The 142281-nt window shown below is 46.2% G+C and overlaps 2 protein-coding genes across 3 annotated transcripts; both read left to right on the top strand.

Moving 5' to 3' along the window:
- The first annotated feature begins 6366 nt into the window (after positions 1 to 6366).
- On the top strand, positions 6367 to 8920 carry FOXL2 (forkhead box L2). Its single transcript, XM_071437155.1, has one exon. It carries the CDS (start codon positions 6701 to 6703, stop codon positions 7622 to 7624), a length of 924 nt encoding a protein of 307 aa, XP_071293256.1. The 5' UTR covers positions 6367 to 6700; the 3' UTR covers positions 7625 to 8920.
- A 29827-nt stretch (positions 8921 to 38747) lies between these two features.
- On the top strand, positions 38748 to 130957 carry PIK3CB (phosphatidylinositol-4,5-bisphosphate 3-kinase catalytic subunit beta). 2 transcript variants are annotated; one of them, XM_071437153.1, is made up of 26 exons: positions 38748 to 38817; positions 41666 to 41750; positions 58505 to 58671; positions 78782 to 78897; positions 93163 to 93348; positions 94383 to 94608; positions 97223 to 97446; positions 100172 to 100354; positions 100607 to 100774; positions 101235 to 101312; positions 103883 to 104134; positions 104450 to 104546; positions 105282 to 105412; positions 108356 to 108409; positions 109113 to 109301; positions 113909 to 114030; positions 114900 to 115043; positions 116349 to 116448; positions 118673 to 118851; positions 119496 to 119605; positions 119893 to 119971; positions 125410 to 125577; positions 126006 to 126129; positions 127190 to 127335; positions 128739 to 128871; positions 129336 to 130957. In XM_071437153.1, exons 5-26 carry the CDS (start codon positions 93196 to 93198, stop codon positions 129471 to 129473), a joined length of 3198 nt encoding a protein of 1065 aa, XP_071293254.1. In that variant the 5' UTR covers positions 38748 to 38817; positions 41666 to 41750; positions 58505 to 58671; positions 78782 to 78897; positions 93163 to 93195; the 3' UTR covers positions 129474 to 130957. The 2 variants fall into 2 exon arrangements, with proteins under 2 accessions (XP_071293254.1, XP_071293255.1); XM_071437154.1 differs by lacking the exons at positions 38748 to 38817; positions 41666 to 41750; positions 58505 to 58671 and adding an exon at positions 59744 to 59888.
- Positions 130958 to 142281: the final 11324 nt, after the last annotated feature.

Here is a 142281-nt window from a genome sequence, read left to right as displayed (position 1 = left end):
CCCAGCCTGTCCCCAGCCTGTCCCCAGCCTGTCCCCAGCCCCCTGCTCTGCCCTGGGACTGGGACTGAGCAGCAGCATCCCCAAAGCTGCACAGCAAAGGGCTCCCAGCAGTGAGGCAGCGCTGCCCCAGTGCCAGAGCTGCCTCCAGCCCCGAGGCTGAGGTGCAGCTCCAGGCTGGAGCAGCTCTGCCAGCACCAGCCTGTGAAAGGCCCTTGGCTGTGGCAGGGGAGGCATTGCCCTTCTCCCATCACTAACAATGCAGTTCCATTGCCACACCGTGCCCCTGCATCTCTGGCTCCTCAATTTAGGCATTTCAGCTTCCACCCTGGATGAGCTTTTCAAACATCGTTGCTTCAATGTAGTAACAGACCCTTTATGAAAATAGACTTGGGTGATTATATAAATTCAGAGATTATAGAAATTCATCATGGCTATGGTTTGGGACCCACATTCTGAAAAAAGTAATAGAAAACAAATTTTCATTGATGTCTGTACATTAGTTGGAAGAACTTTTCTTGAATTATCTTTTTTTCAAAAAATCTGAATTTTATATAATTTTCCTTGCTTCAATATTTAACAAAGCAATTTTCAAATGTTCTAGACAAGCACCCACAATTTTTTCTTACCTAAAAATGATCTGTTAAGCCATGTATCTCGGCAGCAACAACGGGAGACGCCTGCTTTGGCTCTCATTTTGTTTTACAATGCTATTAATTTACAACTTCGGGGTGATCTGGACATGAGTGGACTTGTATGGTTTGGTTTTTTTTATCCCTCTTTTTATTTCCCCCTTCCCATGCTTTGTAGAAAAAATAAGCATCAATTTTGAAGTGCTAGAAAGAGCAGCTTGCTTTTGAGGCTGTCAGAGTGAAACAAACGATCTTTGCTTCGAGCTTCCTAAAAAGACATAATTTCTACTCTGTCTAAAAAGCAGAGGCTGCTTTGTTTGTTTTTATTTGCAGCATTCGGCAGCGTTGCTGTAGGCCACGAACTGCAGGATGGCAGCAACACAGGATTATCCTGCAGAGCCCTGCCTGGTGAATCCGTAAGAGCCAACCTGAACTCTGCTGCGGGCTGCCATTTAATACCGCAAGAAACTGTTTGCATTTCATCGTGTAACCGGTTGTGTGAATTCAAGAACCTTCCCTGGATCGGGCTCTGTTTTCAGATGAAAGAAAGGAACTACCAAATGCTGGGGTGAAATACAGAGTTTGTTTTCCTCTTGGTCTGTTCTCTGAGCATAAACAAATATACTGTAGTGAGGACTCGGGCTCAGGCTACAGAAGAAGAGCTGAGGAGAGATGGGAAGCAGGAATAGAGAAGGGGAAAGGGCTGGGGCTGGTCTTTTCTTGTGAGATAGATTTCTTTGATATCGAGGCAACAGGAATAGGCTCAAAACTAAACGGGATCATGAAAATATCTTTAGAGTATCAGCTGAACGGGGAAATCTACTCTCCAGATCCTAAAACCTTTCACTGCCATTGGATTCGGTAGGGAATTGAGCCCGTTTGTGACTCTTCCCCTCGGGCTCTGTTAGATGGACTTTTATTCAATGTGATTTCAGTCCAGATCATAATAAAGTTGCTCTGTTCCTCATGAAGCTCACATTTTGGATGTACAGCCATCATGGTCTACGGATTGCTTAGTTTTTCCTGTAAAAACAGAAATCTTTGTACAGCTGGGAGCTTGTAAAAACAAGCCTGAAGCTACCAAAGTTTTTAGCTGTACAGTATAAATGAGAAACTAAATTCTCCACTGCAAAACATATAGGCTCAAGGTTTTGACAATGAGACTCGTTCATGCAGAAGAAGACACTTTCCAGGTGAATATTTCCTTCTTCTGGCGTCACACTCTGAGTAATGTAATTAAAGAGCATTTATGAAATGTTCGGGACTGTGCTGCCGGGAATCCTGAACAGAGGGGAAAGTGGGATTGTGTGTTTGTGGTGTCCCTGCATGAGCGAGGTGATTTGCAGGCCAAGTGAGAGATGTAATTTTGATAATGCAAGCTTTTCCACGGCAGCGTTTAGGGTCTAAAGGCACGCACGCAGTCTCGTCTCGCACAATGGTTACGCTGAGGTTAGAAATGTTTTATTCCTGCTGGTCGGTGCTGCGCCGACAAAAGCACCTCCAGGTTCGAGCCCTGCCTCTAGGTGTCATTTAGAAAGGGAGCGAACGGGTTTGGAAGGGAAGCGGGGCCCGAGCAGCTGCGGGCACCGGAGCAGCCGCGTCCTGGGCGCCTCCGCTGCCTCCGCCCGAGGGACCCGGGGCTCCGCGCGTCGGTACCGCGGGAAAACGCCCCCGTCCCAGCCTTTTAACACAGTAGATCGGCTGAATTTCCATTGAGGCCAGAATATTTTATTTCCCGCAGTACATTTCGTTAACTGTCATCAGCGCCGCGGTGCGAGACAGACCCGCGCACGCCGCGTTTAACACCGACCCTACTTTTTCTGAGTTTGTTATGTGGAAAAATACTCCGCGATCTTAAAAACCAGTAGTACCTGGGAAAACAATATTTTAAAAAAAATTTTAAAAAGAAAAGAAAAAGAAAAAGAAAAAGAAAGGAATAAACTAGGAATACATGAAACGGCAGCATGGTGACTTTGCGGGGTGTGCCGAGGGAAGGAGAAATGCTGGGGGGACGGAGCGGGGACCGAGAGCGCCCGGCCCTGCCCGGCCCCCGGAGCCCCGCGCCGGATCCGTTCCTCGGGGGAACGGGACTCGGAACGGGAGCGCCTGGGGCCGCATTTACATCCGTGTCCGTGCGGCTGCTACGTGAGCCCAATGAGTGCGGACAATGTCGGGACGGCCCCAGAGCGCTGCGGGCACCCCGAAGGGGCTGAGGAGGCACCGGCCGCGTGTCCGTCCCCGGGAGCCGGGGCGCGGCGGGGCAGCGGAACGGAGCGAGAGCCGCGGGGCTGCCACCGGGGCTGTGTCGCCTGTCCCCGTGCGGGTCTCGGTGCGGGAGGCGAGAGCCCTGCCCCGGTGCCTGCAGGGGCTGCGCTGGACGAACGGGAGCGGGGCTCTCCGAGCCAGGGGCGGACCGGCTCTCCGTTTTCTCGCCAAGAGAAAAGTTAAAAAAAAAAACAAACAACTTAGGGAGAGGAAGGCTGCCGCATTTTCTAACAAACCGACCCCAGACCTTCCAGGTTCTGCTGCTTGCAGAGGGTGAGTATAAAAGAAAACCCAAACCACTCGTGCTACTCGAATCTTATCAGCGCTTCAGCTGAAGGTACGGCTTTCGTGGGAATGCTCGTCCGGGCTGCCGGGGCCAGAAGTGGGGGTGGCACCGTGTCCTGTGTCCCGTGTCCCCGCGGCAGATCCCCCTCTCGCCGTGCCCCGCTCCGCTCGGCGCTCCCACCGCGAACGGGCTCAGCGCTGCGCAGCGGGGAAACCGCACCGGGGCCGCGGCGGGGCTCCCGTGCTCTGTTCGGGAAGGGGAACCCGCTCCGGCTCGGTAGCGGCGAAGCCCCGGTTTGCAGCATCTCTCGGGTCTGCCCGCCTCCCTCCCGGCTTCCCTGCACCGGGGCCGGGCAGTGTCCGGGGCTGTTCTGCCCCCGTGTGCAGAAAGCGAGAGCCCCTTCCCCGCCGCAGCAGGCCGGGGCAGAGACACGGCACCGTGAGCCCCCTCCGCTGCTAATTCCCCTCCAGTATCCCCTACCCCGGCGAGCGGCTGCGGGACCGGCCCGGGAGCGGCTCCGCCGGCTCCTTCTGTCCCGCCTTGTCCGGGTTTGTCCGTCCGCTGCCCGGCCCCGGGAGCGGCTCCGCCGGCTCCTTCTGTCCCGCCTTGTCCGGGTTTGTCCGTCCGCTGCCCGGCCCGGGAGCGGCTCCGCCGGCTCCTTCTGTCCCGCCTTGTCCGGCTTTGTCCGTCCGCTGCCCGGCCCCGGGAGCGGCGGCGGGCGGGGCGCGGCCTCTCCCGGGGGCACCGGCGGACCGGGCCGCTCCCCGGGGCCGTGCCGGGCTTCCCGCTCCTTCTCCCGAAAGGGCTCTCGGCGCTCCTCTGCTCTCTGCCCGTCCCCGTTATTGCATCGCCCTCGCTGCGGTTTTTCTGTGGGTGCCGATAAGCCCTCGGCTCTACGCTTAACCGCAGCTACAGCGTTCAGCTGTCAGGGGCGTGTTCCTGCGTTTTCAGGTAGTTGTTTCATGTCCCAAAAAGGGCTTAATTAAGAGAGGGGAGAGGGGAGAGCCCGACAGCCCCTGCCTGCCCTTGTGTCAAGCGTTCAAGTAGCCGCACACGGGGCTGCGCGCTCACCTTTGCTGCTCGGCCCGACCGCCGCTCCCAGCGCTGGGCTGAGCTTCTGCCCTGGTGTTCATCCGAAATCCCCCTTGATGGAGCTGTCAAAAAAAAAAAACCCAAACAAGACCCTCGGATGTCAAATGTCCTTTGCGAGCGAGCGAGCGAGCCCTGCCAAGGAGCTGCGCGCCCGGCTCAGGAGCGAGAAGGGAGGAATGTGCCATTTGGCGGAGGTGATGACACACGCGGCCGTGCTGCTACACCTGCACCGGCCCTGGCCGCGGAAATGCCTGCGAGGGGGAGCGCCGGGAGCAGCCTGGGTGGGCGGCAGAGAGGAGCTGCCCCGGCCCTGGGGAGCCCGGCAGCCCCGGCCCCGACGGCGGGCACAGCTGGCTCCGGCTGCTGCGTCGCCCTGAGCGGAGCGAGCCGCCGGGAGCTGCCCGGCGAGGGGAACCCTGGAGAGGGTCTCTCCTGCGGGCCTCATCCCTTCGCCGGTTCGTTTGTGGGAGTTAGGAGAGAACACGGGGCCGGCGTGAGCTGCTCCGCGCCTGGGTGCGGAAATGGACGGGCCTCCATTCTGGGACCGAAATCACACAGCCCGGCTTTTGGGCCATACGTTCTCCCGCCGACGGGAGATAAAGAATTGGTTATATGGCTCTAGGCGAAGATGCAGAAACGTGTTCTAATTGAGACATATAGAAATACGTAATTATATATATATACATACATATATATGCATGTATATAAATCTAATAGTTCTTCGAAGAGCTAATTTATATCTCGATTAAAATACGTTTCTACATCTTCGACTGCCTTTACCCGCGATTAGTCTGTCCCGGGTAGGGGAGAAGGGACCCGTGGCCGGGCAGAGGAACAAGAAATCCGCTCATGGGCCACCGAAGCCCTGGGCGCCCCGACGGGAGAGGCCGGTTGTCCCGGGCACGGACGTTCGGGAGCTGCCACCCCCCCCGCCCCGGGCTCACGTTTGGTTACGAAAATTGATGTCGCACTTAAAATCATCGGGACGGGGCACATCGTGAGAGGCGGTTCGCGTGCAGGGAAGGCAGGAGCGAGTCTGAGGGCCGTGAGCTGCCTGCGGGCAGAGCTGCGGGCTCCGAGCTGAGCGTGCAGCTGCTGCCAGGGCCGCTTTGGGCAGCGCGAGTTGTGTTTGAGCACGGGCGGAGAGGCCGGGTCCGGCGGAGCCGCGCCGGCAGCGCCGCGGGGCCGAGCGAGGCCGCGGCCGGCGAGCGCCGGTGGTGCCGGCCCCGCGGAGCCCGGCCCGGCTCTTGCGGCTGCCGGCGGTGCCTTGTGTGCTGGAAAGGCTCGGGAACCGAACGGGGTCCGCCCCGCTCCCGGGACAGGACTGCAGAGCCCGCTAGGAACCAGTGTGAAATGCCCGCTGCTGTGCCCCGGGGCGCTGGTTTGTCACAGCGCGACATCTCTTGTGCTCGGGCCAGCTGACTCTGCCTGTCTGCTGCTCGGGGAGGCTCTGCCTGAAGGCAGGAAAGGGGAAGGAGAGGGGAATGTGGGTGCTACATACGCTACTTCAGGAACCGTGTGAAATAAGCCGAAGCCCTCCAGGGGAAGGAGCAGGAAAGCTGCCCAGTGTGTCATCCCCCGTCTCGCCACCCTGCCCCGGCCCTCGAGGCGCCTGTCAGCCCCGCAGCCGCGCTGGGGCTCTGCGTGTACTCTGCGGGGAGGGAGAAGGGGCGACCCGACACCTTTTGCTTTCTGCCTCCTGCAAATAAGAGCTGCAAGAATCGACTTGCAGGGAGCGGCAACAGCCTCCTTGCGCTCCCCGGGCGCGATCGGTTGGCGGGGCCCGCGGCCAAGACATATAAACGCGACCGCGTGTGCGGCTGGAAGTGTGACAAGCCGCCGTGGCAGGGCGAGCGCCGCGGGCACACCCCCTCGCACCCACCGCCTCCAGCGCGACCCCGCGGCGGGCGGGAGGGGAACGCAGCGCCGCGGGCCCCGGCGGGCTCCGGGGTGGGCGGCGGAGGCTCCCCCAGCGCCCCCCGGACGCCGCCCCCCGCCTCCCCCCGCCCCCGGCGGCTCCGCGCCGCTCCGCGGGGCCACGTCGGGCCGCGTGTGCGCGGGGCTGAGCGCGGCGCCGTGACTGCGGGGTGAACTCGGCCGTGCCCAGCGGCTCGGCGGCGATAGGGGAGCGGGCTCCTGACGAAAGCGGAACTCGGCCGGGCCCATACAAATCAGAAAAGAGCCCGGCCGCCGCGGCAGAGGGGAGCGGAGCCCGCGGGGGCAGGGACGCCGCCGCCGCCGCCGCCGCGCTGCACGGACCAGCGGCGCCGCGAGAGGCGCCTCCCGATCTCCGGCCGGGTCCCGGCTTCGACTTCGGCTTCGGCCCCGTCGCGGCGAGCGCGGAGCGGGACGGCCGCCGGCAGCGGGCTCCGTGCAGCGGGCAGCGCTCCGCACCGCTGGGCGCCCCGGGCGGCGGGCGCGGGGCACCATGATGAGCAACTACCCGGACGGCGAGGAGGACACGGTGGCGCTGCTGGCTCATGACACCGGCGGCAGCAAGGAGCCGGATCGGGGCAAGGAGGAGCTGAGCGCGGACAAGGGCCCCGAGAAGCCGGACCCCTCGCAGAAGCCCCCCTATTCCTACGTGGCCCTGATCGCCATGGCCATTCGGGAGAGCGCGGAGAAGAGGCTTACGCTGTCTGGGATCTACCAGTACATCATCAGCAAGTTCCCTTTCTACGAGAAGAACAAGAAAGGCTGGCAGAACAGCATCCGCCACAACCTCAGCCTCAACGAGTGCTTCATCAAGGTGCCCCGGGAGGGCGGCGGCGAGCGCAAGGGCAACTACTGGACCCTGGACCCCGCCTGCGAGGACATGTTCGAGAAGGGCAACTACCGCAGAAGACGAAGGATGAAACGGCCTTTCCGGCCGCCTCCGACCCACTTCCAGCCGGGCAAGACCCTCTTCAGCCCCGACAGCTACGGCTACCTGTCCCCGCCCAAGTACTTGCAGTCCACCTTCATGAACAACTCGTGGCCGCTGGCGCAGCCCCCCGCGCCCATGCCCTACACGTCCTGCCAGATGTCTGGTGGGAACGTCAGCCCCGTCAATGTGAAAGGACTCTCGGGCCCGGCGTCCTACAGCCCCTACTCGCGGGTGCAGAGCATGGCGCTGCCCAGCATGGTGAACTCCTACAACGGCGTGGGCCACCACCACCACCACCACCCGCACGCCCACCACCCCCAGCAGCTCAGCCCGGCCAGCCCCGCGCCGCCCTCGGCCCCGGCGGCAAACGGAGCCGGCCTCCAGTTTGCCTGCGCCCGCCAGCCCGCCGAGCTGTCCATGATGCACTGTTCTTACTGGGAGCACGACAGCAAACACAGCGCCCTGCACTCCCGCATAGACATCTAGGGAGGCTCCGGCCAGCGCCGTCCCAGCAATGCACCGGCCCCGCTGCCCCTCTGCTACCCCGCCGCGTTCCCCCGCGCTCCGCGTCTCTCCTCCTGGTCTCTAGTCACGGACTTCCCTCTCTCTGTGCCCAAACTCTCGCGGTGGGGAAATAGCGGCTTTGCCCCGCGCGTAGTGTCAGTGTAGGAGCGTCCCTCCATGCGAAGAAAGCCGTGTAAGTGTGGGGGTTCCCCGCGGGGCTGCGCCGGGCAGCGGCGGCCGCGCCGCCTCTCCGGGCGAGCGGGGATTCACCGGGAGTTTCTCTGCTCCGTGTTGTGTTTGTGAGTTGTTGGGTTCGGTGGTTTTTTTTTTTTCTTTTGATTTGGGTTTGTTTGCTTTGGTTTTGTTTTGTTTTGTTTTGTCGGGGTTTGTTGTTTTTTGGGGTTTTTTTTGGGAGGTGGGGGGAACGGGGGGAGCATCTAATTAAAAATTGGTTGTTCAGCCCTCAAAATTATGCTCCTTTGTAATTCGGCCGTAAATCTTTTCGGGCTCAGCCACGGGGAGAGTAGAACGGAGTTTGTAAATAGCGGAGGCATTTTCACGCGTGCGGTGCGGGGCTGGCGGGGCCTAGACACTATGGTGTGCCCGCGGTGCTCGTCCTCTTCTTCATCCCCTCTGTCTTCTTCCTCGCTCTGCAAAGCACTGCGCTTCTTCCGAGCTGTGGCTTTTCGTTAAAATAGTACTTAACGTGGGGACTGCTGTGACAGCAGATGTGCGATATTGCTGGTGAATAGAAACCAACAAACAAAACGCGCCAGGGTCACTCGTGAAACGTTTCGGCAGCGGCAAATATATTTTTTAAAGGAGACAATGTCCTCTGAGGTCTTAAAAGTAATTTTATACAGGTCTAAAAAAATATTTTGATGTTATTAAAAAAAAAAAAAAGAGAGACGCTTTCCTGTAAATTGGGATATTTTTTCCGTGTGCCTATTATTATTAATAATGAAAGTTTAAACTGTCTTCAGTTTTTTTGCCCCCAAACCTGGCCCAAAATGGATTTCCCGGTAGGTTCTGCTTTTGAATGCTTACTGTTTTTCTTAAAAGGTTTTGATCCTTCAATTTTACATAGATTAATGTGGACAAAAAATAGCGATTTTAAAGCAGGGGCCAGTTCATAGCGATTTTGTAAATGTTTGTGTAAACCGATAGATGCTGTGGCATAGTACCATTTTGGGACCAACTTTTCTAGAATGAACTAGCACTTTCATTGTACTTTCTAGCATTGTAAAGTCTCCAATAAAATGCCTTTCCTTCTTTCCATATCGTTTTATTTCACTCGCTCCTCCGCGCTCGGGATCGGGAAGCGGCAGCGGGGAGCGGGGCGGGCGCTGTGTGCCGGGGCCGCTCCGGGCGGCGGGCACCGCTCGGCGCACGGGGCTCGGCTGCGGGACCCGTGCTGGGCGCTCCATCATCTCCGCCAGTCCCCGGGGCTGTCTCGGCGGCGGCCGACAAGGTGCGGGCAGCGTTGCGTTGGTTCCGCGGCGTGCGGCGCCTCCGCTCCGGGCCGCGGGCAGCCGCCGGCACCTCGCCCGTGTGCCCGGCCCGGGGCGGCGGAGGCCTCGGGCTTGTGCCCGGGGCTGTGCCGGACCCTGCTTCGCTTTCATTTCTTCCTCGCGTGCTCGGGGCCGTGGTCCTGGAAGGAAAAGAACGGTCCCGTGCCGCCCCGAGCCCGGCCCGGCCGCGCTGCGACGGGGCCCGAGCCCCATGCGGCAGCCGCAGGCGGGTCCCCCTTTTCTCGCCGGGCCCGTGGCTGTGGCGGCGGCCTGGGCCTCGCTTCTAACCCTGCCCGTCCCCGCAGGCAGGGCCCTTGCCGGGCCCGGGGCTCAGCACAGGACGGGGCCGGCGGGGAGGCCCCGCTCGGTGCGGGCCCGGCTGGCAGCGGGTCCCGCTCGGCCCCCGGCCTGGCCAGGCCCGCGGTGCCGCGGCAGCAGCGGGGCTGCGCTGTTCGCCTCACGGGCCGCGCTGTTCGCCTCACGGCCCGCGCGGGCAGCTCGCTGCCCCGGCCAGCGCTGCCGGGGTGAACCCGGTAACGGGGCCGAGCGCTCCGCTCCGCAGCCAGGGGCCTGGCACTCGCCCTTGCCCGGCTGCCCGACGCTTTCCCTTGCTGCAGGGCCTGCAGCCCGCTCGCAGAAGGCAGTGCGAGACGCGGGGACTGGCGGCTTCTCTGCCGCTCGGCGGGCACGGCCAGGGCAGAGGGGCTCTGAGGCACCCGCCCGGCCATCCCGGAGCCCTGCGGTGCCCCCTGGCCCCGCTCCCCAGGCGGGGAGGTCGCTGCGAGCGTTGATGCGGTCCGAGGGGCTCCGCTCCGGGCGGACAGAGAGGCACAAGGGCTGCGGAAAGCGGGGTCACGGCGAGAGGGCCGTGTGGTACCGGGCGGCAGGGACAGAGCCCGGCCTCCGCACGAACACCGCTGGAACGCGAGGCCCAAGGCCGAAGCGGGGATGCCGGCGCACACAGGACGCGGCCGGGACTCACGCCTTTGCCAGCGCACCGGGGATCGCGGCTTTGCCCCGGAGGGCTCAGGGCCTTGCCTGCTTGTTCCTTTCTAGATAGATACTCCCAATACCGCTACTTTCCTCAGGGGTATGTTGAGGCCAAAAGGGAAACCCTCGCCACCGGAGGTGGGCACGGGGCGAAGGGAGGGTGGGAGCGCCTCCCCGGACCTCCGCACAGGCCCACCGGCGCTCCCTGGGCTCCGTCCTGGGCTGTGCCGTCGTTCGGCCTGAGGCAAAGTATGAAGCACCGCTTGCACACCCCCGGGAACGGCTGGGGCTCGCCAGCTTTGAGTGAAGCGACACCTGACCGTGCCAGGTGCAGGGAGAGGAAGCGGCAGGCCGGGACCGAGCAGGGACGTGCGGCCCCGGGGGCTATTCCAGTTCCTGGAATAGGTGGTGTCCACCCAGGTCGTGCTGGGCTTGACCAGCGGCCGATTGAGCCCATAGAGAGAGGCAGGGAGCCGCGCGTTTGGGAGAGAAGCGGCCTGGCAGGGCCGTGCGGCCGCTCTCTTGCCAGGCCATGGGCTTGTCCGTCTGCCGGGCTCCTATGTCCGGCCGGGGCTCGGTTCTCCTTCGGCCCGGGCTCCCTGTGCCCGGCCGGGGCTCTGCTCTCGTTCTCCCCGAGCCGCTCCCGGGCGGCAGTGGCCGTCGCGCCTGTAGGATGTTTTTACGATGGTTTTCTGTATTTTACAGGGACTGCACTGAATGTAAACTCGCAGGGAAACCGCGGGGAGAGCCCGGCCGCCGTGGCTGGCTGCGCTCGCCGGGCGCTGTCGGGCGGCGTCCCGAGGCAGGGCTGGTCCTGCCGGCAGCAGCCCGGCCTCTGCCGCTGCCGGGGACTGCCGGGCCTCCCGTGCGGTGCCGCCGGGCTGGGGAGGGGGTGCCCATCATCTCCCCGCGTGCTGGTGCTTGCCTCGGCAGCGGGCACGGCCCCTGGGGAGCCGCCGCGCTACCGAGCAGCCAGGCACGCAGGGACCGAGTGTCCCGGAGGAGCTGTGCCTCCCCGCGGGCCCGCTGCGCAACCCGGGTGATGTGCAGGGACCGAGTGTCCCGGAGGAGCTGTGCCTCGCCGCGGGCCCGCTCCGCAGCCCGGGTGATGTGCAGGGACCGAGTGTCCCGGGGGAGCTGTGCCTCGCCGCGGGCCCGCTCCGCAGCCCGGGTGATGTGCAGGACCGGGCCGCGCCCCGGACAGCGGCGCTTGGGACGGCAGGGGCTGAGCGGGAGCAGGAGCGGTGCAGGCCCCTCCGCAGCCAGCTCCGTGGGCACCAACACCGGCACAGGACCGAGGGGTGCCCGCGGTGGCTCAGCGCTCCCTCGCCCCGGGCCGTCACCTCCTCCCGCAGCTCCCACCTGCCCCAGCCCCGCGGGTCCCTCACAAAATCGAGCGGCCGAGCGCCGCACTCTTGGCCAGCGCGGTCTTTGCGCGTTGTGTAAGGTCTTTCCCCGTTATATAAATGATGGCAGGAGGAATGCGCACGGAGCGGGACGCGCTCCCCGGGACAGCACCTTGGCTCGGAGCCTCCTCCGGGCCCGGGGCTGCTGCGGGGGCCAGAGCCAGGGAAGGGGGGCTCAGGGCTGCTGAGCCGCCGCTGCCCTTTCGGAGCGGCCCCGGCTTTATGCAACGCTGGCGAGAGATGAAAGCAGAAGAGCGAGGGGTGTTTTCTCCCTGCCCGGAGCGGACGTGGAAGCAGCCTGCCTCTGTCGGGGAAGGACAGAGTTTGATCCCCGAGGCTGAGCGGACACCCAGCGCCCTTCTGCTGCTGCAGCCCCCGGGGCAGTGCCAGCGCCGGGGGATATTTTGCCACCGCAGCTTTCTCGTCCTCTCCGGTCCTTTGCGCAGGCCGCAAAGGTCCTTTTGAAGCCCTGGCCGGGCTCGGAGGGTGGCAGAGCTCTGGGAGCCGGGAGCGCTCCCCGGCGGCACGGCACGGCACGGCACGGCACGGCACGGCACGGCACGGCACGGCACGGCACGGCACGGCACGGCTGCCCTCTGCCTGCGGGCCGGAGGGAGAGCGGGGACAGCGGCCCGGCAGAGGGATGCTGAACGAGGGACCCGTGGGCTCTGTCCCGGCTCCTCCTGTCGTACCGGACCGCGACCGAGCAGGGGGCGGTGGCTGCGGGCAGGGCAGAGCAGGCTCCGTGAGGAGACACACACACAGCTCTTACCTTGCGCCCTCCCTCCCGCCCCGGCCGGAGCGGCTGTTTAGTACCGCCTGATTCCTGGTATTCTTGTCAGTGTTTTAAGTGGTGAAAAAGTCATTTCCAGTCCCATGGTCTGCGTTTCACCCTGAACTCATTGAAAAGAGAGTGCGGGGTCAGGACTGTTTATTATACAACCAATTAAAACAGGAAAATATGCACAGGCTTCATTCAGCGAGATCCGGCTATTGTTAAGCCGAAAACGATATTTTTGCTTCAAAAATAAAAAAGTACATTTGTTACTTAAAAAATCTCCGCTCTGCGTGTGTGACGGTCGGGAGCGCGGTGAGGTCCGGCGGCCCCGGCCCGGCCCGTGCGGCCGGAGGGCGGCTCGAAGGGGCGGGCGGGCACCGGGAACCCCCGCTCCCCGCCCGGCGGGGTTCGCTCCTTCCCGCTCACAGGAGGGGCCGGCCAGCCTCAAACACGGGGAATCAGCTCCGTGCAGGCGGGCACGGGCAGCCGGCGCGGTGCTTTGGTCAGCCCCAGACGGCGAAAAAATTATTACGAGGGCTAAAAAGCTCTCATAGACGCTGTAGCGGGCTCGGGGAAGGCCGGCATAGCCAGGCTGCAGAGCCCAGTGTTGAGCCCCGGAGCGGTGCCCGCAGCCCTGGGCACACCGCGGCCGCAGGGACGGGCGCAGGGAGAAGGGGCTCAGACGGAGCTCCCGGCTCTGCTGTTCCCCTGAGGCTTCTCCATCCACCAGAAGCCCATGCCTGGGTCTGCGGAGCATCTCCGCCCTGGCAGGCTCTGCTCTGGGGCACTGTAACATCTGCCCCGCAGCTCAGGGCAGGGCGAGGGTGGGCAGGGGGCTCCTCCCGGCCCCGCTCCTCCGGCCGGGGCCGCCGCGGCACCGCCGCCCGCCCCAGGTAGCCCCGGGGGATGTGCTCAGCAGCGGGCCTGGGAAGCGTTCACCAAAACAATCGCTCGGGCTGGCCTAATCCGATGAGTTTATTTTGGTCCTCGAGCTGTATTGAAAACATTCGCTCTGCTTCTTGTGGTTGTTTACAGTATGTCGGTCTCAACATCACAGCCGCCCTTCTGGAAAAGTCTTACAGGATTCAGGCAGAGGGAAACCAACACAGAAGTGACTCGGAAAGCATGATGGCAAATGATTAATCAAATCAGAGACAGGAAGGCGGAGGTAATCAATGAGTTTTTACTTAGAGTTTACTTGGATTAACATCTTTTTCCTTCTTCTTTCCGTGAGTTTAGAAACCACACGGGGTTTTATTGCCCAAACAAGCAGCTGCAGGATTTGGTGGGCTGGTGGGAATTCGTTCAGAATCAGCTGCATGTTTCCTGAAGAAGAGTTCGGCTTTCGACAAAGACTCGTGCTTGTTCCCGCCCCAGGCACAGGGCACCAGGCAGGGCTGCGCCCCGCGGGACCTGTCCCGGAGAGAGGCGGGCGAGCACCGCAGATCAGCAGCGCATGGGCCGGGACGGGGAGCCCTGCTCTCCCTCAAGTCGCACAGTGAGCAAAAAGCCTGAGAAATCTCATCAGGTGCGATTTGAAAGTGAAACACCGGCTGTCCCTGCTCTGCCTTTGAGACAGGGTTTGCGAGCTGTGTAAGATCTTTTCCCGTTATAAAATGACGGCAGGAGGAGCGGCACCCTGCCCTGCCCTGCCCTGCCCTGCCCTGCCCTGCCCTGACGGAGGTGCCAAACTCGGTTTTCCCTGAGGGCACATGCGGGTGCGGGCACACGGGTGGCTCCTCACACCGGCGAAAGCTCCTGTCTTCCCAGCTGGTCCCTGCAAACCCGACGGTTTTGCTGGCAGATAAATTGTTCGCCTATTTTCGTTTAATTTCTTTCTCTTTCCAAAAGTAACTTCTCTCCCCCCCCCCACCCTACATGGATAACAAATTGGGAGCGATCACGAAATAACGGGACGGAATTTCACTTTTGTCGTTCACAGTGACCATTTTCGATGACGTGAGGCAGCACGGGGTGAATGCGGGCACGGAGCGGCCCTCGAGGGACAGGTCACTGACAACTGATGGGCATCGGGCGTTTGCCTGGGGCAGGGGAAGGAAAACCGCCGGGCTTCAATAAATGGGGCTGGGAGAGGAGAAAGTTCGTGGTTTGTGGGATGTCGGGGTAGCCTCCACTTCTTCGAGCAAGAAGTGCTGGCCAAGGTGCGGGTTTGGAGGCACGCTGCCCACCCCGCGGCACACAGGAGTTACTGACCCGTTGTTTAAGATATGTCGCCCGTTTCCCCGTTTTCTGCCCAGCGATAACTGATTCTTTTCGTTACTATCGTTGTGTTCCTCGAAAACCCAAACAATCAATAAAGTACAGGGCGAAGCTGGGCACAACACGAGGCGTAATGTTCTCCGTTATCAAAACGGGGAGGAAACAAAAAAGAGTCACAAAAAAGAGTCACTCGCTACTCTGATATCTCTGATATCTTTTTTTTTTTTTTTTTCCAGGTGTGGCTTTTAACAAGATGTTCAGAGAAAAATTATATCAGGCACATGTTGACCTGCGCTTCCTCTGCTCCTGACTTTGGAGGCGATATCGCTTGGTGCTTATCAGCCACAACGTCTGAGGCATCTGGTACGTGGCTCCTGACTGCTCCCCGCGCTGGGGTACGAGTGGTTCTTGCGGCACGAAGGTTGCCCCCTGTAGAGTCCCGCATCCAACCCCGCATCCAGCCCCGCATCCAACCTCTCATCCAACCCTGCATCCAGCCCCGCATCCTGCCCTGCATTCAGCCCCGCATCCAGCCCCGCATCCAGCCCCCATCCAGCCCCGCATCCAACCTCTCATCCAGCCCCGCATCCAGGCCTGCATCCATCCCCGCATCCAGCCCCCATCCAGCCCCCATCCAGCCCCCATCCATCTCCGCATCCAACCCCGCATCCAACCCCGCATCCAACCCCTCATCCAGCCTCCATCCTGCCCTGCATCCATCTCCGCATCCAACCCCGCATCCAACCCTGCATCCAGCCCCGCATCCAACCCTGCATCCATCCCCGCATCCAGCCCCGCATCCAGCCCCTATCCAGCCCCCATCCGGCCCCCATCCAGCCCCGCCGAGGAGCTGCTGGCAGCCGCAGCAGAGTCAGAAGCGGCCCCGGTAACGGCTCACAGAGCCCAAACAACGAAATGCCGAGAAATGTTCGCCGCCGCTGGCTGCCGGGCTACTAAAACTCCCCCTCAGGCCGGGAGGGTTTTGGGGGATGCAGGTTGCAGGAGCCCGAGGTTTGGGCAGCCGCAGTTCTGCCTTATGCGCTCTCCCCGAGGTTTTGGGGCCGTGCCCGCCGGCAGCGCGGAGCTGCTGCCAGCCCCTCCTGCCTTCAGAGCAGCCCCAGAGGGCAGCAGGGACCGGAACGGCCCCGGCATCCCCGCTCCTACCAGCGGGACAGGGACTCCCGAGGCGCTTCAGTCCATGTCCCCGTGAGATCCTGCCATGGATCTGATGTTCCCTGCCGGGCAGCCAGGGCAGAGGCAAGGGCAGGGGCAGGGACATGGGAAGGGGCGGCCTCTCTGTCCCCAGCCTTACAAATCGCTTTTCTGCTTCCTATGAAGCCTCCGAGATACAGGGACGTTTTCAGAAAAAAAAAAAAAAAAAAAGAAAGAAAAAAAAAAAACAAAACAAAATCAAAAATCCCCCACAAACAAAAAGAAAAACAAACAAACAAACAAAACAAAAAACCAACGAGGAGATGTTAAAAGTTAGCTGTATGGCTTTTTAAAATACCCATCAATGATGATATCTCCTGTAAGGCAGCCTCCTGCCCGGCCTGTTGTAGTTCCAGTCTCAGGGAACAGTCCTCTCAACCTAGTCTTTTCCCCAAATCAACGAGTTTGCTTTGGAAGTCTCTTGGCTCGCCTTGTCTGATAAACCACAGTTCAGTTCAGCTCGGAGCAGCCAGTGGTGTCTGGGAGAGTCACCAGTTGCCTTGGAACAGAAATGGGAACCACTTGTTTAAACATCTTAATGTCCTAAAATCTCTAAGAGCCATCACAGAAGGGTTTGGGTTTGTTGTTCCCTTCCCGAAGCGAGAAGGGAGCGAGGGGATTACAGGGAAGAATGTCTGCTCCGGCTGCTGCAAGCACCAGAAGATTTTGGTTTGCCTTTCCCCCCCTCCTCCCCATCAGTTTTTCCATTCCTTGAGGAAAATTTTTCAGTATCTGAATCAAAGCGCATGATTCCAACTTTTTTTTTTTTCCTGTTGTTTTGTTTTATCTCGGCCCTTTTTCATGTTTTCATTTAAAAAGTGACAGATTTGGTAGAACTCTCAAGTGTTTCCCATTAGACGCGGGGAGTTCACCAGTGCGCCTTTCTGATGTTGCACATGACACGTTTGGGGCTTTGAGGCAGGAGCACGCCCTGAGCACTGCGGCTGGTGCGGGGCAGGGCCGAGCCCGGCCCGGAGCTGTGGCTGTGACCGAGCCCGGTCCAGAGCTGTGGTTGTGACCGAGCCCCGGTCCGGAGCTGTGACCGAGGCCGGTCTGGAGCTGTGGCTGTGACCGAGCCCGGTCCGGAGCTGTGGCTGTGACCGAGCCCGGTCCAGAGCTGAGGTTGTGACCGAGCACTGCCCGGCTCTGTGGCAGAGGCCGAGCCCGGTCCCGGCGCTGTGGCTGTGACCGAGCCCAGTCCGGATCTGTGACCGAGCCCAGTCCGGAGCTGTGGCTGTGACCGAGCCCGGTCCAGAGCTGTGACCGAGGCCGGTCTGGAGCTGTGGCTGTGACCGAGGCCGGTCTGGAGCTGTGGCTGTGACCGAGCCCCGGTCCGGAGCTGTGGCTGTGACCGAGCCCGTCCCGGCGCTGTGGCTGTGACCGAGCCCTGCCCGGAGCTGTGACCGAGCCCCGTCCCGGAGCTGTGGCTGTGACCGAGCCCTGCCCGGAGCTGTGGCTGTGGCCGAGCCCCGTCCCGGCGCTGTGGCTGTGACCGAGCCCTGCCCGGAGCTGTGACCGAGCCCGTCCCGGCGCTGTGGCTGTGACCGAGCCCGTCCCGGTGCTGTGACCGAGCCCTGCCCGGAGCTGTGGCTGTGACCGAGCCCTGCCCGGAGCTGTGGCTGTGGCCGAGTCCGTCCCGTCGCTGTGGCTGTGGCCGAGCCCTGCCCGGAGCTGTGACCGAGCCCGTCCCGGCGCTGTGGCTGTGACCGAGCCCTGCCCGGCGCTGTGACCGAGCCCGGTCCGGAGCTGTGACCGAGCCCTGCCCGGCGCTGTGGCTGTGACCGAGCCCGTCCCGGAGCTGTGTCTGTGACCGATCCCTGCCCGGAGCTGTGACCGAGCCCTGCCCGGCGCTGTGACCGAGCTCTGCCCGGCGCTGCCCTCTGCCGGCCCCGCTCCGCCGGGAGCCGCTCCGTGTCCCCGTCCCGGGGCTCCGCGCGTCCCAGGCCGCGGCCGAGCACGCCCAGCCCAGCCCAGCCGGGGCCGGGAGGTGTTTCCCGGCCGGCGGGGCGTTCGTTCTCCGTGCGGTCTCGCAGCGCGGGGAATTCCTGCTCTAGAAACTCGCGGTTGCACATTTCTGCTTTCGCAGGCTCCTTTCCCCTCGCGGATTCTCCTTGGCTGCTGCTCGCCCTCTCTCGCTGTTCCCTCTCTCGCCCTCGTTCCTGACAGCAGGCTTTTACCATTGCTCTGGTGTTCCATGTTTTTAACCACCGATCTCTCCTTGAAGGAAAATTTCCTTCATGTAACAAATCGTTCTGAGTTCTTGTGTTTTGGAGCGTGGCCCCGTACAAATTTTAATAAAGCGTTGTGGAAAGCAGCACTTGGTTAGCAGAACTAGAAGGTGTCAAGTGATCTTCATAGCCAAATTTTCCTGTAAATACATGCAGGATACAATTCTTTTTTGGCAACTGAGACTTTGCAAATACAGAAAATGTGTGTGTACACACTTACTGACGTTTTTGGTAGTAAACCTTCATTTTATATTACTGAGATCCAAAAAAGTCACTGTGTAGTCCATTGATCTTGAGCAAAGGGACATTTGTAATTGCAAAATGTGAAGTGAGAAAAAAAAGAACAGGGTATGGGCTAAGGAAATATCCCTTTCCATACATTACTCACATCTGTTAATGCACGGACACAGGATTGTTGCTAGCTTATAGCAGTGGTTTGTAAATCATGCAACAAAACCACCAAGTTCTGTAGTTCCCAGCATCACGAGTTTAAGGTGTTCACAATTTATCAGATCCTACATCAATTCTAAAATTCTTTATACGATCAGCTATTGCCCTTCATTTGAAAATGAACTATTTATAAAGTATTAAGAGAAGCAGGGTTTGCTGCAGGAGCTCAAGCATGGTGGATGCTGGAGGATGTAAGGAGCAGTGAGCTGATGCTGCAGTTGGAAGGAAGCCCTGGATTCCCCCTGCTGCTGTGAGCTCCCCGGCTGGAGCTGGCAGCGGCCCTGCCCTGTTTCAGTTCTGCACGGGGCTGGGCAGGGATTGTGCGGGACTGCCAGGGGCTCCCCACGGCCCCGGGGCTGAGATGAACACTCCTGTCCTTGTGTCTCAGCAGCCAGGCACGGGAGGATGAGCTGTGACATCCCCTGCCAGCACAGAGACACGGTCTGCAAATGAATCCCCCTCTGGATTCATCAATCTCTGCCCAGCCTGGCCGTGGTGGAGCCACAGCCCCGCTCAGTGCTGCAGGGGCAATGTGCCAGCTCTGATGGTGGCAGGATGAGAGTTTGAGTGGTAAGGACTGAGCTGGGGCAGCTCTCTCAGTGAGCAAACCTATCTGCCTTGATTTCCAGGGGTGTTTTTCTCAAATCTTTTCATTTCTGAGCTGACAAAGATTGAATTTTGGACTCACTGTGCACTCATAGCTTGAGCCAGTGCAGTGGGAAGATGAGGAGCTGGCTATTTCTGGGAGGAAGGTGCTCACCTTGCGTTGGGAATTCCAGGAGTGGGAAATTTTTTTTGTGGTTTATCTTTGCAGCTATGGTTATATTTGTTTACTGTTCAAGCAAGACTGAGGTGTTTCTGCAATACCACAGCACACGGAGCAGCCCCAGCTCCTGAGAGCCCCCAGACAAAATACTCCTGTGATGTTTGCAGACTGTTGCCATCCAGACTGAAGGGCGCCCTGCTCCCAGGAACTTGCCAGGGCTGATGCTGCCCCAGTGCAAACCAGCAGAGCAGAAATGAACCCAGTGCACCCTCATGGTGCTAGGATGGATTTCTATTGACATGGGCAGTTTACAGCACTTTTCCCTTTGTCCTGTGCCTCACATCACTGTAGCACAGAACACCTGTCATGATTTAACTTTTGTGCATTTTTCAGAGAACTGACTGAGATGGTCTGGTCGTCACTCAGTATTTTCTGGCTGGCAGTCAGAGACAAAACTCATGCACATAAAGAGCCCAGGTGCTGCAGGAGCAGGGTGGAAAAGGCAAACCCCTGAGCATGGCTGTGCTCTCAGGCTCCTTGAGGGAGGGTGCCTGTGGATCTGGCACCAGTGGATTTGACACAGTGTGAGAACTGTTTTCCTGTATCACTCACATTATAGCTGAAATGTGAAATGAGCTCCATGTGGCAGCAGCCAAAGGAAAGAAAAAGGGAAAAAAAAAAAAAAAAAAAAAAGGAAGCACTCTCCAAAAGTTTCAGTTATCCCTTGAAGCTATATTACAACATCTACTGCTCTAATTGAATCAGTGTGAGAACTTTTCCCCTCCATTTAGATCATTCCTAGTCTCTGTCCACTCTTCCCTGGAGATGCACACATTTGATACAAAGATGTACCAGGGACACTACACCTAGGGTAGGATTTAATGTACAGTTTACTGAGTTAGATGCTGAGAAGGAAATGTCAATTCTCACATGCCTTTGCCAGAATCCATTATGATGTTCTCCCTCTTCTCTGCCCTTCTTTATAGACTCAGCACTCAGCAGGTGGGGCACAGGAGTTTTGGGTGAGTAAAGGCCACTGGGTGTGCTCTGAGGATGCAATAGGTGAATTGTTGGGATGAATCAGAAAAGCCTCAAAGCAGTGGTGGCAACTGTGACAGTGTTAGCGAGGCTGATGGTGATGAAGAGGCACCGTGGTCTCAAAGCCTCTCACCCTGCTAGCCCTGAGCAGGAGCTGCATGGGAGGGCTCCTTTTTCACCCCTGAAAGCACAGCCCAGTCACCACTGGGAGCTCTCATTTGTTACATTTAAAGAGCATTTTTAGCAGCGTGGAGAAAATCTCTGCATGTTTCAAAGTATCAATGCTGTTACATAACCCAAAATGACTTGACAGCTGAGAAAGCAAAAGCCCTGGGTACCCAAATCCAGGTCTGCTCCCTAAGTGTTCACATGTGCCAATCAATAGGTGAGCCACAGAAACATATGGCTCTTGTATCAAATACATGGAATCAACTTGAATTATGAAGACTTTGAAAAGGTCCTCAGTTTAAATGTACACGGCTCTCTGAAATGTCCAGCTAGGTTTAATGCAACAATTAAAACCAGATAGATTGTCAGGATTCATAGAGCAGGGGTAGAATTAATTCAGTATGAAAGAAATGAATGACTGGGAAGAAGACAGAAGAGCAGAAGCAGCAGGAAAAGAACAAGAATGAGTGCAGGGATGAAATGCTAATATGGGGGGAGTAGGGAGAGTGAGGAATGGAAGGGGGGAAGAAAGAAGAGGAATTAAAGATAAAGAAACAAAAATGAAGAGGGATATGAGATAGAAAAGAGAAGGAGAGCATCAAGAAAAAGAATGACACTTTATTGTGTAATCTGTCAGCTTTGACTTTAGAAAAACTAAGCCTGCAGCATAAAGGTTGCTACTTAGATACTGAAAGTGTGTGGGAGGGGTTTGGGATTTTTTTATGGTGTTATATATATGTATTTATATATATATGTGTGTGTGTCCATGTAATTATATACATAAAATGACACAGAAATCTCAGTCTTCCTGGGGATCCCCCACTCTTCCCCACACTATCAGTTTTCCCACCCTGCCACATGTCCAGCAGCAGTAATGCCCTTTTCCATGCCATGCTGTGAGCCAGGGCTTTCTGTTTCAGTTTGCTGTTTGTTTCTGTGCTGCCCTCCAAGAGCTGGAAATGGGGGTTCTGGCAGCACCTAACTTCAGGGCTGTCCCCTGGGTTGGTTGCAATTGCTGTTTCCCCCTGTTGATATTGTCATTTTGCATTGACTGATCTGAAATATATAAAATGTTTCATTGCTGAATTGGCTATTAATTGAATTAGTGATTGGTTTTGCCTTGTCTGTTCCTGTGCATTCAAGCTGCTGGTAAAATAGCACAGCTTTTCATGGTTTTTAGGGTTAAAAGAGTCATTGAGTGATATTTAAACTATTTGATGTTCTCCCCAAGGTATGAGGAAGGTCAGACTCCTTTAGCTTTCTTCCACACTCTGGAGAGTTTCCTCTTCTCCACAAGTCCTCCCATGAGTGTTTTTACCCCTCATCCCTCCAGGGCTCCCCTTTTTGAGGAGTCCAAGGATTTTGTAGTTCAGTGATGGATACTTTATTTGCTGGTGCTGTTGGAAGTGGCATTTCAGCACTTTGTCAGTGACCTGTGTGCTTCATTCCCGTGCCCTGTCACAGCTGGCACTGTTCACCTTTTCCAGGGTACAAGGTGTTCTAGCTCAGGCATGGATCACAGGTTCATTAACAGCACATGGTTAATCTGTAATTTTTCTAAAACCAAAAAGGCCTCTGGCCAATGCTGGACCAATTCTGGATGTGTTTTCTTCTGTTTTGTATAAAAAATCTGAGCTAAATGTTGCTATTCTCCCTTATCATTCCCCTGTTTCATTTCTCGTAATTCTAATAATCCTGTTCTGAAGACAAGAAACAGAAACATGGATGTTTAACACTTAACAATGTCTTATTGTCTTACTGCTTTTGGAAAAGGGAATGGAAGAGGAAAAACCTCACATAGGGCTATAAACAAAACAGAAGGAAGTGAGTTCACTGTCCATGGGAAAGCACAGCTCTCCTGTGAAGGAGATTTTTGTTTCAGTCCAGGGGAAATGCACCACTGCTCTGGTACTGAGCAGTTCTTTTCAGCAATGCTGAAAAGAACTTGTCAGGAAACCCCACAAATGTGGACCTTGGGAGTGTTTCTGGAGAACATAAGGACTCAGGAGTATGAGGCAGAATCAGAGCTGCATTGGAGAACTGGGGATGAAATAGTTAAAAGCTCCTTAAAAATTCCGCAAATTTAGTGACCTTTGTAAGAACAGCAAAACTCCAGATTACTGAACGTCTGAAGTTTGAAAAAGCACAGATATAACTGAGCACCCTCCTTTTATTCCCTCCCTCCAGAAGATGGCAAAAGTTAGCTGGGCTTAACACAGGCAGAGGGAGGGAAATGTTGCAGGGCTGTGTGCCCCAGCTCCAGCTCAGCAGTGACATCTCCATGGAGATCACAGCCAGAAATGCAGCTGTGAGGAGGTTAAATTTTACACACCAAGTGTGGAGACACAAATTGCAGTGTTTGTTAGTGCCCATGGTATGACAGAGCTTCTGCTGAAGAAAAATCCCTTGAGATTCACTCCTTAAGCACCAAAGGGATTAGTTCCCACTAATACAGCAGATATTTTGGCTAGGACACTGTGGAGAATTTGCATTTACATAGGAACAGTGACTGCAAAAAAAGGAAAGAATATATAACAAGTGTTTTGAAAGAAACATCAGATTAAATACAGATTTGGCAATTAGGTAACACAATTTGGCCACTAGGATTTGTTTCTTTCCATCTCAGCAAGATACTCTAGAAAAAGGAAAGAAATATTACTAACAAAATCAAAAGAGGCACAAAATAAGCTTTTCTTTCTCCTGCAGTTAGTTTTGTTCCTATATTTATAATTTATAATTTCAATATTAGGAAAATATGAGTGTATTTGGGTAAAGTAATACACTGAAGTCAGGAGGCTTCCTGCCAGCAGAAAAGGAGAACTGGGCACTGCTTGTTTAAAGGATGCTCCTGAGGTGGCTCAGTTTAACCTGATGCTTCTCCCTTAGTGAAGTTCTAATTTGATTCCAAGCAAATTTGTCCTCCCAACTCTTTGGCCTCAGGGTTTGACAGCTGCTGTAGCTGCTGGGTCGATGCTCAGAGAGGATTTGTGCCCATGGCCTCGGGAGGGAAGGGAGCAATGGCCAGTTTGGAGGATGTTTGACAGAAGGCAGCACACCAGCCAGCTGTGCTAACAATTCCTCTGCTAAATTCTCCCTGAGAGGAGGCAGGCTGTGTCCCCAACTCACAGAAAGCTCCAACTCTCTTCTTGGAAGGACCAGAGGTGGGGAAGGACATGGAGCTCTCACCTGTGCTTCCTTCACAGGGAGCTTTGGGTGTGGACAAGATGCTCCCATTTGAATACACATTTTCTCCTTTGGACAGTGTTCAACAGCCCAGCTTGATCCACAGGAAAGTAGTGGTTGTGTCTTCTGTTAAGGGAAAATGTTCATGTCACAGTTCACTTCTACAAGGTCATATCCTTATTCTTCAATCTGACTGGGAAATTTAAATGAAGTGATTCCCTGGCCCTCTGCTCCCTGTGAAAATGCAAATATATCAGAACAAAACCTTGATTTTTATTTATTTTTTTCAGTTTGAAGTCTCTTAATATGTCAAAATATTCAGTTTCCTATCCAGAAGCAGGGTAAAATCATGTTATCTCAACATTTTTGGCTGAGCTGAGTTTTCTGGGTAAATTCAAATGTGCAGAAGGAATATTGCCAACTGTCTGTTTTTAGCAGCATGAGAAACAATACCAACCACGGAGAAGAGACTGTGTCCCTCCCAATGGAATGACTCAGCGATGCTCCTGTCAGGAGCCGGCTCTGATGGGGCAGGAGAGCCCTGCAGTGTTGGGCTGTGAGCTCCATCCCCGGACTGTGAGCTCCATCCCTGGGCTGTGAGCTCCATCCCCGGACTGTGAGCTCCATCCCTGGGCTGTGAGCTCCATCCCCGGGGTGGCTGTGAGCTCCATCCCCGGGCTGTGTGTGAGCTCCATCCCCGGGGTTGGTGTGAGCTCCATCCCCGGGCTGTGAGCTCCATTCCCGGGCTGTGTGTGAGCTCCATCCCCGGGCTGTGAGCTCCATCCCCAGGGTGTGAGCCCCATCCCCAGGATGTGAGCTCTGTCCCCGGCCTGTGAGCTCCATCCCCGGGCTGTGAGCTCCATCCCCGGGGTTGGTGTGAGCCCCATCCCTGGGCTGTGAGCTTCATCTCCGGGCTGTGAGCCCCATCCCCGGGCTGTGTGTGAGCTCCATCCCCGGGTATGAGCTCCACCCCTGGGGGGTGAGCTCCATCTCTGGGCTGTGAGCTCCATCCCCGGGCTGTGAGCTCCATCTCCGGGCTGTGAGCTCCATCCCTGGGCTGTGTGTGAGGTCCATCCCCGGGCTGTGTGTGAGCTCCATCCCCGGGCTGGATGTGAGCTCCATCCCTGGGCTGTGAGCTCCATCCCCGGGCTGTGAGCTCCATCCCCGGGGTGGCCGTGAGCTCCATCCCGGCTGCGTCAGCGCTGCTGGCCCTGCCTGTGCAGCAGAGGAAGCAGGCACACAATAGCTACAGCGGTGGGAAGCTTTCCAGCCTCCCCCCGGCTTCCTCCCCCAGCAGGGGCATTACCTGCCTGCCCACCCCTCTCTGCTGGGGTCACCTTCCTGTCATCCCCCCGCTCCCGCAGCTCCCCCTGGGACAGAGCGAGCCCTGCTCCAAGCCCCGCAGCAGCGGGGCCGTTCCCTTGAGCTCTGCTGCAAGCTCTGAAGGAGCTGCTGCAGCGCTAATGGCTCTGCTGCTGCCAGATGAAAGGAGGGCAGTACTCAGATCTAATAAATCAACAGATGTTAAAGCGATTTCTGCCTTCTCTCTTACAGTGCACATCAACAGGAACGTGCTAAAGTGCTTTTTTGTACCGTTTAGCATCTGACATTTCAGCACATCTTGTGAGTGTGCATTAGGAGAATGGAATGTTACTATATTTGTACTTGCAGATTTGGAATGAGAAGAAAATCTGGAGAGATGCAATGTGCACATGGGATGTTTTCCAGAGGGGTTGAGGCTGAGAAAACCCAGCACAGTGAAGCTTGAGCTGTCTTGAGACTTCAGGCTGCAAATGCACAGAGTGAGAGTTTTGAAATGGAACTGAAAACAGGAGAAACTTGTAGCTGCTTCTCCAAACCCTGCTTGATTGTGGGATCCCAGATGCCATTGTAAAGTACTGAAACAGCATGTTTGATCTTTGCAGTTACTCTGAAATATCTTGTTCCTTCCTTGCCTCCTCAGCTGTGGGTGATGTCCCTCTGGCTGGTGCCTTCAGAAGGGCTATTTTTAGGAAAACCAGGAGGCTTTTACTGCTGACACCTGGCAGGGCTCTGAGACAGCCACTGCACATCAGCACAATCTCTCCCCATGCTGTTTCAGCAGTTTGCTCTTGGATCCCTCCTTGCCCATGCAGTGAGGTCCCTGGAGCCCCTCAAGCCTTCAGGCAGTGCAGGTGTGTGTCTGTGTGTCAGGGCCTGAGGGCACCAAGAGGCTCCAACCAGCCCAAACAGCCTCCCCTGGGTCCTCCAGCCACTTCTGTCCATGGCCCAGGAGCCTCTTTCTGCTCACTGGAGCCCTCAGTGCTGACCTGAGCTCCAGGACAGCTCCAGCCATGCTCAAGCTGTGCCCCAGACTGACACTGGGGCTGCCCTGTCACTGTGGGTCTGCCTGGGACACCTGGAGGGCACTGGCTGGAGCAGCCTCAACTGCATTTTGACATGGAAGGTGGGTCCTGGGAGATGGGCCCAATGATTAACTCACCCCAAGAGAAATTGAGCTCTGTCCAGAGGTGGAGACACCTCTACAAAAGGTGTAGAAGTGCCTTCCTTGTAGATTTGTGCCCTAAAAAGCAGAGACAAAATTGCAGAGGCAAAACTGGTGAAATCCTTCTTTCCCTTCTCTCCTGTATTTCTCCTCAATTGACTTGTTTGGATGCTACCTTTCCTTTCTAGGTTCATTTCTCTTCTCCTGCCCAGGCTCTGCTTTGTCTTTTTTAAGCTAACATCAGTGTTCAGGTGTCCTTTGCCTGCTCAGCCCCTGTGCTGTGCTGGCAGGGCTGTTTCCAGCCTTTGCAGTTAGCAGGGTTCCGAGGCTGAACTGCTTTTCTCCTTCCACAGGGCCCTTCCACTTTTGAATCGGTGAAGCTAAAACGAGCACCTTAAATAAGCCCACAGCTTCCAGGGGTTTTCCACTGCAATTCAGCCACTTCTCAGGCCAAGGTACAGGAGGATGTGTCCCCTCCTGAGGTCCAGTCCCATCCCAAGGCCCCTGTCCCTGAGACGCAAACTGGGACAATGCTGCCCAGGGCTGTAGCCAGTCCGGTCTCCCCAGGTGAGCGTTGGCTTTAAGGCAGCGGGAAGAACGGAGCCCCGCGTCCCCAGCGCGGTGTGACCGAGCCCGGCGCACTGTGTCCGAGCTGTCCTCGGCCCGGTGTGAGTGAACTGTCCCCGTACCGGTGTGTCCGAGCTGTCCCCACCGGTGTGACTGAACTGTCCCCACCCCGGTGTGTCCGAGCTGTCCCATCCTGGTGTGACTGAGCTGTCCCCATCCCGGTGTGCCCGAGCCCATCCCGATGTGTCCGAGCTGTCCCATCCCGGTGTGACTGAACTGTCCCATCCCGTGTGCCCGAGCCGGCAGTCCCGGCCGCCGCCGCCAGGTGTCGCCGCGGGGCAGGAGGGGGGTCCCTGCAGGCGGTGCCGGCGCTGGGCCGGGGCCGGGGCCGGGGCCGGGGCCGGGGCCGGGGCCGGGGCCGGGGCCGGGGCCGGGGCCGGGGCCGGGGCCGGAGAGGCCCGGGGGAGCCCCGAGGGGCCCGGGGGAGCCCCGAGGAGCTCGGAGATGCTCCGAGGAGCCCGGTCCAAGCGCACGGGCTGCACCGTGTGCCGGCCCGATGCCTCCGTGGCCGTCCCTCCCCGCCGCAGCCGGTGGAGCGGTGGCTTTGGCGGCACGGAAATCACAAACGGCGTGGTCGGGATTTGGGTCCCAGCAGATCTGCGTTTGTCAAGTGTCGGCTCTGCAGGGGCCCCGACTCTGCTGGAGCGGCTGAGTGACAAAAACACCGCGAATCCGAACACTCGGTGAGCTCGGCAAGGTGGGAGGAAACCTCAGCAATAATGTACAGGGGTGCGGTCAGTGGGCTCTGCAGGTGCGCGGTCACTGGGCATTGCCTGTGCACGCCCACTGTCACTGTCACCTGTGCACACCAACAGTCACCTGTGCACGCCCACTGTCACTGTCACTGTCACCTGTGCACGCCCACTGTCACTGTCACCTGTGCACACCCACTGTCACTGTCACCTGTGCACACCCACTGCAGGTGTGTGGTCACTGTGTTATTTATTACCTATGCACTCCCACTGTCACTGTGCACACCCACTGTCACTGTCACCTGTGCATGGCCACTGTCACCTGCGCACACCCACTGTCACTGTCACCTGTGCACGCCCACTGTCACTGTCACCTGTGCATGGCCACTGTTACCTGTGCACACCCAGTGTCACCTGTGCACTCCCACTGTCACCTGTGCACACCCACTGTCACTGTCACCATTACCTGTGCACACTCACTGCGGGTGTATGGTCACTGTGTTATTTATTACCTGTGCACACCCACTGTCACTGTCACCATTACCTGTGCACACCCACTGCAGGTGTGTGGTCACTGTGTTATTTATTACCTGTGCACTCCCACTGTCACCTGTGCACGCCCACTGTCACCTGTGCACACTCACTGTCACTGTTACCATTACCTGTGCACACTCACTGCAGGTGTGTGGTCACTGTGTCACCTGTGCACACTCACTGTGGGTGTATGGTCACTGTGTTATTTATTACCTGTGCACACCCACTGTCACTGTCACCATTACCTGTGCACACCCACTGCAGGTGTGTGGTCACTGTGTTATTTATTACCTGTGCACACCCACTGTCACTGTCACCATTACCTGTGCACACTCACTGCAGGTGTGTGGTCACTGTGTTATTTATTACCTGTGCACTCCCACTGCCAAGGCTGCAGGTCAAGTCCCGAGGGTGCTGTTGCCAGCTGCAGTGGAGCTGAACTTTCAGCTCCATCTCTTGTTGAGGAGAAATCAAGTGTTAGAGGGCAGCCCTGGAGAATTGCTGCCCCTGAGTGTATCATTCCCACGCTGACGTCCTTAGGGTTGCTGGCACATTCTCCACGGGGACTTAAAAAGGATCACTTACAAATACCCAATTGAATGTTCACTGCCCTTGCCCTGGGTGGAATCGGGCCAGCTAATAAATACATGTACAATCCTTTTTGGAGGAGTCTCAGCTCAACTGAAATCTTGTGGGAATGAGTTCCATAGGTTAATTATGTGCTGTGTAGAAAAGAATTTTATAATTTAGAATCTTGCCTTTCAAATTGCATTGAAGTCATGTTGTTCTTGTGTTTTTAAAAGAGGGTAACCAGTCAGCCCAGAGCTGCCAGCAGGACTTATACAATAGCTGTTAGTGCCCAAACGTGTGAAGCGCAAACAGGACTTGGGTTACTGCCTACTCTTGTTAATGTCCAGAAATTCTCTGGACTCACTTTAAATTTTGCTGTGAAAAGGTATTACTTTTCTTCAGATTTGTGTTTTCTACCCTTTCCATTTCCTTCTATAGCCCTGTGTTCAAACATCAGGACAGGAAAGAGCCAAGCTGCTATCTCCTGTATTGAATGCTTCTACCAAGTCTTCTTTGACTCACTAGTTCTTCTTCTGGGAAACCCCAGGTCTTTCAGCCATCATCTGAAATTCCCCAGGCCCTGTGTCATCAGGATGTTGAGAAGGTGAAGAAGGTGGCAGCTTCAGGGCTGGTGTTTCACTCTGAAGCAGGCAGGGCTGTAATCTCCCTCTCTTAGCACTGCTCACGATATTTTTCCACAAGCTAAGGAGTAGCTGTTATAATAACAACATAATTACAGCTGTACAGTGCTCACATACCTGAGGTTCCTACAAAGATTTTTTTGTTTCTCTCTCCTGTACCTCAAGCATCCAGGCTCCCTGCTGCCTTCATTGGCCACACTCATTCCCATGACAGCTCTCCAAAGCTGTTTGCAGTCATACCCAGGTAGACTTTGTACCAGCACCATTAGCTGTGAGCAGCAGTGTCTGACAACAGCAGTGCCTTAGTGCTTTACCGAAGTACAATTATCTCTTAAAATGCCCAGACTGGGCTGGCCTTTATTTTATCCCTGTAATTGAAATTTGGCTTCAAGTGTTTCTAACTACAGCCAGTAAATAGAGGCAAACCCCAATCCCTCAGCAGTACTTCATTCACCCATTGTCCAGCAATGTCTCCAGTGATTTATTTGATGAGTGTTGCTTGGCTGTGGAGGAGATGGAGTGAGCAGTGGGGTGACAGGAGCACTGATGAAAGGGCAGGTTCAACTAGGAAGCAGCTAAAAAATTTGCAGAGTGCATGGGAGAGGAGTGTGTGTTGGAGATTGGAACATACATTTCTCAAAGGACTAGAAGGGGATGGCAAAACATGTATTTTTAAATAAGCTAGCATCCAGATTTTGTTACCCTTATTTAGGGTTATCCCAACAGGCCAACTCTCAGATTTTATTGAAGTTTGCCCTTGTATTGCCTAGATTTTCTTCCTCTTTGGATTTTGTCCAGGCAAAGTAGGGAGCAGCTATCAGTGAGTTTCCAGTAGTGCTCTGAGTAGAGGGAATGGCCAGGACATATAAAAATAAGATAGCATTACTCATTTTAAGAAGTGGCAAAATCTGGCCTGTAGATATCACTGCTATTTTCCCACTTATCCAGAGTATTGGTCATGTGCCAGCAGAAAAAGCTGCCAACTAAAACGCTTTAAGAAAGGAAACACTGTTGGAAGCCTGGCAGTAAATGTTTTCCTTCCCCTGAAATATGTGCTGAACATATATAAAGAAGGAAGAATCAGGGGTGTCTAGTGAGGTTTAACATTCTGTAATCATATGGATGTATTTGTTAACATTTTCACACTTTCTTCTTTAATAGATGAATATTGTAACCAATGGGTTTAGTTAGAAACAGTACTTAAACACTGAAAATGAGAGTCAGTGCAATGCAGCTGGGTAAATCCATTAAAAAGGCAGTAATATAGAATTAAAATGCCAACACCATGAATTCTTTGTCGGTTTAAAATTCCTTTGCTGTTCTGCCACTTCCTTTGTTCCTCTACGCTGCTGTTTTTCCTTGTAGCTGAAAACATCAGATGACCACGAGGGCTGACTGTGCAGCGGTGCTGCCTCCCAGGACGTGTGGCTGCAGCCTCTAAGCCCAGTGTTCCAGCAGCCAGGATCCACGTGGCTGATTGTTTTGCAGACACAGTGGTGGCGTATTTCTGCATTTCTGAACTTGTTTTTCAGGCTCGGTGGCCGCCCAGCACCGTGGAGCTCAGTGCTGCTGAACGACAGAAATGAAGCATTTGTCAGGCAGCAGCAGTGCGTCAGGGCAACATGGAACTCGCAAGACTAAAGTTTACACGAGGCAACAACAAAATCTACTGTGCCATTCTGTGAGGCAACAAAGGTAATTTGTTATGCAACATAATGAGGACTTGTGTGTGATAGGCAGCAGTGGCTCTTGGTTACAGGGCACTGACATCAACAAGCACATGCAGAGCTCACATATAGGAGAATTGCTGTACATAGCACAGAATTCACAGGCTTGGTTGTTATTACAGGGGGGGTTTTCATCTTAAAATTTGCAGAATAAACAAACACGTTGAGACTGGTCCTGCAGTCTTTATGTTATGGGTAGGACCTTCCTCATTTCCTTTTGGGTTGGTCTGTGTCTCAGACTTGACCGTCAGCCTGGGGGCCACGAGGGCAGGGTCACAAGTGTCACCCATTTCATGTGGCTGTGACACATTTGGCAAGCCTGCCAGCCCACACAATGACAGGGGAAGGGCGAGGGCAGCGGAAGAAGTTAGACATGGTCACAATGCTGCTTGCTGCTGCCCAGAAGTCTGTGATGTGTGATCCCACATGCCCCAGCGCTGCTGTCCCCACATGCACTCCAGAAGGCAGTCATCCCTCCTGGTGGGAGCAGGGGTCCTGCACCTGCTCTGCACACTAACTGCAGTGTGCAGTCTGTGCACAGAGCTGGGAATGGAGCCCTGGCCTGGAGAGCAGCAGGGCTCATCTGCTTTGCCATGTCACCTCTCAAAGCAAATCTACCTGCTGCTGTGATGGGGCCTCTTGCTCATGATGACTTAGGCTGCTCTCTGCCTCCAGAGCTGCAGCTAGACCCAAAGATCCTGTTTGCTGACATTCCAGTACTGTCTCACAACTGCTTGTGTAACTCACTGTTGGGAATGTGTTCTCCTGGCCCACGCTGAATGTTTCCCTTGTCATCCAGCTGAGAGAGTCTGCAAGCAATCTCTTCCTGAGAGCTGCAAGGGAGAGAGTGGGCTCGAGCTTCACTGATGAATTAATGCAGGAGAAATAAGGAATCAAGACTGTGCCATATGGCCTGCAGAGCTGAAATTGTGTTGGTAACCTTTGTCCTGGAAGTCTGGGGCTGGTTCTGTTTCTTCACTGTACCTGTAACTGTACCTTGCTCATGACACTTTGCAATAGTCATAGTTAAACAAACAGTGTAGTTCCACATGTGCTGTGTTAATCTGGAGTAAATGCTTGCTTTTTACCTCAAAACCTGGTTGGCCAGACCACATCAGGGGAAGCTGCTCCTGCAGGAAAGTCAAAGACCCCCATTGCCTGGCATGCTGTGCCTGAAGCATCATTGCCAGTGGCAGGATGTTGTAGTTCTTCACTCCTGTGCCAGTGACTCAACAAGGGCCTGATGTTTGTTTAGTCCTGCTCAAACAGGAGCCCAGCTTCCTAGCACAGTTACAGCAGCAGTACAAATAAGGGTAAGCCACTGAATTAACACTACCTTGGTCAAGTTACTTCACCTCTCAGTGGCTTGGGGTGTACAGGATGATCAGCACTGTGAACTTGCTCTCTGGTGCTCCTGGGTTTAACCAAACACACTGAAACAGCTGAAGAAAAGCAGTGAAACAAGCACTGCTCTAGTGCTTTATGGTGTAATATTGGACATGACACTCAGGTCAAGGTATTCAAAGTAGGATGAGACTGAGAAAAATGTTGCTTTTGTTGCTGGAGAGGGACCTGTAGTGTGCTCGGTGCCTGCCATTCAGCAGTGGCCTCCTCACATTAAGAGGCAAATGGGTTTGTCTGGCCCTGTTCTCTAATGCCTTTTTTTTCACAGCCTCTTGAACAATAGGGATCTAGTCCTGACTGAAATATTTTAGAAGCCACTGTGACAGAAATACTTCATGATGATACTGGTTATTTTAATTTAAGACATGCTGATTTAATTACCAACCAAAGTAATTAAATTAAGTCTAACCAAATTAATATTGCATCATAAGAAGCACTAAGATTCCATACTGTGAGGATAAGAAGCAAACCAACCAACCCTTTCATGCAGAAGATGCTATCTGGCATTTGCATAGATATTGTGTATGTAATTAAAGCCATCCTTAACGTGTAATGCTCTTATTGCAGCCCTTGCTATTTTGTAGCAGTTGGTAGATCTTATAATGAACGAGTATAAAAATATCCCAGGGACTCTAGAAAGCATTGCAGTGACTTTGCAGACAACGATGCTCTTAAAGTAAACTCCACAAGCATCCTTGCTTTTTCCCAGGGAAACACCTTTTTAGCATCCACCAGGATGAATGCCATGGTGCCTCAAGGAAGCGCTGACCCGGCAGAGCGAGGGCCCGCAGGTGAGCCCCGGCTGGCGCTGTGTGCAGCCAGGGCAGAGAGTGCAGAGAGTGCAGAGAGCGCTCCGCAGAACCGCGGCTGGGCCGCGGGCCCCGGGCAGGGGAGCGGCAGCTCCGGACAGCCCCGGTGCGGGCCGTGAGGATGGGAGCCGGCCCCGGTGCCGGCAGTGAGGAGGGGATCCAGCCCCGGTGCCGGCCGAGGGGAGGGGAGCCAGCCCCGGTGCGGGCCGTGAGGATGGGAGCCGGCCCCGGTGCCGGCAGTGAGGAGGGGATCCAGCCCCGGTGCCGGCCGAGGGGAGGGGAGCCAGCCCCGGTGCGGGCCGTGAGGAGGGGAGCCAGCCCCGGTGCGGGCCGTGAGGATGGGAGCCGGCCCCGGTGCGAGCAGTGAGGAGGGGAGCCAGCCCCGATGCGGGCCGTGGGGAGGGGAGCCGGCCCCGGTGCGGGCCGAGGGGAGAGGAGCCGGCCCCGGTGCGGGCCGAGGGGAGAGGAGCCGGCCCCGGTGCGGGCCGTGAGGATGGGAGCCGGCCCCGGTGCGGGCAGTGAGGAGGGGAGCCAGCCCAGGTGCGCGGCCCCCGGCTGAGGGGAGAGGAGCCAGCCCCGGTGCGCGGCTCCTGTGGGGTTCGCGCTCGGCTGCACGGCGGAATTGTGCAGCGGCAGCGATCCCGTGGCAGACGTGCCCCGGGCTTGTCTTTCCGCCCGAGTGCACTATTTGCAAATGTCCTCTGCTCCCTCCTCTGCAGCGCTGCTTTCGGGAGCGTTCCAAGGTCAAGGCTGCTGGCAGCGAGCGCTGTGAGCGCGGTGGTGCCGCTCAGGGCCGAGCCCGTGGTATGGTACAGGGTGGTTAATTCCGTACACCTGTGCAGTACCGGGTACACGGCAATGTTCTCCCCACATTGCTGCTCCTGCCTAGCAGCAGCACGGTTCATGTGACTTTGGCTGAGCCCTGCTGCCTCTCCCCCAGCATCAGGCACAGCAAGGTGAGGAACAGCTCAGTAACGTTCAGCTGAATGAAGGATCACACATGGACTTGTGCTGTTGCATCAGCAGATTGCCAAAATGAGAATGAGTGCAACTATTCAAAAACAGAGTTAAGAGGGATTCTCACCTGTAAGCATTTGGACTGAGAACTGGTATGGTAGCAAATGGATGTGTGCAGTTGTGTGTTTTAGGCCTGTACTTGTGTTTTCAAGGTGCTGTGTAAGGGTCAAGTTCATCTGGGTTGGGATGGTGGAATTTGCCCTTTGGAACAAAGCCTGCTGCCTCATTTCTCCCTGTGTGGATGGGGTTATATTGCAAATGGTGTGTCTGTATTGCTTCAAAAGTCAGTGTTGTGCCAAACTGCACCTATAGAAAAGCCTTTTCAAAAGTCAGGAATTTTGACCATCACAGGATTAAGAGAAGCGAAAATTAATAGATATTCCTTTATCCTGCTTGCAGCAGATGCTGCAACAGGTGACTGTCAGAAACAGCATGGGTGTGGCTGTCAGGGACTGACAGGTGACCAAACAACTGTTGTTGACAAAATGGGTAGTTTTTATATTGCAATCTAAAGCCAGGTTCACAGTGGGTGTGTTTGAGGTATTTGTCAAGTGTTAGGGCTTGATAACTGCTGTGAGTAAGATGAAACTTTGATTAACCACTTGGAAAGTCATAACAGGTCGAGTATCTAATGAAAAATGAAAGAATGAAATTAGTGGGAACAGGAGAGTTCCCAGCAGGGCAAGGAGAGGCTCCCTGAGAGCAGGGGCAGCTCATGTGCTCTCTTCTCACAGCTGCTCGTGTCTTCTTCTCTCCTCCGAGACTGCGGCTTGGCTTTGCTTTCACTCTGTTTGTTGTCGGTACAGGCTGATTTGAATATTCCGAGTGAAAACAGTTACAGTCTCAGGATCTGCCCCCAGGAGAGTTTCAGCTGTGTTTTCAGAAGTGGTCATGCAAGCAGCTCTCTCCTGGTAGTTAGTTACCTCCTAGCCCAGCCTTTCTTATTTCTGAGCTACAGAGCACGAAATACTCAGAAATCTGCTGCATTCACACCACGCAGAGCTCACTCACTGGAAGAGAGCTTTCTTGTGAGGCTCTAGATCTTTAAAGTTATGTTAAGAAAAGAAAATGTCAACTGTAAAATACTCAATACACCCCTGGTTTTGGTCCATACAAAAAAAGTAAAGATTTTAAATTAATAATATATAATTAAATATAATTTTTGCCCTGATGGTTGCACAAAAATTTAGAAATTAGATTCAGCTGTAATGTAATAGTGTAGGCAGAAATTAACTGATAATTAATAAGGAAAAAATCATGCTTTAAAAGTTATTTTCATTATTTAAATGCTAAGTGTTGCCAATATGACTTTAATGACTAAATTCAAGATGGTGATACTGTTTTCTCCTCCAAATAATGTTATAGCAATATGTGAAATATCTTTAATACTGTTAGTTCATTAGAATTGGGCAAGCATAGACAAGCAGAAAATGCAGAACAGCATGAAACCAATTCCTTGTGGACTTCACAGGACCATCAGGACATTCTCACTGCTTATCAGAAAATATGTAAATAGCTCCTGGCTCCCTTGCTTGCTCAGATAGGGAGGCAAGATCTTTTCCATAAGCCTTCTTCCAGGAAACTCACCCTTCTCAAGGTGTGTGGTGAGAAATGATAGTAAAAAGAAAAAGCAAGAAGGATAAAAGGCAACACTAGATAAGGACAAGAATACAAAGGGATCCTGGGAAGCAGAGAGGGAGGGGCTGGGTAGTCAGGATCTGAAGAATGCTGAATACACTGATAAGGTGAGATGAAACCTTGGCCAGGAGTCTGTAAGTTAGGCTGGGCAGACAAGCTGTCTGCAGGCTGAAAAATCCAGCTATGCCAGTGGACATACCAACAGGATTCCTTCATGGCAAGGGCAAGAAAGTGAGCAAGTGGGATTTGGCTCTGCAGTAGCTTGGTACCTATTTGTACCCTTTCAGGTGATGCTGAGGTGCCACAGCTGCGTTCAGTGCATAGGGAACAGCCTTACTTGGACAGCATCATCTGTACAGGGGTGGCTGGAGGAGGGTGGAAAAACGAAAGTGTTGGCCATGCTCTGTGGGAGGAAATTGGAAATTTGGATTAAGGAACTATCTCAGGAACACTCAGTGAAGAATTAGAGCCAGCAGTGCCTTGCTGCTCGTTGTTCTCTGAAATTTGACACATGGGCTCCCTTGACATAGATGGTCATACCAGAATGTCCAAAGGAAGCAGAGTCCTTTCAAAGCAGGGTTTGACCTACACATGCCATAAAAGCTACTGATAAAGTGCTGGCAAAAGTCAGTCATGGAGAACTGTGCCTCCAAAGCTGTAAATTCTGATGCAGATATAAACTCAAAAGCACCCACAGCCACTGAGAATTACTGGTGCAAAACACTTCCCAAGGTCCTGACTGTTTTTCCTAGTTGTTCCTTCTCAGTGCTTGGGTTTTCATCACATCTGCCATTGATCCATACGGGTGTTAGGAGAGGTGCCTGGAGGATGCCTCAATTCAGATTATTGAACCACTACTTCTAGATACAGAACTACATACTGTACCTTCTGTGTTGAAAAAAAAAAACAGCTGAACATATCCCTTCTCCTTGAGGAAGCAGTTGTTAAGAAGTCACAAGTACATTGGGAAAAGAAGCCAACACTGTGTTTTGGCATGGGTAAGTTCACTCATCCCACATGTGCAGTGGGAAAGGAGCTGGCAGTGGTGGGAGGGCAGGGGCCATGCAGAGAGCACCACAAGTGGGCAAAGGAAGGGGGTGTCTTCGTGTGGTGTGGGTTTGTGCCAGGTAAAATTGGGGCTGAACTTTGACTTCCCAGTTCCTGTGACTCCAGATGGAAGCTGTGTGCACAGAGTGCCCCAAGCTCTCCTCCACAGGTGAGGGTGAGGTTGCAACATGCAACATGATGTAACTGGTGGGCACAGATGCTTGCCCAAGGGGAGGGAACCAGCACCCTGCAAGAAATGAAAAGGAACTGCTGCAACCTGGGCTTTGTTCTGTGTCACTGGGAGGGACAGCTCTACTCCTTCCACAGGACAGGGGCAGGGAAGAGATCTGGCACTGAGGATCCCCAAAGCACATTCATGTGCAAAGAGAGGAGCCTAGAAAAGGGAATTCCAGGGGGAGGGCACTTCAGGTTCCTTTGTTCTGTGACATTGGTTTTTCTGCCCTGCTCAGAACCTTATTTGTGGCTAGCACAGCTGTAGGAGAGGGTCTGGAGTTGCTACTGTTCATTGCAAGTTATTGCCCATACCATGCATTAAAAGAATGTCAGGCTTCAAATGTGTAATGTTGCCATGCTTTTAGCATATATTCCAACTTTGCAGGTTTGAAAATTCTTGTTAAACCTTTCTTGCAAGTACTAAAATTTACAAAAGATCATTAACTCAAGTTTCTTTGCTGCTGAACACTTGCTTGCTGCTTATGGCAGACAATAAAACAGGAATGCAATCAGCTTGCCCTGTAGGATGTTCCAGGTCTCCTACTAGGGCATTTTTTGGATTCAGGCTTTTCTTAGAGACCGCGCTTGCCTTTGGTTCAGCAGTGGAAGCCACTCCTCCTGTAGGGTCTGCTTGCTGTCCTCCTTTTAGCTTTTATATGCCCCATGTGTGCTGGCAGATGCCCTGGCTCTCCCCCCGGGTCCGAGCTGCAGAGCTCTGTGCTTCACCCCCTGACACATGGCCAGGTGTGATGACTGGGTTTGCACATCTGTCACCTCTGCACCTGAATTTACAGGTTTTGATTTGTCAGAATGTCATCTTCCAAGCAGTGGCCTGAACCTGGGGAAGGCTGGCACAAGGTGCTGCTGAAGTGAGGAGTAGAGTGAAGGCCTTTTTCAGCTGGAGGTCAGCCAGACATCTGTGTGGGCAGCTGGTTTCTGCTGTGGACTGGAGCTGGGCTGGGCAGGGCAGAGCATCCCCGGTGACGCAGGGTGTGCCTGTGGGATGCCCGTGTCAGCCTGCAGGGCTCCCACAGCAGTTTCTGTGGCAGGTGTGGTGTTTGTGAGGAAGGCAGGCCCCGTGGGTGGCTGGCTGGCTGGCTGCAGGCCATGCTGGGAGCTGCCTGAGGAGGAGGAGGAGGAGAAGGGTGGAAGGAAGCAGTGGCCTCGGCTGGCAGTGGCAGAGCCGGGCCCTGCATCCCCCACATCCCCCACGTTACCTGCTGCTTTCCCTCCGAGAAAACCGAGGCTGGCGTGAAAGAAACCAGCGGATTTACTGCAGTAATCACCTTTCCCCAGAGAAGGAGATAAAGGAACAGCTGGGTAACATTTGGCATGACTCAGTATTTCACTACCAAGTGCAAAGTCATGGCTGAAAAGATTATGCTTGTGAACTGAGGGGGCTGCCTGCTCCTCTGCCCGGGCCAAAAGCACAGCGTGGCTCCGGGGCACTGCCAGGCTGTGTGTGGCGGTGCCAGTGGTGGTGGCAGTGGCCGGTGGACAGCGGTGCCCCGGGAAATGCCCGTGCCCGGGGTGAGGAGGAGCTGTGCGGGCGGCAGCGGCAGAGGAGCGGGCCGTGCGAGCCGCCCTGCCCCGGGCCGGCCATGCCGAGCCCCGCGGGGTGGCTGAGGGCGGCTCGGGGCCGGGCCGGGCCGTGCCGAGCCCCGCGGGGTGGCTGAGGGCGGCTCGGGGCCGGGCCGCGGCACGGCGGGAGGAAGAGGCGGCGGCCCTGGGGCGGGGCGGGCCGTGCCGGCGGTGCCGGGGACACGCTGTCGGTGCGAGGCTGCGGGAGGCACGGCCCCGGTAGGAGCGCGGCTCGCGTTGTTGCTTTGCTGCTTTTGTGACCTCCCCCGACCCCTGGCCAGGAGCGGGAGCCACGGCAGAGCGCTCCCGGCCCTGCCCCGGGCCCGGCACCGCCCGCAGCCCCCGGCGCTCCTGCCCGCTGCCCGCTGCCGGGGCCGGACTCGGGCGCGTCCCCTCGCTGTCGCTGCTGGTGCTTCCCGTGCTGTGACAATCACCCCAGTCCCAGGTGAATCCCCACTCCCTAGGGTGCTTCTGGGGTCTCTTTTCGGGGTGAGGAGATGAGAAGAGGGGTTAGGATTGAGTGAGATCAGATGTTAGTGCATCAAAAAGAAACCAGGAAAAAAAAATAATTAAAAAAAAAAGCAGAAGAAAGAAGAAAAAACGAAATCAAACCCAGCAAGGAGATGTAACTACAGTGGCTAATTTACCAGAAAGCAAAGGGAACAGGGCCTCCCGCTGGGAAACTTTCAAACCTCAGCGAGGTCTGGCAGCTGCAGGGAGCGGGGAAGTGTGGCTGGCAGCGTGTCTGAGGCTCACACCTCCTGCCGCCAGCATGTGTCAGACCTGTTAAAGGCAAGAATTCACCAATTAAACAACATTTCATCTTTTGTCCTGAAATGTTTTCCATGTGTGCTGTCCTAAAGAGTAACCTCAAATTTTTTTAATGATGTAAAGCGTCGATGTTGTCTGTCTTCCTCAGCAAGGTGCTTTCCTTAGCTGTGATTCATCACCCTGTTTTTCTGTTCCAATTAAGCTGCTCACTTAGAGCACTGAGACAATCAGCGTCTCATCCTGTGAGCTGGGCTCAGCATTATCAGTGACTTTGTCCTTCGGGGTGGGTTCTTGGTAGACCGGAGGTGTTTTCAGTTTCAGGCTTTTGTATTTTACTGGCAATTGTGACACGAGGGAGGTCAGTGATCTGGTAAAGCTCGAGCAGACCGGGAGGGGTCTGATAAGAGTGGAGCCTTGATTGCAATGGCTTGTGTGCTCTTGGGTTGCTTCTCGGAGCCCTCACATCCCCTCAGAGAGCTCAGGCAGCTGCCGAGGCACCAGGATTTGCTCTTAGGGCTGTCCATTGCCCTCGGATCAGAGTCTATGTTAAAGGCTTACATGCAGAGTTCCTGTAAGAGTTTTTGTACATTAAACATGAGGGTCAGTGAGTTAATCTTTGACGTTGTCAGAGCATTCCCTGGGAGCCCAGTCCCTCTGGGCAATGAGTGTCCAGATACTGGAGCTGAGATGCTTGAGGAGGGGAAGAATCCCCTTGCCATCCCCAGGCATGGAAGGAGTCTGGCTGGCAGTGATGGGTATGGCTGCTGTTGCTGGAGCCCCCAGTGTCCTGCTCACTCCACTTTTATGAGTGGCACTTCAGGAGTGCCCAGAAATGGTGAGGAACAGACATGATCACCAAATACATTATTTTGCAGAAGAATTTAAAGCGAAACACATTGCTTTTGTCAAAGTTTGCAATAAACTTTCTAAAATTGTGAATACTTTTTGATTGACAGCTTTGACTCAGCTGCAGCCTGGCTTCCCTGGCCAGGCTGCATCTCCTCAGTGGTGTCATCACCTCCTCTCTGAATGATCTCACACCTTGTGGGAGGTGTGCTCTGGCAACTGAACCACAGCTCCGGTGAGGCACCACTTCAAAAACAAAGTTTTGTTGAAAACAAAAACATAGTAGGTCTTGGTGTTTTTAGAAATTAAATACTACACAGAGTGAGGGCCTTTAATGGGAAGGCCCTTTCCCCCCCCCCCAAGGACAAACACACAATTTTCAATAGAAAAACATCATGAAGAGAGTTTTTTGACTAGCCCTGAGCAGCATTTCCTAAGATCCAGTATTAATGGAGAGATGAGGAATGAAGGCAGTCAGTCTTGTCCATTTCTTGCCTCGACAGCATCCATGAGTGAAGCACTGACTGCTGCGTTATCCTGATGGGGCACTCCCTTCCCTAGGAGTGGGTGGATGTGTAAATCTTTCTGCTTTGCCCCAAAAGTCTGCATGCTGCAGGTGCATACTGCAGTCCTTGCACGCCTCAGTGCATTGGTGCTGGTTGCACACCAGTTGCCCAGTTCCTAGGCTAACAGAGCAGTGAGCAGCCAGGCTTATTTCTCACACTTCTGAGGCCTGTGTCAGAGTATTTTGGCTGTGGAAATTCTGCAGGGATGCTGTGTGCTGCACCAAGTGCTGTTTCCAAGGAAAAATGCCATGAGTGGGTTCTAAACTTGATAACCATGGGTGTCTTGTTCTATATAGCAGATTTTATTTCTTCCTTGTGTAGTGGTTGTCTAACTTGGCAATGAATTTTAGCCAAATATTTCTGGCTTGCCCTTCAGGAATCACATTAAAGTCTGTCAAACAGTGTGGCTGGGAACCTTCCTGTGCAGCATCTGGGTATGAGCAGTGCTGGAAACAGGATCCTGGCAGAAACGAACGAATCCTTGTCTCTGAACCATTGTGGTTTCTCTAATGAGATCAGTTTGCCACCTGCATCTCTCTGGGCTGTGACTATTTTAGAGATTTTGTAAGCGTATAAACAACCTTCCTCCCTTCCATCTTTTGCTTTATTCTCCATTTCCTTCTCTTCCTCTCCACCCTCTCTCACGGTGCTGTGTCCTCGCAGACGTTCCTTGTTGCTGCTTTGAGGTGAGCATTGTTCCACAGCTGTGAAAGAGCTTGCACGTGGGACAAAGAGCCCTGAGGATTTCACAGCAGCCCTGAGCAGCACAATCAGCCAGGCTTTGGCAGCACCCTGGTTCTCACCTCTGACTCCTGAGCGTTGCTGGTGGCTCAGCAGAGCTCAGCTGTGGAGCCCTGGGTGTAACATCAGATCTGCCTCTCCAGGTTGTGAGCACAGTGGACTTCATTGAGGAGCTGTGAACAGTGAGGCTGAAATTCCCTGCTGAGGCTGTGATCCAGGAACTCACAGGTAATGCTGAACTGGTAGATTTCTTATTAACTTTCCATGGAAGTTGCTCAGATATAAGGAGTTTATGTTGAAGGCCTAAATATTTGGGATTATACTTTGTATTTATTGTCAACAGTCAAAACAACATTGGCACTGAAACTTCTGTGGGAAGGTTGTGAGCTATTAATTATTTTCAGTCTACCTGGCATAACATGAAGGATTATTAACATAACCAGTCTTACAGGTGATGATAAATTCAACAAGCATTACTTCTACTTTTTTAAGAGGTTGGTTTTCATTCTCATTAATCTTTCACATAGATGTCTTATTCTAGCTGACACGAATTCCTTTTAGAGCTGACCTAAACCTTGTAATTTGCCAGGAAGTTAAGATATTTATTTAAAATCATTTCCTCTCTTAATTTAGCAACCAGGGTTTTCCTTTTATCTTGTAGAAAGCAAAACATCATGACATTATCTCACTTCTGCAGTTACCTAACGTTAAATTCTGTGTTTTACCAATCCATCTTAAGGGGAAGAACACGCCTGTTAAATCTTTGTCTTCTTCAATTAAGCACTTCACTAGTAGGCCAGGAGGAAAATAGTTTTCAGTTGTTCCTATACATTTACCTTCAATATTGAGTGTAGCAGCCTGGGGATGGCTGTGGGGCTGCTGGAGAGCACGTGCACATTTTGGAGCAGCTCCTGTGCAGGTTGCTCAGAGCTCTGAGTGGCACTGCCAGTGCACGTGGCAGCCCTGAATTGTGAGCCCCTGAGCTTCTGTGGCTCTGCCTGATGCTTGCTCTGGAGAATGTGTGTTCTTGCTGGAACATGGCATCCAGGCTGAAATGAAAGCCCAGCTGAGTGACCTTGCTCGTTTTTCTGCCTCCTCTGCATGTATTCAGGGCATTTCCAAGCATGGCCTGCTTTGCTGTGCAGTCCAAAACCATATGGACTCCAGCAGTGTCCTGTGGGCTCAATGGCCTGTCAAAATGGGGCAATGAAATACAAACTCCTGAGAAAGTAACCTGTTATATTGACTGAAATGCATGGGTGAGAAAAGTTAGCCTTGTAATAGTCTAAATAGAGAGAACTTGTGTGTGTGTAGGAAAAAGTGTCATGCTCTCCTAGTGTTATTTTTATTAATAGTAAGTATATTTATCTTTTCCCCCAGTGAGCAAGTGTTGAGTGTGTACTTGTAGTTCAAGTAAATTAATCTGGTTTTGCTTGTTACCCACTTGGTCTGGCACATCAGAGAGTGAGGGTCACTTCCTGTGGCTGTTGTACACTGAGAGCACTGCTCCTCTGGTGAAAACACACCTTGCAGTACCCCACCCTGACAGCTCTTTTATCACTGCCTTGCTGGACTTCCCCTAGTCTAAACAAAGCTTGGGTGCTACTGTTTGTCTTAGTTGGTTTTGTTTGAGACACAATGTTTTTTTAGTTTCTCTGAAATCTGTCTTGTGATACAGGTGGTTCTGTGGTGCTTGATGCCATCCAGTCACAGCATCACAGGATGGCCTGGGATGGAAGGGACCTCACAGAACCTTAGAGATCACCTAGTTCTGACTCCCCAGCCATGGGCAGGGACAAATTCCACTAAACCAGGTTGTTTGTAAATAAAAAATTAAAAAAAAAAACTGTCATGAAAAATACTGTTTATCCTAAGCTGAACTTAAGCACAGCCCTGGTGCTCAGAGCAGAGTGCAGGGAATACCCTACAAGCACCTGTGTTATCTTCACCTGTCTCCAAGTCTTTTGGCTTCAATTAGACAGACAGAAATGTGTAGCAATGTAAATAATTGCTTATATCCCTCTTTTCTACATGCCTCCACAATTATAATGCTGTAAGTATCAAAAAGAAATGGCTATTTATTGTCTTGACTTTTAAATCAAGTAACATTTCAATGGCAAAGAAATGTCTATGCTGGCATTCATCTTCTGTGATGTGGTCCAGTGAGTAAGAGTGTAAACTGTATTTAAACATAGCAATTACAGAGAACAAAGGGATGGCTGAGGGAAGCTGGACTTGTCCATGCACATTACAGGGCTCTTTCAGAAGGCAGCAGAGTGTCCTCTCGACTTTGGTTCCTGAAATACAGATTTGGATGAGTTTCCTTTGCCATAATGCTCAGCTCTCAGTGAGGGCTGCTTCCTCAGAAGGGCTCCAACCATCCTTAACGCTGCAGGGAATTTTCTTAGGAATGACCTAGTGACTTCCTAAATTCCCCTCTCAGTTTTTTCACTTGCATTCTTCTTTTCAGCTGCCTGTTTTACTTGCTCTGGTTTTGGTGGGTGAGCTGGGAGCACGGAAATCCCATTTTTCATTCCCCAGCTGCACAGCCAGTGTGTTACCAGCCAGTTCCACCTGTGCTGGCAGGGATTTCCTGTTTTAGAAGATGAATTAGGGTTGAGAAATTCTGAGTTCCTCTAAAAGAAACGATTTTCCTTTCCTGTATAGAAGGGAGATTGCAGTCTTCTGAGGCTGTTAACTTGTTTAGACCCACTGATGGAGCAATTGGTACCACTTAGAGATACTGGCTGGTTCCAGTTCTGTTCTGTGACATCAGTGTAAATCAAAGCAGCTGCTGTTGCTCTCTTTACCTCTTTCAGGGGTGGTTGTTCTTGCAGGAAGAGTTTTTTGTCCAGCCAGAAGTTTGTCTCTTGCTCTCTGTTCTCTCTGAGTCAAAAGGCACAATCTCTATTTTACTATATCTCCAGAAATGATTGCCATTGTTGACTTCAAAACCTTAATCCTGGAAGCAGAACTGGTTTCTAGCATACCTTCCCAGTTTGGATGGCCCTAAGGATTCATGTGCAAACACTTTTCACTTGTTTTCTGCCTTTTTTTTCCTCTTTTTTTTTTTTTTTCCTTTTTTCTTTCCCCCTGTCGAGGTGGTCAAATGGCCAGCACTTCTGCCTCACCCACTTAGCTTATCCTGGTCTAGTTCCAAAGCCAGAGGGTGAGGAAATGGCCTTTTTCCTTGGGAATTTTGCTTTGCCAGTTTTTTTTTTTTTTGTCACATACCACATTAAATTGCTTGTTTCTTACCTTGCTGTGAAGCGTATTTGAACATCCCTTGTTAAGGAGGGCTGGAGTCTGGCTTCATACTCACTTTGCTTCTCTGGGGGAGGCAAGATGGGACATTCACAGCTGGCAATTCCCAGATTTCCAGAGTGGCAGATCTTGGGGTGCTCTTCTCTGAGTGCAGCACAAGTGAGCGCAGAGTCACAGAGCCGGATGTGCAGAGAGGGGTGACAAGGGACAAGGAGGGACAAGGGGAGGAAGAGGAATAAAGGGGGACAGTGTGTCATCCAAAATGAATAGGAGAGCATGGGGAAACAGGAAGGAGTTCATGAGGGCCGTTGAGGTTTCTGATCTTGTTTCTAATTTAGGCACAAGCTATAAAAACCTATGTATTCATATATTTCTCATATGACTGGCTTTGAAGGCTAGTAAGATTCTCCATGAATAAAACTCTTTGTTCCTCTCTCTGACCTGTCACACTTAATCTTTTCAAACAGTTACAATTTAGCAGCAACTGTAAGAAGATATTTGAACTGGTCTCCTGATTCCAACAGAGCAGTCAGAGGTTAATGAGAGCTGGAGAAATAAACAATTTGGGCTCCTTGTGCCACGGATGCAGAACCTACTGGAGATGGCAGGGCAGCAGAACGAGGGGCTGGCCCAACACATTTTCAACAGAGCCCATCAAACCCAGATGTGGCACTGTTGCCTTGAGACTACTGTGGATTTGAGACAAAGAAAGAAAGCAATTCTTAATAAACACTTGGGAAATGCTATTCAAGAGATTTCATTTTTCTCCCCCTTCTGTTTTACGTCAAGGTGCAATTTTGGCCACAAACCAGACTTCTGTGGGTTTTTTCCACTGTGTACTTCATCTCATGCAGTTTTAAGGAATTAGACTAAAATATGTCAGCTTAGCTAGAGAACTTTTTTTTTTTAATTTGATGTAACAAAAATAATTTGATAATGATTTCAAAATTCTTGCTGACAAAAACTGGAAAAACAATTTGACAAATGACAGGCCTCTGCTAAATACCTTTACAAAGGTCACACTCAGCCAGTTTGGTGAAAAAATGTGGAAAGAAATTGAGTAGCTATTTTCAAATTAAGATAGTTCTTCAATAAAATAGAAATTAAGGTAGTTCTTTAATAAATTTCCCTTTAATATCATTAACTGGAGACATCAGATAGGAAAAAAAAAAGGCAAAAAGATGACTTGGAAACCTTGGAAAATTGTATTTAACTAGATAGACCATAAACAGATGGGATGAATTGGAAAAGGGCAAAATGTACAGAAGCTGACATATGCTGGGGGCAGACTGGCTTGGAAAGAACGTTGGACTCAGCAGGATTTCTGTGTGGGTAAGGTTACAGGTGGGGCTGTGTGGGAGCAGCCACTGCAGAGCCAGAGTGCCAAACACAGTGTCATTTTCTGGGCATTAAAAAGGCAGGTTGCTAATTAAGACACTCAGTGTCTGTCAGGAAACCTGCATGAGGCAAGCACAGTCACTGGGAGCTGGCAATAAACCTGCCATGCATTGTTGGTTCCTCTGGCTCTGCACTGAAGGCACTCCAGACAGCAGTTTCATGTTAGGACTCAGGTGTTTATTATTCCTTATCAGTCAAACAGTCTCACTGCTGTGAGTTCTGCAGCTTTTCATTAGAAGGCACAAAATGGCCAACAATCTCTTGGTACAAGGTCTCCTAAGACTAAACTGTCCAGTTAAGAACTGACACCTGGATTATTTTCCCTTTGAACCCAAGAACTGATCCCTGGAAACCTGCAATGCAGACTTTTCTGCCCAATTACAAAACACCACCCAAACCCATGGAGAAGGAAGAAGAAGGTAAAGAAGAACAACCTGCCTCCACCTTAAAACCTCCATCTTGCTTCATCTTTATTTCTGTGTTCTAAGACCCCAAACTCTAAGTTTTCCACCCTGTGATATTACACACTTCTAACCAACTACACACTCATAACCCCAGTGCTATCAATCAATTTTGGAAACCTTCACAGCCTCAGGTCAAATGCAGTGTTCTCTTGTGGGTCTGTGCCTTTCAGCACAGAAAGTTGAAAATTCTCAGCAGCCAGGATTCCAACAATGCAGAAACCTGCCATGCAATGATGCCACGCAGTGATGCCACGCAGTGATGGCAATACAATGCTGCCATGCAGTGATGCCAATGCAGTGATGCCAATGCAATGATGCCATGCAGTGATGCCATGCAGTGATGGCAATACAATGCTGCTATGCAGTGATGCCATGCAATGATGCCATACAATGCTGCCATGCAGTGATGCCAATGCAGTGACGCCCATACAATGATGCCATGCAGTGATGCCATGCAGTGATGCCATGCAGTGATGCCATGCAATGATGCCAATGCAGTGATGCCAATGCAGTGATGCCATGCAGTGATGCCATGCAGTGATGCCATGCAATGCTGCCAATGCAGTGATGCCATGCAGTGATGCCAATGCAGTGATGCCAATGCAATGATGCCATACAGTGATGCCAATGCACTGATGCCATGCAGTGATGCCATGCAGTGTCCATTGTAGCCCTGGCCTGCAGCAGCCCCTGGTGTGTTTGGGTGCCAGCACTGGTGAAGGCAGAGCCTGTCCCTGATGTGCAGAGCAGCTGTTGGCCATGGAGTGACACTCCAGTGTCACCTGGAGCAGCAGCATCAGCCCCAAATGCAGGGACAGAGCCTGTTTTGGGCAAGGCCAGGGAGCAGCAGAGGTGCTCAGCTGGGCTTTCTGCAGGCAGTGCCACAGGTGCATGGGCAGGTGTGTTGGAGAGGTAAGAGTGAGTCAGTCAGCCCAGAAGGATTTCTTGAAAAGTCTTTGCCCCAGACAAGGTGTGCAGCATGGGACAGGGGCTTGTTCTCTTAAGCAAGCTGGAGAAGCCCTGCCAGGTAGATCAGAGCAGGGTGTGGAAAACCCAGTGCTCAGAGTGCCACATGCTGCAAGGGACAGCCCCTGCAGGAGCTGTCACCGGCTGCAGGGAGGAACACAAAGCTGCCTTTGTTGTGTTCCCTGCATTATCATTCTAATTCAGCGTTTACACAGAGCAACAGCCCCACTTCTACCAGATACTAATTAGGGTCTGTTCACATTTTTTCATCTTTTGAAGGAGGTTATCACCTGATCTTTAGCAACTTGAAATAATCAGTTTTTTAATAGAGTTCATATGGCCAAGCCACTGTGGAACTGCATGACTGTTCCCCCAGCTGTTGTTGTGGGGGAAGGAGAGAAAACAGCAAAACAAAACCATGCTGTTTCTCAAGGCATATTTTATGGATAATTTAGTTGAGCATCATCAGTTCTTAGGTTTGAAAATTATTAAGCCAAAAAGTGCAATGGCATGTTCTTTGATAGCAAACCTGACATGCTGTAACAGGACTTTGTTTTTCATATCTGAGTGTATTTCTTTTTAACATATATCTGTGATAATGGCAGCTTAAGATGTGACTAAGATTAAAAGAGGTGAAGTATGCATCTCTCTAATACTTTATTGAGACTTTTTCTCTGAGGAATATTTAGCAATAGAATCAAGATTTAAAGGTTAAATAAACATCTTTAAGTTAAATTATCAAAGGAAAAGACTAATGTTTAACAATAGTGTTTTAAGAGGTTATTTTGGATCTATTATATGAAGGAATTCGCATGGGATGGTTTGGAAGTTTACAGGTGCTATTTCATTAATTGTGACTTCTTTCACTGGGATGTAGAGATTTCTTTTCTTGAATTGTGACTGCTCCAGGTATTTGCTCTGTGGTTAATGGTGCTTGAGAGCTGATACTTGATGCTTTTTTTGCTGTTTTGAAACACCTGTAGTCCTCCCCATAACTGAAAATTGTACTTGACCAAAGGAATTCTAAATGTAGTTTAATGGCACGGTAAGGATGTCCTTGAAGTTTCAGTTCCAATGATTGAGTGTTGGTGTCCATTGTGTGGGGGCACGAGGAAGGCTAGGAAGGATTTGTGTGGGCTCACATCAGAGCTCAGCTTTAGCAGCTCTGTGCAGGGTGAGGTCTGGGTGGATCCCTGAGCTGGCACAGGTTTGCCAAAGCTCTCTGCTCCAAGCTCTGTGGGTGAGCACACAGCAATGAGGATGCAGAGCTCTGTAAACATTTCCACATGCCAAATGTGTACAGGCTGCCATCACCATCCAGTCTTGGCCCTCCTGCTGGATGGGTGTGCTTCCAGCTCCTGGTGGCATGTGGGATACCTGCAGAGAGGGCTGGGAGCTGCTGCTGCTGCCAGACACTGCTCCATGGGGTGTGACAGCAGCACATTTCTTGCTGTACTGAGAGCAAGCTGCTGTGAAGTTGCAGGAGGGTGGGTTATACACATCTGTATGTGTGTGCACACCCAGGAGCCCCCTCAGGAAAGCCCTCCTGGCTCTGTGTGTCCTGCTTTATCCCACATGCTGCTGCTCTGGGGGCTGTGGCAGGTCCTGCTTGTTCCCCTGTCCCTGTGGAGAGGGATCCAGGCAGGAGCTGGGCAGCACAATTCTGCTTTGGGTGGGTAGAGGGGAAAAAGGACAGTGCAGAAGCATTTCCTTTGCTGTCATCACATTCCTCTCTATGGAGTGATTTACAGAATAAATAGACTCTACAACCTGATGTAGTTAGGAACCATGGCAGAGGTTTCTTAAGTAAAAGGTTAAAATTCAACACATAATTCTACAAGGTAAAATTTAAATGCTTAATTCATTGCTAACTCAAGTGAACTCCAAAAATCTCTATTTCATCTGCACCAGGAATTTTTACCTGAGCTTCAGTGCCCTCAGTGCCCTGGATGAAAAATAAACAGCTTTTCAGGTGAACTTCTCAGGTCTTGAGAAGTCTAGACTTTCTGAATATCTTTCTGAGTGTTCACTTAGCCCTAACATTTTTAGAAGTCTGGAAATCAGTTATTTTATTAGTCTTTCATCAAAAAAGGTTATTTCACAGCATAAGGAAGAATTAAGGCTGCAGTGAGTTACCCTTTCCTAGGAAAGCAGCTGTGGCTGGCCAAAGCTTTCTCCAAAGGTGTTTGTGGAGGGTTTGGTCTTTCCAAAAGTTCTTCTGTGGGGGAACTAAATGCAGCAGGGAGTAGCATTTGGAAACCCTTCATCAAATCACTCCTTACTGAACGCTGGCATTCCTGTGATGGCTGTAATGCAGTCATTACCCATCTCCTGAGCAATCTTCTGAGCAGGACAGGCTCCTTCTTGGCATGGGGATTGCTTTCTGCCTGTCCTGATTAGCCCAGACAAAACCCTCAGCCTGTATGAGTTCCTGAGAAGTGCCCAGCAGTTGCTGTGTAGCTGTGAGCTGATTTTGCCATGGTGGGTGTAATTTCAGTTCCCATGCTCTCTGTGGTCTCTGTGCTGATGGTGCAGTTGTAGACAGAGCTGGGAGCTGAGATGTTGCCATTACTCCTCTCCCAGATGTGGGATAACAGGCACAAAAGGCTGTGCTGTAACCAGGGACAGAGGAGGCTTGGAGGAGGTTGTTCACTGGCATTTCCCTTTCCATCTATTGCCCAGACAGGAGCATATTTCTTACCAATTGCAGTGGCTTGGATCTAAGTAGTGTTTAGTGCTGCTGGTGGCACGTCCTCAGCTGGGCTGCAAGTTCAATTGCCACAAAAACACTTATGGAAAGGAAACAACCCAACTCAATCCACAGCTCTCAGCCCTGTGCAGTTAACAGGCATCAAATGAAATCATTTATACTTGGAAAAACTTATAGAAAATGCATGAGGTTACCTTCTTACTTAACAGCTCTGCTCAAACTTATTGCCCAGGCATTTTTCAGAGTGGAATTTGGTGTTGTTCCCTGGGAGTTCCTTGGATACTTGACCCTAGGTCAGTCTCTCCTACAGAAAACCTCATGAAAGTACAAATGCCAGTGGAAAATCCCAGAAATTTCCTTGGGCAGTTCTCCCTTGGGACTAATGATTCTCAGTCTCATGGAGGTGATTCAAGAGCCATCTTCATCCCAGTGATGTGATTAACCATGGCCTCTTTTGGTCAGTTGGCTCAGAACTGCCTTTGCCCCTGTTGAGGAGTGTCCCAGCCAGTAAAGCAGAAGGAATTATTGGCATATGCTGTACAAGCAGTGGGATGCCTACTAAATTCCAAGGAGATTTCCTCTACCAGATTGGAAAGAGCTGTGGCTCCCCTTGGGAAAAGATGTGAGAACACATATTCTCAAAATTGGAGTGGAGAACACTGTTGGGCAACGATGGGAAGACAAAGCTGCTATAAAACATCCTTGGTGGGAGAGAAAACCCCCAGCTTGCTTCCATTGGAATTTGTCATGTGTTCCTGAGAGGATTCCCAGAAGTGCAGTTCTCCTGGGACACCAGCCTTCCCCAGAGCTGGCTGTGGGGCCAATAGAGGCTCTCAGGAGAGGCCATCTCTCAGAGAGCTGAGTTTGCAAGAGGTTTAAAATCTGCCCTGGAGATGGGGCAAGAGGAAGATTACCAGCCAATGTTTGGTGGGAAGTGCCTCATTAATAATGAGCTTTAGGTGCAGAAGAACTGAGGAAGATGTTTTTCCATTATCACAAGGGGGAAGCAATACCAGTTAAGGCAAGGCTTGCAGCAGAAACATTTACTGGAAGTGTTTACATGTTACTTAATACCTTGACATGCATTATTCAACTTGTGTAATATCAGCTGGGGTGGAGCAGGGAGGAATGGCTTTGGCAGGAGAATTTGTTTGCTCCCCATGGAATATTTTCCTGGTCGTAGCTACCTTCTTTGGCAATGAGATACATTCCAGGAACAGAAAAAGTGTTCTTGAGCCACATTTTTATGAGCTGCTGGAATGTGCTTTCCTCTTGTGAAGGTGACCTAACCTTGCCCAGATGGCTGCTCCTTCTCTGAGCACTGCCACCCTGTCAGTGTTTCTCCAGAGCAGAGCAGAACTGCTGCAAAAGCCCCCCTGACCCTCTGCAGGCAGGGGAGGGGGCACTGAAATGGATGCACTTCTCCTCCTGGAAACAAGCCCCATGTTCCCTCAAAGGGGGAGGCAGCAAGGGCACTCTCCTGAGCCAGCCACTTAGGCTGGGCTCTCCTGGCAGGCCTAAAGGACTTTGTGAGCTGCAGCCAAGTGAGCTGTGCCTTTCTGCTGGGGACGAGGCAGGGAGAGATCTGCCCACATGAGCAGGGCTGCAGTCACACAGTGAAGGAGAGGAGAAGGAGAAATGGACTGGGGAGCGTGAAGTTCAGCAGGCATCTCTGCTGCCCTCATCCACACAGACAGCAATTTCATGATTCACCTGCTGGCTGATTTTGTTTTGCTGACAAAGCTGTGATAAACAAAGACTTGGCATCATTTGCATAGTTGTTTAATCTGAAGGCGTGGGAGTCGTAGAAATGAAACTTTTGCCTTGTTGTGATAGATTGCCAGGCAGAGGGGTGAAACACACAGTTTTTGATTTGGTTAATCAGTACCTGGAAACTCCGTAAAAGGTGACTCAGCACAAAGCCTGGAGTTTCCAAAATAGCAAGGCAGGCTTAATTTCTAGTTTTGAAACACATAACAATATACTTGTACTCTTACATTGCAACTTTTTTTTTTTTTTTTTTTTTGTGATTGCATCTTGCCAGATTTAGTAATTTTAATTTTTATAAACTAAAAATTAGGATTATGCATCGGTAGCTCGAAGAAACTGTCTAAAATATAATTCCTAGAAATAAACATGAGTCTTCCTGATTCAGGATGACTGGATGGTCTAGCAATGAAAGGCTAGAAAAAAGGAATTCAAAAAATGTACTGGCATTTTAGGAGCATTCCAGGAATCTCTCCTGCACTGGTTGTGCAGTGCCCGTTAATAACTCTGCTCTGAAATGTGCTTTTCTCCAAGGATGGCACTCATGGCTCTGTATTATCAGAAGTTTAGTAGAACTGTGAGATGAAATTATTTCTGTCTGCTGCAGCAGGGAACTGAACATTCTTGCTTCTCAGCAATTTCAGTGTGTGCTTGTGACTCTGTTTGCACTGATTTAGTGTAGGACAGTTTTATAGAAAAATAAACATTGAAATTAGTTGTACATGAATTTGTATTAGACTTGAAACATTGTTAATAAGACATCTGTAAATGCCTTTTGAAAGCCTATCTGCTATATATATATGTATTTTTGGTAGTCCTTTTAAAACTAGAAACTCATCAGTAGTATTAAAATTACAACACAGTCACCAGAGGGAAGAAGTTAGATTCTAAGATTTTAGATAGAGATTCAAAATAATAGTCCATTTATAGGTAGAACTGGTATTTTTGAGGAATGATGATGCATGTAGTATTTGTCATTTTTCTAGTGCTTATGGAATTTTTTAATTTCACAACAACTTTTTCAGTTTGCCCTGCTATGTAGGTATAGTGGTGATAAGCAATGAAATTATTGTTTTGATCACGTTTTCCATGGGCTAGTGAAATGTTAATGCAGTACCTGTGTCTTATGGTAGCAGCAATAGATCACATTTGCTTTTATCTCTTTGTTTGGTTTGCACATCATGTGTAACTCATGCAAGGTGGCTTGGAGCAAGTCTTTCCTGGTTTGCAAAGTTACATGGCCAAATTCTGAGGTGGTGCCCACTGTGCCCTTCAGGTCAGTAGATGTGTTTGACCCAGAGGATAACTACATCAGTGTCCTTGGAGGGACAAAGACTCTGTTTGCTCTCTTGTGGCAGTTCTGGCAAAACAAAGTCTTGCTAACTGTGACTTACACCGTTGTGGCTGGACAATGATGTCCTCGAAGAAAACTTGACAAAACATGAGTTGAAAGTCTCCTCAAGGTGAAATGCTGAAATTGTACAGTATTTCATATCCACAGTCATTAAAAGGTGTGACAGCCTCAATAGTGTTCCTGATCATTGCTGGTTTTCACAGTTGTCCCATCTGCTCTCTTATCAGAATTGCCTTAACAAGAAGGCCAGCTAGAAAATAAATATGCAAAGAGGCTGAGAGAGGGAGATGGATTTCCTGTAATGAATCTCTTTCTAGTCTTTGCCTCTGGCTGAGAATAGTAATATGCTATTAACCCAAGAGATGTAAAACATGCTGTGCTGTGCTTGGAAGGGTGTCAGAAACTCCTCCTGTAAGGATGAGAAGATATTTTATTGCTATTCCAATTGTTGGTTAGCCTAATCATAGGAAGCATTTCAGAAAAAGGGAACTCCTTGTGAAGGCTGATGTTTGATTTTGGTAATTAGCAGATTGCAAAGAGGGGCTGGTAACACAGGTGTGTTGAGGCAGGAGGAGCAGCTGTTACACTTGAACTGCTGTCTCACACATTACAACCTGCTGGACATCGAAGCCTATTTTTAGTAAAAGAATAAATAAGCTGGCTGTGCCCTACTTTTAGTCAAAATGTGTCATGGGATCTTTGTATTTGATTAGAAAAGTTGGCAGAAATAACACAGGGGAACTCGGTGCCTCGTCTAAAAACTGACATTTCTAACAATCCAGTTATGTTAATAAAATGTTAATATTGGTTATGAGTTCAGGCCCACAAAGTAGGCAGAGGAAATAGCTGGTGGGAGACTTGTCTGTGTGGGCTGTGAGGTTACATGTGGACAGAAGTCCTGCTCTAGTAGGCATTGGCCTTTTGGATGAAAGAATTTGTTTTGTATTGATGGAACTATTTTTACAAAGTCTGTGTTAGGAAACTGGAAAAATGAAAGACTATGTAGAGTTATTTGTGTATAAAGGGAGAATGTAGCAGCAAAGTCAGCTGGCCACTTCAGGATGCTGTTGATTGTTGTAAAGGCCTTACTCTTCCTAATTCTGAGTAGTTTTTTTAATCTTCACTTGCTGGTACAGATGGAGGTCCACATACCTCATGAAAAAGCTGCCTTGTAAAGTGTGACCATACCCAGAGACCAGAACAGATGCAGAAAAAGATACATTGGCTATGGTATGGAATTAGTGACAATAAGTATTTTCAGTCAGTTTGTCTATGGATTAGTGCTATTAAAAATTTGCTGCTTTACTACAATGGAATTTGCATAAAGTGATCCAAATGCCACCATTTCAAAGTGGCTGCCTAGGAGCTCCTGGGGGTTTCTGTGGGGTTTCTGTGCCTTGGAATCAGTAGGACCAAGTGCCTTCTGGCTGTGGGGTTCAGCTCCCAGCCCTTCCTGCACAGCTGCAGCCTCAGGGCAGAGGGACTCTGCAGTTCCCCAGCCAGGAGCCAGCTTTGGGGAGCTCTGTGGGATCACCAGCACAGCCAGTGCTCCAGGAGAGCCTTGCTGGGGTCAGACCTGCTGCTGCTCTCCAGCTCACACAGCTCACAGTCTGAGCAGGGAAAAGCAGAGAGAGCTGAGCCCAGCAGTTCACAGCAGGGCTGTGGCTGCCCTGCTGGGTGCATCAGCTGACTGCTGGTGGTTCTGGTGTGGCACAGCAGCCTGGCACCTCAGGGAGGTTGAGGAAGAGGCCCTGTATTTAAAGTGGCTCCATGGCATTTGAGCTAAGCTTAAAATTTTAAAATGAGAGGCCTCAGACATGGAATTCAGCAGGGGGAACAGAACATGGAAGGGCCAGGGTAGTGCCTGGGCTGCTGCAGGTGGATCTGAGGGGCTGCTGCAGCTGGCAGAGGGGTTTGCCTCTCTGCTTCCTCTATGCTTTAGGTTCTCAGAGAACCCTTCTGCTGAATTTTACTCATGTTCATTAACTTGGTTTAGCAAAGCACTATTAAAAGCTCCTTGTTGTGGCTGTAGACTGGTGTTTCATTAGTCAAAGCCAGCATCCCTTTTGTCTGACACGTGGTTTGCAGTCTGGTACTGCTTGGGCTGGCTGCTGGAGCTGCTGCTGGTGCTGCTGCTGCTGGTGCTGCTGCTGGAGCTGCTGCTGGTGCTGCTGCTCTGCTCCTGCTGCTCCTGGTGCTGCTGCTGCTGGTGCTGCTGCTGGTGCTGGTGCTGCTGCTGGTGCTGGTGCTGGTGCTGCTGCTGCTGGTGCTGCTGCTGCTGCTCCTGCTGCTGCTGCTGCTGCTGCTGCTGCTGCTGCTCCTGCTGCCCCCCTGCACCAGGACAGCTAATACACCAAGGGCAGCTTTCACAGACACCCAGGCTAGAGCTGCATGGGCACAGGGACCACAGCCCTGCCCGAGCACCTCTGGGGGAGCATCCTGTCCACAGCCCTGAGGTGCTGTGTCCTGCTCACAGCCCTGAGGTGCTGTGTCCTGTTCATGGCCCTGAGGTGCTGTGTCCTGCTCATGGCCCTGAGGTGCTGTGTCCTGCTCACAGCCCTGAGGTGCTGTGTCCTGTTCACGGCCCTGAGGTGCTGTGTCCTGTTCATGGCCCTGAGGTGCTGTGTCCTGTTCATGGCCCTGAGGTGCTGTGTCCTGTTCACGGCCCTGAGGTGCTGTGTCCTGTTCATGGCCCGGAGGTGCTGTGTCCTGCTCACAGCCCTGAGGTGCTGTGTCCTGCCCACAGCATCGAGGTGGCGTGTCACACCATGTCCCTCACCATGCCATTAGCACTTCTCCATGCACCCCCAGAGGTCCTGGTGGCAGTGGCCAGCTTGAGTTTCACAGGCTGGGCTGTCTAACAGCTGCAGAGATGGGGGAGGTCCAGGAGACCAATTTTCATTAATCAGCTGAGCTGGTACAGGACCATTCTACTCATACACCTTATCCTCTCTGTCAGATTGTTTATGTGTGTTGCAGCACTTTAACCTAGGGCATGAGATCATGTATTGGGAAGCTCATAGCATTTTCCCTACAGGAGATTAAATATAGGCTTTGACAGTTAAACCTGATTCTTGAGATTTATTGTACTAAACACATGGTTTGAAATAGTCACAGCCAGTATTATTCACTTGTTTATTAACACTTAAATTTCAGTGACTAATGACTCTACCTTCCAAATGGTACCAGCCTGCTACTTTAGGGAATAGGGGACATGTTTTTTCTATTCTAGATGAAGAAGGGCCTTCAAAAGGGAGATTAAAGTTTTGTTAACAGACAAGCTATTTTTTGAATGTTACAAAGCAAACTGGCTTTCCTCTAGTGACTGCTGAGGAGAGTGACATGTTATTTGTCATACACAAGATGTTCTAAAGCCTTTTGTTTGGACAGCAGTAGGCAGCAAGCTGGCAAAGGGATGACCATGCAGTGCAGTGGCCATTATTCTCTTTACTATTGCTCACAGTTTTGAATATAACTTTTTTTTTTTTAAGAAAAGAATTACTGATGAGAGATTCTCGTGTCATTCTGTATTCACCAGAAAACATTCCTGTGCTTTAACTGCCCAAAGCTCATTTGGTTTGTAGATGTTGCCATTGTATCACAATGTCAGACAGTAGCAAGTTGCTATAAGTGTTTAAATTTTCTAATGAATTCTTTCTAAGCATCTCCTGCCCAGTGTTTTATTGTGTTCTGGATCATTGTCCTTTAGATTTATTTAATTTTTTTTTCAGAATGGCCTTTTCTGCTTCAGGCCCAACATCCTTAACATGGCATTTCCACTTGCCTTTTTTATGTCTGGGTCTGCTGCCACAGTTCTGTGATGTTTGCAAATACAGAGACAACTTAGTTCCTTTCTTCTGATCACTGCAGTGTCACAGAATTGAAAGAGTGTAAGCCCAAAAAACTGAAAATGACACATTTTCAAGCAACCAAGAATGTGCCCTAGGTGTACAGCTGTTTCACATGCAAAGACATGACTCAGATCCAGCCTTTTCAGACAAAGCCCTTTCATTATACTGAGAACACATGTAACAATACCCTGGGGGGCAGAATAATAGAACATTTGTTGTTTTGTGAAGGGGGGTGGGAAGGCAATCTAAAGATAAGGAAATTGAAAATTAAAATGATATTCGAAGTCTGGTGGATTTTTTTTTTTGCATGCCACACAGGATATAGAAATGTTTCCTTAAGATGTTTCAAGGCAAGTTCCTTATCCGTGTGGCACACACTGTCTGTAACAGCTCCGTGTGTGACAAGAGCATGAATATCATGCAAGCTGATCAACTAGAATCTGAACTATCTTAATAACTACTGGCTGAGATCTCTTTATTCCCCCTGCTAAATACTGATATTGTATTTGGAGGCATAAAACAGAAAATGGAAAGGAAATTTGAAATCAGGGATTACAACCCTGAAGAAAAACTCAGTGTGGTCAGGTATCACTGAAGTCTATTCACAGAAATTGTCTATACAAGACAGTTTTAAAGTGCCTGGGGCTTTATGTGTGATAGACACTTCAAGGCATCATTAGTCAATTGAAAAAAATGGCAGTAAACAGTAAAGAGATTTCTAAGGCTCTGGATTGTAGCCCTCTGCTCAGTCCATAAGTCATTCACATCATGGCCTATGCTTTGCAGAGACTGCTCTGGATCCTGTAGAACAACCACCTAATGTTGCAAGATCCAGAGTAAATAGCTCTTTTTAAAGAAACCTTATCAAGCCTTTCCAGTCACAAACCCATTTGTCATCACTGAGGCCAACTACTGAGCCAAGGTTTCAGTGTCTAAGCCAAGACTATCTGGAATATTTAATGTCAAAACCACAAGCATCAGAATGATTTGAAAAACTGCAGATCTGGGACTTTTTACACTACTGGATTTCATTAATACCTTATTTCTTCAGAAATATATTTCAATTGCAATGTAAACTTTAAGCAGAAGAAACAAGTGGCTCAACATGCTGAACTAAACTTTGTTATGTAGAACACGATCCATTTGTATGAGTGGCACATTTGCCTGATAAACCAGTTTCATTTGAACTCTACTTTTTTCTTTTCCAGGAAGAAGGGAAGTCAAGGGAAGTTACTACACTCTGTGGCGTGCAGTAGCAGCACGATGTTCAGGAGCAATGCCTGTGGTACTGAGCAGATTAAGGAACTGGTTAAAAGCAGGAAGGGGAGCTGTTAATTGACACAGGACAGACAGGCTGTGAAGCAACTGACACACGGTAGGCAAGATTTCTCATTAACTTCTGCCCTTCCACTGAGATTTGCCTAGAGGTAGCATTGCATGATCACCATTCATGCAAAAATCCCATTTGCTGAAGTAATAGGGGAGATCATTGTCCTTCCCAGAGATTTCCAGTTAATAGATGTTGTGGTTGGGTGGTTTGTAAAAAACAACAAAACATTTCCTAGATGTGTTCTAATCCAAATTTAATGGATTTTTAGTGCCTTGAGAATCGGCAAGTGAAGTTGAGGAAGTAAATCCATCCATCCATTTTCAAAACTGGAATAACTGGAAAAATGAACAGACTAAAATAGACAAGCTTAATGATACAGCATGATTATTAGCATAGGGATGTTAAAATATGCATAATATGAGCATACTCTTTGTGGACAAGGATGTGCTACGCCTCGCCCTGCGTTCATTGAAGGCGGCAGGAATGTTGCTGCTGATTTCAGTGGGTGGGGACGGGCCCGCTGCATGCAAAAGTTGTTTCATTACCGCTGTCATTCTACCTCGCCTTCCTTTGGTTGCTTCTTTCAAGCCTTAAGAAACCCCCATTTCTAGGTACTAGTTCCCATGCAATATTCCTGAGCGCTCCGCACCAAGACTCTTGAAATGAGGACGGAGCGAGGAATTCATTGCCGCGGCAATAGGCTGCTATAACGAGCTGATTTCCAGAAGGCGCTTCGGGAAAGGTGCTCTAGGATGAGCCTCCCCAGCGTGCCCAGGGCGGCTGCCCCTGCTCGCAGTCCGACCTGGGGGTGCTGCGAGCACCTGGGGGCTTCCGGGGCGCTGCGAGTGCGAGGAGCGCCGGGCCGAGCGGAGCTGCGCGTCCGTCCGCGGGCCGGGGAGCGCTCCCGGAGCGCCAGGGGCGGCTCGCCAGGGGCTCCGCGGCCCGGCGGGGCAAACGCGGCCCCAGCCCGGCCGCCGCCAGCCCGTAGCGCCGGCCGGAGGCGCGGCCAGCTCCGGCCCTCGGGGGAAGGGAGCGGCCGCAGGGGCGGGACGCGCCGCGCCATTGGCCGCCAGCCGCGCTTCCAGAGCGAAAGCCCGGCCCGGGTTGGCGGCGGCGGCCCGAGGGCGAAGCCATCGCCTTGGTAACCCCGGCGGAGCGCAGCGCCGGGGCCGGTGGCGGCCGAGGGAGCGCTCCCCGCTGGCTCCAGCGCCGCCGCGCTGGCTGGGGCGGCGCGGACACGGCAGCGGCCGCTGCCCGGCCAGGTGGGTGTGCGGGGCTGGCCATGCCCGGCCAGGTGGGTGTGCGGGGCAAGCAGCTGGGTGTGCGGGGGTGTGTAGGGCTGGCCGTGCCCGGGCAGGTGGGTGTGCGGGGCGTGCGGGGCTGGCCGTGCCCGGGCAGGTGGGTGTGCGGGGCGTGCGGGGCTGGCCGTGCCCGGCCAGGTGGGTGTGCGGGGCGTGCGGGGCTGCGCTCCGAGCACGACGGGACGGGGCGCACCGGCGGCACGGCTCGGTGGTGTCGGTGTGGCTGTGGCTGCGGCGGGGCTCCCTCGGCTGCCAGCCCGCTGCTGGCCGTGCCTCCCCGGCCGGGGCGCCGGGCTGCGTAGGAAGAGGGCTCCGCTCCGCTCCGCTCCGCTCCGCTTGCGACACCGCGGTTGCTCAACTGCGCGGGCGGCTCCGCGCCCTCCCCGCGCGGGGGAAGGTTCCGGCGGGACGCGGCCGTTTGGCGGCGGAAAGGGGCCCGGGGCGGCCGGCAGGGCTGGGCTGGGCTGGGCTCAGTGCGGCGGGCGGGCGCCTTTGTGCCCGACCGCGCCGGGAACGGCCCCGCAACAAGTGCCCGGGTCAGCCCTCCCGCTGCCCGGGGCTCCGCAGAGCCTGCTCGGTCCCTGGGCCCCTGCTCCCCCCGAGCGTTCGCCGGACAAGCTTCGCGCTCTGCCTGGAGGTTTTTTCTAGGTTTTTTTTTTTTTTTTCCCAAGCTGAGAACTTTGGGTGATTGCTCTGTGAATTTTAAGTGGCGTTTCTATTAGTCGATACTCCCGGTTGTTTTCAGCTGGGTTTCTGAGCGTTGTTTTCCTTGGGAACCGCAGGAATTTGTATGGCAAAGCAGTATTTGGGAAATGTGTTTGCAGTCAGCTGCTCGCGCTGTGCAGGGCGGCGCACAGAGCGGTGGCTTTGGCACTGCTGTCATCGTGTGCTCTCCTAACAGACCAGGAGCGGCTTCTCTGCGAGGGGGGAATAAATCTTCATTAGTCCCAGAGAGTTCCTGAAAGAAAAACGGAAACCTCTCATGCCAGACTCGCTGGTTTGTCTGGCTGCAACACATGTGTGCTTAGACTCATGCTGGACACTTTCCAAGCTCCGGAAAACTGAGTTTTTCTTCTTGGGATGTACAGAGTTTTTGTTTGCTTTAGGTATGTGTTTTTTCCCCTGAACTTTATGCACTTACAGTCTTTTCTTGTCACTGCATACACTGAAGTTTTGTTCATTTGGAATTGACAACTGTAGCCATAACTATAAATATTAGGTACTAACTAAGTCCGTGCTGCCATTGTTCTGTTGATATTGAGCTTCATTCAGGCTTAGGAAGCTCCTGGAGCTGGAAACCTCAGCAATATGTAATTTATGTTCTCAGGATCATAGTTCAGGGTTTGAAGTGAGATGAATGTATGAAGGATGTTGGAGAAATTTGACTGGCCAGTGTTTTGCAGTACCAGCTAGAGACTCCCACAGCTGTGTGCCTTCAAAGATTAATTAAAAGGTGCAATAAAACTCTAGTACATGCTTGCTTTTAGGAAAATTGCATATAAAGGAATATTGAACATCCATATGCTTGGCAGAGGGCTGTGAAGTCGCAGGAATGCGTTAAGGTGCCTGGGAATCGATCACCAGCTCACCTGGAAACTGTGATCTGGAAGCTTCTCTTTGGACTGATGGTGGCTTCCAGGCTTTGGGGGTTTCATGGCAGCAAGCAGAGCTTCTCAGGGGAGCTGGGGTTCAGGAAAGGATTGCTGAACAAAAATTCTTTGCTAATTGCTTTACTGGCCTTTTAAAAAATAGCAGGGATATATTGGTCGCATCAGGAATGTTTTGATGTGTATTGCCCTGGAAACATGCTTTAGTGGGGTTTTTAACATTGATTAAATATTTTGAGGGTGTTTGATTATTTGGCTTTTGTGTGGTTTTTTGCCTTTAAATTAAAGAGACCTCCTCTATACATGGTCTTAAAATAGTTTTGTTGTTTGCCTATTTAAGTATCTATTTTTCTTGAGTAAAAATCACTTCCGTTCAGCCAGGTTTCACTTCCTTGGAATATCTGATGTCATGAATTCACTGGTTCTCCAATTGTCTATGGACTTTTGGCAGAACTTCAAATTCTAGTGTAGGAAAGCCTTCTTAAAAAAAAAAAACAACCATTCTTTGACCTTGTGATGTAGTGAAGAGAGAACATGTCCCGTTCCACTACTCTTTTCCCTTTAAAGTTTGTACATGTCTGTTATATGCTCTATTTTGCAAATAATTTAAACCCAAACTCCAGTAAAACCCCTAGCTGTTAGGATGCTGTATAGAGGAGGAGGGTGCAGAGGAAGGAATGTTGTTATTTAGAAGTTGTGTGGAAATGCAGGCTGATGCTTTGGCTGTTTACTTAGAAAGCTGCTGTTGTGTTTCAGTGACCAGGGCACACAGTTTAAGTGCTTTTTCACAGATCTAAAGATACACATGGGAGTGTTGCCCTTGGTTCTCTAAAGGGTTGCCATCAGTTAACTTAATAAATAAAATGAATAAACTTAATAAATAAAATGAAAATAAATGTAGGGCTTGTTGGGCTGCAAAATGTGATGCTGTATTTATCCAAAGGATGCTTTGGGTTTGCTGGACTTTCTGACTTTCCACTCTTGGGAGCATTTCCCCACTGGCAGTTTCAGTGGAAGCAGTCCAGGACAGAAAAATCTGAAATAAGCATAATTCACACAGTTGCATAGAAAAGCTTGCTTGTTTGTTTTGGTGGGGTTTTTGTTTGTTTGTTTGTTTGTTATTTTTTAGTGAATGTGTGTTTTCCTCAAACCAATACTCTTGGGCTAACACACACGGTGTTACACATTCCATCTCAAATCGTTTGCCTCAAGGTATGAAGACTTTGAATGGTGGAGGCCAGAAATTCATATTAATTCATTCAAATACTAATGCCTGAGTGCATGAAACACTTTGTTTTGTGGCAGTGCTGTTAGTCCTTCTAGTCACTCATGTGTGAAAGTTTCCATGTGTTTTATTTTGATAATTAAATCAGATTTGGGGCAAAGATCATCTCGTGTTAGAAATTTAACTTTTTTTTTTTTTTTTTTAAATTATTTTAGTAAGCAAGTAAGCAAGCAGTTTTGCTTTGGGTTGGTAAAGTGTGTATTTACAATCCAGAATGAACAGCAGGTAACCTTTGAAATAATCACAATTCAGGGAACCTTCAAGGTGAAGGGAACCTGGATCTGGATAATGCCTGAAGCATCAGGTATTTTATTGGCAACATCGACCAATCTGTGTTAGTCTATCAAATTTACATGGGTAAATCCTTTTATCCCAGCCTTTGGTGGAAGGAAATTCAGGAATGTGGTTTCATTTCCATACATTAGGAGCTGCAGAGGAGGCCCTCATGTGCAAATGCCCGTGGATATGTAGGTACCAACATAATTGAATTTACATACTGCTTCAGAAGATTAAAGAAACAAAGGGTGACACCGAGGTGTCAAAACCAGCTTCCTTTGACAAGTGGGATTGGGCAGCTCTGCTTCCCCACGGATCATTGGTGTGTGGCCATTGTCACTGGGCTGATTCTGGCTTCTCTTCTGCAGCCCGAGGTTCATCCCAGCCGGCTCCAGGGCTGCCCACAGCTGAGCCTCCGGGCTGCCCTCACCTACCTTGGCTGATTCCCTGCCCTGGCTTTTGGCCGAGCCCTCCTCAGTTCACTGGAACGGGAGAAGGGCAGTGGTACCCATTTCCTACCTTTGGTGTCCTCACTTGGAATTGTGAATGAGCTGAACTGGGGAGTAACTGCGTGTCTCTGGAGCTACATCTAGGTCCACAGAAGTGTGTTTAGTGTTTACCTTTAAAAGAGCATAAGAATTAGGAGTACTATAACTTCCTTCTGACACAAACTATGTAAATTTGCCACTCACAGCTTACTGTGGTTTTTATAAAGCTTGTTAAAGGTGCATTTTTCATAGAGTAGCATTGCAGGCAATAGCAATATGCATTGCAATTTTTGCAATGATATTGAATTGTAAGGGTGCTTTTCTGTTTCTAGACTATTTTGCTTTTGTTTGCAAAAGTGGTTACTCTGATTTTTTAGAAAAGCTTTGTGAATTCATCAAATAACTTTAAGGAACTCCATCAGAGGTATTGATGTCTAGTGTTATGGTTGTGTAGCTCAGCTTTATATGCTGCTGTAAAACTGAACTGTTTTACCTCCCATATTAGGTTGATAAATAATCTTTTAGTACTTCACTTCACTACTGGCTGTATAAATACAATTTTTGTCCCTGTTTTCCAGAAACTGTGATGATTTGGAGTAAAGGCTGTGTTGGGGGTTTAATTTTTGTGTTGGTATGTGATGTTATGTTTTGTCTTTGCATGAATTTACTTGTAAGGGACAGTGACAGCACTGTTACTCCTAATTTCTTTTTATGACACACAAGTAATCAGTGCCTTCTCATTGCTGTCTCCTTGGGTTCACTTTTAGGGGCTACTAAAGGCTTAGGTTGATTTTCAATTTCTTTTCACAGTGCTCTTCTGAGGCTTTTCCCCATCATATTTGTAATATGCAAAGCAGAAAGCAGAGGCATTAATTTGGAACTAAGGGACAGTTTTAAGTGATGTGTACCCCATTAGAGCTGGCACTGCTTGCTCTCCCTTCAGGTCATTCCTATCCTCTCCTTGCCCCCAGGCACCATATATCCACTGGATTTTAAAAAATAAACCTCAGTGGGAGAATTCAGAGGTGAATTGGGGGATGTAAGTTTGGAGTTGGCCTCAGCTGGCAGAATGTGGGCAGAAGCTGGTGTGGCTGGCAGAGGTAGATAAAGAGTTCTGTGGAAGTCATGTGGGGCTCTGTGGGGAGACTTATCTGTTAATAAGAATTTGTAAAAATACTGCTGTGCCTTTAGTTTTATGTTAGTTTTATGGTGCGGTGTTGCTATGAGGTGTTTGCTAACTCTTGGTGTTTCTGGAAGTCCTTTGTGTGCAGGAAGGTATCAGGGCAAGGAAATAATTAAAAAATAAGCATAAGAAAAGCCAGTTGTTCATGGAAGGTGCCATGTGGACAATCACTGGTGGTCTGTACCATTACCCTGACGCTGCCAGAGGCTCAGAGTCCTCCTGTCAGGTGGTTTTGTGACAGATTTAGTGTGGAACACCTGTGCTAGTGTGCAGCTACAGAGTATCAGAAGCAGTTTAAAAATCAGGGTAGGTAGGTGGTTTGGAGAACATTGGACAAAATAGAATAGCTGCTGGTATTTTTTAGTGCTTGAGGTTCTTATGGGAGCTAACTCTGGAGCAATTCCTTTTGTTATCTTTGGTAATTACAGTTCTTGAGAGATGCATTTTGATGTTGTTGCGTCATTTTATTTTCTAAGAAGGAAAGGTAACTGTTATATTCACTTAACAATTGGATGTTTATGCGTGTAGCATGTTCACAACACAAGAATATAAAGCCTAGATGATTTAAAAAACTGTTTCCATTTGTGTCACTACAAGTAACAGCCCAAAAATGCTGCTTTTGAGTCCTGCAGAAGGATGGTTTTCAGTCAGTGGTGTCATTGCTGTTTAGTCCTCCAGAAGACTGCAGGTTGGTCTGTAGTTTGCATGTACAAACCATTGGTACAGACACAGCTGCAGGGGAGAACCAGGTCACCAAAGGCCAGTGTTGCCAGCAGAAACTCAAAAAGCAAAGTACAAAGGTTACCTGGTAGAAAGAAGCACATAAAATGTTATTTGAAAATTGCACTGGGCACTGAATGCCCTTCCTGCTTGGCTTCATCTCTCAAATTCCTTTTCTGGTTTTGAAGAGTACTTTGGTCCTTTTTCCTGTACTTTTTTCCACTTCATCTACCTTTCAGTATACCCAGATTTTTTACTTTTTTTTTTCTTAGTACAATATGGCATTAAGTTTACTACTCTTGGGTTAGTCCTTCTCCCTAGATCTCCATTTTTTCCCTCCCAGCCCCCAAAGAATTTAAGTGTGTTAACCATACGTGACATATGTTGTTTACTCTCTGCTGGTGTTGGGATATTTTTTGCATTTGGGGTTTTTTGTGGTTTGGTTTTGTTGGTTTTTTTTTTCCAGTTCCCTTTTTGACTTAAATAGGTGTTGCTGAGGAAGGCAAGGCCTTTGAGATTTTCACACCACCTGACACATTGTGTATTGGAGTTTGAAAATCCCACGGGGGTCTTGGGCTATTTGTATTTCTGACCTTTAGTGCTGAGCATCTTACTTTGTTTCTGATAGAGGGAAAGAATTTCTGAATTTACTGCTTGGCTGTCTGCATGCCCTGCTGAGGATGCAGTTCAAGACAGAAGATGTTTAAGGAAGATTGTCCAAGTGCTAACCAGGGCTCCTCTGAACAAGGAAGGGTGAGTGCTTGGTGTACAGACAGCAGTGACAGGGACAGTGCAGGTGTGAGTGCTGTCCCTATGGGCACAGGCAGCCTCAGGATGGGAGCAGGCACAGCAGAGTGTTGGTCCTGCTCCTAATTCATGGAGATGGACAAGACTGAATCCCCAGAAAACAAGTCCAAACCTAGAAGGAAATAAAGTCTGCAGTGTAGAATCCTAAAATGATCTGGGTGGAAAGGTTAAAGATTGCACCTCACTGCCATGGCAGGGACACCTTGCACTATCCCAGGTTGCTCCAAGCCCATCCAGCCTGGTCTGGGACACTTCCAGGGGTGGGGCAGCCACAACTTGCTTTACAATTTTACACTAATGTAATGTACAACAACCAGAAAGGAGCTTACAGCCAGGGGAGGGTCAGGCTTTACCCAAGCACCAAGTGACAGCATGAGAGGAAACTGCCTCAGCTGCACCAGGGGAGGTTTGGGTTGGATAGTAGGAAACCTTTCTTCACCAAAAGCATTACCTAGCATTGAAACTGCCAGAGAAGTGGTGCACTCACCTTCCCTGGATGTCTATAAAAGATGGGGCACTCAGGGTATGGTTTGGTGCTGGGCTTGGCAGCACTGGGTTAATGGTTAAACTTGCTCTTAAGGGTCTTTTCCAAGCTAAATGATTCCATGATTTTATCCTGTCCTATGCCAGGTTTAAGTGAAATTGAGGAATTGTGGATTGAGCCACAACAGCAGGAGGTGAGGAGCACTCGTGTGCTTCTGCTGAAGTTTATTTACTTGTGGTAATGACTGAGGTGTGTCTGTGTCTAAGCAGAGCTGCCTTATTTCCCTTTTCATGGGAGGAATCTGATGAATGCTGACCGGAAAGTGAGCAGCAGTTTCTGAACCCTCAGAGTGAAGCAAAACACCATTAGTCTGGCAGATTGTCAGCACCAAATGGTACATTAATTGTTGGCACAAGACTTGCTAGCAAAAAAAGAGACTTTCCTTTCTATTGTCAAAAAGAAAAATGAGGAGGGACTGATTATCTATGCTCAGTAGCTAACATTGTTCTGCTTTTTAGTATCCATGTAAGACAGATACAATACTTTTGACAAGTCCTTTTATATTTTATTAAAAATAAAAAAACCCCACTTTATAATATACTGATAATCTGTATCTGGTTACATATCTAACTTATAGCATAATAAAATTATTTAAAGCTTTTACAAGCTGTGTGCAAACAATTGCAAAATTGCCCATGTGTTTAGAGATAGAGATATCACTCTCCAGATGTGTAGAATACTGAGAGTCTTCATGCTAGGCCAGTTTTACTTCCCCAGCACTTCAGAGGGTCTTTTTTACATCTCCTACTAGTGGTAGTAATGTAGGGAGGTAATATTTTTTTAATATAAATGTTTATTTACACTTGAATTAGGTGACCTCTAGCTATGTTGCAAATTTTAGTAAGCTCAGAGTAATGACCTAACTCTATTTTTGTCTGAGTAATAGTAACAGCAGTGATGTTTTGTTTACTGAATTGTTGCTTTAACTATTAGGATGTGGTTATTAACTGTTGTGGTGTTGTTGTGAGGATCTCTAGGATGAGGTAAGAGATGAGAATTGACTCTTAAGTTCTTAGCAGGTTGATTTATTATATTATGATATTATATTAAATGATATACTAAAATTACACTAAAGAAAGAGAAAGGAGACATCAGAAGGTTAGAAAAGAATGATAATAAAAAACTTGTGACAGGCCAGAGTCCCAACACAGCTGGACTGGGATTGGTCATTAATTAAAAACAATTCACATGGAACTAATTAAAGGTGCACCTGTTGGTAAACAACTTCTAAACCACATTTCAAGCAATCAGATAATTTTTGTTACATTTTTTTTTCTGAGGTTTCTCAGGAGAAAAATCCTGGCAAAGGGATTTTTCATAAACCATGACAGTGACATTAGGATAGCATTTTTTTTATACCCAGTGTCATTCTGCACAAATTAGAGTCCAGCTGACATAAATGCATAACAATTGTTTATTTGCATTCTGCAGTCTCTTTTGATAACTGGGAGCTTCTGTTTCCTCTGGGTGCTGTAAATAAATCTGGTGCGTGAAGAGTTGCAGTGAGAGGGAAGAGCAGAAAAGTTCTGCATAAAAAGGAAAAGTTGAGTGTTTAGTAGAGTTCTTCAATAAAAGCAGGTTTGGCAAGAATGTGAGGATGTAACTTAACAAGTTGGAAAGAATGTTATGACCATAATAAAGTTTTTGTCACAATTTCTTGTATGAGTAGTCAATGGTGATCTGCAGCAGCTGAATGCAGATATTGGGTGCTGTCCTAATTTCTGTCACTGCAGATATGCTGGGTTACAACTCACTTTCTGGTAAACCTGCTGGGCACCACAAAATGACAGAAGTCTTTATCTGTTTCTACATTTTGAATAAAGATCTTCTCTCTCTGTATTATTTCTCATACTCCATTTGGTTTAACTGAAAAGCTTCAGCATTAATTTACTTGGATGGGAAATACTGTGAGTAAAGCACTGGCTGGGGATTTGTAATAATTAGATTCTATTTCCAAGTGTGTCACAGGCTCTGTGTGAGTTCAGAGGCATTGGCTTATCCTGGTGTGTGTTTTTATCTGTGCAGAGAGGGTGAGGCAGTTTTCTTTCTTTGCATGGTAAACTTGAATTCATGTCCTTGAACAAATACAATGGATGTGATGCTGAGGACAGGGCTTGGGGATGGGCCTGGCAGTGCTGGGACAAGTTGGACTCCATCACCTTAGAGGCCTTTTCCAGCCCTAATGAGTCTAAGTTTCTCTGCTGCTTTTAGGATAAATGCAAACACTTAATTGAAAAATACTTTGTAGCAGCTCTGCTAGTTGAAATCGATGACAAATAAGTTTTATGTGCTTTATAATAGGATGGGGAAAAGGTAAATGTGTTTTTAAATAGCCCCATTAAAAAAAAGATCCATTTAAGTGATCACATATAGTTGTTCCAGCTGATGCACAGGCTCGCTTTGGTGACTGTCAGTGAAAATGGTTTTGTCAAAAGAAAATCTCCTTTATCGTGCTTAAAAAAATAGAGGAGAAATTATTCTTAAAAAGTAGGTAGAGGCAGATTGTAGTGCAGCAGCTGAAGTATTTTTAAAGCATCATATCATAAGATTAAAAAGTTAGTCTTTAGTGTATTCTTGTCATGGGAATAGAAATTTGAATGATTAACCCCTTTCTATTTATAGCTGTTTTCTGAGTTATTTCGGTTCCATTTAACTTCTGGGTAAATTTCATGAGAAGGCAGAGCAATTCTTGCCTTAGTCTATCTCTGCAGCTCATCATTTTAGTGTCCTCAAGTTACTTTCTTTTTCATGTGAATTTCCCAAACCACGGCTGAATTTTCAGATTTATTTGTAGTTTGGTAACTCGTCAGCTTTTATTATGTCCAAGTACAGGATTTATAGAGGCCTTCAGCATTTGGTGGCTCCTTTTGTCTTCCCATCACTACGTGCCAGTTTTTAAAATCCTGGTATATCACTGCTTAGGGGTGAATTCCTGGGGTTATTGCCTCAGGAGAATGAGAGCTGCAGGCTCTGTGTGCTGTACTGATAAAGCTTGAAAGAACCAGACAATATATACCAATTTCTGTAAAAGTTTTCCACTCTCTTGATGCCCTAAGTTGCTTCTTCATTGCTGATTTGACGGGGACTTGTTGGCCAGGAAAGTAGCACGTTACTCTTCAGGTGGTTTTTAGCTCTATTTGTGCAGTGATCAAGCATTTCTACCTATGTAATGACAATTTTCTTGAAAAAGAGGCAGTGGCTAGACCCCCATACAAGAAGAGTTCTTCAAAATGGCAATATCCCTGAAACCTTAGGCTCAAGCACCTACATTTTGGTGATTGACAGACCCAGTTAAGCTGAAAAAAGATTTGTTGGGGTGTGGTGGCAAAGGCAATGGTTTGTTGTTAAACTTTCTGTCATTCTGTGATGTACTTTTTTCTTGCAATGTACAGGTGAGAAGTAAAGGAGGGTTTTACAGGGGCTTTGTTTTCTTTCTCACTTATCTTGGGAGAAAATTTGAAAGGAGTTGAGGGAAATATTTTTTGAGCTTTTCTGCAGTCAAGTATGGTGCTGAGAAATTTCTATCTTGATCAAGCCATCATTGTTTGTGTGAAAACTGAAAAGCCTTTGCTTTCGGTTGCAAGAGTCACTTTTTGGGTGTCTGATTTTGTCATATTTTAATAATTGCTTTCCTAAATACAGATGCTGTCCTCCTGCTCCTGCAGGTTGGAGGTGAAGCAGGCTGGGGTGCAGAATGCAGTGAAGGAGCTCATGTTCATTTATCAGGCTTTGAGATGCCTGTTGGCAGACAGTGGTGTCAGTTCTGGTGTCATGACTGAGTGACAGCAGGATAAATAAAATAATAATATCTAAAATATACGATGTACAATAATATATAAAATATAGAATATAAAATAAACACAGCCCATAGTGTACCTGGATGGAGCCTCTGCTCCATCCTCCCCAGCCTGCATGTGGAAGTGCCAGAGGAGGAGGAGGAGGAGGTGCCATTACTGGGGCAGTCACAGCCCAGCCCTGCTCAGCCTCTGCTCACAACATGCGAGGGAATTTCTCTCTGCAGGGCTCCTGGCACCCCAAAATGCTTCTGCTTCTCTCAGAAAGGAGCCTGTGAAACAGGTAGCTGGTGACTGGACTGCAACCTTTCATTAATGAGGGAAGCCCTAAAATGCCAGTAGTCTGAATTCCTGAGCTGAGCACTGCAGCTGAGGAAGATGGAAGGGTTTGGGTTGGTTAGTTTGTTCTTACATCAAATATTCTGTAATGTTAGGTGCTATGTCCAAAGGCAGTGTAAAAAATGTGAATACTATTCAAATCTGACTTTTGGATCCAGATTCACATTTAAACTGTTAGTTTGAGGACAGGAGGATTGTCTTTTGTATTTGTTTTTCTTTTGTGGTGTGTTTTTGGTTTTGGTGGGTTTAGGATTTTGTTTGTTTATTTTTTGTTTTGTTTTTGTTTTTGAAACCAAGCACTCCCTTGCTTCTAGCCTGGGATTAGTTCAGATTTTGAGTTCTTAAAACTCAAAAATCTGAACTAATCCCAGGCTATAGTATTATAGTATATAGTGTGTGTGTATATATATATATATATATATATATATATATATATATATATATATACACACATATATATAGTATATATTATAGTATTATAAATTATCATGCTGAAATTATGCTTCATATTTTAAATATTTTTTCTATGAGGCCTCACTACCTGAAAGAGGAGGGAGTAGGGAGCAAGAGCAGATTAAAATGCACACTTTTATGATCTAAAAGAGCTAATAGATTTGTTTTTGAGTGTTGGATGTAGCTGGAGGTAAACTGCATTTATTAGATACTTGTATTTTTCCTTCCTCAGCACAGGAACTATTCTTAGTGATTTCTTCTAGTTTCAGGTAGAATTTACTGTAGGCATGTTGTTAGTGATGGAATGCTGTTATTATTTATTATGTGGTAATATTTGGAATCAAAGAGCAAGATGGACTGCAGCAGCATGCCTGTAAAATAAATTCATTGTTTCTGTGCTGGTTCATAGTCCCTTGCAATCCACACTTGGGAGTTTGTTTTAATCATAAAGAACAAAGCTTTTCAAGTGATACCTGGAGCAGGGTGGGCAGCACCTTCACAAAATGGCTCAGAATAATTAATAACTGACAAATTGTTCAGTCTTGCTTTTGAATTCTGTGTTCTCATTTCTATAAATTCAAATATGAGCACAACAAAAAGCAGAATTTGGGAACTAAATAGAAGTAAATTTGGGTAGTTTCACCATATTAGGCATTTCACAGAATGTAATTGGGAAGTGAAACGTGGGGACATGCAAATAGTGAAGAAAATAGACTACACAGATCACAAGAAACAGAAATCACAAGCAGTGCTCCTAATTACATTTCAAGTAATTGTGGTGGGATCTTCACAGAAACAGGATGAGGACTCACTGCTGTATTTCTCTGTTGAAAGTGCAGGTAAATATTTATTCATGTAGTAACTTTTGGGTGGAACCAGGTGGTGTTTTTCAGTGTTTTTACGTCTGTGACACAGTGGTGAGTAGAAAATGCATCAGCAATAAGGGCCATGTTCAGGCGTTCCTGAATTCAGAGGAAGTGCTTTGTCAGTCCTTATGCACCTTGGCCTTTCAGAGTTTAGGGCAATCAGAGAGAAATAATGAGAAAGGACACCATAAACTTGAGAATGGCTGAAAAGATCTCATTAAACAAATATAAGGTTTCTTTATTAAAAGTAATGCTGCAGGGGTAATTTTGTTCGAGAGTAAGTCCTTGTGTTCTGCACAGTAATTAACTCTAGATTCAGGAACAGCTTAAAAAACAAAAGTATGGGATGTGATTGTGTTGTGATAGAAGACCAAAGAAACAGGAACAGGAATTGCTGTGCTGCTGGCAGTTAATGCCCCTGCCCTTGCCCCTGAGACTTCTGTCCTTAAACACTGCTTCAGATGTAATGAAATTCCATGCAGAATCAAATATTTTATTATTGCCTGCAGCCTGTTGTAGGATGTGGAAAGCTGAATTTGGGTGCCAGGGCTGCTGAGGGTGTGCAGGGATGGCAGCCAGGCTGGCTGGGGGGGTTCATTGACTCCTGCAAACACCTCTGTAGGTGTCACAAGGCCTTGTGCAGGATGCTGGCTTTGTCTGCACCTGCCTAAACTGCTGCTCAGTGGTTAGGCTGGCTCAGCTCAAGCCTTTGGGCCTCCCATTTCACGTGCAGGTGAGGATTTCTGGGAGGAGGAGCACTGCTCTGTGACCACAGCTTCCAGCTCTTCACTGCTCTCAGCCCATGGAGTGAACCAGAGGTGGAGAAGCTGCAGGGAGGTGGAGGTGGAAGTGATCTGTGGGCCCTGGGAGGAATTCCATCTTCACATGGATGAGTCTGTTCAGGGCTTTGTCCCAGCCCTGGGCTGCTGAGCCAGCTGGGGCATCACTTGTGCCCCGTGCTGCGGCGGAACTGGAAACCAGCTGGAAAGTGTTGCTCACTTGATTCTGTGTTTATGGAGCACTAGAAAGCTGGAAAGTGTTGCTCACTTGATTCTGTGTTTGTGGAGCACTATAAAGCTGGAAAGTGTTGCTCACTTGATTCTGTGTTTGTGGAGCAGTAGAAAGCAGATCTAAGCATTTGTTTGTGAGTCATCTGAAATAACAAACACACTGCTGTTTTCACAGAACCGTCACAGCAGCCTTGAACTTTGTGCTTTTTGAAGCATGGAGTAGCAGACAGAGCACATCCTTCAGCCCAGAGCCTCTCCTGGGAGCTTCTCTTCCCCTGCACTTGTCATTAGAAGTGATCAGCACTGGCAGCCAGCCCTGAGTGCTGAGGGCATCGCTGGGTCTCCCTCAGCACAGTCCTTGCCCATCTCCAGCTCAGCCCTCTGCCCTCAGGTCAGGGAATGTCTGCCTGTCTGGCACAGTGTGAGAGGAAAATTTGCTGTCTAGGAGCCTCTTTTTGTTAAGCTTCCCTAGCAGTGATGTGTTCCCCTTCTGCTTTGCCCAGAGGCATTTCTTTTGGAGGTGACAGAGCAGGAAAAAAACAAGTGAAACGTTCTGGGAAGATAAAAACTAATTATTTTTGTTTAAGTTTCTGTTTGTTGATGCTGAATAGTGCAGGTGATTCCTTCCTGTCTGGAACTATTTGTTCCTGCTGCTTTAATGGAAAGTCCTTCATTTTCCAGTGCCAGTAAGTGCCAACAGTCTTTTGCTCTTAAGTTTGACTTTATTGTAAGGAAAAACGATTATTTTCCTCAAAACTCCAATCGGATTGAGTTCTAAGATAGAATTAGCAGGAGGGTTACTGGGTTACTGAACCTTGAGCACCATCAAGCAGGATACATCACTGGGAGGGAGGGACACACCCTCCCAGATAAATTCAAATGCCTGTAACTGACACCCTGTTAAAGAATCACTGTGCTCAAAAGAAAGACTATGTTCAAAATCAAGGGGAAAACCTGCAAGATCGTTTTGATGTTGTCTTGCAGATCTAAACTGGAAGGGAACTCAGCAGCACGTGTAACCAAGTGAAAACATGATTCATTGTGAAGCGTATTAGTCTGTGCTTGTGTGAGTATAAATGGGTTTTAACCGAGCCTGTTGGGCACTGCAGGGGATTTCAGAGGTGAGCCAGGGCTCAGTGAGGCAGAGCTCTGGGAAGGGTGAGCAAGGCTCCCTCAGACTGTGAGTCACTGTGGTGGGAGACAGGGCTCCTGCCCTCAGTCACCCACTGCAGAAATGTAATTATGGTATCGACTTCTGGATGAAGGCATAACTGAATCTAGCCTTCAAATCATGTTTTTATCTGTTTAACTTAAAGAATAATACTGGAAAATGCTAAGTGGTCTCTGCTTTGCCCAGCTTCAGGAATAAGAATGGACATAACCTGACTTACAATTCTGACATAGATATCTCTTTTGAACTCATTTGGTGCTCTGCAATTTCTGTCTCTGCCTTTTTTTTTTTTTCTTTTTCTGTGTCTGTTCTTGTACAGTGGGAACTTGTTGCTCTGTGCCTGTTCAGTTTTGGTTAAAAGATTTTGTACAAGATATGTGGGTTTCACATTTCAGAGAAGTCTGAGGCTTTTCAAAGGATATTACTGGTTTCTGACCAAACACCAACACCTGCAAAAGTAGAGCACAAAGAAGAATGCTGTCCTGTGTGTAGCAGTGTGCTGTCCACTGTCAGTTTTGTCTCTTGATGTCACTGCAGAAATAGGTGCCACCTTTTAGAGGTCAGAGCTGCTCTGTGCTGCTGAGGGGACTCTGGGCACTGCTTTGCTGGGGCAGTGCTTGTGTTGAGCTCTGCTCCCTGGTCAGCTGGCACACACCACTGTGTAACAGACATGAAATACTCCTTTCTGAGCTAGGATTCAACCTGCATTTTCAGCCTGGGCCCTCAGCTGTGCATAGTGTGCAGAAGCTGGAAGCTGCTGTCATTTAGGCACATGTGCATTGCTCAGTTTTTTAGTTCCTGCACTTGAGTTGTGATAGCTTAGTTACTGGCAGTGAATGCTCTTGAAGAATTTTGTGTCTGTTATTGTTGGAACTTCAGACTGAGTTGCTCTATATGTTTCAGTATTTTTTAAAGTTGAAGATAGTTGGTCTATTTACTGATCCTTCACACTTTCTTGTCTCTGACTTGGTGAAATGGTGAGTTTCTTCATTGCCACAGCAGCTAATTCACTTTGATATTCACTTGTCCAGTCGTCAGCACTGCTGAGAGCATGAAATGCTGAAGGCAGCTTTGAGGGGACCAAAGCTGTGAACCAAAAGCTCTAAAATGCCCCAGCTGTGTATCACTGTCCTAAACTTCTGCCAGTCTCTCCTGATGCCTGTTTAGTGTTTTCTTCCAGGGCAAGAGATTTAATCACAGAGAAGTACCCAAGAAGCTGCTGTGTTTTGTCATTCAGCCCACTCAGAGTTCCTTATCCTGAAGTAAACCTGGAGCATCCTCTCTGACAAATGGATTTTTTGTGTTCTCTGGAAGAATTGACAGAGCAGCAGCCTGTCAGATGGGCCTAGAAATTGTTTTAGAGCAGAAGACAGTAGGGCCACAATTAGCCCAGTAATTTCTATGTGACACCTTACATTGCTTATGAATTATTTTTTTCTCTCTTCTCTTTTTCCTTTTCTCTGTCTTTGTGAGTGGCCTATTCTCTTGGTTTGTAATTGTTTAACATTATGCCACACAGGAATTTTAGGAAAAAGTTTCCTGTAGCTCTTCTCCCTTTCTGTCCTTGTGATATAATTTTTTTTGGTAATACATTCATAAGTGTTTCTTTGGACATAGGGAGTGTAGGTGAAGAGCTCTAAAAAGTTTTTCTGTATTGTCACAGGCATTTTGATTGCCACCACACAGTGTTATGATTGCTGAATTGCCTCATAAGATTGTTAATGTTTTAGAAAAAACAAGTCGTGATTTACATAAAATCACTATCTGTGTAATGAGGGTGTGATTAAAGGATTCACGAAAATTATTATTTTGCCAAATGCAATTTCTCATGCAGAAGTTGCAACTGGAATGGAAAAGGATTTCTGTTGGGTCCCTGGTGGGTGCTGTCAGAAGAAGTTATATGGGTGTGGGCCCAGAGTGGTTCTGGGGTGTGTTTCTGGCTGGGGTCACACCCAGCAGACCCAGAAGAGAGCCTGTCTGTAGTGTCCAGCTGCCAGTTCTGTTTTTCCCATGTTCTCCAGAGAACTGCAGTGGGGAAAAGAGATGTCCTCAGAGATTGAAGTTTGTGAGGCAGTTCCTCCAAATCCTTCTGTCCTTAGGCAGTTCCCAAAGATGGTGCTGGCAGGTTTGTGATGTGGTTGGAGTCCTCAGCAGCTGCCCACAGGCAGTAAAAGGCCAGCAGGGTTTGTACCCTCTCTGCTGGGTGTAAGCAGAAAATTCTCCACTCGTGAAGGTGGGAAGTGTCCTGGCTGCCCATGTGTGATCTGCAGCCCTTGGGTACCACCTCTGTTAACCCCTGCTCTGCTGCTCTGCAGAACAGGAAGGGTTGGTTGGTGAGGAAAACAAGGCTGCACACTCTCATCCTCTAGTGAAGGGTTTGTTTCTCATGCTTGGATGTAGCAATGGGTGCTTTGTTTGTGTACTTTAGAAATGGTTTAAGGTCTCAAGAGCTGGCAGATCCCCCACAGTTGGTTGTAGAGGACCGGCCTGTTGTCAGTGTGATGTCTGAGCTGCAGAGATCCAAAGTGCTGTGAGAAAAGAGGGGAAACAGGACAGGGAGCTGTGACAGCAGCTATTCACAATGCAGTGGTTTGTTTAAGCTGTACCATTTATAGACCCTGGGTAATTTTTGGTCACCCACCATCTGATTGGTCATCATGTGTCTAGTTAGCCCTTAACCTCTAGAAGTTTGGAATATCCAGCTTTTGGTCAGTGTCCTGCTCCTGCCATGGGTATGGCTCAGTCACACACTGTGCCCCTTGTGTGAGGGGCCACAGGTCATGCAGGATTTCTTCCTTGGGTGGAAGTTCTGTTGTCATGCCTGTGAGCTATAGCAGGATGCATTTCACAGCCCCTCCTAAGATCCTGCCTGCTGGCCAGTAGCCTTTGATTAGGATTTTTCTGATTCCACAAGCACAAATATTGACATGGCTGTAAAACATGAATTCCAGGCCTGTAGTTCAGCCTTGGTTCTGTGAAATTCACACTGATGCTTTGTCCATGCAATTTCCAAATCACATATTATTGTCTTCATTTTTCTCTAGTCATTTTCTTTCTCTTGTGTGTGTTCTCTGCTGTAGGGTCCTAGGCGTTAATTATGAGAAGTTTTTGGACTAACTCATGCCTCTGTAAATAAATCAAATTACTCAGTGTGTGTGGACTGGCTTCTTGGACACCAGGTGAAAACCCATTTTGTGACAACACCTTTATGCACCAGAAGGTTGTGCATGGAGCAGTAACTTAACTTTTTTTAGACCTAAGTACATGAGGCAGTAAATATTTATCCCTCAAAGCCACTGAAGAGTTGGAGCTGCTTCAGGGGGCTCCACGTGCCAATTCCCAGAGGAATTCTGCTCTGTGGGATGAGGAGTGGCAGCCCTCCCTCCCTCCCTCCCTCCCTCCTGGTCACTGTGATGAGTTCTCACGAGCTCAGTGGGACCTGCCTGGTGTGGTTTAGAAGAAGAATTGTTTATGGGAAGTGCAGGGTAGTTGCATGTCTTGTGCTTTGTGGCTTGGCCTACAAACCTGGAGATAGCATCAGTGCACGCTGCCAGCCCTGCTGGGTGCTCAGGGGATTGAATGGTTTTTGTTCTCTTTCCTGAGAGCTCCATTTGCAGGGTACAGCTGAGAGGATAATGCCTTGGCTCTGTGGAGATGTTCTGCCCTCTACATCTGCAGGGTGTGGGTTGATGAGAGACCTTCTGAACCTGTCACAGGTTGAACTGTGACTAGGAATATGGGGTCACTTGTGTCATCAGCTCAGCTTCTCCATAGTAGAACTACAGGTGATATTAGACTCTTAAAAAAACCCAAGCCCACCAAAATCCTCCCAAACAAACAAAAAACCTCTACCAAAATCACCTTACAGCCCAGAGGAAAAAGAGAAAATGTGCTTAAGATAAGAAGGCAACTCTGTCTCCTTTTTTTTTTGGCTTTAAGTGCAATGGAGATCTGCTAGTCTGGTTCAAATTAAGGGTACAAAAATTTGAAAATATTTCTAGCAGCTAAAAATGCTTTTGACTAATTCATGATCATAAGACTTATTAGAATAAATTGCATATTCAAATTATTACTTCCTTTTTTTCCTTTCTGCTAGCAGGTTGTTTGTGGATTTGACATGAATTTAATTGTTAGATTAATCACATTGTGCAGTGGGAATGTGGTGCTGTAGTATTTGAAGGCAGTAAAAAATAGTGTGATTATTTAGGTATTTCTGCACAGAAAGTTGATGCAGCTTTTATACCAAATACAAATTGCTGACTTTCTCATTTGGTCAATAACATTATTGAAATTGTGTTTTACTTTTTTTAGATCACATTGAGGTCATCTCGTGGAATCTTCTGAAAAAACAAGAGTAATAGGAAGAAAATGTTTAATAAAAGTATCTTCTCTACACAGTCAAACTGAAACAGGGAAGGTTCATTGGAGTAAGTATTACAGGACTGGGGTTTTCTGGGGTTGTTTTCTATTGGCTTTTGCTTGTAAAGTCAGCATGATTGTTAGGCTTCTATTGTATTTAACTTTGTTGTAGTTACATTAAAAATATAAATGGGTGACTCTACTCATTTCAGTTGATCAGCTGGTAATGGACTCATGGATTCTCACTGAACCATCTTCCCTCTTGGAAGTACTTGTATCTTGTGAGATTGGGATGGCTTTCAGGTTTTTCTCTTGGCTGCTGTGTATGCTGCCTGTGGTTTTGAGCAGAGGGTTGTCTGGTATAGATGTCATTACATATAAGCCCCTATTTGCTGGAAAGAGTTAAAGCACTGCTTGTATTTTCCAGGGAATTTGAAAATACACTTGTTTTTTTTGGTCTGTAACTATCCAGTCATGGCCCTTATGACTGACTTTATTTTTGTTGTGGGTATTATTTGTCCTGTATTGCAGTTCCATCATTCATCAAACTTGCTTAGGTTTTCAGTTTCTGAATATCAGAGACATCTTTCCTTCACTGTTTGTAGTTCACTTCCAGCTTTTGTGAATTCTGGGCTGACACATGTGTGTCTCATTTCTGATAAAAGGAGCTTCTCTACCTAATGCAGCTACTGTGGATGGCACTTTTTGCTACCAGATAAATAAACATTTGTATCCTGATATAGTGTAATTCTTAATTTCTGTATCCTTCATGTGCTTGAGATGAGAAATGTAATCATTTCTCTGCCACTTTGCATTGGATTGTCAGATGTTTAAACATATTCTCCTTAGAAACTGGGAAAAAGCTGTATTTGTCTGATGCACTTTAAATGCATATGTCTGATGTAAAATGTAATATGCAAAATGCATGTGTCTGATGCATTTTCCTCCTGCTGTGTGGTAGTGTGAATGGAACTCTGCAGGAGTCACTGGGAATAGTCCTGAATGCCTGGCTGGGAGTGAAAAAGATCTGGCCATTAGAACTGAGAAGGGTGAGAAGTCATTTTACTTTACAAGAAGTATATTTTAGCATTTTACTCTATTACCAAGAGGAAATGACTCCTCTTAGCTTCTTCTTTGAACACAGATGTGTAGGGGGTGTCATAATTTGGGTAGAACAATGTTTGTGGAACCTAATCAGACAAGAAAAGCTTTTCATCCTTGGTGTTTTGAACAAAGTGTGTTTAACTGACAGAATAACGTTTGGATTGATCGATTTCCTGCCTTAAAGAAAAAAATTCTATAAAATTTTCAATTTAAAGAAGTTGATGTGCATTAGTTCCCTTTCTCTAGGTACTTGAAAGAAATGCTACAATTTTTAGTCAGCACATTTAAATTTCATCAGTTCCTGATCTAGGCCAAATGTCAAGTGACTGGTAAATACTCATATCCAACATTCTTGTGGCACCTGACTCTGAATTCTGACCCCTGAAGTGTTCAGGAGCTGTGTTATGTGGAGTTATTTGTCTTTTACTGCCTTATTAGATTACACAGTAGAAATACAGGCACCTGTTCACAAGGTCCCAGTACAAACAATAAACCAACCTATTTGCCAACTGCACACTTAGTTTGACAAGTTAATTCTTGACTCTGGTAATCAAGTTACTAAAACAGATAAATAATAAAGTTGCAGCTGAGCTCCCCAAACAAGTAAAATTAAGAATGTCCACTGGAGACAGCTTTAGTCATTTTAAATCATTGTTCTTAGGCTTATGCCAGACACAAAACTTGCTCAGGTGTTCAGTAGTCAGTAAACTTGTGTTTCTTCCCTCCCCCCTGCCCTTTTTGGTTTTTTGTTGTTTTTTTGTTTTAAGAGACTCAGAGAATTCCATTGTTACAACTTAAAATTAATTCAGATTTTTCCTTTTTGGAGAAATGTTTTGCCACCCGTTTGTTTGTTTTTAGTTGGAGTTCGTGTGCTTGTGTGTGTTTGGATCCTCACAAGGTATTTTGCAATTGGACTTTTTAAATTCCAATTAGCATTAAAATAAAGTGCTCTCAGCATCTCTATTCACAGTTAAAAAGCCAGATGGAGTTCTTGTGAAGTCTTAGAAGCAGATGCTGACTCTCACAGCTGGGGAAAAGTAACCCCAGGCCCTGCTGAAGGGATGCTGGAGGCTCCAAGGGCTGCTCTATTTCTGGGACACTGAGCCTCCATCCATGGAGACTTGCAAAATTATGTGTGCAGACTCCTAACAAGGTGCTTTAACTTCAGTGCTGGAGCTGAGCTTGGAACCAGCTGACTCCCAGGGGTACCTTTCAGGCCAAATAATCTGTAATTCCTACTTAATCTGAAATATTTTTTGGTGCTTGTGATGAATGGCCAGGGCTACTTTTGGCTTTATTATCTTTATCTTCATGACAAAAAGGGTTTGTAGAATTGTGTTTTTCTACCAAATGGCATTGTATTTCAACTTGTCTTTATAAATAAGTTTTATGAAAAATATATATAAAATATATCTAAATATTTGCATTAGAGTTGAGTTGTTTGATTTCCTTCAGTGTTTGCTCAGTCCTTGACCAGTCCTGTCCATGTAACAAATGGCTGTGAGCAGCCACCTCTGAATCTGTGATGGGGGCATTGAAACTGGTGTAGGAAGAAAAATAACTGCAAAAATCCAGATTATGTAAGAAACAGACCCCATCAGGAAGGATGCCTGGTCAGATGAAACATGTAAAATCTATATTTTTTTCCATTAAAACTCATCTTTCTACTTTGTAGGATGCATGGCATCTCTGTATTAGCACAAGCTGCTTGTGTGTTTTGGGCTGTGTGCCCTCCTTGTAGGTGAAAATTTCACTCCTCCTTGATCCTCAACTGCTTTTTATTTCACTGGTTCACCTCCCCCTGTAGATACATGCAATGTGTCTGCTGGAGACTAAATCCCCTTTCCTAGAGGTTTTGATCAAAATCCCAGAAATAATTAAAAGGTGAATCTTTTAGTCCCTGTGTGACAAGGTGTCCATCCACTTAGAGGAAAACCTCAGTTTTTAACTTTTTTTACAGTAGAATGTTATCTAGATGTAACATCTTAATAACCAGCTCCTGGTGAGATTTGATGCTCTAGGTTCATTTGTACAATTCCAAAGGAGAGGAAATATGAACTATTTTTATATTTATATGTCTTATAAGTGGAATGTTTCTGTTGTCTTTACAGTGGAATAAAAAATTATTTTGAGTGGTAGAACAGGCAAGGAAATCCCAGAGAGCAGAACTAATCCTGGTTTATTATTTCCTAGTTTTGTTGTTGGACTGTTAAGAAGTCAGGTACAATTCTTGTTGAGCAATGGAATGACAGGGCCTCTACAGTTGACTTAACAAAGAAGTTTTATTTACAGTTTACTTAGTACAATAAAGTAATAAAAGCTCAGATTATTAATGCATCTTTTCAGATTCATGACAGACACTGCAGAGTAGTTTAATAATAGCTTGGGCTGTTAGAAAGCCAGGTGCTTAGGCTGTGGTTTTGCCTACAATTTGTAATGATCTTAAGAGCTGTCAAGTGGCCAGGCAGCCCCGAGGCTGCGAGGAGCTGTCACTGTGCCACTCCTGTGCCACTCCTGTGCCACTCCTGTGCCACTCCTGTGCCACTCCTCTTGCTTCTCCCTGCACCCTCACTGTGCTGGCACCAGCACTGGTGCTGCTTTAGAGGAACACCTGACTGCCTGGCCTCAAATCATATCTTTGTTCTGCTTCAGCTCCTCCTCCTCCTCTTTTCCCATTCAGTCTGACTGTCCAGTCCCCCTCCTGCCCCCTCCATTCACCTGTTTTGTTAAGCTTGGTTTTGTTTGTTTGTTTAAAATATCCAAGTGAGTGTGCCATCATTTCAATGTTTGGTCTATTCTTGGAACTCAACATAGCCTAACATGTCATGTTGGCCTCCTGATGCTGTCTGGTTTTTGCCTTTTTTTCTTTTATTTTTTTTTTCATGATTTTTTAACATGATCTCTCCATAACTGCCCCTGAAGGCCTTCAAATAAAGATCTACTCCTATGTTACCTCTTTACTAAAATTATTTCAAGTTTCATTTCCAGGCTGGGAAAAAGGCAGCACTCTCTCTAGTTCATGTAGTATCTCCAGTGCAGGGTCAAAAGGGCTGAGAACTCACCAGCTCTGATCTGTTCCCAAATCTTCAGTCCCTCCTTTCTGCACAGGAACAGCATCTGCAGATGCATTGCCCCTCGTGCCAGGGCTCACTCTGCCTGCTGCTGTTGAAGTTTTCTGAAATATCTAAGAGAGCTGGTTAGAAATGCCTCTAAAGGTGATTCTACCAGATGTTTTCTCACAGCCCAGTTGATATAGAATCCTGAATAACTGGCCTGGGCTTTTTTCTTTTGAGCTTTTCTCCTTTTTCTCTCCCTGACTCTGTTGGTAAAGGTGTCAAATGAACTGTTCCTCATATGACAGTGCTTTTCTGAGCTGCTGTTTTCTTCCATTCCTTTATACTCCTTCCTACTCAACCATGCAGAACTGCATTCCAGCCAGCTGAAAGGGGATGTTTTCCCATAGTGGCCCAGCTTGTGTGTGATCTGGTCATTGGATGCTTCTAAAGACAGTTTCACACGGCAATATGGAAATGTGAAAGGAGTTTTTCTTCTCCCTGTAACTCAGTCTACTTGCACAATTCAGAAGGATGGCCTGAACCTGTTTCTATTTCCATGTGACTGTGCAGTGATCTCAGGGTAGAGCAGAGGATGCCTGTGAATTGGCTGTGAGAAGCTGCTGTGTTCCTGTTTGCTGTTCCAGAATAACCTCCTGCCTGGCCACTGGCAGAAGTCTGTCTGAAACTGGGACTGAAGTGTTATTCACTTGTTCAGTTCCTCATGGATATTCTTCAGAGGGTGCAGCAGATGTGTGTGCTTGCCCAAGTATAAAGTAACAGGAAGTAAGATTTTCCTTCTTGTGCCAGCCAAGTCCATAAGTTCCTCTGAGTCTGGAATACCATTTTAGTAGTGTTGTTCTCTATATGTAGACTTGTTTTCCAGGAAAAAAAATTCTGAAGACAGTCTTATTCACAGTTATAATTGAATATAGTTGAATATATATATATAATGAATATAAATTGAATATATGAGTGAATATATTCAATATATATATTATATATATAATATATATATGAACATATATAATGAATATATGAATATATATATATAAAATTGAATATATATTGAATATTCAATGACACAGTTGTCATTGAATTGTAGAATAACTTTTGTAAAAAGGGATGACTACAGGTAATCTAATCTAACCATCTGTTCAAATGAAGTCACTTAAATTAAATTTTAATTTGTAACCAGTTAACATCTTTGCATTTTTTTCATATCTCTGAGTCCTGTGTAAGTCAATTGCAAATTTAGGTGGTCAGCATTTCTTGAAAACTGGGCCACTTTTATTTAGAGGCATTAATATTTGAGTAGAAACTGCATTCATTGTTTAAAAGCCTTAATTTAACTCGGGGTTTAAAATCCTGACTTCAGGTTTTAAAACTTGGTGCATAATGTTATGGGAACACCAGAGGAATAATGCTACAGGAGATGAGCAGGCAAAATAATCAGGGACCTGGGATAAAAAAAAATCAAATGAAATTATCTTTGTTTGTGGAAAATTAGCTGTATTTCATGAGGAAAATGAGACAATCTAGGCTTGACGGCTGAGAGACCACTCTTGGTACCAGTGTGAGCACTGTGAGGGAAGGAGGCCTTTGAGAAAGGCCTTTTATGTTTTCCGTACATAGATATTTTTAGAAAACTAAATGGTGATATTTTTATTCTGATTTCTGGAGAAACCCTGACTAAATGGACATTTAATTTTCCATTCCATAGGGCCAGCTCATGTGGCAGTTGAACTAAACTGCTGGGAAATATTTATAGTACCACATGATCTTTAAAAATAACTTTCCAGTCTACTTTGTAGATGTCTTGAGTTCTTAAAATCTTTGCTATTGTAGGTAGATACCCGTGATATTTGTGGAGTGGAAATATCTCTGCTTTGCTGATTTAGGCATTTGTATTTATCATCAAGTTGCTTGTATTTTATTTTTAGATTTGGAAGCAGTTTGGCTGGAAATTCACCTGTGCAGCTGTAGAAGGCCAGAACCTTGAGTGGGTTCACTGTAGGGCTAAATGAGAATTGCCATGGAGGGTCTGCAGGGTTTCCATGGTCTGCAATGGCACACGTGTGACTGTGTTCACAGGGATCCAAGGATGACTCCATGTTTCAGAAGGCTTGATTTATTATTTTATGATCTATATTATATTAAAACTATACTAAAAGAATAGAAGAAAGGATTTCATCAGAAAGCTAGCTAAGAATAGAAAAAGAAAGAATGATAACAGAAGCTTGTGTCTGGGACAGAGTCTGAGCCAGCTGACTGTGATTGGCCATCAATTAGAAACAAGCACATGAGCCCAATCCCAGATGCACCTGTTGCATTCCACAGCAGCAGATAACCATTGGGTACATTTTGTTCCTGAGGCCTCTCAGCTTCTCAGGAGGAAAAATCCTAAGGAAAGGATTTTCAGAAAATATCATGGTTACACTCATGCACTGCTGGAATAGGCAGTGCTGCTTTATACCTTTAAACCAAACTCGCCTGCAGCTCGCTCTCTGCAGCTCCTGAAATGAAAGGAGGCTGTGCCCAGGCGGGCTCGGGCTCTTTCTCCAGGTGACAAATGACATAGGCAGAGGTCACAGTCTCAAGTTGTGCCAAGGGAAATATTGGTTGGATGTTAGGGAAAAGTTTTTTACAGAAAGAGTGATAAAGCATTGGAATGGCTGCCCAGGGAGGTGGCGGAGTCACCATCCCTGGGTGTGTTTAATAAAGCCTGGATGTGGCACTGGGTGCCAGGGTTTAGTTGAGGTGTTGGGGCTGGGTTGGATTTGATGATCTGAAAGTCTCTTCCAGCCTGGTTATTCTGTGATTCCCATTACCCCCGGTGTCACCCCGTGCCCGTTCCGTGGGTGAGGGCCGCGCTCTCACCGCGCCCCCCTGCATGCCCAGCCTGCCACAGCAGGGGCGAGGCCGCTCGGGCCGTGCCCAGCGGGGCGTGCCTGTGCCCGGTGTTAGCACTGTGTGCCTGGTGTTAGCACTGTGTGCCCGGTGTTAGCACTGTGTGCCCGGTGTTAACACTGTGTGCTCCGTGTTAGCGCTGTGTGCCCGGTGTTAGCGCTGTGTGCCCGGCGTTAGCACTGTGTGCTCCGTGTTAGCACTGTGTGCTCCGTGTTAGCACTGTGTGCCCGGTGTTAACACTGTGTGCCTGGTGTTAACATTGTGTGTGCCCGTGGCGGGACGGAGGGGACGGCAGGAACGGGCAAAGCTGAAAAGCGCTGTGGGCTGCCCTCAGGGAGAGCTGCCCTCGGGGTGGGGGGAACAGGAGCGGTGAGGGGAGGGAACAGAACTAATGAGATGAAATGGGGGCGATGGGGGAGAGGGAACGGGAGCAATGAGGGGATGGAACTGATGAGGGGATGGGATAGGGCTGCTGAGGAGATGGAATGGGACTGATGAGGGGAAGGATGGAACGGGACTGATGAGAGGATGGAACAGAGGTGATGAGGAGAGGGAATGGGAGTGATGAAGGGAGTGAAACAGGAGCATGGAACGAGGACAGGAAACAGGAGTGATGGGGGCAGGGGATAGGAGCTGATGAGATGGAACAGGAGTGATGAGGGGAGAGGGTCAAGCAGGTGCCCAAAGTGCCCCTGTGACAGCCTGTGGCAGTCCCAGGCAGCTCTTGGGCACTGCCCTGGGCTGCAGAACAGCTCCCAGGAATTTGGTACAGATTGAGGAACAGAAGAGAATGTAGTTCTACAGAGCTGTGAACTGCCCCTCATCTAATGCATATATTTGTCTTTAGTGTCTTCAGAAGAAATCAGACTTTTTCAATCTTTTTAAAAACTTTTTTCTAAAGGCCTTCTAAGTTTCATAGGACATAAGTCTTCCTGCATAGTCAGACTCCTTTTCCATCATTCTACTAGGTTCTTTTCCCTTGTTTCTTCTCAAATATTTCATTTATAGCTTGCTCATCCTTTTATAGTACTAGATGTTTACATGGTTAGAAAAACGATTACAATGGTTGTGTTGTGTGAGTGCTCAGTGTTTCTCCTACTTAGACTACGTGATGTGCTGCTGCCATTTCCTAGAAAAAGACTGTGGTCAGATTGTCATCTCGTCTGTTCTGGACAGTGAGATACTGTTCAAACACTGTTCTTGTGTGTCTGCATGGGCTGGCCCTTTTCACTACTGCAAGACTTCTGGTTTTTTTTAGCCCCTTGACTGCCACATGACAGAGCAAGCAGTAGATAAAGAGCTGTATTGATCACAGTGATGATTGTCTTGGATGTGATGCTCAACAGTTGTAACAACTTATTGCATAAAGCAAAAATGTGGATAAGCAGAGTGCCCTTAGTTTTTATCCAAAACAAGTTTGCTTCTGATACTCGTCCTTTATGTCAATATTCATAGGTTTAGTAAAAAAGAAGAACAAATTCAGCTTTATATTTAACTTGAAGAGCTGTAGATATTTATGTGCCCTTAAAATGCACCTGAGTTTCAAAGAGGTGGTGTAAAGGAAACTTACGGAAAGTTACTTTTCAATAGATAAATGATCCTCCCTTCCAACTTTCTGCCAATTGTTTGGGATGATAGCACACTGATTTCATGCTGAGAGAACTGACCACATTTCAGGGCTGGGTGACATCATTTCAGATGGAAGATAGCTCTTCTAAAGACTTTTCCAAAGACTTGGTGCTCAGGAGAATAAATACTAGGAGAGATAACAGGCCATCAAAATTTTCCTCTGGCACTGCATTATATGGTGTTTATAATTACCACCTTCTTTGCAGCTTCTTTTACTTCTGTTTGATTAATATTCTTCTGGATTATAGTTCAAGATAAAACATTGAACATTACATTGGATTTTATGTTGGTATTCTTTTAACAACAGAAAAACATCTCAGAGGATGAGTGATAGGGGATTTGTGGTGAGTTCAGAAGTAAAGGATTTAATGACACAGTGTGAGTTTTCATAATTGCTGCATTCTTCAAAAAGTTGGTTTTAGAAGAACTTATCTGACTCAGATAAATGTTGAGTGTTGATGACAAAGTGGATTTGGTACTTTTTAATGTCTAAGTCTTTTGCTGATATGATAAATTATTTTCAAAGGAGAGTTCATTGCATTGTTATTCCATGTCTCATTTTTTGCAGTGCTCCAGACAGGCTCACTGTGAGCATGTTCTTGGGCAGCTCTTAATTTCAGGGTAACCTTACAAACTCCCTCCCATACTTGTCCTTTGTATCTCCTTGGTCAGCACTCTTTGATATTTGCACCTTCTAGATTTAATTCCTGTAGGTGTGCAAGTTAACTACCCAGCACAGGTACAATTGATTTAATCCTGTATGTGTGCAAGTTAACTACCCAGTACTGATAAAATTGATCTAATCCTGTATGTGTCCAAGTTAACTACCCAGCCCAGGTACAATTGATTTAATCCTGTACCTGTGCAAGTTAACTACCCAGCCCAGGTACAATTGATTTAATCCTGTACCTGTGCAAGTTAACTACCCAGCACAGGTACAATTGATTTAATCCTGTATGTGTGCAAGTTAACTACCCAGTACTGATAAAATTGATTTAATCCTGTATGTGTCCAAGTTAACTACCCAGCACAGGTACAATTGATTTAATCCTGTATGTGTGCAAGTTAACTACCCAGCCCAGGTACAATTGATTTAATCCTGTATGTGTGCAAGTTAACTCCCCAGCACAGGTACAATTGATTTAATTCCTTTATGTGTGCAAGTTAACTCCCCAGCCCAGGTACAATTGATTTAATTCCTGTATGTGTGCAAGTTAACTCCCCAGCCCAGGTACAATTGATTTAATTCCTGTATGTGTGCAAGTTAACTCCCCAGCCCAGGTACAATTGATTTAATCCTGTATGTGTGCAAGTTAACTACCCAGCCCAGGTACAATTGATTTAATCCTGTACATGTGCAAGGTAACTACCCAGCATAGGTACAATTGATTTAATCCTGTACATGTGCAAGGTAACTACCCAGCATAGGTACAATTGATTTAATCCTGTACATGTGCAAGGTAACTACCCAGCATAGGTACAATTGATTTAATTCCTGTATGTGTGCAAGTTAACTCCCCAGCCCAGGTACAATTGATTTAATTCCTGTATGTGTGCAAGTTAACTCCCCAGCCCAGGTTAAATTGATTTAATCCTGTACATGTGTCCAAGTTAACTCCCCAGCCCAGGTACAATTGATTTAATCCTGTATGTGTGCAAGTTAACTCCCCAGCCCAGGTACAATTGATTTAATTCCTATATGTGTGCAAGTTAACTCCCCAGCCCAGGTACAATTGATTTAATTCCTATATGTGTGCAAGTTAACTACCCAGGACAGGTACAATTGATTTAATCCTGTATGTGTGTCCAAGTTAACTCCCCAGCCCAGGTACAATCGATTTCTCCAGCTCTGCCTGCAGTGGTGGGAAGCCCTTGGAGCTGGGTGGTCCTGGGCTCTCAGCAATGTCCTGAAGGAGCCACGATGGATTTGAGTTTGAGTTTGGCACAGGATGGTCTTGCCTGCCTTCAGGAGAATGGGTGGGTGGTTTGGAAAGAGAGCACAGCCCCAGTGTGTAACCACAGCCTTTGAAATCCTGCTGAGCCTTTGGTGTGAAGAATTGGTCTGAAACTCCTGGGGATGTTCTGAATGTCTGGGTCTTGTTAACTGGTACAGTGCAATGTTCCACTGCTTCTGCTGGTGGCCAACGCTTGCTGGAAGTGTTGCCTACTTTTTTTTTTTTTTTTCCCAAACTAGTTTTGTACCTGCTCTGTAAAACCTGGACATATGATTTTAGTTCTGTTATGGTTAGGGAGAAAACATGAGGGGGCTGCAATTCACATAAAAATATCTGCAGCTTACTTTGGACTGTGTCTGTCCTTAAAGTATTTTAGAAATCAGCCAAGAAGCAGCCTGCTTCTGGTAGCTCTTTTTTTTCTTTGTTTGTTTTTTTTCCATTTTCCTTTCCAAGTGATCTTGTTGATTAAATGAGGAGATGTACTTTTGTTGGGAGGTGAGGGAAAAGCTGTAAGGTCTCCTGCATTCTAGAATGAGGCTGTTAGCACCAGAGCAAATTCTTTTGTCTGCCTAGAGATGGAAAGTCCTTTAAAAACCACAACAGCAACACCCAATTGAGAAATCCTGTTTTAGGGCTTCTTCTTTGTGTACATTAAATAAATGCGTGATAAATTTCCTTCTTCTGCAGATGTTCTACTCATCTGTATTCCATTTCTTTCCATTAGTAGAAGCAGCTCTGGCAGAACTGCTGGTACATTAAAATACAAATTGATTAGGAGGGAGACACATTTGTGGGCACACACAAATATATGAATCTGAAATTTGCAGGTTAAAGCTTAGAGAAAATTTACACTTAGATGGGAAGGTTTGAATGCTGTCAGAACTACCTGTACCTTAGAAAGGCATTTTGTAGTGGGCTTTGCTCCTGTGAAATTCCAAGTCATTGATTAGACACTTGAGGAGCCAAGGTTAAGTGCTGCTTTAATTACTTCCTTCTTTTGTGAGTGAGGTTGTTGTTACTGTGGCAGTGGGCAGGAATAGCTATGAGGTTAACAGCCTGAAATAGCTTTTTATTATTATTTGAATTGTTGGTTTTTTCCTTTAGCTGGAAGTTGTTTAAAATGTCTCTGCTGCTGGTACTCCCAATCCAGATGGCTTTTTGCCTTTGTTTCAGTTCCTAGATGTGATATTGAGAGTTAGTCACCACACATGGCCCAGCTGGGGCCGTGACTCATCCCCAGAGCTGCTGTGGGTTGGCAGTGTTGAGTTTCTCAGGATACAACCTGGTTCTGTCAGCCTGTGATGTCAGCTCTTGGGGCAGAAGGGGTGCTGCCTGCAAAGCACACTGACCTGCTTCCTTGAGGAAGGAAATGTTAAGTAAGTGCCTGCAGGCAAGAATAGCTCCTCAGCATGCCCAGATTGGTCAGATGGCTTCTCTTCCCTTTTTAGCTGAAAATGCAAATGGAATTGTAAAAGATTCTGGTGTCTGTGCTGGGAATCTGTAATTATAAACAAGTATCTTACAAGAACTTTATAACTCTCTGTTGTGGTGTTTGGGCTCCAGGATATGGAACAGCATTTTTAAGTCATGTTTTTTTGAAGATTTTAAACTCTTGTTGATGCACTAAAGTGTTTTCCACAACTGCAACTGTGGAAAACATCTGAAAGAGGATGAAAATAGAAAAGATACACTGAATTAAAGCAGGAATGAACTATGTACAAAATAACTACATAAACCAGGTTTTCTTGCTGCTGTACCTGTCCAAGTAACACTTTGTAATGGAAATACCTCTTTATTTTACCCTCATGACCACAGAAAATAACTGCAAATGTGAGTATCCAAATATGAAAAATGTACAGTATTAGTATTTTTCACTGACTGCTAATTTCAGTTCCAACAGAATTGCAGCCAGCATTTTATGAGTGCCAGTAACTGGATGGAGGAAAACAAATAGTTTCCCATTAAACAGCAGCTTGTGGAAAATATACTGATTGGCAATGAGGAATTAGACATTTTGTCTGGGTTGGTTTTTTGGGTAGATGTTGTTTTATTCCAATAACATAGTTTGTGCTGGGTGTAATGGTGGGGAAGCATTTTATTGCTTTCCTTTAGACAGCTTAGAGCTCACACACCATGCATGTCCAGTGATCAATGGATGGATTTGTAAACTGTGGTAATTCAAATAAAAGATCTTCATATCTGAGTTGTTATTTTTACCATACTACCACCTCGAATTACTTATGTTCAGTGTAGTGGATTTTTTTTGGATGAAAATGTGCACATAATGGTGGTAAAACTATTTTAGATAGCGATGATGGTAGAGGCCCCCTAATTATTGCTTCTATTGAGAAAAAAAATGTTTTTCCTTATGTCCTTATGCTTTCTGAAATTTAAAGGTGTTTTATTTGGCATTAATGAAAACTCTGCTATATTTTATCTAGTACAAGTGAAATGTGAAATGATCCATGCATTAATGTGGTTACAAGATGTGTTGGCAGCGTGTGCTGGTCCTCACAGCTTTGCTAAGGCCAGGTGGAAAGGTGTTGGAATGATCTGGCTTTTGTTTTTCAGTGTATTTATGTGGCACTTAGAGGTGGGATGGAGTGTGTTGTCAAATACTGAGGCAGCTTTGAACTGACAAGTTGATTTTGTGCTGCTGGCATCATCTGTTATCCATTGTGGGGAAGGGAAGGACTAATTGAGATGTTGGAAAGCTGTGAGTGGAGTTGAACATTCTGACATTTTCTGTTCAACAAGAATTCAAAAGATGCAGGGGTAACTTGTCTGTTAAAGTGCTGGATTGTAGTGTTTCCCAATGCTCCCCATGCCTTTGGCAGCTGAGGAGCATTGTCTGGATGAGGAGGAAGGTAAATGATTCAGTGAGCCGTGGCTGAAGGGAAAACTCAGCTTTAGAGAGTGGTAATCACAAAAGAAGCCTTGGAATGCCAGAAAAACCAGTGGCAGCAATCACAGTAAATAGGAATGTGCTGAAATACAGAGGGCAGGCAGCAGGAGGGCAGAGGAGTGAGCCACAGAGATCATGGGCAGGGTTTCCTCCTACCCTGCAGGGATGCACTTCCTCCATGGGTGGAGTTCAGTGATCCTTCTCTGAGGGTGAGAACCAATTGAGATAAGTGTCTGCAGAGGAAAATGGCACTTTCTACTACTGCAGTGTGTACTAGAGTCAAAGAAACTTTTCCTGCTATTAATGCAGACTTTCAGGTTGAATGTCACTGGCCACATTCATGGACAACTAAGAGGAAACTTGCAGAAAATAAAATAATGGAACTGATCATGAGTTTTCATATGAAATATTGCCACTCTTCATCCATGAAGTTTGTTTTGGTTGTGTTTTATGCAGGTAAAGTTTTAGAGAGAATTGAAATGAATTTCTAACTTTATTTCAGCTAACCTCTAATTAGTTTTTTCTCTTATTACTTAGTTTTAATGATATAAACATCTCAACAATAGTGCTTTTCCAGGCAAATACTTTTATTGTATTAAATAACATTAATGAGTAAAAATATGCTTATGTGTTTGCAATACTGGCATATGAGACCTCAGAGTTGTAAGCTGAGCTGTACAAAGCAGGCTTATGTAAACCTTCCAAAGACTTTAAAATGTGTGTCTAATTATAGAAGGTTAAGTATACTGAATTTTAGGGTTTTTTTTCTCCCCTAAGGCCATGTGGTTATGATATTATTGAGATTCCATAATGCCTCCTGCCGTGACAGACAGCCTTGACATCTGGGCAGTGGATTCACAGATTGGTGCTGATGGCTCAATATCTGTGGACTTCCTGTTGCCCACTGGAATCTACATCAACCTGGACGTCCCTCGAGATGCCACCATCTCTCAGATTAAACAGGTAACACCAAATGGGCAGTTAGCTGAGGTTTGGAATGAGGGCTGGTTCTGATTTTGTCCTGCCCTCTGGCAAATCAAGTCATGAGGTTTAGCAGGCATAGAAATGAGGTACTGAAGGCACGTGCCCAGCAGCTTGACTGAACAAGAAGTGTGTCTGGGGGGTTAGCACTGGGTTTGGGCAGATGGCAAGGTTTGGAAAGTGGCTTCTTGCTGATAATTATACTTCAGCAGAGGTGATTCTCATAGCTCTATATTAATACTGTACTGCTACTCTGAACCTTTTCCTAACACACTGACAGTCCATTGTTTGCTGAGCTAACATTGCCTTGGTTAGATTTTTAGTGCAGAAGTCACAGATTGGGCTCCTGCTTCTGTTGACTGGCACCAAAGAGAATTGCTTTAAAAACTGCATCTGCCTCTTCTTAAAGGTTTTGTACAAATTGGAGCATCACTTCAAACACGATGGAATGTCCAGACAAAGGGAAGGGGGAGGATGTGAGGAAGTGACCACAGACACTAAAAAGCAATCTAGTGACCTTTGATCAGATAATGGCCATGTGAGGACATTGCCTAATTCCTCAGTAACCTTTCCCAGTGAATGAATTACAACACAGACTAACCTACTCCTAATATATCAAATGATTTCAAGTGATAAAGATTTTGAAAACAAATGTGTAAGTGACAGCAATAAGGGATTGGAACTGAACTGTCTGGTTGCCTTGCTGCTTGTGGCACATGGAAACTTGACATGCCATGAATATATGCTGTTGATGTTTAGCTGTTTCCCAAAGGAGAGGAATGCTGATGCCAACCCAGAGGTCTGTCCTGGAAAACACTCAGGATAGAGACTAGAAGTGAGACAAAGTAAACATACAGTGATTTATAGTGGTAAAATATAAACAAGTTAGCAAACATACTTCTTTTCTATTTTTTGGGGAACATAAATGGAAATGAATGTTACCTTCAGTACTTTAAGATCTGTCCCTATTTTCTGGTTTTGGGGTTTTTTCATTAATTTCTTTGTTTTCATTGCAGCTATTATGGAAGCAGGCACATTCCTACCCACTCTTTCATCTCCTCATGGAGATTGACTCTTACATGTTCTCATGTGTGAATCAGACTGCTGTACATGAAGAATTAGAGGATGAAACACGGAGACTTTGTGATGTTAGACCCTTTCTTCCTGTCCTTAAACTAGTGACAAGGAACTGTGATCCAGGAGAAAAGTTGGATTCGAAAATAGGTGTCCTTATAGGCAAAGGTAATTCCATTTATTGTTTTGAGAAATGATGTTAAACTTTGTTGTGTATGAGGCTCTTAATTGGGCAGGTAGGAGTGGATTTAAAGAAAAAGCTGTTAAAAATTCAGTATTTCCCTTTGTCAAACAAGTACTGATATAATTGGAAAGAATTTAAATACTCAACATGAAGCACGTGCAAGTTATTTAAAGCTACTTTCTGTATTGCATTTCAGCATTGTATTACTACATCAATCAGGAACAAATTTTATTTTGTAGATGAGGAGAAAATAGATATTATTATTAAGTGAAGAACTGCATAATCCTTGAAAAATGTTATCATAAATAACCTACCAGAAAACTGGATACTCAGAAGGAACTAGAAATTATTATGATTTTAATATATGTGGTGTCTGAGTTGGTTAACAATGATTCTTGGTTTTGCTCTCAATTGTGACACTAATTTTCACCAAACAATGAAATGCTATTTTTAAAGGTTTCACAGTAACTTATTCTTGATGTTATTTCAGAATTTTCAGCTTTTAAATCTACTCTGCATGGCTATACAATCAAGATTGACAGGGTCATATGAGGTCATACCTCTTGTTTTAAAACAATGAGCCATTGTTAGGTCTCTTATAAAGACTGCAGGTTTTGTTTAGATTTCAGCAGTACACTGTCTGCCTATTTGTTAGAGCTGACAATGGGAACAGTCGGTCAGTTTAACCATTCAGACAGATCCTGACAGATTCTGAGAGGTTCACATTCTGTGATTGAATATTTGGTTTATCAGAGCTGTGTGAGATCCTGCCTTAAGCAGCTCCTATTCTGTACCTTAGCAGGGAAAAAAACCTGTTCCTGTCTGAGCTTCTAAACTTAGTGCTTTGTTCTCAGAAGGTGCTGGGTGCTTTGTGTGATTTGGACAATGTCCTTCAAAGTTCACAAATAAAGATAAAGACATTTGCAGGCTCTACATGCCCTGGAGTACCAAAAAGTCACAGCTTTCCATTGTACCATAGGAACATGGGATGGTTTGGGTTGAAAAGGACCTTTTAAAGGTCATCTCATTCCACCACCCTGCTGTGGGCAGGGACACATTGAACTGGACCAGGCTGCTCAGAGCCTGTCCAGTCTGACCTTGACTGTGTCCAGGATGGGGCACCCACCACCTCTCTGGGCAACTGGTGCCAGTGTCTCACTACCCTCCTTGTAAAAAATTTCATCTTTACATATAATCTAAACCTGCCCTCTTTTAATTTAAGAACTCCCCAGAGCTTGGTTTTCTCCAGGCTCTCTCAGCCTGTCTCCATTGCAGAGGTGCTCCAGCCCTCTGAGCCTCTTTGTGGCCTCCTGTGGAGTCTCTCCAGCAGGTCCCTGTCCCCCTGTGCTGCAGGTGGGGTCTCACCAGGGCAGAAGAGAGGGGCAGAATCTCCTGCCCTGCCCACCTGCCTTCAGTGCTTGTGATGCAGCCCAAGACACCTTTGGCTTTCTGGGCTCTGAGTGTTCATGGCCAGCTCATGTCCAGCTCATCCACCAGCATCCCCAAATCCTTCTGGGTGGGGCTGCTCCCCATCTGCTCATCCCCCAGCCTGTGTTGATCCTGGGGTTGCTGTGACCCCGGTGCAGGACCTTGCATTTGGTCTTGTTGAAGTTCAGTGAGATTCCCATGTGCCCTCTTCTTGAGCTTGTCCAGGTTGCTGTGGCTGGCATCCCCTCCTTTGGGTGTGTCACCACAGCCCTCAGCTTGGTGTCACCTGCAGCTCTGCTGAGGGTGCCCTCAGTGCCTCTGTCCAGGTCATTAATGAAGCTAGTTAATAACACTGGTGACCTGAGGGACACTGCTTGTCACTCATGTCCACTGGGACTCTGAGCTGGTGACTGTGACCCCCTGGGTGTGCCCATCTGACCAATTTCACACCCACTGAGCAGTCCCCCATCAAATTCATCTCTTTCCAGTTTAGAGATGAGGACACTATGGGGCCCATGTCCAAGGCCTTACAGAAGTCCACATCCACAGCCATCCCCTTGTCCTCTGATGTCACTCAGTCACAGAGGGCCACCAAGTTGGTCAGGCAGGACTTGCCCTGTGTATTTGTTCTTTACATGTTTTGGAAAAGGAACTTTACTGGTCTCGGATTGGTAGAAATTTCAGTCACATCATTTTGACTTGAGTAGAGGATTTTCTTTTTTGACTTTTAAACAAAATTTAAAAGGATGATGTCATCTTTCTGGGCAATTAAAAAACCCCTATAGCTTGAAAGCACTTCTGCTCTGTGGTCTTTATGATGCATTTACTGTGCTTTTTAAAATTTGCTCTTGTGAGGAGAGACTTAAAACTTTCAAACTACCTTGAATTCAGAGTAAGGTTGGATTTTCTGCTTCACAGTACCTAGCACATACATTGGTTCTTGTTTAAAATCAACACTCATGCCAGGTTGCATGGGAGTTGTGGAGCAACTTTGAAGAACACTGATGTACAGGACAATGTAGAACCCAGCTCAGCTTTGAGCATCCATTTTGGATGGGATGTCTGAAGGAAACCACCTGTGCCACCTTAACTTAAAGCTAGTAACAGTTTAAATGGGATGGGCAGTATTTTTACAGCTGTGTATCCTTTTGCTTCCTTGAATTCTTTCAGGTCTCCATGAGTTTGATGCCTTACAAGATCCTGAGGTGAATGACTTCCGAGCTAAAATGAGGAGAATCAGTGAGGAAAAGATTCAGTCACTTGTGGGTCTCTCCTGGATGGACTGGTTGAAGCACACTTACCCACCAGAGCAGGAGCCTGTTATCCCAGAGAGCTTCCAAGATAAGCTCTACAGTGGAAACCTTGTAGTGGCTGTTCATTTTGATAACTGCCAGGTAGGAATGGTTGTTCATGTTTCTCTCATTAGCTGTTCTTGGTCCAGGTCTGAATTGGCACGGATTGCTCAAGGATATAAATGAAATAGAGTACTTACATTGTGGTGGTTGCAAAGTCTTTCAGCAGGATCCTTGACTCTTGAAAGAAAGTGAGGATGTGAGCCCATGGTTGAGAATTGAAGTTCTAATTACAGTTCAGCTTCTAGAGGCAAAATGTGCAATTGTATCTTCTGTATTACTTCACATTTGTTTAAATGTAAAACATAGTTCAGAGCTGTCAGGACTTGTTTTGCCAACTGTTCCTGTGTTGCTTCACTTACCTTCAGTTTTAAGCTCAGTTCATCAGAGATTGCTGGTAATTGGTAGGCATCATATTCAACACACTTGTCTCTGTGTGTGCCTCACTGAACATCTTTGAGGTTGATCTGCTAATTAGATTGAGAAATAATTGAAAAAAAAATGAAAATAATAATAATTCAATAATTTTTTTCAATAATTTGAAAAAAAAATTAAAAAGAAGAATCAGTATTTCCTTTACTAGAAATGCATGTAGAAAGCCAAAACACTGAGGCTTAGCTTTTCATTAAGGCTAGCAAAACTATAGTTTATTTTTAAAATAAAAACCCCTTTAGCTTCTACCAGGAAAGCCTGAAATGTTTTAGCATGAGTTTTTATGATGTTACAGTTGCTCTGACTGTGCTTCAATCCAGTATTCCCATTACCCTTTTTTGCACTCTGTTCCTTTGGATAACCATGAATGATCAGCATTGGAAACCTTAAAAATCTTACAAGTGTGTAAATGCATCAGGCTAGATTTGGTGTCCATTTTGACCCAGGTGCAAGAGGCTGATTTTCTAATGATTCAGATTATTTTAGTTACAAAGCTGAATTATTTCTAGCACTAACCTTTTAAACTTTAAAGGTTTAAAGTGGTACACACATCTGCCTCTGGAGACACTTAATGTAGAGGCAAAAGCTAAATTTGGTCACCAGTAACCCCAGCTGATGTTGGATATATAGGTGTTTTATGACAAAACATTTTCCAGTCCTCTTCAGCTTAAGAGAGAATTTGTGTTGTCCAGGAGTGAGATTATCTTCAGCCCTTGATTAAATACTGCATCTATATGCCTATGCTGACAGGACAAAAGCAGTGCAAAAGTTCTTGCTGCTGCAGAATGTATTTGCCTGCCACTATAATAGCTTAGGCTGCTGACATTTCAAATGTTTCAAATGCTTCTGCTGCCAGCTCTGACCTTCAGAGCTATGAACAGTTCAAATCTGAGCTGCTTTTATAGCAGTGAACTTCCAGACTTTACTGCTTGCACTGAGCACTGGAGTCATCCCAGGAGAGTAAGAGAGGAAGGTGTGGGCACTGTTCTGTCAATTCTTGCAGCTGCAAGATTGAGAGAAGGAAATATTGAAGCAGTTTTTGTCTGGAAGGTGTGGGTGAGCTGTAAGGGCTTCCTGGTTGTCTCTGGAGCAGGAGAGACTGCTCCCCATCTCCAGGCCATGTCTGTAAGATCATCTGGGGAGCAAGGCAGCTGTCAGAGAGCTTCCTGTGAAGACAAAGTGTTACTCCCTGTCTGCCACTAGCGGTTATGGCAGGAGGAGAAAGCCTTCACATTGGGGCAGCTTTCTGAAAGGGGGAAGCTGGTGTGAACCAGGCAGAAACTGAGAAAACACAGAATTAATTTGCTGTGACTCTGCAGGCTTTGCTTGTTCCATTGAGGCTTGTTCCATTGGCTCCTTACCAGTCTATAGAAATAAAGCACAAGTCAAAAGAATCTAAGCAGACAACACTGAGAACACATTTGTCAATAACTGGGTTTAGGGTGCTCACATCTTCAGAATTGGGCATGTAAATAAAAAAAGAAAAAAACTTGAAAAACACAAAACAACAAAACCCCAGTACCTCCTGAATCAACCTTTGCAAATAAACCTGTATAAAGCATAATGTGGTAGATGAAGGGAGATGAAAGATTCCATAGAAGATCTTGTACTTTAAGAACTTGAAATTAATTTAAACCTCCTTTTTAATTTACAAAAGGGAGTACCTTCTTACCTTTATCTTTTTAGAACACATTAAAAGTAGAGATACTTTGGAAATAGGTTGATAGCCTCTAAGGGTTTTAATTAAAAACTTTCTTAAAAAAATGCAGTCTTTCCACGTTGTGTTCAGAAGGCTGCAGGTATTGGCCACTACTCCTCTTTTCTGCTCTCCTCCCAGTCTGGTGGTGATTTTCTACATAAATTACATTCACAGTTTCTTCTGCTTTCTTACTTGAAGCTTTTTCTTCTGAGTTCAGTGGTACTTAGAAAAAGGATAACTTGCTAGTGGCCAGAAAGATGAAAAATTAACCCCTCTAGTACTGCTAAATACTTGGAAATGCATCATGACTTACTGTCTCCCTCATTCAACATTCCAAAATACAACCTTCTAGATTAATACATTGCTCTAGGAGTCTTTAATTCACTGCTAATTCAAATAAAGGCCTGTGTTTTAAAAAGTACTTCTGACAATATAAAACTTTAGGAATTAACATCTTACAGCTTTTAGGGTGTTTGTGATTTTGATTGCCCTAAACATACAGACTCTAACTGTTAAAATAGTCTGGATTTAACAGTTATTATTTCTATCTGTTTTATTATGTGTGCTCCAATTTTAGCCTTGTTTGTCTGCCTAAGACAAGTTTGACCTTCATTATCCCTGTTTGTGTTTTGTTAGGATGTATTTAGTTTCCAGGTGTCTCCTAACATGAATCCCATCAAGCTGAACGAGCTGGCAATCCGAAAACGTTTGACTATCCATGGAAAAGAAGATGAGGAAGTTGATCCTGCTGATTATGTGCTGCAAGTTAGTGGAAGGCTGGAATATGTCTTTGGTGATCACCCATTAATTCAGTTCCAGGTACACAGAGTTTTTTGGAACTTGATGTAACAACTCCCTGCTGCCTTGGCCAAAGGTGCTTCCTCCCATCCCTCCTATCCCATTACTGATGATCAACATCCTCCTCCTCATGTCTGCAGCCCTCTGCAGTGGTAAAACATATGAGCAGCATTCCCTTTGTAGCTCTGGAATGTATTCTTTGTTTCTGTGGTTTGGAAGTTGCTGTAGGAATATCCTGCTGCCTGCTAAAATCTGCTTTCCCTGGGCTTCCAGTATATCCGCAACTGTGTGATGAGCAGGACCCTTCCCCAGCTGACCCTGGTGGAGTGCTGCACCATAAAGAAGATGTGTGAGCAGGAGATGATTGCCATAGAAGCTGCCATAAACCGAAAATCCTCCAGCCTTCCTCTTCCTCTGCCACCAAAAAAAAGAGCAACAACTGTGAGTTGATGGGGAGAATGTCTGATACCCAAAGGGAGCAGTGACTCGTGGCACATAAATCACAGTGCCTGGGGTTTGTGCTGTGGCTGCTGTGCTCCAGTGGAGGTCACCTCAGAGCCTCCTCTTGCTTGGCAGATTTACCTCAGAAACATAAATGTGGACAGGTCTTTGCTCTGTTACATACTCTGCAGTTATTCAGAATGAACAATAAATTTTGAATTGTCAGGATGTAGTACATGATGTATGTTCTCACCCCCAGCTCTCTTCTAGCTGAGTCTTTACTTTGTCTCCTCTTATAGTTATGACGACCAATTTATCTTTGAAGATTTCAGATTTTTATTTTTAGCTGTACTTTTTTTCCTTTGTATTTGATATTTTTGCTTAAAATGCTTGGCTTACAAAATAGATCTCAATGTTACAGTAGTGAAGAGTGAACTTGTATCTTTGTTTCTCTTCTCAGAGTGTGTGGGATATTTCCAACCCTTTCAAGATTATTCTATTAAAGGGCAATAAACTAAACACAGAAGAAAATGCCAAAGTAAGTAACTGGGTCTGGTGTCAGAAGACATTCTGTTCATTGTTTTAATGATTTTCATGCTAAGTGAACTCAAAATCATACAGATTTCAGCATTTTTAATTATTCCCAATTGCATTGGTAGCATTGGTCAAAATCTGGCTTTATTGCTAAAATATTCCTTTATTGTCTGAAGCTGGATATGTGCATTGGAACATTGCAATCATTGTGGCAGTAGGACATAAGTGTTCCTTGGTATTTGATTTTTTTAAAACATGGTTTCTCTAAAGTGCTGATAGTGGTGTGAAATGAGCTCATTTTAAATAGATTGTCATAAACACCTTGCACGAGTAAATTAAATATTAAATGTTTTAAAGTGCAACATGACATTTTATTAGTCCTGAATATATTCTGTATGTCTAAACTTGGACTGTGTGCTTCTATACAATCTGTCTTTTATTTTCTACACATGAGGAACACAAAGAAAGAAAGCTGGAGTATCATTTCCTGTAAAAATATACATGACTGGGCTACTGACTGCTCTACAGACCACAAGTTGTTAACACATGGGAATTTATTGCTCAACTACTTTAATGCCTTACAAAACACTTGCCTGTGAGGTAGAGCAACATTAAACTCTTTTATTTTGTTCAGAAATCAGTGAATTGTGTAGGCAATCCTGTAGACAAGGAAGATACCTAGTTAACCATTGATATTTTCTGTTCTCATGTTATGTTCAAGGTACTTGGTGCATTTTTTTCTTTCAAAACTGTTGTTACAACCTCCTTGGAAATTAGCAATCCTACATTTTGTTCAAGACCAAAAAGAAGTTCTACATTACAGATAAATGAGCCATAGTTACATTTTAATACCTGAGACACTGTGATTGTGGAAGTTGATGGCTACAAAACCAGATGTTTTCCTCTTTTTTGTCTAAACCATTATTTAGCTAGTTCCAGTATCTTCTTAACCCTCCTCTGTAGACCCTTAAGTTTTTAAAAGGAAAGATGAAAGAGCTGGTGGATTCTGGAAGGAGCATAGCTGTCCGGAGTTTCTAGGGTGGGTTTTTTCATGCTTAGAAAAGTGACTTTTGGTTCATTTCAGTATGCTTTTAGGGGAAAAACAATCAAAGTGTTTTCTCAGCTTGAGAAGAAACAGGAAAAATGGGCAGTTCTTTCATGCTGGCACCTGTGGGTACCATCTAAATGTTATTTAGTATTTTGAATGCTTTTCAGTCTTGGAAAATTACAAGTCCTGTGGGTAGGACAGGATAAATGCAGTGACCCTGCAAACCTGTGCATGCTTCCCTGCCTTTGTCTACAGTGTTACACTCTCAATAGTGACAATTTTGTATTTGTTTTCCAGTGCTGATTCTAAGGCTGTTTAATTCACTGCCATTGTTCCTTTAGCCCCACTGTGCTGTGGATAAGCCAATATTCATCCATTTCTGCTGAACCCACCACCAAGGTTCACAAATGCAGTGTTTGTTGTGGGGAACAAAACATTTGTCAGCTGGGTAGCACTGCCCCAGTGTGAGCTGGGTTGGGGACATCCACCTAGGGCACAGGTGACCTCACCCAGCAGTCCAACACCCATTTTCCAAATACGTGACATTGAAAATTGCTTTTCTTTTCTCTTGCTCTTTGGCCACCCCATCAGTATACACCATCTCATTCAAAAAGGGGCATGTTGGAATGAAAAGAAAAAAATTGGGGTTCAAACCCTTACATTAACAGGATCAGAAGTCATAGAATTAAAGAGGTGAATTATTTTTTTACCCAAAGCCACTATCAAATTTAATATCTCTCTCTATGCCTTGCAGTGCTCAGCAATAATATTATAGCTTAAAGGGAATGTGGGGAGGGTTGATTCAGGAGCAGAGGGAACCTGAAACATCAGATTTCTTTTACATATTTAACATTGAGGATTTCTTTTTGGTGTTGAGCCAAAAGATTACATTTGTGGGTTTTTCTCTCTCTGTGTCTCTCTCTCACTGATATTTTGGAAGGCCACCTGAAAGAAGTTGGCACATTTCACTCTGCAGTTTTCTGTGTATTTATGTTACGGAACAGAAATGTAGAAATGAAACAGAAAAATGAAGAAAGACCAGAAAAACATCTTAGCATTGACATGTAATGAGTTTAATTTCAGTGCCAGTAACTCCAGCTTCTTTGTCTAGTTGTCCTTCTCCTTTCCTGATCCTTATTTTAATTGTTCAAGCTACCTGGTTTTGTTGGTTCCTGGGTACTAAAGGCAAAACAAACCCTGGAAATCTTGTGCATTGTTATTATTACTACAGGTGACTCCTGATGTTAGGGTCAGCAGTGTTCCCTCTGTACATTTTTAGAAATAGTTTATATAAAAAGTGAGTTTTTTCTTAAGCTGAAAAAAACCCCAAACATTTCTCATTTAGAAGCACAAATTGGTTCTACCTGGAGATTTTAATTTGTATTCAGAAAATCAGTCTTAACTTCTTCACTGTGCTTAGTTGTTTGTTTGATGGAATTAATATGTATGTATGTTCTGTACATTATTCTATGCAGAATTCTGTTGGTTCTGTGACCATCTTAAAATCTCTCATTTCTTGATGGCAGGTTCATGTTAGGGCTGGTCTTTTCCATGGCACAGAGCTCCTTTGTAAAACAATTGTGAGCACAGAAATATCTGGGAGAAGCGACCACGTTTGGAATGAAGTGCTGGAGTTTGAAATCAATGTCTGTGATCTGCCAAGGATGGCAAGGCTCTGCTTTGCTGTTTATGCTGTCATGGATAAGATGAAAACTAAGAAGTCCACCAAGGCAATGAATCCTTCCAAATACCAAACCATTAGGAAAGCAGGAAAAGTGGTAATTATCTCATTTGTTTTTCTTGAGTGACCTCCTAATTATATCAAAATGAGCATCCAGAAATCTTTCCTTGTCCTCACTTGGGCTCAAGAATGCAAAATGAAAAGATATTAAAAGCAGTGTATGTATTAAGAATTGCACATCTTGGTATGAAAACTTTTGATACTTCTCAGTGATTAATTTCTTTTTTGAAAGGTATTACCATTTGAAAAAATCTCCAAGCCATCCTCTCAATTTTATGTATTTGCAGTGTTTTCTGTATAGTAACATTTGCTGGCATCTTCATTTCCATATAACAATTCTTTCCTTTGGCAGCATTATCCTGTAGCCTGGGTAAACACCATGGTCTTTGATTATAAAGGACACTTGAGGAATGGAGAACTGGTACTGCACAGCTGGTCATCATTTCCTGGTAAACCTCAGCTTCTCAGATTTGGACTTTGGCTGTGGGAAAGAGTGGGTCCAGTAACAGAATATTTACTGTATGCATGTTCAGATCTCTTGTAATAATCTCTTTATACTTGTAATTTTTATGTGGATATATATGCAACATTTTAATCTCTTTCCTGAAAGTATTGTTTAGCAGGAAAGAGGAAGAGCAAGAAGTAGTGTTCTAAAAGTTTCATCTGTTATGGAAGGAAAACCACATAAAATAGATGCATGTTTATATCTGTATTTTAAAGTACATTTTAGGTTTCATTTGGTCCCTGTGTCTTGCACCCCAAATTGAATAGATCAATTATAATGTAAGTGGTAATATTTACATCAGCAAAAATTGTAAATTGGAATTTTGTCTTGGAATCTTCTCCCTGATATTGAGATCAGTTAGTGGGAGTGTGTGGAGCCTCATGTCACTGAGGAACGCTGTCCCAGCCTGCCTGGCCTGAAGCTCTGCTCTCCATTTGATCAGAGCGTGTGTCCTGCTCTCCCTGGGATTTGTTTCAGCTCAGCTTCCCTGGACTGTTACGTTTCCTTAAGGAAATCAGTTTCTCATGGGGTGATAATCCAACATTGGGGAATGCAGGAGGTGGTTTATGTTGGAAATACAGAGCATTGCACTGAAAGTGCTGTGCACAGAACATGCTCTGTCCATTTTATAAGGAAGGGATTTCTTACTGCATGCTGGCCTGTTCTCTTTGTGTTTCAGATGAACTTGAAGAAATGTTGAATCCCATGGGAACCGTCCAGACCAACCCTTACACTGAAAATGCAACAGCTTTGCACATTAGATTTCAGGAATATTCAAAACAGCCCATTAATTACCCTCCCTTTGATAAGGTAAGGGATGACCTAAAGAGCAGTCATGAATGCTTATGTGGAAATAGCTGGTTTTTCTTTCCTTTCAACACTGCCTTTTCCAGTGAATTCCCTTTTTCCTGCCTTATAGTCACTGTACTGCAGTTTGTTAAACTTGCACTGCATGAGTGGCAGTGCTTGACTTCAGGGTCTATTTTGAAGATGTACACTTTTAAAAGTGGTCTGTACATGGTCTTCTGAAGGTCAAAAGCAAATCAGTTTCCCATATGAATGGTTTTACAAAAAGCTAAATTTATCAGCTATTCTGGAAACCTTCAAACTGTTCTTGCCTGTGATCTATAAAGATCTGTTCTCTCTTGGTACAAATGTGGGTTAGGCACTCTTTGGGACACTGCCCTGTGAGCTCAAGTCCTTTAAAGGATAAATGGACTCTTTAACACTGTGTGCAAAGGGATTTCTGAAGGTGTGCTCTTGGACTAAATCCACTGAAGTGGCTCTGCAGTTTTCTACAGATGAAGATAAGAATCTGTCTAGAAAGGAAGTGTATATTTGGAATACACATGGTTATTTCTGTAGTGTGAAGGATAGATGGAAAATCGTTTAGAAACTAGCAAAAAAGGCTAAGTCCTGGAAACAAGTAATGAAATAAGTCTTAAAACAGACTGCTAATTATACATTATAAAAGTCAGGCTTAACTCATGTACACATTAGTCTGAATTTTGGTTTGGGGAAAGTCAGTAACAATCTAGAGAAATTGCTTCTTTCTTTTTGGTGGATTTTGCACCTTCAGGAGGCGTGAACAAAAAGACTGAAATTACCAAGTTTTGTCATCTTGTTCAGAGGCAGATTTGGGATTTTAGGTTCATAAAAAAGAAATTAAATAACAAGATAGCATTTCTTTTGTTTCAGTTGGGGTTAATAGTGTTTCCCCTTCCTTGTCATCACAGTACTTTTTCTTTTCTTCAAACAGCATTGGAAATGCAGTAAGAGCTAAACCAGTACTGACCAATTGCTGTTTATTTATGGCTGACCAGTTAATGCTTCATAGTGGACCTATTTTATCCAGTTTTGGTATTGCTTTAAGTTTTTTACTCATTACACTTACGGGTATTTAATTTTTAAAGGAAAAAAAAAAAGAATGTACATATTAGACAGACTAAGTAAAAATGTGTCTCTTTAGTAAGCACATATTTGTTCTGGCTCTGGTGTTTCTTTTCTTTGTCCCTGCAATACCAAGTTCTCAGGAAGTTAAAACCCTGGGCTGAACGCAGCCAATAGATTTTCCTGGGTGAGACAGAGTGTAGTGACATTAAGGTAGTGTCCAATGGTCTTGATCCCTTGTGACTTTCAGCTTCATTCAACTCAATCTCCTAAAGATTCTCTTGGTGAAGGTTCTGGTGAATGAGGAGTGATGTTGCAGCTGCTGGAATTACATCAGCTGAGGATCTGTCTCTTACAATGCTCCAGCTGAGACTTGCTTGTTCTATGGCTGCTTCTCATTTTCCCAGTGTTGTTGCTGGTTTCTGCCAAGAAAACAAAGCATGAGATGCCAGATTTGTGTTTTGAGAAACATAATGTGCAAAAATAGATGAATCTTTTCAATCATCTCATCAACCTGCTCGCACAGCGAGCTGTGCAGTGCTGCTTGCACAGTGAGGAGCTTTTTGGGGGCTGAGGGAACAAAAGAGCCTGGAGCAGGGATGAGAAACTTGTCTGAGACAAGAGCCATGTGTGGGGCTGGTCCATGGCCAGTGCTGCAGGCACATCATGGGGCTCGGGTTCACGCGAACAAAGCTGGACTTGCAAAGACTTTGAAAATTTATTTGCACACAGAGAAACTCTGCAAAGCAGGGGGAGGAGAGAATCAAACATAGAATTAGGACACTGGGGTTTTGTTTATGCATGTTTTCACACACAGTATGTAAATAAGCTTTGTAGCCAAGTAGCAGATGTAATACATGATATTAATGAGAGTTTCATACAGAGAAAAGAAATAAAACAAGTTAGGATGCCTTTCTAGGGATTTTAGCTGCTGGGTATTTATGCTCTGATTATTGCAGTCTTTTGTTGTTTCTGGTGTTGTCTGAGTAAAGACAGCACAAGTCTTGATGGGCCTGTGACTCCCAGACCAGCTGGGGTGCTGTTGTATTCCTGAGTGACAGGAGAGGCAGAGCTCTCAGGGAAATGAGATGCTGGAGTTCCTTAGACTTTTTTCTTCATTGAGATTTTATTTCATGATTTGTTCCTTGAAGCAGCAGCATCTGACAGCTGTAGACAGACATACCTGGCCAGTTCAGCATTGTAACACCTGGCTTGGTTGCAGTAATGTGCAGAATGCACTTTGAAGAACTGCATTTACTTCTAGACTTAACTCTCCATTATGGGTTATTGCCTGAACTTCAAAAACCAAGTCAAATGTTCAAAAGGAAAAAAAAAAAGGAGAGGATATCCAAGATCTAGAGAAGTACATGGCCACACTGCCTGAGATCATATGGGCAGTCTGAGAGCATGGTGAAAGGACTGGGCTTGTGGGTTCTTACTGGGATTGAGGGCTAGAAGCATGGATCCATGGGCATGGAAACAGTGCCCTTGGAAACTGCACAAGTAGAGGTGAGAAAGCAAAGGGTAAGTTAGAGTTGAAGAACTGATTTTCTGTGATGAAAAATAAGGAGAAAATGTAGAAAAAGAAAGCAAGATGTCATCAGGAAGGCTGTTTAATTTAGCCCAGGAGTGATGAAAAAGGAAATAATGGAGGTCATCCTAAGCACTGCTGTTCCCTATGTCCCTAGTCCTGCAGGTGAGAAAGGGGACACTGCACTCAAGTCCATGTTATACCACTGGATATACAAAACTACCTAAAAGATAGCAACATTTCCTTAGCTGCTTCGTTTCTGTAATGCTTATTCTAGCAATGTGGTCACATTTGGGGTTAAATCTAATGTATTTAAAACCAATTTCTTGCAGATACTTGAAAAGGCAGCTGAGATTGCAAAAAACAGTGACAATGCTGCAATGGCGGTGAGCATCATCTAAAGACTATTTTAAAATTAATTTTCTGGGTTTATTTGGCTCTTCTGCATCAGTCTAGAAATAAATAAGTGAGCTGCTCAAATAGCAATTCTACTGGCTCTTATATAATTCACTTTGATAAACTGCTTTAAAATTCAGATATATATCTGCTTTTCCCAATATATTTTGGACTTGTCTATATTTTGTCAAAAAGCTTTACATACTCTGGATTTGGAGGACAGCTAAGATTTACATTAGTGCTGAAAAACACTTTAGAACTAGAAGACCAAAATAAATGTATGTCTGCTTGGCAAATGTGTTTTCTTTTGATTGTTGCAAAAGTATTTTTTTATTGCTAGTGAGAAGGAATTATTGTATTTATCTAAATTTGCTCATTTGAAAAACAGAAGAAGAAAGTTTATGCATCCTAAACGAGAGTGCTCCGTGTTGGAGTTGGAAAACAGAAATATTGCCATCTAGCGTCCTTAACTCTAAAGTTGAGTTATTTTTTCAGAAAGTTCTGCACACTGCATTTGGAATCTGTTACTTACAGTGTCTACAGGAAGGAATCTGAAAGAAAGGCACAGTGGTCATTTCCCTGTGTTTCCTGAGTTTTTATCTGATGTTCTTTCTGCTGTAGGGCTGCTGGTATTTGAGGTACCACACCAGACTCTCACTGAATTTATCCCATTATACATGTCTCATTTCCTAGGGTCGAGGTGGTAAGAAGTTTTATGTTGTGCTAAAAGATATCATGGAAAGAGATCCTTTATCTCAGCTTTGTGAAAATGAAATGGATCTCATTTGGACTTTGCGCTATGACTGTCGTGAAAATTTCCCACAATCGTTGCCAAAACTGCTGCTCTCTTTAAAGTGGAACAAACTTGAAGATGTTGCTCAGGTAAGGGAAAAGACAATGTTGGTGGGGAAAAAAGCTTCAATTAAATAATCAGAAAATAGGATTTCTTTCCCAAGTGTAGCCAGTTTGAAATGGTGCTGTTGTGCAAGCTGGAGCTCATTGTCAAACTTCTGCAGCCTGGACACGTAAAGAACTTATTCTCTCAAAAAAAGCTCCATAAACCAAAACCAAAATGCATTTCAGGGGTCCTCTGAATGACAAGAAAAGCACATTGGATATTTACACAGGCTGATGTTAAAACCTTGTGCTCAGATTTGATGCTGAAAGCAAGAATTTCCCAGACTCATCCAGTGCAGCTCTATGCTCCAGCACTCCCCTGAGCTGGGCTGTGTCCAGCTGAGTTGGGAGCACCCCCACCAGTGGAGACTCCACAGGCTCTGGGTAAAAAAGTCCAGTGCTTGACCACCCTCACAGCAAGAATGTTTTTTATAAGGCTGTTCTAAAAAAATCTTTGTAAATCAAGATCTGAAATAAAACTTCTTGTGAAAATTGTTAAGCTGCTCAAATACTATAAAATTCAGATCTCAGACTGGGTAATTAAAACTCACCAAGGCAGACAGATGGCTTTTCAAAGAGATATGAGACCCACCAGTGCTACAAAACACATCATTCCCATCCTGTCTCTTTGACCAAATAGTCTCTTTAGAATAACTTTTAAGGACATGAGGCTGGTGCTGTGATACAAGGTGCATTTTCAGTAAAATTGGTTCATTTGTTTGCTGCACAGATGTGCAAGGTTATTTCATTACACTGTAAAGAAGTTGGTGTTGCTGACTTTTGCTGTATTTACTCAAATAGAATCCAACTCTTGGGGCACTTTTTGAGAATAGGTTGAACTTTAATACAGGAAAAATTATATGAGCTCATAAGACCATCCCTGCTTGATAGACTGGTTTTAAAAATACTAAAGTAACAGGTTTCTGGATTGGAATGGAAAGGTTTTAGTCAGATTGTGAACAGTGAAGTTTGAGCCAGACTGTGAAGTCTGGCCCAAGTTAGCAAGCACTGATGTTGTTCTGGTCTTCCTGCCAGAATTCAGATGGAAATGATGCTCACCTTCTTGCAGACCACTACACTGAGATCTTCATGTCTTTCCCCAAGTCTCATTTTAAAAATTTTCAACTACCTTTTTTGACTTTTATAAACTTAGAGCTAAAAAGCATTTGCTGTGAAGGATTATGACTGATGGTAGAAAACTCTATTGCCCTTTAGTTTTCTTACCTTCACCTGTTACAAGCTATGTGTTTTTGGAAGAAGAGGCAACCACTCCATGAAAATCCATCTTCTGCCTATCCATTATATGATTTTTGTGATTATCCAGTCAGGCTCTTAGTGTGCTCCAGCAGAGAGTTCATTTTCTGCTACATCCTTCCTCCCAGCTAGATGTGTAAGTTTTGTGAACTTCTGAAAATAAATGAATTTCATCCCAGCTCCTTGTCTGTGCCATGAACACTACACTAACAAAATGGAGCACCCACACATTCCTTGCTCACTTGTGTTCTTTCATGTGCAAGAATCCCATTCCTTGGTAGTTCCATTACATCTGAATTTATTGTTCATCATGCAAAGTTATCTGGAAATCAAAACTGTAGATATACAAGCAGGCACTTGTTTGCACCTTAAAATATGTGAAGGAAAAAGCATTCTGAGTTCTGAGGCTTTAAAATATGGCCCTTAGTGGCAGTTTTGAAAACTTCCTTGGAGTATGGATATTAGCTGACAGCTCAAAGTCCTTGACACTTGGAAACATTAAATATTATATTTGCATAAAACTTTTTATTTAAACAGATGGCTGAAAATATATTGTTGTCTTGTTGCTGTGTACTTTCTGGAAGGAATATAGTATTTATGTTTGCTTATCTATAGACAATAGTGCAGTTTATATCATAATATTGGTTTTGGCTGTGTGGAGAGTCTCTGAAAAATGAGATCTTACCTTAAACATGCTGAATATTTCTGTAATGCATAGACATGTCAGTACTCCTAATGATTTACCTTTTCAGGTAAGGCAAGACAGCCTCATTCATTTTAGGAATTCCAAAATGATCAGGATTTATCATTTACTTCCCCTTAAAATTAAATACTTGCTGTACTAGCTGGAGTTGTCTGCTCCAATGTGCACACTGTTGTACCAAAAGTTGTTTTAATGCCCATTTTTAGATGTATTTCAGTAAGTCTTGACACTTCAAGAAAGAAGTTCAAGAAACCCCTAACACAATACAACAAAGCAACAAAACTCAAAGAAGCAATCAAACATCAGCTGTTTATAAGCAAATTGTCTAATAACTATATTCCTGTTTTTATTTAATGCAGCTTAAAAATAGTAAGGCTCTTTTAGAAGTGGACTCTCTTGTATTTGATTGTAATTATCTTTAATCTGTTAGTTCAGTGGTCCCTGAAGTTATGTTCAGTGGATTCAAGCAGCTTTCCTGAATTATTTACCATTATTTACCAAGCCCTTGTTGGATTTGCAGGATTTTAGCAGAATGGTTGCACTGCAGGAATTGCTCATACTGCTGCCTTAACCTCCCTGCTCAGCAGAGTAGCAGAGTGGCAAAACTTGTTATGAGAATTCTCAGGCAGTATTTATTCTCAAAGCAGAATTAAAACAAAAAAATTATTTTTTTTTTTTTTAAATCCACTTGCTTTCAGTGAAGTGACACCATCATTAATGAGAAGTAGAGAAAGGATAACTGAAATACTGAAAATAATTGGAATAAAAATACTGGCCTGTGCTTAATTGTCTCATACAGTCTTCTTAGGGAAGAAATTGTGGTTATTTCTTTACAGAAGAAAATGTTGATACACCAAGGCTAAATTCAAGTTTTCTCTGAAACATGCATTGTTCATTCTCATTGTAACCACCTGTGCAATGATTTCAGCAAAGGCAGGAGCTCTGTATTTTCAGATCTTGATCCCAGTAAATGCACATGCTGTGGACCATGACTTTCACTGCCTGATGTATGAGGCATGTGGGGCCACATGAGCTCATCTTTTCAGGCTATTTCAGTGTCTCCATTTCAGTCATTTACTATTAACAAAATAGCTCTATATTTTTGCTGGTTCTGCACCTGATTTGCAGTAGATTGTGTAGAAATCCTGATAGTTTTGTTTTGGAGTCTGTGACTGTCTGACAAGCAGAGCTGCTGTTTGCATTTTCAGTGTCTGCCTCATGTATTAAATATGTGCTCAGGGTTAGTATTGCCTGCAGAGTTTCAGTGCCAGTGCTCCTGCTATGGAAATGTTGGTGGCTGCAGTCAGGACTGGCATCACTGATCCTTGTGGGTCAGTAGATTTTTGAGTGTATTTTTGAGTGTATTTTTCTGTGGGAATGTGACATCTATGTTTAAAACAGCTTTAGTTTTACTTTACGTCATGTGTCCATACCTGTATTTGCCCATGGCTTAGCTGATCCTTTCCTCCACTTGTGGAGTTTCAGCACAGCCCTGGCTTTGTGATGTGATTCATGCCCATTTCTTGCCTTCTAAATGTCACAAAAGTGATGACTCAGTTCAGAATCTGCCCCCAAGGTGGATAAATGGTGTTATGAACATGCCTGTTAAATGTGGGCTGAGAATGTGAACTCGTGTTTGTCCTACTGGAACTGGAAGCAGGAGTTGATGGGTGACAGAGTAGAAATAAAGGTTTTTCACTGCTGTAAGTCATTATGAAATCAGGAGAAAAACAAGATCTTCTTAATGATTCAGCTTTTATAGGTTGCTATTGAAATACAAAATAACCTGTATTATCTAATTTGTAGGGAATGGTGTTATTATCATGACTTGTTCCTACAGAAAGAAACATCTTGTGCTGTTGATACACTGAATTTCTACTAATATGCATTTATATTAAAGTGCATTAAAGTGTTTATTTGTATCTACAGTACTCTGTTTCAGTGATACAACTCTATACATATTGCTCTTAGCAGGTAGCTGTGAGCTTCATAACAATGCAATAAAATCAGTTTATTTTGTGAGGCCTCTAAATGTTGTTCTTTTTGGTAGTCCAAAGTTATGCATCACTGTATTCTGTAATGTTTTTTTCCAGCACATTATTGTATCAGTCTAGAGATTCTTTATTTGTTTTAATACCTAACCTGACTATTTTTTTTCCAATTTAAGCTCATTAATATTCACAGTGAATGTTCAGAAAGGCTCCATCAGTTGAGGTTGTCAAATATTTTTAGTAAAGAAAGCTCTCTCTCAACAAAACCCTTTTTTTTTTTAATCCTTAGTAGAAAACTTTCACTGTTAGCAAAATGGTTATATATTTGTGAGAGCACTTAAAAAACCTCTTATTTTTATTGAATGTCTGTTTTTAAACCACACATATCAGGTGTTGCCTAATTTTCATTTACTGTGCATTGTGTCTACAGTGAAGAAATGGGTTTTTCAGACTAAAAATAATCTGCATCATTTTAAAGAGTAAGAAACATAATCAAAAGTGGGCCCAGTTACCCCAAATTATTTCTCTCCTTTTTACACCCCCCCATCCCATGGCAGCTGGTCACCATCTTCTGTTCATTTGAGTGCCTTTATGAGCAGTGTGCCCCACCTGTGTCCTTACCTGTCACCTTTTTTTTGGAACAGCTCCAGGCCCTCCTGCAGATCTGGCCCAAGCTGCTGCCCAGGGAGGCTTTGGAGCTGCTGGATTTCAACTACCCTGACCAGTATGTCAGGGAATATGCAGTGGGCTGTTTGAGGCAGATGAGGTAGGTGAGGCTTTCTGGGGTACCAAACTTCCTTCTTTTTGCTCACAGGACAAAAGAACCCCAAGATGGAAGAGCTGAATGCACTGCTTGCCATGAATGGGTGGCCAAATAAAGCAGTCTGATTGCTGGGTAGGCTTACTGGTGGCTAAATAAAACCACCTTATTCTGACACCTTGTAGGAAATTCTGATTATTTTCCATGTTGCAAGAGAACACCAGTGCACCTTTGTCCCAGAGAGGACTGGGTGTTCATCCCTTTCTTGGGCAAGGGGAGTGAGAAACTCTGAGTTTTAATAACAAAGGGAGAATATTCCTGAGTCAAGTACTGTAACACCTGGCACCCAGCCACCTCCACTCTGCTCTACCATTTCACAGGAATGGGAGCTGCAGCATGCAAGAAATAATCAGAGAATTACTGATTTGGTTTTGATTTACAGAGTTCTTCATTCTCTGCAGTTCTTCCATTATTGCATTTCATTTGCTTTCCTCTGTAACCTAGGGCAGGACTTGTGTAACATTATCATTACTGCACATTTCCTGTCCTTGAATTCTGAATTCTCTGTGGTGAATAGTTTAGTGAGTAATTTCTAATGGTCAAGGATAGACATTTGGGGTAAAAAAAATAAAATTATTTTGACTTCTTTCAAATCCAAACAAGAAATTTGGCTGCTTAGAATTCTATCCTAAGAATGCATCTGGAATTACTTCCATCTGGAAGTTACACTAAGCTGTGTGATGGAAAAACTGGGAGACTCTCTTGGTATTGAACCAAATCCTGTAATTCTTTTGTTTGTCACACGCACCTGAATTTCTGAAATACCACTAATCTAGCTCCTCTCTTACTAACTGCTTTTATGTACTTCATTCTAGTGATGAAGAGCTCTCTCAGTATCTTCTCCAACTTGTGCAAGTCCTGAAGTATGAGCCTTTTCTGGACTGTGCACTCTCCAGGTTTCTTCTGGAAAGAGCACTCGGCAATCGCAGAATAGGACAGATGTTGTTCTGGCACCTGAGGTAGGAGATTTTCCTTTCATCTTTCTGAAACTGTTGAGCCTGATTGGGCTTTCAAATATGATTTCTTGAGGATTTTTCTAAATGAGCCATTATCATAATGCCCACAACTCCATTTATTTATTTTTGGCATCTATGGATCAGACCTCTCATTAAAAATAAATTAGAGTGGTCTGTAATCTACCCTTGGATGAAACTATTCCAAACTGCATTTAGCTCTGACTACCTGATGAGGTAGATTTGTAAATACCCCTAGTGTTTGTTTTGGCTGTGGGTGCAGTAAAAGCACAATATTTATACCTCACAGTTGGGAAAAATTATTATTGTTGCAAGCCTAATAGAAAGTAAAAGCTGTTCTGTGTATTCTTGCTACTTTTGATGAGCAGTTTCATAAATGGCAAAAGCCTTTTAGAATGGACTGGAATAGGCTGGATAGGTTGATTCTGTCTTTAGAACACAATTAATTTTAGTATTTCTAGCTAAAAAGAGCAAGTGTTACATGAAATTGTTTTGGAGGATAATTGGCTCTGATACAAAGTTCAGTGGTTTGTTTCAAAGTGTTCTCCTTCAGGCAAATTGGGCTTTTCCCTTACAAAGGTTGGAGAATGTGTGGTTTAAAGTCAGCCCTTCAGTGACTTCTCAGAGCTGCTCTGAATAAAAGGGAGTCCTGAAGCAGATATTCAGTCACCACCTCTTGGCATGAGCCCTGCTGCCCCCAGAGCAGTCCTGGGCTGGAAACAAGGGTCCTGCATCCAAACTGGCCTGTCCTTGTTGTCTCCAGCACAGAGGCCTTCTAGCATCTCCTAGGAAATGTAGGGGGATAGAATACAAGTAAATAAAGGTAGTATAGAAAGTAATCTTACCCCCTAAAAGAGTTGCAGCTGGGTTAATTATTAAAGATTAGGAGCAGGCCTGACTATAACAGGCCACAGCTATAGCTGATAATAAGAAGAGTGTTATAACAGAGTGGATTGGGTGGTTGAGAGGAACTGCAGTCAGTTGGTGGCTGTGAGAAGAAGAAAGAGTCAGTGCTTAGAGGAGCTGCCTACAAGAAAAATCAAGGAGGTGTGAAACTCTAGCAATATGGAACCCTTGCAATGTAATGACAATAGAACCTTTGTGCTATCATGACAACAAGGAAACCTGGCTAGTTTCAGCTACATGACCATGAGGTGTTTTAGTGTTTGATGTGCCCATGAGGTGTTTCACTGTTTGTTCTGGGGTTTGTGTTTGCTCTGGGTGTTTGAGTGGCTGGGAGGATGCAGTTGTGTGGGTGCTGTGCTCTGCTGAGCAGCTTTTCCCCGGCAGGTCGGAGGTTCACATCCCCGCCGTGTCGGTGCAGTTTGGGCTCATCCTGGAGGCTTACTGCAGGGGCAGCGTGGCTCACATGAAGGTGCTGGCTAAACAGGTAGGCACTGCCCTTCCCTTTCCTGTCATCCTGACCCAGCCAAGCCTGGAACTCCCATCCTCACTCCATTGCTCCTGGGGAGGGTATTGGCTGCCTTGACAAAGTTGGGCAGTGTGGAGGAGAAGGAGGCGTGAGTGAGACAGGCAATTAAAAGGGCCGAGTGATGGAGCAGCCTCCATGGCACAGAAGGCAGCCAGGGCTGTGGGGCCTCAGGGAGCTGGTTTTACAGTGCTCTAAGACCTGTGAGACACCTTCAGCACTCCCTGTGTATTCCTGGACACAAGAAACTCTGGATTAACTGAAGAAGAGCTTCTGTGCATTTCAAGTAGCTTGTTCTACATTTTACCTAGATTACTTCAGGACTACTTCCTGCAGCTTTTGCTTTTGTTAAAAGGTGTTGCAAATTACCCAAATACTCACTTCAGTGTTAATATAGGTCTTTCATTTACACACACACACACACACACACACACACACACAAAAAGAGAGAACAAAGGAGAGATATGTTTGCTTTTAAATACCCTAATAAGTACTAGAGATTTGCTTTTGAAAGCACTAATAATTATATCACCAGATCATTAAGAGACACTCACAAATCATGTTTGAAGTCTCTAATGTGGTTTTAGTGAGTTAATTTAGATTGTGATCTTAAAAATATTTGAAAATTCATCTCTCTTTGGAGTGAAAGTAACTACAGTATCAGGCCTCAGAGATTCACACAGTGGATGAGTTAACTGATGGTGGTGTTTGTCTGCATTGAAACTGCTTTGGGAGCATTTGGAACAGGGATGTTCTGTTGTGCTCTTTATTGCTGCAGCTCACAGGACATGGAAAAGACCATCTCTTCCATGTGTGCTCGTTAGCATTGTCAAAATCATAAAAAGAGTAGGTGGTGAAATGCTTTAAGCAATAGATGTAAGGTCAGTAAAGTTTTTGTGCACTTTACAGGAAGCAAATGTCAGTACAATCAAAGAAGGGGCAAAAAAATTCCCAACTGTGCAAACACGGAAGAAATTCAAAGTAGAAATACTTCAAAAAGTTCCTGTTTGTACAACACAGGTTCCATTTTGTTCCCTTGTCACTGATGTTTGTACAGCTCCTAGAATAGTGGAAAAGCAGGGTCCTTTTGGTTTTGACAGATGGCTGACCTGGCAGCTCTCCACTGCCCAGTTTTATAATCAAACTCCATACAATTTCCACAGCATCCTGCCTGGCAGGGTTCAGGCTGTGGGAGGGGTGAGTTTTGACTCAGCACCTTGTAAGTCAGCCTGAAGCTTCCTTGTATAGAAAAGAGCTTTCATAATTGTTACATTGCTGCTGTTTGTACAGAATCTGTGGATTGCTCAGCATCTTACTGGTGCAAGCACTGCTGATTGTTAGAAGAGCTATTTGGTCAAAAAGTTGCTTAGATGTAGAAGTTGGATTTGCTGTATGTGCTGTCTAGGTTTGTCAAAGGACTCTGTCAGTGTTACACATTTACATCACCAGTTTCGTTAGAGATTTTGGAACAGTAAAAAACTTTGCAAAACAGGAGGGAAACAAGGAGTTTAGCCCACCTGTATTATTGCAAATAATTGCCTTGACTTTTTACACACTTCTAAGGTAAAAACTTAGCTTAGTTGAGATGCTATGATTTTAAACACCTTAGCCAGTTAAAGCTTTTGTGTTCTGCCTGACTTCAGCAGGATTTTAATGACACACTTCTAAGACTTTGTTCTGTGAGAATTGTCTGCAAGTGGTCACAGGGCCATTCCTTGCTGGATTCAACTTAATGTGAACAATGAAGTATCTGCATCCACAGCTCATCTCCAGCAGTGTCTGAGTTTGTTAGAGTATGAAATAATCAGTATTTCTGTTACTTCTGCATGTCTAGGGGGCACCTATGTTATGTGCTTTGTTGAAATAAGGAGCTGAAAATTGTACTTTGAAGAAGGAATTTGTGTTAATGTGTCACACATTAAAATGCCTCATTCATTTTTTTGGAAATGTTAAGTCATGCTTTTAAAAGTGACTCAAAGCTTAGGAGCTTTCATCTCATCAATGTCCCTCTCAGTCATGAAAATGGTATTTCTGAAACATGGGCAACTTAATTTCCATCCATTATTTCTATTTTTAAAAAGTTGTAGAATTATTTAATACTTGGTTTTGTTGTGAAATGGGGTTTCACATTATCTTACATCTCAAATCAAAGCAGTAACTCTTAATGATAAAATATCTCTTCCAGGTGGAAGCCCTCAATAAAATGAAGACTTTAAATAGTCTAATTAAGCTGAATGCCATGAAGCAAAGCAAAGCAAAAGGCAAAGATGCAATGCATACATGTTTGAAACAAAATGCTTACAGAGAAGCACTTTCTGACCTCCAGTCTCCTCTGAATCCTTCTGTGATACTCTCAGAGCTGCAGTAAGTAGAGAATGAGCACAATTTCACCATAGCTTTGCATGGAAACAGCAGAGCAGGAGCACATTTGTGTCTGAACTTCTCTGGCTGCATTGTTCAGCACATGCTGCCACAGGGAACTTGTCCTGTACTGACAGAAGCTCTGCTGGGCATCTTCTGAGGTTAAGGCATCAGTTAAATTAGAAGAACTTTTGTGATCCACCATGAAACTTAATACTGTCTTAGTCAATGCATTACCATGGCTACACATATTTAAATGTAAGCCTAAAAGTGAATTTGACTGCATTCTTGACTTTTGTTTTTAACAATAAGCACAAAGGCCACTAAAACTTTCCACAGCACTTAAATATAAAGTCCAAAAATTCATGGGGAAGGATATAAAGAAAACTATTTTCTCTGAAAATGAGGGTGCTTGATTTAAGAAGTAGAGATACATTCACCAGTCAGTATCAAATACATCCACGTGTAACAAATGCATTCATAGCTTGGTGGGTGCACATGACATAGCAGCAGAATGAAAGCAGACAGAGCATTTAGGAACTTCCAGACTGGAAGTCTACCTGTTCTCTTATGTTCTGAACCATGTTTAGATCTTTTCAGGTGAATTATTCCTATTTGACTAAGACTTCTGTCATGTTTTCTTCCAGTGTTGAGAAGTGTAGATATATGGATTCTAAAATGAAGCCTCTCTGGATAGTGTACAACAACAAAATGTTTGGAGGAGATCTTGTAGGGATCATCTTTAAAAATGGTGACGGTAAGCAATGCTAGAAACTTTCATGTTTTCCTTTTCCACTGGCATGTTTGCACTTGAGTTATTTGTTTTTATTCTGTATTGCCATCCTGTAAACATGGATTACTCCGACATCAGTAAACAAATTAAGCATCTTCTGACTGAGTTTCAAAGCATGGACACTGCCAGTCAGGATGTAATTATGATTAATACCACTTTAACCCTTAGGCTGAGTATTTTAGGTCCCTTTTTCTGAAGGGATGTGGAGGAAGTGTGAGGAGCTGAAGCAGTGGTGTCCCCTCTCGTTGCAGATCTCCGGCAGGACATGCTGACGCTGCAGATTCTGCGCTTGATGGACGTTCTGTGGAAAGAGGCTGGCCTGGATCTCCGGTAAGGAGCTCCTGAGGGCTGCCTGCTTTGGGTGGAGGGGCTGCTTTGAGAAATAAAGCTTTCCTGCTTTTAGCACCTTCCCCACTGTCCTTTCTCTGCACATCTGTCAGGCTTTCCACAGGTTCCAGCTGTCATGGCCAGGGTGAGCAGGCTGTGTTACCTCTGCTCCTTCCTGCTGGGAGCAGAGCTCTCATTCATTGCTGCTCACACCAGCACTTACAGCCACTGGGACATCTGCAACGCTGAAGTCACTTTCTCTTGTTGCATTATTCCAGCCAGAAATGTCTTTGTATCTTCCAAAGTCTCTTGCAAAGTAGCTTTCTTGCTTATGTATCCTTGGTAGGGTAAATGTGATTTCTTTGAATGAATACTGGAGTATTCCTAAGAGCAACAGTATCAGTCATTGCTCAGTGTTATCACACAACCCTCTAGTACATGGGAAGCCTTTCCCCCCAAATTTATGAACCAGTTTTAGGTAACATAATTCACAAATTCTAATTGCACTTTAGGAAAGTAGTCCTAAGGAAGGTACTGGGTATCATATTATTAGAAACCATTTTTAGCCATAAATTAAATTTTGTATGCCTGTTTCAAGAGCTGTAATCCTCTCTGTTTAAGTTTTGTTTACAAGTCTTGAAGTACTTATATTTAAATATTGCCTGAAGTACTTAATTTAGATTCTTGGAGCTGTTTTAAAATTTTCATGGTTCAAGTATAGTAGTGGGAACTACATAAGGCACATAACATCAGCATAGGTAAGTAAAATTATCAACTTGTTGCTTAGAATGCTGAAGGAAAGGTGGAAATGTGAATTACAAATTGTTTCTGGAAAGGTATAGTTGTGATGAGATGGTTGAGTGTGTGTGAAGTTGAACACTGACTTGAAGAACCCTTAGGTCATTTATGTCATTATAAATTGACTTTGGGGAGGCTGATCCAGCATTTGGGGGCAAGGACAGCCTCAGGCAGCTGTGGAATCCCAGATGAGGCATTCCTCAGTAGCTGCCTTCCCAGAAGCTGTTTGTGGTTCCAGCCTGGGCCACACACCATGCCTAGCAAACAGGAATAGTGATGAGAGTCATCAAATATGCTTTTCCTGACTAAGCCTTTTTTTTAAAAAAAAACACAACAAAGGAAAACAAAAAAGTAGCTCTGATGTCCAAGATTTTTCTTAAAACTCTGCGAAGAAAAAAAAGTAGAAAGGGGAAGTTCCTAGTGAGAATTGAAGTTCTATATTTGGCCTCTTCAATTTGTTTGCTTAACTGGGAGCATCTTCCTTCCATTCATCCTGTCATAGTGACCATTATGAAATAAAATCCTGGGATTGAGGCAGGGTTACAGTTCAGTGTCTGTCAAAGAGATTAATCGGGCACTTGCCAAAAGAAGGCTCTGAAACGACCTTCCTTGAGAACAGAACTGGCCAAAACAGCACTCAGAACACCCAGAGCACGAGGGCACAGCCAGGTGAGGCTTTGGCATCTCTGTGTTTGTAGCCTGCATCTCTCTCAAGAAGAGACAACTCCAGAATCCATGAGCCAGCAGTGGTGGAGTGAGTTCTTTGCCATGTTTGTGAGTCAGGAGTCAGTGGTTACTTTTTGCTTGGGTGAGAAGCATGGTCTCAGCTGAAAAAGTAGTGTCAAAGAGCTGCTTTCCTGAAAAACACAGTGCAACATGGCCATACCAAAGAGTGCAGTTCTTGCTTGTTGCCCTGTATCATCCTTAGTTTCCCTGAAGTTGTTTCCATTTGTGGATGCACAATGGATTTTGCACTTTTCAACTTTTTTCCACTGTGGAGAGTCTGGTAACTCCATCCAAGTAAAAGCAGGGCTTCACCCATGGCAGCAGTCAGAGCAGCTCTGGCTGCTGCCACTCCCCATCAGTGATGTTTTGCCACAAGCAGATTGTCCAGTTTCCATGAGGCATGGATCAAATGGCAGCCAGTGCACCACTGAGCTTGGGACAGGATCAGTTCCCCTCTAATTGCACTGCAGTCCACACTCAGTTCTCTAGCAGTGATGGAAAATGAAAGCTAAGCTCAATCTGTGTCTAAAACAGGCACTTTATTCCTGGTGGGATTTCTCAGCTCTAGAGAGAAATGCCAAATACATATTGACTTTGAGAGCTGAAGGAGGAGAAATGTTTGCTTGTTTGTTTAACTGCCAACTAATTTGTCTTGTGGGTGACAAACAGGGCAGGGGGTGTATCAGAGGGGATGTTTGTGAGCAGGAGGATGGCACCATGTGCTCCTGTAAGTCCTTCATCCTGGGCTCTCCCTGTGTGGGCACAGTGAGGAAAGCCTGGGGTGTAGGGTGGATCTGCTTCGCAGAACAGGACCAGCACCGAGACAAACACTGACACTGAGAGGACTCTGCCTTTGTCAGTCTACCTCAAACATCATCCAAGTAGCAGAGAGACATGAACAAAGCAAAAAGTATATTTTTTAGTTAATCTAAGACAAACTTGTACCTGAACACTGAGCAGGAAGTAGATGGCCTGTTATAAATACATGGCACAGCAGAGGAGCACAACATCTGTCTTCCCAAGGACATTGTGGGGTCTGTGGTGCTGCACCTCTCAGGAAAATCCTTGTGTCAGAAAGTGTTTGGGCTGCTTTAGCTGTGTTATAGCATCAAAGTTGTGTTAGTGGAGAAACGAGTAAAGCAACAGCAACAGAAAATAATGAATTTGAGGAGTTTGATCTATGTGTTTGCTGTGGTAAATTGTCATAAAAGTATTTAATGCTTGGTTACTTTTTGACCAGATGCAGCACATTCTCCAAAACACTTTTTTGTTTCAGTGCCTGTATATAGTGGGCTCTCTTTTTTGTCTCCCTTACCTGTGTGAGATCTGAGGTTACATGGCTGTGTATGAGTGAAATCAGAGTTCACACACATACTGGAAAATATATTTGTTACAACTCTTTAACATGTCATCATTTTTAAACTATTGGACCTGAAGTTACAGAGATTGTGTTGATAAATCACACCAGTATTTTGTGTGTGTTTGGAAGGGCACTGGTTTGGTGAATTAAACACTTGAAATAAAGAACAGTTTTAAATGAGTGAAGAGAATTTTCTGTCCTACCCAGGATTTCAGTATTGATCTGTCCATGGCTTTAAAAAGCAGAGAGCATATCCTGCTGACAGATGCTGAAGTCAGAAAGACCAGGATGAGATGGAAAGGGCCCAGAGGATTTGTCCCTAACTTGACTCCTGTCAAACTGTCTCTCTGACAAGGATGTTTTTTCCTGCAGTTGTAAGCACACAGCCCTCCAGGGGCTGCAGGCTTTCATCATTGCCTGCTTTTGAAGGGGAACTTGTTGGCCGCGTGCCCGGCTCAGCCCGAGCGCGCTGGGTTGCGCTGCCGTGGGAGGAGGCCAGGGTGCACTTTAACCTGGCCAGCTTTGGCTGCTGCCATTTGGGCCGTGCTGATAAGGATGGGCAGAGCTTCCCCGTGCCCAGGGGCAATCCCAGCCACCCTCCTGCTCCTGGAGAGCCCTGCTCTGGGGACAGGGCTGGGACTGGGCAGGGCTCACAACACATACGGGAAGAACGTTCCAAGCCTGCACTTCTGCTGTATTTTGGAGTTGAGTCCTCTTGAAATACCCTGCTGAATCTGGTTTTCAGTGCACTTTGTTGCCAGCAGGGAAGAATCCCAATCTATATCATTACTGTTTCTGATGCCTTAGGATTTTAGCTTTGATATTTTTCAGATCCTGTACTGCATTAGTGCACAACTCTGAACTTCATACAGAGTGTGAGTTACTGTCTTCACAGTTTGGTCAGACAAAACAATCCCTCTGGGCCTGAAGCTCAAGGACACTTTACTGTCTCAGGCCCTGAAAGTACAAACAAAAGTGAATTGAGAGGAGCAAAGGAGGGGGCAAATGACTTTAGTACCTGAAGCTGTAATTGGAGAATTAACCCCTGATATGTAAATGGACCAAATTTATAATTGTCTGAAAAACTGGTGCCCATGGTCCAGCTTGGGTGTAGCCTCTGGGAGGCTGTGACTGCCCAAGGTGTGGCTGTTGAAGACCTTTAATAAACACCCACTTTATTCTCTAAATCTTGTCTGGGCTCTGTTCTAGGTAGCCCCTCCAAGGCATCACTGTTTGCACCACTTCAGTTGTGTTATCCCTTTGGTGGAGAACTGCTCAGTTCCCTGATAGCTATAAGGCAAAAACGTGTTTAATTTTGTAAGGAATTTTATTTATTTTTCTTCCGTGGCTTGGGATACTAGGCTTGTCAGTTAAGAGACATGGTTATGCTTTGTAGCTATTAAATTTAATATCTTATATTAAACTTTATATATATATAGGTAAATATATATAGTTTTATATATAAATACAATGATAGTTTCATAAGCAGTGAAGCTTTATAAATAATATATATATGTATGTATGTCTGAAGGTACATACATATATGTATGTATGTACCTTCAGACATCAATTTTCATTTGAAAATTGATCAAATTTTCACATCAGTTTTCATGTCCTGCTGTTGCTTTATACAGCTCTGTAAGTCAGTGAGTGCTGGTCTATACCTTGTGTGCTGCAGTGTAGATTTTTGTTGGTATTCATTCTCTTACCCATGGACCATGACCACAGTTGAGATCATATGCTTGGCCTGAGCTGCCTGGCACAAGAGCAGACACCTCAATTTGTGATGCATTGCCTTTGAAAAGTTTGCTGTAAGTTTACCTTGCTGAGCTCCCATCTCACGGGGTGTTGCCATTCTGTTCAGCTTTTTAAGCATCTGAAGGGAGGAAATGTATTGGGAAAAGACACACTTACCTATTTATACACACCTCTCCTTGATTTTCATCTTGAACTGTGTCTCACTGTAATGCAGTGACATGGTAACAGGTATTTTCACTGGTCAGAGTGTGTGAATGCACAGGTGTGTTCTGAGATACCAAGCCAGTTAAGAGATGTATTCCTGTTTTCCATTGGGTTTCTGTGCTTCAGTTTAGTATGAGCTGGGAAACATTATTTATGTTAATATTACGAAGGATTTCTAGCGTTTTCCTTTGAAGTAGGAAGATGGTGGAAAAGGATAAGATCCTCTTTTGCATTTCCAGCAATAATTTATGAGTAATGAACTGGAGCAGGTCAGGGTCTGTCCGGGCAGGAATTCACAAATGCAAGCACAGGGCTCCCTCTGTGGCTCATCTTGGGAAGTTACAAGAAACTGGGTTCCAGTAAAAAGGAAAAATTAGGCTTTAAAAGTGTCTCTCTTCTTTGCATCTGTATACAAAATAGGAAAAATGAACGTTTTAAATGTATTGCTGGTCTTTAACCTTTACAAACAATCCCTGTATATTGCCCCTTTAGAGTTTACTGTTCACATGAGCATTCAGCCATCTCCAAACATTGAATACATCAAAGAAGCATTTTGCTGGTTTAGGTTCTGACATGATTCTGTGTTTCCTTGCAGGATATTGCCCTATGGCTGTTTGGCAACTGGAGATCACTCTGGCCTCATTGAGGCTGTTTCTAGCTCAGAAACCATTGCTGACATTCAGTTAAACAGCAGCAACGTTGCTGCAGCTGCTGCCTTCAACAAGGACGCGCTCCTGAACTGGCTGAAGGAGTACAATTTAGGGTAATTTCTACACTTACTCTCTCAGCTATAGTATGAGCTACAAAATTCCTCTGAAATTTCTCTTTCAGTCTGGAGGAAGGTGTGGTTTCTTGCTAATTGTTTTTCTAGCATGTCAAATTCTGCCTGAGATTCATGCTACCCTTGGGCCTGGCACTTGCAGTATTTTGGCTGTGTGCTGTTGAGTAAGTTATATTAAATTTGGCAGCACAAACAAACCCAAGGAAACTACATGGGTCTCAAACCTTGATGTTGCCTTCCATACTGCTTGTTCTCCACAGCTACCTTTACAGTATTTTTTTCTCAAGTAATTCTGGTTTTGCAGCATCCTAATGGACTTCTAGTTTAAACAAGTAAAAATCTTTTTTGAGGCCAAAACATGACATGAATTCCATCAGGGTGCACTAATACAATTTTCTCTGTGGTTGCAGAGAGGACTTGGATCGAGCCATTGAAGAATTTACTCTGTCTTGTGCTGGCTACTGTGTAGCTACATATGTGCTGGGAATTGGTGACAGACACAGTGACAATATCATGGTCAGGAAAAATGGGCAGGTAAAAAAACCTTCTGTAGGCAGAATGCCTTTGGTGACCTTGGAGTGCAAGAGTTCTCTTGAGAAGTTGTCATTTCTTTGGTGCCATGATGAAAGGAAAGGCACACATGGTTAGAACTGATGTCTGTGGTTCACTGAGGGTTGGAGAGAGCTTCAAGGAAAGGAAGTGTGAGCTGGGGGAAGGACAGAGCACAGCCTGGTCCATCAGCAGTTCTGTATTGAGAGAGGCTGTTCTGCAGAGCTTTTACACAACATCCAAGAGGCCTTATAGTGGTTTAGATTCATTGAATAAAAGTGGTCTTAGGGTATCTTGCAAAAGACCACCCTTAAAAGTCCATGAACTGCATTTTGGAGCAGTGTGGTTTCCCTGAAGTGAGCCTGTGCAGCAGCTCAGCCCTGCAGAAATGCTGAGTGTGGAACCCAGCACCAGCACAATGCTGTGCACTCAGAACCTGGGGGAGCTCCTAGACATCTGCTTTCTTGATTGTTACCCTGTAATGTAGCTTGTCTGATTTAATTGAAATTACTCTTCTAGAAAATCAGCAAGGGTTATAAAATTGAGATTTTTACAGATATTTACAGTATTCTTTTTAAGTTTGTACTTCCTGGAAGAAAGCTGCAATTCCCTTAACCTCAATTCTAACATGGGGAGCTGCCACAGGGTCCTTCAGATTAACTCAGCTCTGCTCCCTTTGCCTCTGCCCTTGTGTGGGAAGGCCTTGGATGTGATGATGTTGATCCTTGTGGGCTCATCCTTGGGCTCATTCTTGTCTGATGCTGCCACCAAGCTGTCTGTGGCAGCAGCAGCTTAAACCTGAGAGAATCTTTTGCTGCAGTGGTCACTCAGAAGTGTATGGATGTTATTACTGACTTTAAATCTTGAAGTGGTTTAGAACCAAATTCTCCCAAAGGGTTGAAACCACAGATTTTGGAGAGTCATGTTAGGAGTTAACTGTTCTTGATACCTGCATCCTGTAGAGATATTAGAAAAGTGACACATTTCACTGGAGAGATTATTTTTCACTTGGCTTTTTTTTTTGTTCTGGTTTGGTTTTTTTTAGCTCTTTCACATAGATTTTGGGCATATTCTTGGAAACTTCAAGTCCAAGTTTGGAATTAAAAGGGAACGGGTACCTTTCATACTCACCTATGATTTCATTCATGTCATTCAACAAGGAAAAACAGGGAACACTGAAAAATTTGGTCGGTGAGTGTTATTTTGATCTATTTGTAATTGAGATAACTTCCAGCATACCAGAACTTACCTGGGGTTGGTTTCCTCATTTGCACTTGTGTGGAAGTGTGCCAAGATGCATTTACAGGGCTATCTACTGCTCTCCCTGAGCTGGAATGTCCACAGATGACTGCAGAACCAGAACAGCAGGAGGTGGCAGATTCTGCTGGGCTCAGCTCTGCCTGCAGCAGCTCTGGGCTCCAGGCAGGGCTGCCAGGCTGCTGTTCAAGCACTGCCTTAGGAAGAGGCTCCCTCCTGCCCTTCCTGTCCATCAGGGCATGTTCATTGTGCTGGCCCTGCTTGGATGCTTGGCCATGAGGAGCCATGTGCTCCTGATCCACCAGCCCTGAAAGCTGGCTCAGTTTTGACCACGGAAGGAATTAGAAATGGCAGAGATTGGAGGGATTGCAATAGAGCTTTGGCTTTTCCACTGTAGCCCACCCTATAGGATCATCAGGGCATTTCACCTAACGAATTCTCAGGGAGGTGGGACCATGAGCTCTGGCACTTTTGTTCTTTCTGAAGAGCAGCTGGTGGTGTTTTGTACTGAGGGCTCGCTGGGGAGACATGGGATGTGTCTGTGTGTCCTGGTTCAGGGCAAATTTGGGAGAGACCCCCAAAGGGGCTCCTCTAGGAAAGCAGATTCATTTGGCCCCTCCTGCCAACCAGTTTGGGAGAAAATACCTCCTTGGAGAAAACTGGAAAAAACCTGTTTATTAAACAATAAAACCTAAACAATATTAAACAATAAAACCCCTTGTTGCTCCAAAAGAGATGACAAACTGAGGAAGTCCCTCCCCAGGTCTCAGTTCAGCTCACTCCGTCTCTGGTCAGTCCCTCAGTGCTGGAAATGTCGCAGGCCAGGCCCAGCCCGGTGGCCACAGGTGGAGCTGCCTGTGCTCTGCTGGGTGTTCAGTCCAGAGCAGGTTTGAACAGCTCCAAAGAAAAAGGAAAAAAAACCCCACAGTCCAGGGAACTTCCTTGCCTCAGCAAGCTAAAACTAACTAAAGCAAAGGAGAGCTCTGTCCTGCTGTCTGTCCATCCACAGACAACACAGTCCAGGAGGAGGAATGTGGAGGAGTGAGTGCAGAAAACAAACTGCTGCTTCTTTCCCCCCTTCACTCTCTGGAGCAAGTCTTAAAGGTGCAAAACTTATTATTCAGCATAAACAGAACAGACAATTGGGGATAAAAGCATCATATAGTCAACCTAGGACACTGTGGGGATGCACAAACAGGTTCTGCAGGCATCTCTGTCTCTGTGCTGTGTTCCACAGTGTGTGTTTGTCAGACAGGTCCCAGATACAGAGCTAGTGTGTGATCCCAGAGCCATTTGCAGTGTGTGACTGGCCTGTTGTGCTCCCTGCCCGTGCCCAGGTTCCGGCAGTACTGTGAGGAAGCCTACCTGATCCTGCGCAAGCACGGCAACCTATTTATTACCCTCTTTGCACTGATGCTGACTGCAGGGCTGCCAGAGCTCACCTCTGTCAAGGACATCCAGTATCTCAAGGTACAGTAAGAGCTACAGCTCAGCAGGACTCAGCATTTTTCCAGGATGTGATTTTTTGATTCCAAGATTAATACGTTTTCATTTCTGTGAAGATTTCCACACAGTCCTTGAAGTTTTCTTTTTCAGCTCTATAGGACAAGGTCTGTAGTCAGGCCTAGTGCTCAGAGAATGAGTTCAGGATCTGTGCATCTTAAATGGAGTCATCTCAGGGGTATTTTACATCTAGGCTCATACACGGGCACAGACCTGGAAAGGTGAAAATGATTTGCTTCATTCTCTTTCAGTTTTATCTTGAAACCCAGTAAGATTTATTACTTAGACAATTGATGTATTGCTGAATGAGTAGTAAGCAGAAAAAGTGTCAAAGGAGAACAAAACACACTGTGGCTTGTGTTGAAAGGTGAAGGAGCCTTTCACTGTGCATTTTAAGATTCCTAACAGTCCTTGTTTCCCTGTTGCCTTAGGACTCCCTGGCCTTAGGGAAGAGTGAGGAAGAAGCACTAAAACAGTTCAAGCAAAAGTTTGATGAAGCTCTGCGGGAAAGTTGGACTACTAAAGTGAACTGGATGGCTCACACTGTCAGAAAGGACTACAGGTCCTAGGAGATTCTCACATTTGCACTAAGCTGAAGGTTACCTTGATAAGTGTTTGTAAAGGGTTTCTGTGGTATGGACCAACAAAACTTCAGGAAGCACTGGGACAATGCTCTCAGGCACAGGGAGGTTCTTGGGGAGCCCCACACAGGGCCTGCAGTTGGACTCTGATCCTGATGGGTCCCTTCCAGCTCAGCACATTCTGTGATTCTATGAAATGATCCAAACCAAGAGAGGAAACGACAGTGAGAAGAAATGGACTGAAATAATTCCTGAGTCTTTTGCACTCTGCTTCTGAATGCTTGATTCCAAGACTGTCTCTACAGTTAGTGAACATCCTGGATAATCAGTTCCTGCTGACTTTGCACGCTGAGAGCTACTAGGCATTTTTAAAAATTCTTTGGTACTTCATGGAGGTGTAAATATTTGTTTTTATACGTTAGGGTAATGTGCTCTAACATATCCTCAGGAGGTTTGAAGACCTCTGGCAGAACTGTTCTTCATTTAAAGTTAGGACTTGAAGAGTAATTTTTTTTTTTATATCCTAATCTGGCTAAAAATGAGTGTATTGTGTATATTTTTCATATGACCTCTGCCCTACTGGCACAGATGCATTAATTCTACTGTAAATAGCAACCATGGTATCACTGTACTGCAGGGAGCTGCTTCGTGTCTGTGCTGCTGCTGAAGGAAGGGTGGGGGAGACCTGACAGATGTGATGCAGCATCCAGATGTTCAGGGTTGCACAGCTTTGTTCCTCTGACTTAACACACAAAAGAAGCCCTTCAGAAGGAGGAAGGTTAGGCCAATTCCAAACGTGCCTGAGAATCCCTCGTTGGTCACAGTCTCCCACTCAGCCTCTGGGGCTTTGCCTGCAGCTCCCAGAGAGGCACAGTTTGGTTTGGTTCCAGCAAGAAGCTCCTTCCAGCCTTACACTGCAATTCCTGTCTCAGATCAGTCCTTCCCTGTGAAATGTACTGACCTATGTGAGGGATGTTCTCATTAAATAAACAGCACAAAGTGATTTTTAAAGCATACATACCAAAAACCCCAACTGGTTGGAGAAGCAAGAGTTGATGGGGAAAGATCATTCCATAGAACACCAATGCAGTTGCTGATCTTCTCTCTCTATTTATTAAAAGCTTGCAGGAATGTTGCTTTACTGAGATATATATGTTGAAGATGGTTGCTGAAGAAACTGGATTTGTTTTAATTTATTTAGTGAGGTACCAGGCTTTTAGGTGCTTAAATGGAGAGCAAATTTGTTATGTGCAATAGGGGACTGCTGGTTAAAAGATGTAACAAACTTTCCTGGACATCAGCAAGAGAGGTTTAACTACTGCCTGTTCTCCAAGGAACACTGGTAGCTCTTGATTCTTGTGGACATTTGAAAGAGATTAAACATATATATTTACTTTTTGACTAAACAGTTGTTCTGCATAGAAATGTTGGATGATGTATGAATTTAATTAAAGTAGGTTTTACTTTGTTGAGAGTGTTTTGCTTTTGTTGTTTTGGGGTTTCTGTGTTTATTTTAAAGGTTAAGAACTTACCTGGAGTCAGTTCTGTGTAGGGCATTGATTCTCTTCTCCTCACCCTAGGGGTTATCTCTGAAAAGACTTCTAGAATATTCTAAAAGTAACAAGTGTTACATGGGTTGGTTTTGGGTTTAGGGCTGGTTTTTTTAATATACAGCATAGTAGCATTTCAAGTGTGCCATGTCCTTTTTTAAATTATTATTTCTACAGCAGATAGCAAGAAAGTTAAAAAGAAACAGCATTGCAGGTGACAGCTCTGAAAAAAGTAATGGCATCTTCAGGTAATTCACAGCACGTGACTGTGCATAAGGAGCTGTTCCTGGACACATTCTGTTTTTCTGTGGGAAAGAGCACTTGGACAGAGCCCTTGGCCATCTCTGGGCTTGCTGAGGGAGACATCAGCTTTTCCAGGACTGTGAGGTGAAGTTGGCACCCCCTTGGCTGCCTGGGGCTGGTGTGGATGGGCTCTGGCAGGAGGGAGCACAGAGGCATCTCCATTTCCTTTATATCCTTAGTTCCAAGGGCAGCTGGGTTCCTGTCCCACCCCAGGCGTCCCGTGGGACTTGGGCAGGCGGCTCCAGGCTGTTCCTCAGGCTCCCTCTGCTCCCCTCTGTGCCTCAGGCTCTCCCCTGCTCCCCTCTGTGCTCCCCTCTGTGCCTCAGGCTCCCTCTGCTCCCCTCTGCTCTCCCCTCTGTGCTCCCCTCTGTGCCTCAGGCTCCCTCTGCTCTCCCCTCTCTGCTCCCCTCTGTGCCTCAGGCTCCCTCTGCTCTCCCCTCTCTGCTCCCCTCTGTGCCTCAGGCTCTCCTCTCTGCTCCCCTCTGTGCCTCAGGCTCTCCTCTCTGCTCCCCTCTGTGCCTCAGGCTCTCCCCTGCTCACCTCTGCTCCCCTCTGCTCCCCTCTGCTCCCCTGCAGGTGAGAGCTGTGAGCTGCAGGTGCACGAACACTTCCCTGCCTCCAGCACCGCGGGGCACTGCACTGAGTCCAGAGGGGATTTTGGATGCGACTTTAATGCAGGTTATAAAAGTACTTGAGATGGTGAGACAATCCCATCGCCTCTGTTCCTTGAGGAGTGTTTAGAGGTGATTAGGAAATTCTGCTTCTGCTCAGTGTTTGTGTTGGTTAATAGCCCTTCAATGGCTGTGTCCTGTTTGCTTGTCTTTACCTTCTCTATGTTTGCTCTTGGCAATTAATTAACAAGGATGGGAAAAGAAAGTTAGAGCCGAGTTAAATGGTCTATTTTTGTGTTTGGCAGCAAAGACAATGAAGCGTTTTCCTTCTGTGAATTGATCTTCAAATAGCTGAGAAGAGATCCCATCCCACGGCAATGCTTCCCAGGCTGACCTCTCCGGGCTGAACCTGGCAGGAGGCAGCATTTAACCAGGTCACCAAGGCTGATTTTGTGATACCTTCATGGTAAGTTTTGAGCAGAGTCCTGGTGTGTGAATTGTATTAGTAAAAAGATCACCACTTCCCCTGGTTTTCATCATACTTGGTACAGCCTGTGGCATACAGACTTTCATTCAGAAAACAAATAAAGAAATGAACTGCTTTGTGAAAAGTCAAAGGAGACTAACTTTGACACTGTTTGACATCCAAGAGAAGACTGGATTTTGGCACATGAGTCCATTGATTGTTTCTGTACTTTCCTCACAATATCCAGCTCCAATACTAAATTGGTAAGTTAATTTGGGCTGATTTGGAACATATTGTTTTAGATCAGCTTCTGACTTCACAAGACATCAAATGGTTAGATTATAATAAGAGAATTTAAAGAGTTTGTGTTGAATCTTCAGTTCACATGGTCTCATGTTAAATGCCTTTCTTTGTATATGTCCTCTGGAAAAACGAGTTTTCCTTCTCAAGGCCTTTATTGTATCTGGCAGAGGGGAAAGCTGCCTGGGCTGCTTTAAAAACCACAGCTGAAATTGGGTATGTGCAGTGTGTAAATGATCTTTATTTGTTCTGGTTTATTACTGATTGCATGATTACTTGATGGGTTTGCTTTCTACCTTGAATCTTTTTATTTTTGTGACAGACGGTGACAACTGCTGCTTTCACACTCCTGCTTCTCCTGTCTTGGATTTCCAGGGAAGGAGCTCCCATGGATTTGCCCCTCAGCTGTGGAGCTGCTTCCTTTCCCTCTCGTGCTTGTATTGGTTGTTTTGGCAGTGGGGTGTTGGTTCTCAGTCACTCACTCACATTCCAGCAAATGCCTTGGACAGAGCCCATTCCTGTATTTCACAGAAAAGAGTCCAATATTCCTCTTTAATCTCCCAGAGCTATTGAAATCAGATAATTAAATAGTAGAGGCTCTTAATAATTGGTATGTCAGGCTATATTGTAGCTTTATTCTGTAGGATGGTTTCAAGCCTACATCTTTTAAATGTGTAATCAGTATTTCTATTATTATTCTTTCACAATATAGTGTATTAGTGTAATTATGTGTCTGAGCCAGCTTTAAAATCTAAGCCTGAAATCCTCTACCAAGATGTAATAATTTTTAAAAATGACTTGTCTGGCATGAGAGTCCAAGAGCTGAGGGGGCAGAGCTGTTCTGGTGCACAAGTGTCAGTAGGTGCTGCCATGTGAGGGCTCAGTGCCCTGCTGCTGCTGGGCCTCACTGCTTGCACGGGGCTTTGGGGATTTTGGAGACAAAAGGGGCTGGCTGTGGTGTGGCTGATGAGATTAAAGCCAGGCTAAACTCAAGGTGTGGTTCTGTTGGCTGACCTCAATGGACACACATTAACCTGGGTGTGGGAGGAGCAAACAGCACCCAGCAGATCTCTGCAGCAGGTGTTGGTAGCCAGTGCAGGCAAGGAGCAGTAATTCACCAGCTGCTGAGAAATCAAGGACAAAACTGTTGGTGCTGCCTCAGTGCATGACAGAAATGTTGTAGTTACTCTCCCCAGGCATGCCTGCATGCCTGATGGAGGAGAGGAAGGGGCTCCTGCCAGGGGCATTGCTCACCCTGGTGTTGGCAGCTGTCCTTCAGCCAGCCCAGCCCAGCCCAGCAGCATCCATGGGGACAGGAGAGAGCTGAGCTCTGTTTGCTGCTCCTGCTCAGGTGCCTTTCCAGCCTCATGACCCACATGAGGAGCTGCTTGTGTCCTTCAGCAAGCCACACAGGAAATCTTCCCAGGCAGATGCTGAGAGAACTTCCCTTGTTCTGTCCCCTCTGGAACACTTGGATGAAGGCTCAATTGTGACCTATTTGAACTGATTTCACTGCATGGCACTGAAGGATTTAAAATAATGCTGTTGTGATGAGCTAGTCCTTCATCCTTTCAGTCTGTCACCTTGCTCTTCCTCAGGTGATTGTCTGGAGAAGTCTCCTCTGGATTGCTTGATTATGAGGAATGGGGTTGAATTTATATTTCCTAAAGCAATGGTATGGCTTACAAAGTAATGGTATGGTTTACTCTTGGGAGTTTAGGAATAGCAGTCCCAAAGTAATGTGAAAGGTTAATTCTGGTTTGCCAGGCCCTGGTTGGCTTTTGAAAATGACAATCAAGCACCATGGAAATGTGGGTTTGGAAGGATTAAGGCCCCTGTAGCACAAGGGTGTTGTAAGATCTCATTTCTGGCTTTAGAAGTCTGCATTTGGGCAGGAAGTCTGGGCACTTGCTGGCAATGGGCAGAACCAGTGAAGTCTGGGCAGAAAGGAGGAACCTGGCAGTGCTTCATTCCAGCCTGTGAGTCCTGCCTAAGGCTTTCTCCTACGTGGAATTCCTAATGGGCTCTGCCCTGGGAGCTTTCAGCAGCTCAGTCTGGTTTCTGAAATGATCTCTGTACTCTTGCATGAGCAGCATTGAGTGTCACACATTCCACAAGGGAGCTGAGCACTGTTCAAGGTACTCTGGAGCACAGAATGTTGTAAATGTGGCTCTGAACTCCTCCTGCTGAAACCCTTTTCCTGGGGGGCTGGAAACAAAACACAAGAATAGATGTCATAGCCCAGTCCAAGTATTCCCTAGGGATAGGAAAAAAATCTGGATTCCAGTCACCTTACCAGACATTCATTTGAACAGAAATGGAACAGCTCCGAAAGAGGAGTGGGAAGGACAGAAAGTCCTTTTCCCTATGGACTTGTTACTTTGGAATTTAGGAAAAGAGGAGATTAAATGAAGGTCCAAACATCCCAGCCTGTGTTCTTTTGCTTGGCTAAATAAAAGAACCCTCAACATTAACGGCTGTGGGAGACTAAGTCTGTTTAGCCTGTTGCCTACCAAAGAGCAAGGAATTAATCCTGCACATAGATGTGTGCCCCTTGGCATGGGAGGAAAAGGTGCATGCTGCTAGACTGGGAACCTTCTGTTCCTGAGGCTACTTCCACCCCTCACCTCTGCTTGGGAATTCCACAGTGGTAAAGTCTTTGTACACCTGGAGCTTAATGCCACCCACCCCTGGCCCAGAACCTTGGCCTGGTGTCTGCAGCTGTACTACACTGTTTGAAAAATTGCTTAAAAATACAGGTCAGGCTTTAAGAGCTCAAAGAAGGCTTAAATACTTCGTGAGTTGTGATTGTTGTTGCTCCTTCTACGGCAAGGTGCAGGATCACAAGTGAGATACCGAGTTTGGAAATTCTAGGAGGGAATTGGGATGTGAGCTCCAATCCTTGTGGCCAGGACAGCTTTTAGAAGCCCCTTTCCCCAATAAAGTTGCTTCTCAGAGGTAGTTAATTTAGAAATAAAACTTTTAATATTCCAGACCACAAACAACACTGAAGCAAACAAAGGCATTGCAAGTGGCTCTGCATGTAATCATCACACTCGAGTTTGCAGCCCAATGGGATAATCTTTGTTTCCTTGAGAGGAGAATGAAGGCTCTGGAGAATATTTGTGAAACAATTCCCTATCCTTAACAGCTGAGAAATGTTTAGGTTACAGCTCTGTTTACCGGGTTTGTGCTGGTTAAATGAGTGGTGGGTACAGACTGAACTGCGGGGCAGCTGCAGCTGCATGGAGCCGTCATCCCGATGGATCCAGCTCTGGGTTTGGGATGTGCTTGGGGCCCCCAGAGCTTCCATGCTGGGATCTGCCATCCTGATGGATCCAGCTCTGGGTTTGGGATGTGCTTAGGGCCCCCAGAGCCTCCATGCTGGGATCTGTCATCCTGATGGATCCAGCTCTGGGTTTGGGATGCTCTCAGGGCCCCCAGAGCTTCCATGCTGGGATCTGTTCATCCTGATGAATCCAGCTCTGGGTTTGGGATGTGCTTAGGGCCCCCAGTGCCTCCATCCTGGCAGAGCACTCAGTGTTATGAGTAGAACAGTTCCCATTTCTTAAAAAGGTTGCAGAGTTCACAGGTTGGGCCAATTGCTGCCAGGGTGGAGTTCTGTTTGTTGTTGTAATCACCTGTCATTTTCGTTAACTACCTGTTGTTGATAGTCGGCATGCAAATGACATCGGATCCAGAATGGAACGGGACGAACCCCTCACCAAACCTAGCCAAAAACCCCTAAAACAACGAGCCAACACAAAATTGATGAATCAGTGTGACTAGACATGAGGAACAGAATCCAGTATCCGCCAAGACCTTTTTACCCCTCACCCTAACCTCAAAAGATGTCGGCTGGACAGAGGACCTCGACTGTTGACCCAAAATGAAAGGAATTTCCTGATGCTCTCGTGAGGATGGAGCCTCCATCTCTGCCTGCAAACCAGTGCACGAAGCTGCGCTCCCTCGTCCTCCTTCTCCGAGTCTCTCCTGGGAGCAGCGGCAGCGTGAGCACGGATCTGTCGGTCCTCCCCACGCGAGCAGATCACTTTTAACAAAAGCATTAAAGAGGAGAAAGGTCTGCTGCCCGTGTCGGTGTCGCTCAGCAGGGCCGGGCAGCGCTGTCGTAGTGGTCCAGCAGGCTGTGAGCGATGAAGGCGCGCTGCGAGTGCAGGGTCCCGCAGGGCCGGCAGAGCAGGATCTCGCAGCTCGGGCACATCCTCCCGGAGCGCCGCGGGGCCCCGAGCTGCGGGCACGGCTCCTCCTGCGGCCGCCGGCTGCCCCTCCTGTGCCAGCACCTCCGCGCGTCCTCTGCCAGCGGGCTCCTTCCCTGCGGGCTGCGAGCGGCACACACACACACACAGAGTGACAAACAGCCCGTGGATGCATTGGGGAGAAGGATTCGTGAGTGCATGAATCGTTAGATTTATCAGCCCTTCCAGAACCTGTGCCTGTGACACCCTACGAGTGGGTGCCGTGTGTGGCCACCTGGGAAAGCAGGGATGACAGTGAAAGGGAGAGTCTGGCTCTGGGCTGCGGTGGCAGTGACAAGCTGTTAGTGTTAGAGCACAGAATTATTGAATGATTTTCATCATTTAAACAAAACCATAAAAGAGTGGTATCAGCTACGGGTAGGAGCTGATGCTTACCTGTACTCCTAAGGGGGTAGGAGCTTCAATGTGCAACTCTTCTGTGCATGATTGTGGCATGAGCTGAGTGTGTTTGTGTGAAAACAAACTCCACAGAGCTCTGTGCCTGACCCCTTGCTGTCCTACACATCACAAAGGTTCTTGTCCCACTTGTGTGCACCAGCAATGCACCCCAATGTGGCCAATAAAGCCAGCACTGGCCAGTATTGCACTGGCCTTGGCCAGAGATGGAAGAGCTGAAAGGAAAGCTCTCCTGATCAAATTATACACCCTTCTGTTCTACCTACACAATCCCTGACAGAGCTCATGAATCAGTGCTGACTGCAGAGATGATCTGGCTTGGCTGCACCACTGTGAAAGCTCTGTAAGCTCTGGTGGCTCAAATACATTTAAAACCCATTGCCATGCAGTGTGTCTGTAGGAGTAGATCCAGTAAAGTCTGAAGGCTGACTCTCTCTCCAATAACATGAGAGTACCATGGGAGGTTACTATATTACTGTTCAATTTTTAATTTTTTTTTCTTTTAGCTCAAACAGAGCAAAATCCATATTTATCACTTACAAATAAGGATGAATGTTCAGAAAACAGGATGTTACTGTTTCAGTTGTATTTGTCTGCCTCCTGAATGCGCTCTTCAGTGAAATTATGAACAACAGACAACATTTCACAGCAGTAATTCACTTCTTGGATGTTTGACTATGTTTCTAGTCCAGTTCCTCAGCAGAAAAATCCCAAAACCAAGCCCTTGGTATTAATTGTGCTGCAATTAGATCAGAGAGAAAAATCTGGCTCTCAGGTTCATTTCTTGCTAGTGTATTTTAATCTTCTGTGGAGCCTGCAACCAGCTGCTGTGGCTATCAAGGCTAATGCAGTTAGCTGAGTAATTGTGGAGACTTGCGTGCACTTCCTGCTAAGACGGTAATTTCAGGATAATTACCAAAGGCAGACTCTTGTTAGGAGATCTGTAGGGAAAACAGCTCTTGGATGAGAAAAGACACTTTTTGGAAACCCCTCCTTGATCTTAGCATACACTCAGTATACTTCATGTCAAGGAAGAATAATACCAGGGAGAAAGAGCTAAGAAAAGAATTTCAAATCCTGTAAGAATGATTATAATAACTCAAAAGTAATACATTCACAAAGCAGTAAGCTCTAAGTAATTTTTACCTTTGCTTACTTTGGTTAATAAAATGAATTGTTATTATTTGTTTGTCTTTTTGTTTCGTTTCCCTTTTTCTCCTTTTAACTGGAAAGAGTAAGTATAAAGGCACTATTACAGGAACACAGGCATTAATTATGAATTTTCAGAAATTTAGTATCATTAACTTTGTTGAACAGTTATTTTTGCTGCTGCCCATGCATTGACATTTTCCATTGCACCCCGGAGTTACTGCTCTGGTGCAACAACGTAATTTTTTTTATTTTCTTTTAAAGTTACTGCTGGAAACGGTGGGGTTGTCCCAGTGGCAGTGCTGGTGTGTCTACCTGGAGAAACAGAGATGCTGCCCCTGCTAATCTCTTGCTTGAGGCATAGGGAAATGGGTATTAGATAAACACACATACACACAAGACTTGGAGAAGTTAATTTCATCTCTAGTACTGCCAGAGACTTAATAGTTTTTAGCTCAAGTTGTTCAATTAGCCTCTGTTTCCTTGTTTGTGAAACAGTTAATCCGATGGAGGTGACAAAGTGTCTGTGACTCTTCCAAAGCTGCTCTGGAAATGCTCACAAAATTTCTTGTTCGAAAATTTTGTGCAAAATGCAAAATATAATCTTGGATGTACTTACAATTTATTTTTGGGAGACCCAGAGAAGAGGCTCAGTCGAGAAAATCTCTTCTTGAAGAGCCGCTCTCGCTTTTTCCGGCCGTGCTTCCCCTCTCCCGTGCTTTCTTCTGTCAGCTCCTTCTTTCCTCTGTGCCAGCTCATTTTATCTGTCATACCAGCAGCACCTGGAAGCAGAAGTCTGAGCCTGAAAACCTCAGCTTTGCTGGGTTGTACCTGGTGAAGTCTGGATCTGCTGCTCTACAGACCTGAGAGGGTGCCGGGCACGCAGGAGCTCAGTGGAGATCACTGAGCAGCTGCTCTCCATCAGATGAAGAAAATATCTGCTCTGAAAAATCCTGCAGGCACAAAGTGACTCTGGATAGTCTTGCTCTATTCCAGATAATCATGGAAAGTAGGCTTGGACATTAAATAGAATGAATATTTCCCTCTGCATGCTCCTTTTCATGACTGAGGAGTTCCTTAAACCGAGAGCAGAGGTGGATGGTTGGACAGGAGCGAGGAGCAGGAGCCAGGGACACAGCTCTGTGCAGGGACCAGGAGCAGTGAAACAAATGTGAGATGGAACAAACACTGCTAGGCAAAAAACAGACCCCTGAAAAGATGAAGAACCAACTGGGGATTTCAGTTAAGGCTTGGAAATGGTTTCCTTTTTCTTTTGATAAAGCAGTTGATTAGCCCGCATTTCCGTGTTGCAATGCTTTGTCTCCAAGAATCATCCCTTTGGCCTCTCTGATCGAATTAGTGCCTCTGCTCCACATTTCATATTTGGTAATTGCATTAACTTTTGGTTGCTTGACTTGGAGGGTCATGCTCCCCCCTTCCTCTGTCTGTTGTCTTGTTCCTGCCTGCTACAAATATTTCCCACAAATCTTCTAAATCAAACCACACAAAGCTCGTACGCTTAAAAACAAAATTGGCAACCATTTTTAACTTTTCTTCTTTTCCTCTTCTTCTCCTCCCTCCTCAGCCCCTCACAGACTTTTAATCAGAGTTCCCTGTGCCCACTTTTTACCACAGGGACACACACAGGCAGGAGGGACTGGGCCTCACTGTGCAAAATGCTTGGCAGCATCACAGCTGCAAAGTTCTCAAATTTATCCATTAATACACATTAACAAGGAACTGTACATCCCTTGAAGGAGCACAGAGCATCACACCTTGCTACTCAGGCTTGGTAATGAGCCACCCAGGGTTTTAACAGAGCCCAGGTAAGCTGGACCTGGATCTTTCAGAGAAATGGCAGAAAAGACAATTTATGAGAGAAATTACAAATGCTTCACTGACCTGCAAAAGGAAATTATCACTACAGCACTAATTTGCTGTGAAGGAATGAATAGAAGTTGTGAGTGAAAGAAAATTACACACCCCACAAATTTGTCACAAATTAAAACCTCAACCCCACAGACTTGAGGTTTTAATTGGTGACAAAATAATCTGCAAATGCAAGACCCATTCTAGGCAAGCAGTGGTGCTGAGGTGAAGCTCTGCAGAACAGGGCAGCTGTGGCTAATGAAGGCAGCAGCTGGGCAGGTACCATCTGCCTTACTTCTGAGAGGTGAGCTGCAAGGGCTGGGTCATTCCCTACCAATTCCACTTTTCCAAAAAGTCAAGAGAAGAAAACAAGCCATTTAAAATAAACATGTAGAACTTGGTGGCAAATGATTGAAGATACTTAGAACAGATATTTTCCTAATCCTTTCAGGCAATTGTTTCTGAAAAATTGTACTTTGCACGTGTGTAGTGTTTCATTTCTCTTTTAAAGATGAATTTGTCTGACTTTGCTGAGTTTCCTGAAATGATTTAGGGGGAATTCCTTCTACATTTTGTTTAAGTGCATTGCCAGATCAGAAGATGTGAAAATGCAGCATTTGAATAATTGATTTATTTGCCTTGCTTTTCTTCTCTGCTTAAATCTTGTGAAACTTAATTACCATTGCTTTCTACAAACCAATTAACTGCTCTCACCTTTCTTATTTGGCACTAATGGTGTTTTGTTTTGTGAGCCAAAGTAACCAGTACCAGTGTTACTGTGGCTGGCCCTGAGATTTACTCTATTTTATGGGTGCTCCATAAACCTATAGACTACGTGATGACTCTTCTGAGTGGGGATCCTGCTTGCAGATCTAGGAGAAAATGTGTTTCCCTCAGGTGAAGATCACGTAAGAGCAGCACAGAAAATTGTTGGGAGCCTCAGGGTTCTATCTCCAGGCTGTCCCATGATAGTTAGAAGCAAGCTCTAGCACCTGCAGGACTCCAGATGCAGAATTGATTTCCACTGCTGATGGTTGTTGGTGGCTTTCATTCTGGAACATCCTCAGCAGTGCATTGGTGGCTCTGAAACTGCCCTCATAGGCAAAATTATGCTTCAGGACAAAATACAAATTCTGGATGGGGTAAAACCCCAACAGTTTGCAAAGCACACTGATGGTTTTCCATAGCCAGGAGGAACAGGCTGAAGATGTAGGAAGTTATTTTCCAAAAGTGGAGCATTTCCATGGCCATCCCTCCAACTGCCCAGCCCTGATCCTGCTGTTGTTACCACACCAAACAGAATAAGAGGGAAAATCTCTGTGGCAGTGCAAACAGAGCAAAAGATGCCAGACAGGAAAGGAGGTCTGGAGAGAGGAAAGTACCTGAACAGCAGCTGGGGGACAATTTCTGATTCAGTTCTGTGACTTAAATGGAGTTGAAGCTGTTTGAACTCATTCTGGTGGTATTGGTTTTGCCACCACAGGGTGTCTCTGCATCTCTTCTAACACCAGAGGCTGTGGTGGCCTTTAATGGCAGCCTGCAGGCTCCAGGGAACGTGGGGCCAAGGGAAATGTCCCCCAGGTCAGCTGGGATTTTCCTCAGGATCATGAGCCTTCTTCAACTGGAATGGTGATGCCTTCATTAGCTGGTAGGAAATTCTATTTTTAGCAGCTGCAGTGCAATGATGTTGTTTAATTTGGTTTAGAGAACTCTCTGGTGCTGCTCTGGAGAAGCCATGGCCCAATGATGTGGGGCACTGGCAGCTTCAGCTGATTCTGCTCTGTGCTCACAAGGGCTGAGGTGTTTTCCCTCTAGTGGAACACTTCTGCTAATTTCTGATTTCCAGTTTTCCTGGCTGCCATTTCACCTTTATGC

This window comes from Agelaius tricolor, unplaced genomic scaffold, assembly GCF_023055355.1.
Source record: "Agelaius tricolor isolate 1412-34295 unplaced genomic scaffold, bAgeTri1.0.p SCAF_12, whole genome shotgun sequence".
NCBI classification, from domain to species: Eukaryota; Metazoa; Chordata; class Aves; order Passeriformes; family Icteridae; genus Agelaius; species Agelaius tricolor.
This window is presented reverse-complemented; position numbering and strand designations above follow the sequence as displayed.

What these genes read in the sequence shown, in the direction of transcription:
- FOXL2 (XM_071437155.1), top strand. Translation starts at nt 6,701, where the DNA reads ATGATGAGCAACTACCCGGACGGCGAGGAGGACACGGTGGCGCTGCTG.
- PIK3CB (XM_071437153.1), top strand. Translation starts at nt 93,196, where the DNA reads ATGCCTCCTGCCGTGACAGACAGCCTTGACATCTGGGCAGTGGATTCA. An exon ending in GTGATACTCTCAGAGCTGCA is followed by an intron (nt 118,852 to 119,495) that starts GTAAGTAGAGAA and finishes GTTTTCTTCCAG; the next exon opens with TGTTGAGAAGTGTAGATATA. An exon ending in AGGACATCCAGTATCTCAAG is followed by an intron (nt 128,872 to 129,335) that starts GTACAGTAAGAG and finishes CTGTTGCCTTAG; the next exon opens with GACTCCCTGGCCTTAGGGAA.